This window comes from Colletotrichum karsti, assembly GCF_011947395.1.
Source record: "Colletotrichum karsti strain CkLH20 chromosome Unknown Scaffold21, whole genome shotgun sequence".
Lineage (NCBI taxonomy): Eukaryota > Fungi > Ascomycota > Sordariomycetes > Glomerellales > Glomerellaceae > Colletotrichum > Colletotrichum karsti.
The window spans coordinates 281,038-415,542 of NW_024065921.1; the positions used below are offsets into that span (position 1 = coordinate 281,038).

Below are 134,505 nucleotides of genomic sequence, written 5' to 3' on the forward strand. Positions count from 1 at the left end.
CGCGTGTGGCACAGCTACATGTTGCAGGCCGGAGACAGCATACCCACGATCGCATCAACCGGGCTCATTCACAGTCGGTTGCTGCTTGATACCACTTATCCGTGCTTACATTTTAACTCTGACCAGACCACAACCAAAGATCAAAATAATTATGGTAAGCTAGCCAGACAACTGGGATCGTTCGTGTTCAATGTTTCCTCGGACTCGTGTGTCGCGAACCAGACATCGCCTTCCAATGGAACCGACGCCAATTATTTGAACATGCACGTGGCTTGCTTGCCCGATTGCCCCCCTGGTTCGACGGGCGCATATGCCTCCATATGGAAGGGGGGTTCGCGTAGGCGGCCAGATCCGCGTCTGCACGGCCTGGGTTGATATGAAGTCATAGCTCACGTGTTAATGGGACATCTTGGCCATCGTTTACATCGTGTGAACTCACAGATACACATGACCTGCGAATTCTATACTCAAAGCGACACCAGATGGGCAGGAGCGGATAGGTGGATGAGCCATCGGCGGCTGGCCCAAATGTCCAGCGCCTGGTCTGTCGGTGGAACCGTCACATTCGAATGCAATGTGTTCAAGAGATACCGTTGTTTTCATTGCCAACCATTCAGTCTCTAGAATTAACTCCATACGGGTCCAAATGCCTCCTTCCAGCGCCGAAAATCACCTACAAATTGCAATGCAAACCTCGTGGCCCATTCCCAGGCGTTGCAAGTCTATAGATTTACATCATAATGAACGGGGCGTCTCATCGTGTGCTCTTGTGCCCTCAGCCGTCTCTACAACCTTGGTGTGCGGCGCTTAGGCCTTGACGGCGTGGCCGTTGCCGTTTCCGTTGACTCCCTCGACAGTCTTCCTCTTCTTGTTCTCGGGCGTTGGCGGGGAGTCACCGATGGGCTCTTGGTCGGCAGACACATCGAGACCCTGGACGATAGGGAACGGCGTGAGAACCTGGGTGATGTCACCCCACCACTCCTCACCGAACTGACGGTACCAGTTGACCGTGATCTTGAGTCCGTCGGCAAAGCTGGTCTTCTGGTCCCATCCAAGCTGGCGCAGCTTGGTGCCGTCGACGGCGTAGCGGTGGTCGTTGAAGGGACGATCATGGGTGTACTTGACCCAGTTCTTAAACTCGTCCTTGGTGTCGTGGGAAATGCCCATCTGCGTGAGGAGATGACCGCAGAGGTCAATGTTGGAGATCTCATCGTACGAGCCCACGTTGTAGATTTGGCCCATCTGACCCTTGTGCAAGATGGTGTCGAAAGCATCCGCGGCGTCCCCGGCAAACAGATACCTGCGGGTTGGGCTACCATCACCATGGAGGACGACAGGCTGGCCACGGTTCAGCAGACACGTGAACTTGGGAATGATTTCTAAAAACGTTAGTTCGGATTCGAGCATCAAGTTTGAGCGACTCACTCTCGGGGAATTGGTGAGGTCCGTAGACGTTGTTGCTGCGGACAATGATGACGGGGAGCTTGAAACTCTTCTGGTAGGACTGTACTAGCATCTCGGCAGCGGCCTTGCTGGCAGCGTAGGGGTTGGTGGGAGCAAGAATGCTGGTCTCGAGAAGGTCATCGTCGTCGTCGTTCACCTCACCGTAGACCTCGTCAGTCGAGATGTGGATGAAGCGCTTGATGTTGACGCTCTTGGCACTTTCCAGCAGGACGTGAGTGCCGTAGACGTTGGTGTGAGTGAATCCGTATGAGTTACCGAAGCTCAAGTCGACGTGAGACTGAGCGGCGAAGTGGAAGACGGTGTCAATGTTGTACCTCTTCAGGCAGTTGAGTACTTCAGTGGGGTTGGTAATGTCGCCGTGGACGAATGTGAAGTTGGACTTCTCGTTCAGAACGCGCGTGTTGTTGAGTGACGAGCAGTAGTCAAGCTTGTCAAAAGACACGATGTTGTAATGTCCAGGGTAAGTGAGAGTAAGATGGCGGACCAGCCAGCATGCACTGAGGGATTTGTTAGTGTCGCGATGAGGCTCGGTGCCAAGACATCAGCTTACATGAAGCCGGCACCACCGGTGATCATGATGTTCTTGACATCAGGGAGTGGCTCGAACTTGGTGGTTCCCTTGAGAAGGGGAGCCTCCTTCCACACGCCAACATCCTGGAAGAACTTGCCGTGGCCGTTGCTGTAGGCTGTTGCGAGGGTTAGCTTGGGTGATGTTGGAGGCGAGAAGTTGACGATCTACGGCTTACTCGCTTGCGACCGGTTCTGTCCGTTGAGTTGAGTCATTTTGACCGTTAATGAGATCTCTGGTGATGAAGCTCAGAGAGTGTGGGAGATTGAGGGTTCTTGGGTGTCGGGAGGTCGAAGAAGGTTTGGGGTTCGTGGGAGATAGCGAGTCAGTTCGGGCGATATGAAGTACAAATACGCAAAAGGAGCTGCCCTTTCAAGGGAGACGATGAGCGGCCCTAAACTCACTTCTTAGCTAGATGCCCACACGCAAGACACGCTCCAGTCGGGGAATTAATCTTACTTCAGATATGGGATATCCCTATCACGTCTAGAGCGAGGCCATTGGCGATCTGTGCCCGGCCTGTCTCACACCACCCGAGTCGCGCTGAGGCAAGGGAGGTTCGGCGTCGGCCACGGTGGTCAGAAGTCCACGGTGGTTCGTGAGATTGGTTCGCTGACCTCAGCCAGCTGGATTCGATCGCAATCTCAGCGAATGAAAGAAGGGCTGGATGATACGGAAAGGAATCTGCAGGTGCTCGGCCGAGACGTCAGTCGTGGATGTATGCGTCGAGAATATGCAGGTGCGGAGATCGGTGGTGGCACGGAGAATTCGAGGGCGACGGGCAGGAATCAGCAGAATGGACACCTGCCACCTTTTTTAAAGTCGGTGGCTCTGCGTCCTGACAGGTCCAAAGTTCAGATAGAAATCGGAAAGGCGCAGGAGCATGAGGTGGTACGCAAGTACGGCGTCGAGAGGTATCCCAATGGTTAGATGGTGTGTAAGAGGTACGGCATCGAGTCCAGTCAGTCGGTGGACAGATCAACCAGGACCCCAGATGATTGGCGTAAGCTCGACTGGGGAACAGCAGGCCAGGTGCAGCTCGGGTGGTCAAGGATAGAGAGCAGCAAGTACCGGCCCGATCTGGGGGAAGTACTTGGCAACAAGCGTGATGTCAGGTCCTGGTGTAGCTTGGTGCTTCAGATAGCAGGCGGAGGTGCTTGATTACGGCGGTACGGGCAGGGCAGGTACACGTTTTCTGGAGGGCAGGACGGATGAGGTGACTTCCTCGCGATTACGACAGCAGCTACATTTGAGATGGGACTCGGATCAAGTGGCAGGAGCAAGCCACTGCGTGAACGAGGTCAATTGGCAGGCGGGACGGGAGCTTGCAGCGCTGGTGCAGGTGCAGGTGCAGGTGGTGGCCCCAAAGACTCGGGGCACTGAGAATGGGAACAGATCTAGCCCCAGGCGGGAAGCGTGAGGTGGGCAATCCAATCACTCGCTGCTCGCACCCGTGCTGCGGTGGTGGATGGTGGGGGTGGACTCTGAGTGGGAGGGTCTTGGCTGGGAAGCAACACTTTGAAACATGACGCTCGCTATCTCGAGGTACCAATTTGGAGGTTTCTGGTTGCTTTTTTTCCCTCTCGTCCTTCGCTGCGAACCGGGGCCGATCAAGGGCAGCCTGGAATGACCGTCAGGGACAGCACTGCAATGTCACCCCTACTTGGCACTAAAATAACCAGAAAATAAATAATAATAAACAAGACCCAAGCAGATCGTGTCTACCGGTACCGTAAAGTACCGAATAAGGTATCCTGCCCATAGAAGTATGTTCGTGTCGCCGTGTCATGCTCGTGGCTTGGAGCTACATTCGACATCGATTGCGCACTAGCGTGAGATGCTGCGCGTTATTACCGCGCACGTCAAAATCAAGATAAATCATGTCCAGCTAGGGACCACTGACAACGAACGAAAGTAATACCTACTTCTAATTACCTGGATCTTACCTCAATCACGCCGATGAGTCCTTCGGTCGACGGCAGTCGCGATCCGCAAACATTTACTTGAGCCAATTGACTTCTCTACTGCACTGCCGAGGTACGTACCTCACCCAAATAATCCTCCAGCCACGAGTAACGAGCAACGCGACGACCGACGAGCCAGACCCCATGTTGCCCTTGCTCCATTTTCAAAGTGCTGTCGGTACTCGGACGACTCGGACCCTGACCCTTTAAACCCCTTCAACTGAGGTACTTATAGCGAGGCAAACCCTTATAGGGCCTAGTAGTAAAAAGTAGGTAAACTATAAGATAAATAAACTTAATATTATACTTAATACTTATATAAAAAGATTTACTTTAATTTAATATAAAGAAAAATTACTAAAATCTAATAGATATATATATTTTTTATTATAAATAGCTTTAACTATTATAATCTTAAAGCCTTTCTATATATAAAGTAATATATAAGAGAAAAGTAGTTTCTATCTCCTCTCTTTTTTATTTTAAATTATTTTCTTTAAATAATACTTCCTAAATAACTTAAATAACTATAGAAATATTATTTAAATATCTTAAAACTAATCCTATTATATAGTAAACTTTAAAGTAAGGTTTAATATTAAAGCTATATTTAATACTATATTAAAAAATAATTATACCCTTTAGCTATTTATTAAATTTAGTAATAAATATTATATTTATAATATCTCTAACTTTATATATTATTTATAGCTATTTAATAATAAAGATATTATAATTTATAAAATAATAAGAGCTATTAAATAGATTTAAACTTTATAGCTAAATTAATAATATATTTAATTATATTATTTAGCTTTATATAGTATATATTACTACTTTTAATATAATATAAACTACTTTAATAATAAGGCTTTTATTATAAGGCTTTAAGCTTTAAGCTAATATAAAGATACCTATAGAAACTTATTAGTAATAGCTATAAATTAGCTTTAGCTATATATAATATAAAAAGAAAATAATTTAAGGAGATTAATAGGGATAATTAATATTAGATAGATTTTAAATAGGTACTAAATAAAATAGTAGTTAAAAAGGGGTTAAAAAGTAGTTAATAAGTAAATATAATATTAGTTTTAATAGTAATATTAGTTAATAATAGACTATATTAAATAACCTAGCTGTTTCCTTATGGGGGGAGCTACTCTAAACCCCTTTAACTATGCTATCTGGAGCCGCTCTATCTTGAGATGCCGTCTTTTTTTGCGCCTGACAGATGTAACCTCAATCTAACCGAGACTCCCAATGGAATGGGACCCCTTCTTTCCGCGCAAGCTAATCGAAGCTAGGGAGGACGACTACGACACGTACGTGCCGGACCACACTTTGGACATTGGACAACTATCACGGCGGTGCGGCTGGCCACGAGGAGTTCGACTTTGGCTGTTCGGTGTCAGTACAGCAAGTCCTGCGCTCCTATTCCCAAATCAGGTCTCAGCTGGCCTCAGCTGTGGAATGACGCAGCTAGTCAAGCGCCTCTGGACCGGCCACTAGATCCTATGAGGTCTACCGGGCAACTTTGTTCGTTTATCAGCTCCTCCGAAAGGGACAGCATGGCGCCCAGTCTCTTCATCGCCATTCTAGCCTCGAACGACTTCCGAGCACTCGTCTGCAGGGGGACGGAGAATGGCAACACTAATATCAGGGGCAAAGGAATGTTAGAGAACACGCAATTCGCTAATGTTCAGATAGATCCATTTCTATCTTTTCGACTTCACAAGCTCCGCCAAGCCACCTGCAGCTGACTGCATCAGACTGCCTCCCGGCATTCGCCGACTTGAGCCCAAGCAAGAGAAGGCCAGCTTATGTCTACCGGGAGTTTCCAAGACATATTCATGAGCGGCCCGTGTCGAACGCCACAGACGCTCACGAACGGCTTGACGGCGTCAACTTTCGATACGGCAAAAAAAAACCGCCGACGTTCACGGAATGACTGACGACTGTGTCGCCGGTCTTTCTTTCTCCATTGGCTGACGACAAGCGGAGGGTGCTGGGGCGAGCTCCCACTCGTCCGGCGGCTTCAACGTGGAGCCGTGATGTGCAGAACAATCGCCAGCTCCGGAGCACGCGCGGGCGCCGTCGAGACCGGGGAGGGCGGCTGCGCGTCTCTTGTGGCTTGAAATGGCCCGGTGGGGGTATTCCGCGCAAGAATGTGGTGCTCATCTAGCACGCCGTTCCCTCCATACTTTGGATTGGTCTGCTCACCACACAGCCTCGTGGTGTCTGGGGAATGCTGAAACGTTCAAAGTTGAATTCGCGGAGGGAGAGGGAAACACTGACCTATCCCGGCCAAGCACGGAGCGAACAGCAGTCAGATTCCACGCAACCGCTGACAAGTTCATCGCGAGGGATATGCACCTGATGATCCGACGATTGATTGCCAGCAGCAGGAGGAGGGGACAACCAAGCCCTGACAATCAAGTGAAGAGGAGCTAATTTTGGCCACTAAGGAAGCCGTCGAGTCCATCCCCGTCCTCCCGGCGGTGCAAGCTTGCATGCTTTCGTCCTTCAGATGAGATTAACGCAGGGGCATTGACGATCATGGATCAGGACTGTCGATTTCTGGAGGACTTGTGATGCCAAGTCTTCAAAGTACAACGCTTCACTTAGGTACAGAGTATGCTCGTACGCAGTACACACAAGATCTCTCTCTCTACTCAGCGCGTTTCAACTTGTAATGTCCTAGACAATCGAGGTTCTTGTCAACGGTTGGGTGTGGCAGACTTGAACCAAACGGTGGAGCTGGACGGATATGCGGACGGGTGAAGCGTGCCGTGGTATTCTGGCAGAGATGTTGCACCGCTGGAATGAGGTGCGACGGCGGCCAAGACATTGCTCGGCTGAGAGACATGTCGCAGCGACTTTTGACAGGGACGACTGCTGAAAGACGAACACTTGGCAGTACGAGCGTCGCTTGGCCTTCTGGAGATTCACTGTCTCAGGGAGCAAACTTTCCAATCTAGACGTTAATTGTTCTGTCAAACTCTATCCGGGGAGTTGATGGAATCGGTCGCAGTCGCACACCGCACTCGCCCTACTGGGAGTGTCCAGCCCGAGGGGACCGACTCTACCGAGTGAACCCAGGAAGACGGCACCGTCACACAAGGCACCATCCCAGGCTGGCGAGTCCGGTTGCTCCGTCGAAACCGACTCTGTGTCAAGGCCGATAATCACGGTCCACAGGGTGACGTGTGACCATATGGGATCAGATCACAGAAGGTTCGCCGGGATGGCAGCGAGAGCGAAAGAGAGAGTAATAAGACAAAGTTGAGGCGGTTGCCGGAGACAATTGGGCGCTTGTCGGACAACCCGCCCGATGTTCTGCTGTATGCGGATTGCCAGCGACGTCTTGATGAGTTCACCCATCCCCGTCTCTAGAGGCGAGCGGCAGTTTTGCAAGGCTGCGTTCGTCGATCCTGCCGGCGATGTGGTGGTCTCGTATACTGCCCTGCGGCCAAGAGACGAGACGAGACCTGAACAGACCAGACGGGACGGCGACATCTGAGCGCATGTCTTTGCGTGTTGGTTATCTGCACGTCCTTACGAGCGTAACTTTCCACCACCAAGGCTGCCATCCTGTGTGTTGCAGATTTTGATGGGAAAAGAGAAACTTGCAGATGGCTCTGCTGAGTCTGATTGGGCTGGAGACGGGCTCAAGGCCGCGAATTGCCAATGGCTTGGCGCTAGCATAGCGAGCTGCTGCTAGGGATCTCAGGATATGGGCGTAAAACGAAGCCGCGGTGGATAAACAAGTTGGCCTGGGTGCTCCAGCTGGGATGTTGAGTTGGGAAAAGGAAAATAACTTGGGACGCCACTCTTGGCCTGGATACCAAGAGTCCCGGGCACGTCGCTTTCGCAGTATTACATAGTACACACTACCTTGGATTGTGGCGTGAGGTCTGAGAGTCCGTGATACTAGCCATTGTACGCCGTCGTTGTTCTTGTCTTTCCCTTGGAGGCAAAGGAAGACTTCGAGTCTCATCAAATCTCACCTCCGCTTCCTGCCCCCAATCGTAACCCAAAATCCCAAATTTAGGGTAGCGAAGAGCCAAGCCGCCTTGTTCCGCTCTCCTAGGGCCACGTAGAAACCGAAAGCAGGGCCGCCAGGGTGAGCAGGACCAGCAGAACAGGCAAGGCCTAGTCGGAATGCTAGTTCCATGACCTCTGGTTGCCCGCTCTCACGATACTTCGCTACCTTAGACGGGCTCGTTGGGCGCCGCAGCTTGCGTGCCAGGCGTGCTAATCCCCCTCCTGGTCCCAGAATTAGTACCCGCTATCCCCCTGCCTCTGCTAGGGAATTGCGTCTCCCTCCCACCTTCCACGTCCCATACCCCTGCCCCTGCCGCTTTCAGCCCGGGGTAGGTGCGACCACCGCCGCCGAGACCTGGCGAGTGAACGCCTCGGACCTTACCATACAAATCATTATATCTGCACCCGTCACTCCTCCCCGTCAATTCCGCACCACGTTCTCCGGAATTTGACAAGACGAGTCGTCTCCCTTTGATGCATTCCCCGAGACTCCCTTGGTGCTACTGACCTGCTGCCTGCGCTCCTTCTCATGGTGGACTGAAAAAGGACCGCCAACCCTCTCCCGTCAGCGACGATCAGCACCGCTCACCCATCAACGTCCAATCTCTCGGTTTCACAGTTCCCACCACTCAAACTGACAGCATCACGTCAAAATGGCCGACAGCCAACGAACAGAACGCGCCGGCTCCTTCGCCTCGTCCTCCACCGAGACCGCGACTCTTCACGAGCTGACTAAATTGGATCCGATGGAGGACAGCGTTCAGAACCTGAAGCAGAACGACGACGAGGAGAAGCTTGCAGAGGAAGACGAGAAGCTGCTGCCCAAGTCGAACGAGAAGGAAGAGCCTCCCAAGGCCAGCTTCAAATCTGCCGTTGTGTGGATGGTTGTCAACACCCTGGCAACGATAGGAATTGTAAGTCGGCGATTTTGGCTGGCGATCAAACCCCGTCGGCTAACACGGCGCAGGTCTTCACAAACAAGGCCATCTTCTCCGATCCGCAATGGAAGCTTTGCCAGCTCACCTTTGCGAGTTTCCACTTCCTCGTAACCTTCCTGACGCTACACGTCCTCTCGCGGCCCACGTTCGCCTACTTCACCCCTCGCCGCGCTTCGATCAGGGACCTCCTCCCGCTCTCCGTAGCCATGTGCCTGAACGTCATCCTCCCGAACCTCTCCCTGGCGTTCTCCTCCGTTACGTTCTACCAGATTGCCCGTATTCTCCTGACACCAACGGTTGCCCTGATGAACTTTGTCTTGTACAAGGCGACGCTGCCCCGTAATGCGATCATGGCTCTCATCCCGGCCTGCCTCGGTGTTGGCATGGTCTCCTACTACGATTCGCTGCCGGCCGCGGACAGCAACGTCAAGACCACCTCCGGCCTGGGCGTTTTCTTTGCCTTCACTGGCATCTTCGCCTCTTCTCTCTACACCGTCTGGATCGCCAGCTACCACCGCAAGCTCCAGATGTCCAGCATGCAGCTTTTGTACAACCAGGCTCCTATTGCCTCGTTCATGCTGCTCTACGTTATTCCATTCGTTGACACCTTCCCCGACTGGATGACCGTACCCAGCAACCGTTGGCTCATGATTGGCATGGTGAGTTTAAGAATTTCCAAAAGGCGTTGTACTGGTGCTAATTGTAATAGTCTGGTGCCTTTGCCTCCCTCATCAACATTTCCCAGTTCTTCATTATCGCCCAGACTGGTCCTGTTTCAAGTACCGTCGTTGGTCACCTCAAGACCTGCACTATTGTCGCTCTCGGCTGGATGGTCTCGGGCCGTGCTATTGGTGACAAGTCCGTTCTTGGTGTTTTTGTTGCCATTGGCGGCATCGTCGGGTGAGTTCCTCAAGCTCTCTGCGCACTGGTACTCTGCTAACAACCCCCCTCAGATACTCCGTAGTTATGCTTCAGCACCAGAAGCAGCAGCGCAAGTAGGCTGCTTACCCGCAAACTCATGTAACTTTATATCGTTTTTCTCATGGTGCATTTAAAGCGCAGTGGTCATCTGGCGTTGTGTAGAATGGGCGCGTCGGGATTAGATAGGGTCTACGGATGATACCTCTTATGTGAAACTGAAGCACTTATGGCTAGGCGTAAAGGAAATATGGCACTCAGATTTTAACAACAAAAAGACAACTTTTCCCGGTCCGAGACTTGATACTCAACCCTGCACCATTCGTCTGATACAATTCTATTTCATGCAGAAAACGCCGTACGGGGTGGTCCCTGACCGAATCCATGTATAATGTAAACTGACTCTTGCCAAAATGCGATCCAGACGAACGCCGGTTACAAGTTGAAGCGCTTCCGGTCCTTCTCCATCCTGGCCTTCCATTCCCACGGCTGCGCGTCGTCGCCATCGCTGCCGGCCCGGCCGATACCCTTGTCCACCCTCCGCAGCTTGGACGTGAACCGCGGCCCGACCTCCTGCAGACCGACGCGGATGCCCTCGACGCCCTTCATGTCGCTGCCCTCGGCGTTGGTGATGTTCTTCTCCGTCTCGCGCTTCTCGCGGAAGACGTAGCGGTGGCGCCGCCAGAAGAGGTAGTCGCGCTGGTTGTGCACCGTCAGCACCTGGCGGCCCTCGAACTCGGGCCGCGGCGGGAACAGGCGCTGGAAGAGCGCCGCCGTCAGCAGACCCAGGGGGGTCTTGAAGTTGTTGAGCAGCAGCTCCGGGTAGTGGTTCGTCGGGTTGCCGTGGCCGGGCAGCTTCTTGCCCTCCATGAAGTTTGTGATGGAGAAGGTGAAGGTGGGGCCGGTCGGCAGGTGGACGATGGACATGCCCGTCAGCTTCTTCTGGTCCTCCTTGAGCAGGACGACGGCGGTGTAGTCGCGGTTGGCGGCGAACTTGCTGATCTCGCGGAGGGAGTACTTGTGGCCGTAGCGGTGGGAGGAGCGGGGCACGTAGGTGGCGTTGGGGAAGACGCTGCGGAAGATCTGGGCCTCGTGGTGGAGGGTCGAGTTGAGGGAGGTGGTGATGAGGATCTTGGGCTCCGGGGGTGGGGTGTCGGTGAAGAGGGCCGGGAACTTGAGGGCGAGGGAGGACGGGGTGAGGTCGAGGTTCGTGCTGGTCGTCGAGGGCGCCATCGAGTCGTCTCTGCGCGCGCGCTTCTTCTCCTCGCGTTTCCTCTCCCGCTCGGCCTTCTTCGCCGCCGCGGCTTCCTCGTCCTCGTCTTCGTCCTCGTCGTCCGAAGCAAGCATACTGTCGGCGTCGTCGTCTTCGTCGTCACCCTCTCCTTCCTCGGCGTCAATCTCCTTGTCCAGCAGCGCGTTTTGCGCCGCCTCCTCCTCTTCTATCCTCCGCCTCTTGAGCCTCTCCACGTCCACCTGCAGACCGAGGCTGTCGTCGTCGACGTCGTCCCACACGCGCTTCTGGTCGAGCGTTAAGGGCTTGTTCTTGGCGAGACGCTCTGCCCTGAGCTCGGGGTTCTTGTCCTCCTCCTTCTTGCGGCGGAAGCGCTTTTCGCGCTGCAGCTTGTCCTTCTCCTTCTTGTTGAGCACATGGAGCTCCTGGCGCTTGAGCTTGTTGGCGGTTTTTGTCGAGAGCGAGGTCCCGAAGGCCTTGCCCGGCCTGTTGAAGCCCATGCTAGGCTTTTACGTCGTCTGACTTTTGGTTCTCGAGTGTTCAATTGGGTCGACAATATCAGAAAGCTAGTCGACGAGGCGGGAGCAGCGGTCGCGTTGTGTAGAGTACGGCCAAAAGAGAGAAAAAGTTGAAATCATACCCTCGTCTTGCGCTCGGTGAAAATCAGCTTTGAGAAATTTTGGCGGGGCACCGACCAATCCCTGCAGCTGATGCATCTGAACGGGGCCGTGCTCGCAGGGGTCTGGGTGTCATCGGCGAATTGAATTTTCCGCCATCGATATTTTTTTTCTGTCCCTTCCGTCCCTCAGGTCTGCGGCTGCGGGGTCCTCCGTCCGGGACCTGAAGTGGGCTGGGCCGATCGGGCGACAGGGCACTTGACTGGCCAATGAAGTTTTCCGGGGGGGTTGCAAAAAAAGAGAACGACAGTTAAGAGTCACGGTTCAGACCTCGAACCGCAAACCGCACCAGCTTGCAGCACACAGCCTGCGGCTCTCTCTCCAATTCCCAATTGACTGCTTAAGCCCTGCCTGCGGGAGGAAAACACACATAGCACACTCTCTCTCAGGCGCAAAGCCCCTCCCCCTCCCTCCCCCCTGGATGACTCACGTTTTACACCCCACCAAACGACCGTTGATGAAGCCCTTACGCTTTATCGCACGCCAATCACCTTCTATTCGTTCCACAGCTAGCTTCTGTGCAGTTCGGCCGGCCGCTTTTTCACAATCCCACTTTCAGACCTACCCCTCCCCCTCCAACCGCTCTCCCATTTCCTCCCACCACAACCGCACCTTCACCACCTCCAGTCACCTCTACAGGGCCCAACTCATACGCAAGAAGCAGCCCGTCGCCGCCGCCGCCGACGACCACAAATCCGAGATGACGTCTACCGCGACGACCCTCAAGGGTCAGCCCCTCGACCGGCCGACCCTCGACGCCATGCTGCGCCGCCGCATGTTCTTCACCCCCGCCTTTGAGATCTACGGTGGTGTCGCCGGTCTCTACGACTACGGCCCGCCCGGTTGCGCCCTCCAGGCCAACATCATTGACCTCTGGCGCAAGCACTTCATCCTCGAGGAGGACATGCTCGAGGTCGACTGCACCGTCCTGACCCCCCACGAGATCCTCAAGACCTCTGGCCACGTCGACAAGTTCGCCGACTGGATGTGCAAGGACCCCAAGAACGGCGACATCCTGCGCGCCGACCACTTCGTCGAGGACGTGCTCGAGGCCCGCCTCAAGGGTGACAAGGAGGCCCGCGGCGAGAAGGTCGAGGAGGAGGACGACCCCAAGAAGAAGAAGAAGAGGAAGCAGGCCACCGTCGCCGTCAAGCTCGACGACGCCCTCGTCCAGGAGTACTCCGAGGTCCTGGCCAAGATCGACAACTACAACGGCGAGGAGCTCGGCGAGCTCATCAAGAAGTACGACCTCAGGAACCCGGCCACCGGCCTCCAGCCCTCCCCTCCCGTCGCCTTCAACCTCATGTTCCAGACAAAGATCGGCCCCTCCAGCAACACCCCCGGCTACCTCCGCCCCGAGACCGCCCAGGGCCAGTTCCTCAACTTCGCCAAGCTCCTCGCCTTCAACATGGAGCAGATGCCCTTCGCCTCCGCCTCCATCGGCCGCTCCTACCGAAACGAAATCTCCCCGAGAGCCGGCCTCCTCCGCGTCCGCGAGTTCCTCATGGCCGAGATCGAGCACTTCGTCGACCCCGAGGGCGGCAAGAAGCACTCCCGCTTCGTCGAGGTCGAGGACATCGAGCTCACCCTGCTCGACCGCCACACCCAGCTCTCCGGCAAGACGGACCTCCGCAAGATGACCGTCAAGCAGGCCGTCGCCGACAAGGTCATCGACAACGAGACCCTCGGCTACTTCATCGCCCGCATCCACCTCTTCCTCCAGAAGATCGGCGTCGACATGACAAAGGTCCGCTTCCGCCAGCACATGGAGAACGAGATGGCCCACTACGCCGCCGACTGCTGGGACGCCGAGCTGCTCACCTCCTCCGGCTGGATCGAGTGCGTCGGCTGCGCGGACCGCAGCGCCTACGACCTGTCCGTCCACGCCAAGAAGACCGGCGCGCCCCTCCTCGTCCGCCAGCGCCTCGACGAGCCCCGCATCATCGAGGAGTGGGAGGTCGACATCGACAAGAAGAAGTTCGGCCCGCAGTTCAAGAAGGACGGCAAGGCGGTCGAGACCGCCCTTGTCGAGACGACCCAGGAGCAGCGCGAGACGTTCTCCAAGCAGCTCGCCGACAACGGCGAGCTGGAGCTCGAGGTCGCCGGCGTCGCCGGCGGCAAGGTCAAGGTCAGCAAGGACCTCGTCAAGATCGAGTTCAGGAAACGCCAGGAGAACACGAGGGAGTACACCCCCAACGTCATCGAGCCGTCCTTCGGTATCGGCCGCATCCTCTACTCTCTGATCGAGCACTGCTACTGGAACCGTGCCAGCGAGGCTGGTGGTGACGAGTCCCGCGGTGTAAGTCACGCCCCTTTTTTATGATTCAACGAAAGACATCACGTATCAGGAACCATGCAGCTAACATCCACCTCCAGGTCCTCTCCTTCCCCCCCACGATCGCCCCCACCAAGGTCCTGATCGTGCCCCTGTCCGGCAACGCCCAGTTCAAGCCCTTCATCAAGAAGATCTCCCAGAAGCTCCGCAAGATCGGCATCTCGGCCCGCGTGGACGACTCGTCGGCGACCATCGGCAAGCGCTACAGCCGCAACGACGAGCTCGGCACCCCGCTCGGCATCACCATCGACTTCCAGACCGTCCAGGACAGCACCATCACCCTCCGCGACCGCGACTCCACCAAGCAGGTCCGCGCCGACGAGGACACCGTCATCGCCGCCATCCAGAGCCTCGTCGACGGCTCCAAGGAGTGGAAGGACGTCGAGGCCACGCTCCCCGCGTTCGAGGGCCAGGAGGTCGAGATCGCTCAGCGGTAAACTCAACCAAAAAGAAGTAGAAAGAAAGGAAGAAGCAAATGGCCATCATATATCATACCACATACCCCCACTACCGACCATCACACCATGCACCGGATTAGAGACCTGAGAGAGAGATGACCAAACAAAAAAGGCGTTTGTAGAAGAAGCGAATAAAGCTGGCTTCGTATGATCATGATTAGTTCACTGCTGCTGCTGCAAGTCCGTGTGATATTTGCATGATGTAAAGCGTCTATGAGAGGCTGAAGCTGTCAAGGCGCTTCAACGCAGATTATTTTGATGAGTCGATCCTCGATTATCTACGTGTAAGTGTATAGCGAGAACCATTCTGCTGAATGACAGCATGAGTTGACTTTCCTCAAGCTTGTCAGTGTGGACATTTCCGGATACGAGAGTGTTTTTGGTGTTGTGAAAATCACAGCGTCGCAATATGAACTCTGCCAATTTTCTTTCTTTCTTTTTTTTCCTTAACGCGTGTTCCCCCGTCAAGGCGTAGCTTTGCATGACGAATCTACCCGAGCTGTCGGTCTTGGCCTCAACGAACTCGTCCGTTCGACGAGCCCCCAACGTCCTGCGAGATCATGCACGGCATATGTAGGTAGGTAGTACGGATGAAGAAACGTGTGAAGGGCAGCGAGAGCTTGTGCGGTGGCTGAGCGTGATTTTGACCGATGACGGCCCGCGCGGAGGGCTGGCTTGAGCCTCATTGTACCTACATAGGCATCGCCGGTGCTGCTACTAGAGTGACATTGACATGCAGTAGTCACATCGCGGGGTAAGTAACGATGATGCACATGCATTCCGTTCTCGTTGCGCGGGGTTGCAGCACCATGGCAACATGGTCAGGCCCCAGGAGGATCGCTTGCTTCCAGCTGTCAGAGTCTCAGATCGTGATATCATGGACCGGTCTCCGTCGGCCGCGAGACAGGCGTGGCAGCGGCGGCGAGGCCGAATTATACCCCTTCTCACGATATCGTCGACGATTCCAGAAATAAGCACCAGAATGCAACGGTGGCGGCAAAATCGGTTGGTGGTTTCCCGGGCTTTTCGTCGCATCTCTTCGTCTGCTCCTTGGCGCATCCACGGAAAAACGACCAAGCACCAGATAGGGCGGCTATCCCGTCCCGGAGGCGAGTTCAGGGGGTCAGCTGGAGGCATGAATCTGCGACAGATCCGCGCATTGGAAACAAAACTGCGCAGTCTGTTCACGCGCCGTTTCGGTTGATCTTTGCTGAAGGTGAGAGATTACGTTAGGCGCTTATGGTCGATTGCAATGATTGATGCCTTGTTGCTGTGTGCCCAATAAGAAGGTGCAAGGGCAACACAATAATAAGAGGGGATAGCAACGACGATCATTCCTGAGCGTGTTCCGATTTCCTTCGTCCGGCCCATGTTCACCAGATTTACTTTCCGGGGCAGTCGGCCGAGGGAAAACTCCAACCCGCGGTCCAAGGAATTTCTGGCGTGGAGTGTTGCGCTGACATCCATCCCCTTGATGCAACGCTATTGCGGCACATCTCAGGGACAGCGTTATTCTTGGGCACGCGTGTCGGTGAGTTGACTGATCTGCCCATGCGCGGCAGGCAGACAGGCAGGCAGGCAATGCTGATATTGCGAAATGCATCTGTTGCGTATTGAGCGGGTAGTGTGTGATTCGCATCTGTGTATGCGTAGACCACAGGCGTCTTCCCGCGCTGTGCTTTGCTTCACATCTGCCGTCCTAGGGCGGAAATGGGGTGGAAAAATGTGAAACATGCCCGCGATCTAGGTGTGAGATGGATGAGTCGCTGATGACCGCAAGGAACGTACTTCACACCCGTCAGCAGCAGCTCTCCGGCCGCGCGCAAGTCAGTGGTTTGCAGACTTGACCTTCAGCCGGTTGTGGGGGTTCGAACCTTGGACAATCCAGAGCAGGGTTCTTGGCTGTTGTGATTCGGGCGATGCCGATGGGAAGAGGGCCTTTGATCTCGAACTGAGAGACAGAACGTCGCCGTCTCTATTCCTCGGAGGTGTTGCTTCTTTGTTAGCGATCCTGTCTTGGTCCAATTAGAAGCAGCCGACGACATGGGTGGACAGAGAGGACGGAGGTCGAGAACAGCAGTCATCAAAGTAAGAATCGAGATTTCGATTCATCGTCCACTCTTCGAGTCCATGGTTCGCAGCCTAGAACACCAAGACAGAGGGCACATGTCGTTGGTGCAGGGATCAAGACGGACTTGAACCCCGGAGGTTCCAGTCGTTTGGCCAAGACTGCGAGGATTGGTGGGAAGACAGACGCCAAACGGTTGGCGTGAGTTGAGTTTCGATTCGCAGGCTGGCAGTTCGGAAGTTAGACCGGTAGACCCAGCGCATTGGCAGCAGCCAGGACACAGAGTTGAGTGTGTTCTGTTCTCTGCAGGCTTCTTTGGGTTGTTGGTGTGTTGAGCATAGACTAGGCTCATATGTCTAAAATGCCACCCTCACGCTTGTCAAGTTTCGCGATGACGATTGATGCCTGGCTGTTGTTGGTCGCAACCGGCGGTATGCCTTTGCATGTACTTGTACAGTTCTGATACAACAGAAGAAGGCGCCAGTCAGGGTGGCAGTCCAATGCCAGGACTTGCCTTCGTTCGGACAGAATGACGCTTGCTGGCTTGCTTAGGCTCTCGAAAGTGCTAAACTAGCCCGTAATCGGCGATACGATCTCCAGACCGTGGCTCTGGATCTGGTGTGCGTCTCCATTCGCACGTGCCCGAGATGCCGCTTGCTGCCATGAATCTTGACACGGGCATCAGGGGTAGGACAGGACAGCTGAGGTCGTGGTTGACGTGAAATGGCCTTATTCGAGTCTCAAAGAGTCAGGGGCCTGTCGAGTGCTGTATTTACCCGCAGTGGGGATTGGGATTGGGGGGTCGGGATTGCATCGGTTGCCTCTTGTCGTCTGTGTTGATCCGTGGCATTGGTATCTGAGGTGGCAGGTGAAAAGTCGATACCGGAGGTTTGAGTTTGACGCGTTGCTGTCCTGACGTCGCGTTCATATCTGACAACCGAGCCAGTCGTTGCGCAACGTAGAAAGTAGGCGCCAAGGTGGTGGAAGCGGCGCCGAAGAGCCGAGAGGTGATGAGAGGTCGAGCTGAGGTCCGGCGATGCAGACGAGACGAGGAGGATTATCTCTTTTTGGGAAGTCGGAGATCCATGTCGATTTACGTCTGGAACAAGGAGCCGAACCACGGACGCAGAGTGGGAGGAGACAAACAAGCAAACAAACGTGTGTCGGACTCCCGCTTTGCAGTGCGGCGGCAAACGAGAAGGGACGAAGTTGCATCAAAAACAGCCCTCAGAATTGTGGATGCTGTGAAGGAGGAGAAACACAGGGCTGGGTGAGGAGGATATGAAGCAGGGCAGCCATAAGTGTAGTCTGGAGTCTGGTCCGTGGCTTGCTTTGACACGAAGCCATTCCCAAGGAAGGAGGTTCCCGAAGGAGGTTCCAATGCCACCTCAGGCGGCTGTAGCAAGCAGAGCAAAGGTTCAGAACTTGGGATTTCTGAGGCAGGCATGTACCCTTGTCACCACGCAGAAGTTGTGGAGTGGGACGGGGCGGGCGCTTGTTTAGGGGAGAAGCATGTACCCTGCACAGTGCCTGGCTGTCTTTATCGGAAACGGGACAGAGGCAATGGCGGCTGGTCCGGGGCAAGTTGAAGGACATTTCTTTGGGCGTCTTGGGGGCAGAATCCCCGCTATGACGTCTCACGATGCAGCAAAAACCATCCGTGTCGAGACGAGGATGGCTACTGTGCTGGATACCTCTCCAGGGATCACGGGGAAGAGCCAAGGCCAAGGGGTAATGGGGGGCCCATCTTCCCCTCGTCCATCTCACTACCGCCGCGAAGTCAACAGCATGCGCTATGAGTGGTGGAAGACTTGCCAAGCTGATCAAGTTGGTGCATCTTAAAGATGGGGAAGATGGAAAAGACGGAGCCCAAGGTTGCTGAGGTGTCATTGTTAAATGCCACGAAAAGGCCGTTGTATCGTACAAAGTACATTGGAAGGTAGTGGAAACCAACAACAGTCACTCATTCCTGCCCAACTAGTAAGTGACATGAGAGTGTTGAAAGTTGGAATGTCAGGAAGGAAGTCCCAGCCTGCGTGCCTGCGTTCTGTTGCCCACCAGGACTGAGGAAAGAGGTCCACCACTTCAAAATGCAAAATGCAAAATGCCATCTTCTCATTCGTCAACAAGGCGGGAACACCGAGCTGCGTCGTTCCTTCCTTGCCTTCGGGCCTGGCCTGGCCTGAGGAAGGAGGTGGTGCTCTACTGCGTAAGGTACCTACTTCAATAGTAACTAAGGTAAAGCAAGTCGGGATGTGCCTTCCATCTTTAGGCTGAGAAATCTGCTGTTGGGCTAGGTACCTTATTGTTCTGGAGTCTGATAGACCCTTAATTCTCCTAGTTTCTCCGCTTGCCAATACCTTACCTAGGTACCTTGGGTAGTCGGAATCCCCGCTTCTCGATTCATCTTCAAGGTTGTGTGTTTGCTTGAAAACAAGTCATCGTCGATGCACTTTAGCCATGTCTTATCATGCACGAATCCCATTTCTCAAAGATGATGGATATTGCCGCGACACAAGTGAGAATACGTAGAAAGGCCAAGACCAAAGGCGACCCAAAAAAAGGTGACGGCCCCTTGACGCCCTCCAAATAGCCTCGACGCATCACTTCTTGGCTCAACTGCATCAGCCAGCCATGCCAGTGCCGGGACCGGTACCGGTAGCGTATCCGCATCTACGTTTTATCCATCATCTTGAGCATCAGAATCATGATGAACCACCTTCGCAGACCTCAACAGAATGACAGTCGACCATTCCGTGTGGGCTGTGTCCATACTCTCTCACTAGACTTGCACAGCACATGTTCCCCCTCCCTCTTTTCGGCTGATCGACCACCTAAAAGGTCTACCTTACTGCGTAAGGCGTGTCGCCCCTTTCCTCCAGTCTCCAGGTGCCAGGCCAGGCCACAGACCAGACACCAGACCACGACCAGACGTGGACAAGACATGGAAGACAAGACAGACTCATGCCCTGTCCACTGTCCACCCCTCCAATTCCTACGACCACCTGTTTCCAAGACGGAAATTCCACCCCCGTCTGATTTTCGTCCTTGAATCTCGCTGCTTGCTTGCTCCAGCTTCCTCCCTCTCTCCCGTCTCTATTTTTCTTCACCTTGCTCCTTTTGCCAGTCGTCTGCTGGCATACTGCTACACCGTGGTCCGGCAATCACGCTTAGCAACCCCCTATTTGTTGTCTCTCATCAAAGTCGGGACACAGAGAAAGAGGAGACCCTTCTGGAAGAACTGGCAACGTCGTCCCCTCATTTACCTACATGCCCTTGTCCCATCCTTGATCCTCAAGATTCCGGAAAGGACAGGAAAAAGAAAAAGGACGGCCAACAACTGGACGTCGAACCAAACCGTAACCGCAGCCCGCAGCCCACAGCCCACAGCCCACAACAGGCCAGCATATTAGCGGAGCCCCAGGAGGCACGAGTACTGAGTACCAGCAAGTCTACGAAACATCGCGTGTTCCATACCTTAAGCCATTGCCCCGGGGGCTCGCATCCGAGGACAGCCACAGAAACAACCCGCCTCTATTAAACTGTAATCGTCTGCCATTTCCCTGCGAGAAAAAAGCTGGAAGAGAGAGATGGCGACACAGAATAGGTAAGCAAATCTCGTCCCTTTTGTTCCTCGCTTGGTTTGGCCTGTCTGCTCGTCCGTCCGTCTCTCGCTCTCCATCTGTCCCATCTGTCCAGTCCAAACTTGCACTTCCTTTGCATTTGCGCTGCAGCAGCACCAGACATCTTACCGCGCCTGCAGCCTGCCTGCCTTTGCCTTGCCTGCATCTGCTTCTGCTTCTGCTTCTGCTTCCATCTGCTGCGTAGGTGTAGGTAGGTACTACCTTACTTCCTGCTCGTTGCTGCATCCCTTCCACTAGGTGCATCCCATCCCCATCTCTTCCACACCCGTTCCCCCTCCCTCCCCTCCCCTCCCGTCGCCTCCCTTCCCCTCCTCTGCGGCACGGCAATCGGTCAGGTTTCTTTAGGCTTGCAGACACCGCATAGCGCCAGTCTAGTAGCCAGAGAGAAGCCAGCAGCTGCAGCAAGTACTGTACTGCGCCGCACAGCACATCTCCAACACGCAGCGAAGCGACTCGACTCGACGACTCCAGTGTCCTTCAGCGAGGCTAGAAGTGGGGTTAATTTCGACTCGATCTGTCATGGCGCACTTCACCGATTGTCAACCGCCGACAGCCTCCTGATTGCGCTGTTCCCATTCCACACTTTCGTCTTTGCATATCACAAGCCCCCTTTTCGCCATCACTTTATCGCCCGTCGCCGGCTCTTTCACCTTCTTGTGTCACTTTTCGATTGTCCACCACCGAGCCAACCCCCCCTTTTCGATTACCTTGCTTCGTCGCATGCAGACTGCGCCCGTCGACGCCGTCGTCCACGCTGCTGCGCAATCATGGCTAACGAACGCAGTGTGTACTCGTCCGGCCAGTTCATGAACCCAGGCCCGGCGCCACGACCTCCGACCGATCGACCTCGTCTAAACCTCGTCCCCAACAACAACCTGCCAGGCAACCTACCAGGTAATCTGCAAGGCAACATGGCGAACATGGCCATCTCGCCCATCCGGAGCACGGCGACTTCGACCTACACCGGCTCCACCATCTCCCTCCCGATCGCCCGTCAGCAGTCGAACCAGATGGATGGCATGGGAGGCGTCGCCGTCAAGAAGGAAGGATGGGCCTCGGTAAAGGAGTCAAAGAACTTCATCAACCCGTGGAAGCAAAAATACCTCATCTTGCGCAAAGAGTCGCTCGATTTCCACAAGACTGAGGGTGGCAAGGTCACCTACACTCTCTACCTGAAGGATGTCGTCAACGTCGGCCGTGTCGAGGCCGCCGGCACCATCTTCGAGATCAAGAGAAACCCCAGCGGCTCATCCAACAGTCCCGGCGAAGACGACGGCCAGACCAAGACGCTGCAGATTCGAGTCAAGAGCGACGACGACCTGTACGAATGGATTGATTTGATCTACGGCGCCTGCCCTGGAATGGGCGGTGTCAGCAACCCCACCAACTTCTCTCACGCCGTGCACGTCGGTTTCGATCCCCAAACAGGCGAGTTCGTCGGCCTGCCCCCTGAATGGTCGAAGCTTCTCAACTCCTCCGCCATCACCAAGGAGGACTACGAGCGAAACCCCCAGGCCGTCTTTGAGGTACTCGACTTCTACTCCGACTTGACCAAGCGCGCCGAGAACCCCCAACAATACTCCAGCCTTACCCCCACGCCACCCGCCAGCAGCCAACAGAACAAGCAACTCGGGTATGCTGGTGGTGGTGCTGGTGTCGCGCCGCCTCGGCCCATGCCGCCGTCCCAGGCCCAGCGTCAACCCAGCTACAACACCCAGCCCTCGTCGCAGAGCCAGCAGCGGCGGCCGTCGCCTACGGAGCAGCAGCAGCAGCGCCAGCAGATGCAGGGCATGGCCTCCAACTACCAGCCGGATCCCCGCGAAGAGGCACGGCTCAAGCAGCTTGAGGCGCAGCGTGCGAGGGAACGGGAGATCGAGGAACAGAACCGGCGGGACTTGGAGGTCTTCAATGCCTCCATTCCCAAGACGAAGACGCCCATGGCTCAACAAGAAATTGGCGGCTACGGCGGATCATCAATCCCCCCGACGGACAGATACAACCCCTCGAGAGCAGCTCCCCCGGCACCGAAACCGTCACAACAGCAGCAGGTCAATGGCCTTCGTGCCCAGCGACCGGCGCCCTCACCGCCTACCACCGGCCAACCTGCTCGCCCGCCGATGCAGTCGCAACAGAGCTCGAGCTCGATGCGGGACCCCAACCAGCAGCAGCGAATGCCTCGACCAGACCAGCCCAGTCAACAGCAACAGAGGTATCCCAACGGCAGCCCCCAGCAGCAGCAGAGACAGCCTCCTCAGGCTCAGGCTCAACCGCCATCTCGCCTGCCCGCTCCTGTCAAGCCTCTGAACGTCTCCAAGGCGCAACCCGCACCCCAAAGCGATGCCGTCAAGGCCGCAGAGGCGGCTCTCACCGCCAAGCCTACCCCGCAGGAGCGCCAGAAGGACGTCCGCATGTCCACCATGTCCGAGGGCGAAGTTATGGCCAAGCTCAAGGAGGCCGTTTCCAAGGACGATCCGAACCTCTCCTACTCCAAGCAAAAGAAGATTGGACAGGGTGCTTCCGGTTCCGTCTACGTCGCCAAGGTCAAGGAGGGCGCCGTCTCTCCCATCGCCCGCGAGGTCCTGCGCGCGCAGGGCGCCAAGGCCCAGGTCGCTATCAAGCAGATGGATCTTGCTCACCAGCCCAGAAAGGAGCTGATTGTGAACGAGATCATGGTCATGAAGGACAGCAAACATCGCAACATCGTCAACTTCCTCGACGCCTTCCTGCGCAACAACAACGGCGAACTCTGGGTCGTCATGGAGTTTATGGAGGGTGGTGCTCTGACGGATGTCATCGACAACAACCCTAGCATTACGGAGGAGCAGATTTCCACAATTTGCTTGGAGGTAAGAAATTGCGTCGCAGTCAAGCAGATTCATCGTGCTAACTTGGACAGACGTGCCGTGGTTTGCAACATCTTCACTCCCAGAACATCATCCACCGTGATATCAAGTCTGACAACGTTCTTCTGGATACTCGCGGCAACGTCAAGATTAGTAAGTCGATTTCCGACAGCATCGCGAATACGTGCTAACCATGGACAGCCGATTTCGGTTTCTCCGCCAAGCTCACCGAGACCAAGTCGAAGCGCGCTACGATGGTCGGAACGCCTTACTGGATGGCACCTGAGGTCGTTAAGCAGAAGGAGTACGGTCCCAAGGTCGATATCTGGTCGCTGGGTATCATGGCTATTGAGATGATTGAGTCCGAGCCACCTTACCTCAACGAGGAGCCCCTGAAGGCTCTCTACCTAATCGCCACCAACGGAACACCGCGCCTCAAGAAGCCCGAGAAGCTGAGCAAGGAGCTCAAGGCCTTCCTGTCGGTCTGCTTGTGCGTAGATGTCAAGAGCAGAGCATCTGCGGACGAGCTTCTGGCGCACGACTTCCTCAAGCATGGCTGCCCTCTCGGTAGCTTGTCTGAGCTCCTCGCCTTCAAGAAGCACGCCAAATAAGGTGGTGCGCACAGGCATTTCTAGTCATAGGCGGCGTTTGCGGAACCGGTGATTTCGTGCAACACATGCACCGGCTGAAAAAAAAGAAGACCCGACCTGCGACCCTGCACGAAGCTCTCCCTCACCCATTCACGACGACGTACTCATGAATCTCTCCATTTGAATCGACGCGGATATCCTTGACACCCTTCTGACTCACGCGGGACGACAAAATGTTTCGTTCATCCCATTATCATGGCGGCATGGGAATTTTTTTGCTAATGGTCTCGGTCACATTGCATAGTTGTTTAGTCACTGAAGGGGGAGAGAGCGGTAATTTAGAGGGAACGAATGGCCCGTGACATCTTTGGTTCCATTGAGCGTGGAGAGTAAGGTATCTGAGAGACGGGAGGCAAGCGTGCTGTTCGTGCCTCACAGAAGCAATATCACAAGTAGAGGGGCTACGCAGCGCTGATAGATAGTCTCAATGGAATGGATCAACGGACCAACCCGACTGGATTGATACAGGAATCCAGATGAATAATGAGTGAGCCCGAAAGTTGCGGGATACGAGAACGAAATACGAAGTTGCTGTGTAGTGGCGAAGGTAAGTTTTGGTCTCAACCCTGACTGTAGACTCTAATCCATCGATTGACAGATCTGTTTGGCTGATGCGAAGGAAGCTCTGAGCTCAACATTAGGTGAAGAACCGCCGCCGCGGTAGGAACTCGGCCCGCTCGGCCCCTGTCTTCCCCTCCCATGAAACCCCGCCAGCTACCTTGTCGTATTCGGATTCCTTCGCAGGTGACATCCGAGAAAAACGAGCCATCCGCCCAACCACGTCCCACGAACCGTTTCCTCCTCTGCCAACTCAACGGACCACTCCCCGCGCGCCTGTCGCGCCGACTGATTCTTACCAACCGCCCGGTCGCCCAGGTCCGATTGATACTACTGCAGGTCCGATCCGCTAATCCCGTGGGAAGGGGTCTTCTTTGACAGGGCCTTCGGGCTAGAGGTTTTAAAACCTGCCTTTCTTTTTTTAGGGAAGGGTCCCCGAAATGGACAGCCCGATGGATGGGTCCGGAGGATCGTCGTCGGCGCCGGAGTCGACGCCGACGGCCACCGCGACGACACCCGGGGCTGCCTCCGCCTCGACGACGGTGGTGGGCGGCGGCGCATCAACTGCGAGTACGGGTGGCGGCAGCGTTAATGCTTCGACGACTGTGGTTTCCAGGCGGTCGCATCCCAAGTCCAGGACGGGGTGCAGGACGTGTAAAAATCGAAAAATCAAGGTGAGTTTCGAGTATCGGGTGTGCTGGGTGAGATCGGGCGGATGAGACACTCATCTCATTCAACTTATGACATCTCATGAGGGCGCTCACCCACACGTCTACACGTTGTCTCTCTCTTATGAACCGTCGCACAAACTCGGACTAACACGTACCCCCTTAGTGCGACGAACACAAACCCTCATGCCGGAACTGCATCAAGCACGCCGTCCCGTGCGACTTTCTGCAATCTCAACGCCACGGCTCGTCCTCGTCAGTCCCCAGGTCACCGGGTGGCACGCAGACGCCGGGCCCGAGCAACGGCACGCACGGAGGCATCCCGAGCTTCGGCGGGGGCGGCGGCCTGGACGACCTCTCGCTGAACCTGGTGGACCTGGAGCTCATGCACAACTTCACGACCTTCGCGTACACGACATTGTCGACGGACGCCGTCGTGAGGCAGATGTGGAAGGTGCCCGTTGTCCGCCTCGCGCTGGAGTGCGACTACGTCATGCGTGCCCTGCTCTCCGTCTCGGCGCTGCACCTCGCGCACCACAGGCCGGAGCGCAGGGACTTCTTCATCAGTAGGGCCCTGACGTATCACCAGATGGCTAGCCGAACGGCCATGGGCCTGATGGGTGCTCTGGATGGCGAAAATTGCGAGAAGCTTTACCTCTTTTCCGTCCTTACAATCTTCTTTGGTACGCCCCGTTTCCCCTTAGACCCCCCTAATTCTTCATCCTCGCAATAACCGTAAACTAACACAAACATAAGCACTCGCGTGCCCTCGCAAATCCTCAGACTCCCTAATCATGGGCGAGTCCTCCTTCCCGGACTGGATGTTCCTCCTCCGCGGCACGCGCGGTCTCCTCAAGATCCTCGACCCGCGCTCCTACACGGGTCCCTTACTGCCCATGTTCACCCACGGCCGCGAGCGCTACATGCACACGCGCGACGACTCCAAGGTCCAATCGGACCTCCTCGCCGACCTCCAGCGCCTCGTCAACAAGACCTGTGCGGACCCGGAGCTGCTGCCGACGTACAACCGCGCCATCGACGAGCTACGGCGCACGCTGAGCATCTTCCTCTGGGACGGCGGGCGCGGCATGGACATCACGGACGCGTTTGTCTGGAAGTACCTCATGGCGGAGGAATTTCTTCCGCTCCTCAAGAGCCCCGGGGCCACGCAGGAGGCGGTGGCCATATTCTCGCACTTTTGTATCCTGCTCAAGAGACTGGAGAATGAGTGGTGGCTGCAAGGGTGGGCCACGCATCTCATCTCGAGGGCGTGGGCGCTGCTGGATCAGGATCATCGGTTGTGGATCCAGTGGCCTATCGAGGAGCTTGGGTGGGTGCCGCCGTAATTTGGAGCGGGTTGTACGATAATGGAAGGGAAACGGGCGTACGTGTATGATATGTGCGTGTAAGGGGAGGAATGATGGGATTGTGCATACTGGTTTCACGGCACCAAGGCATTGTTCAACAGTAGGCTATTCTGAGCTGTTTGAGAAGTTGCGTATTTAATGTCGGGGGTCATTCTCAAGGATATCAGACTTCGATTTCACATATTCATCTGCAGTCCTTCGTCATCGGGACATCAACTTCATTACATCCTCCGCCGCATTCTTAACGGCAGCGGACCAGGCCAAAGATTAAAAGCCTCCTCGTGCGTCATCTCAAACCCCTCATCCACGAAACTGAACTCGTACCTCCGCACCAGGCTCGCGAGAAGCATCGTCTGCTCGATGTACGTGATGTTCCTCCCGATACACCCGCGCGCCCCGGCGCTGAAGGGCATAAAGGACGCCTGCGCGTCCTTGCCGCCCTCCGCCAGCCACCTCTCGGGCCGGTACGTCTCCGGATCCGGGAAGAGCTCCGGGTTCCTGTGGGCCGTGTAGATGGGCACGGCGACGACGGTGCCGCCCTCGATCCGGTGGCCGTCGATGGTGAGGCCCTCGGGGGGCGTCACGCGGTGGAGGCCGGCGCAGACGGGGGGCAGGAGGCGGAGGGACTCGTCGAGGCAGGCGCGGAGGTAGGGGAGGTTCTTGACGCTGGCGTGCGTGGCGACGAGGTCGTCTTGGAGGGCTGCGTTGGCGTCTATCTCGTGCCTGAGTTTGGACAGGGTGGTTGGGTTCTTGAGGAGGAAGTACATGACGTGGGTTAGTGCGATGGCCGTGGTGTCTGATCCGGCGTCCACTGAGGGGGTCAGTTTATGTACGTAGTGAGTTGAAGAGGGGGCTTACGCAGCGTTGCCATGTCGCCTTCGATCTCGGCGGTGTCTAGGTTTCGTGCTCGGCCTGATTTGTCCTGGAGGAGGCACGTAGCTAGATCGTCCACCTCGTCTCCTCGATCATACATGTGGACGCGCTGTCGAACGAGGTGCGAGAGCAAGTCATTGAAGTCCTCTCCGACTTTCCACCCTGAACGGAAGAATCCCGGTACGCTCTGCAAGACGAGCTTCAACACGCCGAACCAAGACGACCACACAATCATCGACGTAGCTCTCCTCGGCGCGTGAAGACCCTCGACGAAAGGCACCCTCTTCTCCCCGCCGTCAGGCATCGGGACTCCAACAAGATCATCACCCCTCTCGAGACATCCCAACCTCTGGCTCAAGGCGATATCGACGATAGCCTCGACCGTGAACAAATTCGCCCACCTCCGAAAATCCACAACACCGCCGCCACCGCCGTCACCATCTTCACAGACCCCGTCGAACCGGCCCAGCAGCCTCCGGACCTTATCCGCGACCTTGTCCTCCCAGTCCTCGAGGTTCCGCGTCGCGAAGGCGTGCGAGAGGATCCGGCGCTTGGCGGCGTGGGTCGGTTTGTCGATGACCTCGATGAGGCCCGGGTGCGGGGTCTGGATGTTGTCGTAGGAGCCGCCCTTGGTGCACGGGGTCGAGTGGCCGTAGATGGCGCGGATGGCGGCGGGGGAGGAGAAGGAGAGCGTGTTCGGGCCGAGGCGGAGGACGGGGGAGTGGGTGTGGGAGGCGTGGATTGCTTTAGAGCGGAAGCCGGCGTAGCGGAGGAGGATTAGGGGGATGTTTGTGAGGCCGGAGAGGGGGGAGAGGGGTGGGAAGCGGCGGAGGTTTTTGGTGTCGAGGAGGTATGTAAGGAGGGGTTCAAGGAGAACCAGCAGGAGAGCTGAGATGATAACGTTGATCATCATGATGAATACTGTCTAGAGTGAAGACTAATGGTTCTTGACCTGGATCAAGGGCAGGCAATTTGTTTAATTGTTTTTATACTTGTTTGAGCGTACATATTTGAAGTGCTTGCTTCTCGGTTCATCTTCACTGGTCTCATGATGATAGGCATTACTTTTAATACTTCAAGTAGAAGGTAGGCCCGTCATGACAGAGATTTGTAACATTTGGTGGTGGCTTCAACCACGATCGCACCCCGTGTAAGTCGGATCGGACAGATGTTCTGGATTAGGAAATCCGCTGATGGCGTGGCGCCGTCATGCATCCCGCCCCGATTGGAAAATCAGTCCGCCTACCCCAAACGGCAACTCTTCCCGCTACCCACAAAAGTAATAGACCCCGACATATCCCACAACTCCTCTGCCTTTCCTCGTCATTCCCACGTCCATCTGTGTCTCACCCCGTCCAGACCAGAGATGGTAGTCTTCAAACAATACACCCCGGTCGGAAACGCACGACCTCCGGCCTCGAGGTTGTGGATGTTCCCTCGAGCTTGGTACGTTGGTCTAAAAGCGTATAAGTTCATCTTCTGACGTATGCTGCAGCCATAGATGTCGTTCACTTCATAAGAAATGTAGTTCAACCCTCGCGACCAGCTCGTGATTCATGATGTCATGTCTAATCACCGCCGAGTACTTCTCTCAAGCATCGGCGACTGACTACTCCCAGGCGACTTTCGTAAAAGAAACCAGACCTGTTCGAATTGCAAAGCAGGTGGTGCACAGTGTCGAGGCGGGGGTAGCAGTGAGCTTCAGATCCGATTCAGCGAACTGAGCCACTCTCCAGCCGAAGCTGCAGATTCGAGTGTATCGAGTATAAGCTCTTCCAAATCCCGGAAGGAGCCAGATGGGGTAACTCCATCTGCAATACCAAACAAAGCTCACCAACTCGACATACCTTCAGAGCCATCGTTGCTTGCCCACCAGCCACTTCATGTCGCTGGATCATCCGAACAGGGGATAGAACCGAGCTCATCCCCACTGCCTCACAACGAGGCCAAGCTTGTGAAGCACTTTTTCACCGTCCTGATTCCTTGGGTAGGTCTACCACGTTCCATAATGTGGAAGAATGATGATGCCTGACAGGCTCATAGTTTGACTATTGCTGGGCGTCTGCGCCTTTTAAATCCTACATCAAAGATGCACTGCGCCGAGATCAAGGGATTTTGTATGCAGTTATGGCGGTTTCAGCCAGATACCTAGAAGCCGTCGGCTCCGACGACTTTGACTCGAACGAGTACGAGCGAAGATGTCTCGGTATTCTGATTCCCATGCTGAATGATAAGAACACGACGGAACCACACGATGATGGTCTCCTTGTGTCGGCGTTGCTACTGAGACTCCTCGACGAGATGACCGGTGAGTCTGATCTCACAACCCACTGGAAACGATCTTCTGACTTTCAACTATAGACCCTGCAGAAAGCCACCTGATAATCAGGCACACTGTGTCAGCGCCGCTCCTATTGCGAATGAGGCAACGTAGCACAAGACATACCGAGCTCAGCAACGCAGCAATGACGATAGTCCTCAGACAGGAGATCCTCGTTGCCAATATGGTCAAAAGACCCGTTGAGCTTCTGGGTCGTGACTGTGATATAGATGACGGACTGGGTTCTGCAACCGATGTCATGTGGGCGCATAGGATGACGGCGCACGCAGCTCGAGTCACCAACTACGCATACGGCAGCGAGCCTCGAACCCTGGATGCGTGGGATCTCCTCTGGCGGTATCTAGAGGATTGGGACAGCGCAAAGCCAATTGCTTTCGAGCCGCTGAACGAAACCAGCACGGAAAGTCACGTAGGATCTTTTCCGGCTCTCTATTACTTGTCAGACTGCGCAGTCAGCGGTCGACAGTACTTGGAGATCTGCAAGATCATTCTCCTGGCTCATGATCCGCGGACGCCCAGCCTAGGCTTGGGGAGGTTGAGCTATCTGAGGGCCCAGGAAGAGAAGATTCGGAACGCGGTTCGTACTATCTGCGGTATTTGGTTGTCCAACCAGGAGTACGTTCCAGCCCGAGTTCTGGCGGGACTCGCGATTGGTATGACTGGGGAGCTGTTCACTGAGGTTAATGAGACTTCGCGGTTGTTGGAGATCCTGTTGGAGGCTGAGAGGCATGTTGGATGGCCGTGTCTCAAGGTCAGCCCTGGCTTACGGAGGTTTTGGGGTCTGGAAGACGCTACGACGGGTTGATTCCTCATGAGGACAGCATTCTATGCTTGCTTGTGACTTGAAACTGCGCTGCGAGACTGAAGCTTTTCTATTCAAACTCATAAGCAAACAGCGGGATGTCAACTCTAATGTCCGCCTCATTTCAATTTACTTTTTCACTTTAAAGATACCACTTCCAATGAGAGAGATAGAAACGACATCAACAGCGGTATTAGCATTTCTCATAAGACTTCAAATGGATCTACTATGTTCCTTTATGGTGAACGAACACCAACGACAGTCAACCATTCGCGGAAGGTCGGCAATGATATCGGGCTCATTCGTAGCTCGCAGAATTGGCGCCTCTGCACTTCCGATTGGTGTCACTGCAGAGGACCCTACGACCCGCACCCTGTAAGATGCACTGCCATCCAATGTTGACTTAATCCAAGATGGCGCTTACCGCACCTCCAACATCTCCACAGCAAATGAAAGTACGACACGCTGACCCTCCAGATGCAGGAAGAAGCAGGCTGGCAGCTGCGCTACCCACGAAGCCTGTGGGTTGCCTTCTCTCAAATGGAAGAATTCGATTCTGCCTGGATCTGCCATCTTCTTTCCGCCAGCCTTCTCCTCCTCATCTCCAGTCCCCGCACCGAAGCACACGCCATACGGAGCAGCTTTCTCAACATCCAAGAATCGAGCTTGATTCCCTCGTGTGAAGGGCCAAACCTCCAGAGATTGAAAACTGATCTCGCAACATTCGATTAAGCAGGAAAAATGTCCGGCTTAGAACCCTTGGCAGCTCTGGGTCTGGCATGCAACATCCTGCAGATCGTGGAGGTCGGTCGGCAGACCATTCAACTCGCCAAAGTCGTCTACGACAATCGCTCGCTTGACCCGACCCTCGAGGACCGTACGTCTTCCTTACAGAAGATTTCGACTGATATCAAGAATGTCAACGTACCGCAAAGATGGCCAGAACTGCAGAGAGTGGTGGACGTGTGCTTTGCTGCTGCGAGAGAACTACAAGAGAAGGTCGACTTCCTGCTTCGCAACGCGAAGCCAGGGAGTCGGCTTTCAGCAATGAAGATTGCGGCCAAGGCCAATAGGCACAAAGGCCGATTGGACAGTCTACGAAAGAAGCTCGATGACGCTGAGAAGACGATGCAGACTGGCCTGCTAGCCAGCCTCTGGTAAGTTCGGATTCATGCTTGAATATCTATTCTTCCCAGGAGAGAAAAATTCTGACAAATCGTGCGCATCAGGCAGCATGTCAACGCATCCCAGCTAGATCTCAACACACTCAACAACGATGTGAGGCGTTTTGTGGACAAGTACCGCAAAAACCTCGAGTCCACAGAAAACGCGATACGTGAAGAGGGCCAGAGCACAAGAGAACACATTTTAGCTGCCTCCACCGTGATCCAAAGCCGGATGCAATTCCATACCGGCATCCAAGCAAGTGAAGCTGAGCATGAACGTCTGCTGCGCAGCTTCAAATACAAGGAGGTCAATGAACGGCGAAATGCTGTAAAAACGGCTTTTGGCGAGACGTTCCAGTGGATTTTCTCTGAAGAACTTCCTCCAAGTTATCATAGTCGTCGGTACAGTGAACCCCAGAAGTCTGAGTGGCATAGCTTTGGCAACTGGCTCCAGTCGACGGACAGCATGTACTGGATCTCTGGCAAGCCTGGATCGGGAAAGTCAACACTGATCAAGTACATTCTAACTGAACCGCAAACGATGAAGCAACTTAAGACGTGGAGGCCTAATTCGGTGCTGATCTCGCACTTCTTTTGGAAACCTGGGTCTCCTGCGCAGAGGAACCTCAAAGGCTTTCTTTGCTCGCTAATGTTTCAACTACTATCTGAACATCCTAAACCAGGCTTGATGGATAATATTCTCTTGTCCCTGCCAGGGACTCGTCTCAAAGACACGAACTCGGACTGGTCAATTGAAGAGCTGGAGGTGGTCTGCTCTGAGTTCGTGAACGCCTTTGGACAACCTATATGCCTGCTTCTCGATGGTCTTGACGAATACGTAGACTCCGAGAATGACATTGACGGGATTTTCGACCTTCTCGACCGCCTAAAAAATCTCGGGGCGGGCGACATGAAAATCTGCATTTCAAGTCGACCGGAACCTCTTCTGAAAAATCGACTGGAGATATATCCCCAACTCCGGCTACAAGACCTGACTTGGAAGGATTTGCATTCCTATGCCGAATCCCATGTCAAGTTCTCACCTTCACCTTCGCTGGTTAACTCACTGGTGGAGAAGGCAGGAGGCGTGTTTTTGTGGCTCTGTCTAGCCATCAAAAACATCAATAAAGGCTATATGCTTGGCGACAGAGACCCCAAGCTTATCCAGAGCCGAATTGACAGCCTATCCGAGAGTCTTAGCACCTTGTACCAAGACATGTGGAAGAGAGCAACCGACGAGAACCCACAGGAATATCGCCAGATTGCTGCACTGTATTTCAAGCTTGTACTTGGCCGCGAAAGTGAAGTACCTTGGATTCGCGATGGAAACCCGGACACATTCGACATTATGCTCGCTTCAACATTGTTTGCAGACCAGATTTTGCAAGTGGGCGTGAATGACCAAATGCTCGCCTCCGTCCCTGTCGATTCCTTACTCCAACAGTATCAAGAGACTGAGAGAAAAATAGCAGTCTATTGTGCTGGTCTTCTTGAGTTGGGTGGGAGTCAATCTATGGCTACCTCTGGTCCCAGTTGGTCCATAAGATGTCGGCATGGTCAAGAATATTCGCAGCTGTTGGAACACGTTTCACAGCTTAAGTCTTGGAATTTTATTCATCGAACGGCGTATGACTTCCTTCTTGATACAGCAGAGGGACAAAGAATCTTAGGGTATGAGTCTACATCTACATTCTCTATCTCTATTCAAATCATCAAGTCGAGACTGGCCAAGTGCCGACTGTTTGTGATGGTTCGCGACACCTCCTATGGTCTACTGGGCCATCTCAAGTCACCAACGGACGTCAAGGATGTTGAAGAACTTCTGTGGAATTTGCAAGAAAGCATGAAAGAGTCTGACGAGTGGATCCAAGAAGAATTTGATCAGCTACTCTTCTCCTGCGAGCGACTTTGTGATGCAGGAGTATTGCGATTGGATTCTTTCAACAAGAGTATCTGTGATGACGGGCGTTTCTACAGAATTCTTGCACGCAGCTGGGATGCAGACAAGCATTATCCAATAGATCGGGTCTCAGCTTCTAAATTTCTTTCAAAAGCCTGCGGGTGGGACGACAATGAAGAGTTTGTGCAAACTCTCCTGAGGCAAGGTGCTGACCCCAACTGCAAGGTTCTGTCGCCTTTTATTCCTGGGTTTGTCATGTCGTTGGAGTCACCTTTTACAGCCTGTCTGCAGAGAATGGTAGTCGCTAAAGAATGGGGTTGGACCATGATCACGAGGTTGAAGGCCACGCTGGAGCTCATCTCCCATGGAGCCAATCTTGGGGAACGCCTCGGGATAGTCTTCGATCTCGAGGATGTCGAGGATGTCGAGAATGTCGAGGACGTCGAGGATGGCCATATGCCATGGCTCAGATTGTCGCCATTGTCGTGTCTCGATCCAGGCCTTTTTCAAAAATGGCGGCGACCTGAGGGTTACTCCCGCTGTTTCGGTGTTGCGGTGTTACCTGCGTACACTGCTCTCGAAATTATAAAACAGACGAGCCGCGACAGAGTACGCCGAATGGATGTCGACGATGAAGATCAATTATCCAATCTGCTGCGCCAATTTGAAGACGAAGTTGGTATCCACGACGAGGATGAAGACGCCCACAGTATCCTCCTCTGCAAGCCGCCTTTCGCGTTCAATTATCAGAGGAAACCGTCTAATTTCCAGGCGTGGAGCGGAGAATATTTTGAATTCCCAGCGCATGAGTCCCCGAAGCGTCTCATCGGCGAGTTATTGGTCGGTCATCGCGATATTGAAGGGCCTGAAGCGATTTCTCTTTACGAGTCATGCTCGAAGGAAGCTATTAAAGGAGAAGGACATATATTGCAACGGCTTCGGAAGCTAGGACTGATCATGTAGTCTGGGAAGACGTCCGGTTCGGAAATGCTGGAAGCTAAGCTCGTAAAATAATTGTATTTTGTTGTTGTCATGAGGCACGAAGCACTACCCTACATCTGGGTAACAGACTGTGGATCGACCACTCCCACCAGCCTTGATGACGTTCAAACACATGAACCTTCTTTCCGGAGTTGAATAACAAAAGAAATCATTCAACTCATACCGAGGTTTGCGGAGTGAACGTCAAGGGTACATCGGGAGGGCTCTGAGCAATGATGTCCTGTACAATCGGTCCCACAGTGGCGTCGATGGCAACATCGGGAGGTACCCAACCGAGCTCAACAGGGAGCCGCTCGTTTCCTGCAAGCCAAATGTGAGCCAAGGTCATCGCAAGGAGCATTCGTGTTTCAAGGACTCACTGAAGAAGTATTCCAGGAACGACCTGTTCGCGATCGGGTTGTCAGGGCGGCCGAAGATGACCAGCAACATGGCGTTCTCGCCCACAATGACTGGGATCTGAGCCTGGGTGATGTTGAAAGTCGGGTTGATTCGACTCATGTCAAGGGCGTGACGGGCTCGAGCATTTGCTATCATAGAGATATTGATGGCTTGTTCGTCTCCAAAGTAGCTGACGAAGTTGTCGAATGTCCCCTTGTCAAATGAGTTCGTAGGGTCGAAGACGGCGTCGCGGCGAGAGAGGCTGCCGTCGTGCTCGATGATGTTGTGTGTATGCATCATTTGGAAGTCGAAGAACTATTATTGAAACAACATTAGTACCCGAATGAAAGAGCAAAGACGATTCTTTGGTATCAGGGGGACGGGCGACTCACCGTGGCGTTCGGGATGGGGTTGACCTGGAGAGCGTTTTCGAAGATGTTGATAGCTCGTACCTCGGCAATATTCAGTCCATCTCCGAGGCCCTTGATGAGAATCTCGCGCGTCATGTTTCGGCCGTCGCGGGGAACGAAGCCGTGGTTCGCCATGGTGTTCATCACCGGGCAGGGAGAGCGCACTTTGTTGGGACAATGTCAGTAGGTCCACGGTCTACAATGTCAACGAGGAGACATACGATCATTCGGACCGGGAGGCTTCCACATGAAGTGCTGCGGCTTGAGCCGGTTGGTATCATTTCCTGCCTTTGATGTAGGTGGTCGGAATGAATGTCCAACACCGGTGTTCGCGAAGTGAGGGAAGCCATAGGCAATGGGGGCTAATCCCATGACGAGGAGCGAAGAGATTTGCATTCTGAAGTTGAGTTGTGTGAAATTCCAAAAGAGCGGATACCAAAGAGAGTCTTTCAAAGGGCGTAGTAGATGAAGCGACTTGTTGAGATGGATTTACACAGCATCTGGCAACCTTGTGGAACAGAAACGTCTCTTTTATAGCATCGAGGAACTGCCTCCTTATCCACCACCGTGTCGTCCATGACCTCTATCATCCAGGCAAATGTCGCTGAAGAATGGTTTAAGGCTGCGCATGTTGGAATTGCCCTCTTGGCTTAATTCCAGTATGTGGTTTTGTGGATGAAGCCATCATAAGCCACTGATCCGTGCGACTGCGAAAACGAGAACGAGGCTCAACGACAGCGATAACCACCCTTATATCGACATCATCAAGAACCCGCTGATCAATGCATTCGTAAAGGAGCAGCCGCTATTGGCTCTTCGCAGTCTCGATACCTCACAAGAAGGCTCGTTATCGTACAGCGGCTTCTCGGGACTCTTTCTCGGAGAATTTGGCACGTTTCTCCCGTCTCCTTGCTGGCCGAAGTCAATTCATCGCAGATCCACTTTCACCCATCCGCTTCCGCAGCATGAGTAGAGATTGTGTGCAGACACAAATGTGTGTCACATCTAGATGCGGCAAACGTGACCGTGACTCAACTCGACGGCGGGGCGTTCATCCCATCGGAAAGAAGAAATGTCACTGCGGGGAGCCGCGATCTTCGAGAGTTCGGGTACGACGGAGTGCAGATGTTTGTGCCTGAGCAGGGGTGTTCTCCCACCGCCTGTTTCAAACCTCGAATGTAAGCAGGCCTTATTGTCATCTCATTCCCCTCTCACGCCGAGTCCGCTTTAATTTTTTCCACTGCTTCGTATGAAGGTGCAGAGGGACAAATGGATTTGCCAGCTCACCGCGAACACGTGGCACACCGCCCCTACCAAAAAAAGGCAATGGCACTGCCAACAAGATTTCCCTCAGCCGAGCCGCATCCTTCGAGAAGCTGCGGCCGCCCCTCCACTCCGTGGAAGGAATTGTCGAAAATCGATGCACTTTAAAAAGGAGCCAGATCCTGGAAGCATGGTTGCCCAGGACAATGTTGCTGACGTCCTGCGGATAATAATCGAAATCAAGTTCAAGTTCGGGCGATCAGTTCGGGCGGTCACGTGCGGATAAGAAGCTCCGTCCTATCGATAAACTCCACAACTGCCCGCTGTGGGTCCAGCACGACGGCGCCAAGGGCGACCCGGTTACCCCGCGCAACCACGCTGCAGGTCCGGTCTGGTCAGCGAACAAGCTGATGAGCTCACAGACAGGGCAAACCCACTCTCGTTTCTTGGAGAAATCTAGTCTCTCGTTACTACCTTAGTGACAGGTCTTCGGGTTCATCCTGAAGATTTTCTTTGTCCCAAACCTCTCGATTTTGAGAGAGAGAGAGAGAGAACAAGCAGGGCGCAAGTTCCTCTACTTCGTGACACACATCAACACACCGAATTTCCCCCACTTACAGTCCGGCCGGCTCACTGACCGACTTTCGGGAAACCCTCCCCAAGACAAACGCATTCCTCGGGGGGTTTTCTTTTGAAAGTTGAGTCGGCCACCATCGAGACATCGAAAACCAACTTCCGCATTCCTCACCAACCACCGCAACCGACTGAAGGACTCCTTCACCCGTCGTCGCCATCATGGCGCCGGCAGAAGGGTTCTCGGCGCCGGGCGTCGCTACCTACGACTCCAACACCATGACGGTCGGCGACGGAACCTGGGATTTCGAGAAGAACACTTTTCTGTTGCCCAACCTTCAAGGTCTCAATTTTGAGACGATGCAATACAATGGTGAGTATTCATGAGTGGCGACCTCGTCGAATAATTCGACTAACACTGACTTTCTCAGGCATGGGGAATCGCTTCTCGACGGTCGCTCAATACCACACTCTCATTCTCGCTCATGGCGTCATGGGCGCCATAGTCTTCCTTTTCATCGTTCCGATATCCATCCTGATGGCTCGATTCTATACCGCGAAACCCGGCTACGCCATACCCTATCATGCGCAACTACAGATCCTCGGAGCGCTGATGCTCGTCGCCGTCTTTACCCTGGGCTGGTTCGCCGTCGGCCCTGAACGAAGTTGGACCAACCCACATCACGCGATCGGCTTGGCTATCTTCATCATGTTCCTCCTCCAGATCATCGGCGGCCGGCTTGTTAGGAACATCAAGGGACGCTCGCTCAGGAAGATGTTTCATCGATGGAGCGGACGGCTCATCGCTCTTCTCGGTATCATCCAGGTTCCTCTCGGATTGACACTCTACGGCTCGCCCAAGTACACCTTTATCCTCTACTCTCTCTGGATGACCTTTTTGCTCTTGCTCTACTTCATCCTCAGTTACCGAGCTGAGGGCGATGACCGTGGCCGGGAGACTTACATCAGTGGAGGTCGCTCTGAAGGACCGAGCGGCGTCTCATACGACTCCGAGTACTACAGCGATGTCCGCACGGAGAAGTCCAAGGGTCACAAGTGGGTGGCGCCTCTGGCAGCCGGCGCCACCATTGCCGCGTTGTTCAGTCGCAAGAAGAACAAGGAGAGGGAGAAGGAACTCAGCCGGGATAGATCACGATCAAGGAGCCGCAGCCGCGGACCAGAGGTCATCGGCTCCAGACGGGAATCAGTGAGCTATCTTCCTTCGCGCAGAGGTTCCGCTAGCTACTTTGAGGACGAGAAGTACACCGAAGTTGATTCACGCCGCGATGATAAGAAGAAAGGGGGCGGCTTCATGCAGTCCCTCTTTGGTGTTGGTGCTGGCCTCGGCGCTGGTAAGTTGCTATCCAACATGATGAAGAAGAAGGAGAAGAATCGACCCCACGACGAGGAATACTCCGCTGTCTCGACCGAAACCCCAAGACGTCGCCCCAGCAGAAACTACCCGGCCGCGAGCGAGTTCACCGACTACACCGACTGGACCGAAGATACCCCTCCGCCCCGGCGCGGGCCCCGCGATGGGTCCATCCTCCCTCCACCCGGAAACCCGGTAATGGCCGCCCAGGCTCTGAGCGCCGCCGAATCACGCACCAACCGACCTCAAAACGCCAGAACTCGATCCCAGTACAGTTTCGAAGACTCCGAGTACTCGTCCTACGTCAGCCCCTCCAGACGACCGGAAGCCGCACCCGCCGGCCCCGCAGGTGGGGCCGGGAAGGGTATTCTCGCCGGACTGGGCCTGGGATGGTTCGCGAAAAAGCTGGCCGACCGCAAGAACAAACGCGCTGAGGAGCAGAGGATCAGGGAGGAAGAAGACATGAGATCGGGCGTCACGGATTCCAGATACACAGGCGACGGCTTCTCATCCCCGTCTCGCGACAGACGCTCTCGCCGCGCCAGCGGCCGCCCGCCTAGACCTCCCATGTCCGCCCTGAGCACAGAGATTACCGAGCTGACCGAGTCCTCCGAACTCGAGTCGCGACCTCCCGGAACAGGCTACGGAAGAGGACCACCCATGCCGCCCTTCTCCGCCGGCCCACCTCCGAGAACACCCCCGGGAGCCGGCTACCCCGACTCCGTCAGCATGCCATCGATGCCCCCAGACCCGCACGGCATCCTCAACCGCGGTTCCGAGTCAGACGTGTACGGCTCACCCAGCAGCCGTCCCCGCCGCCGCGACTCTTCCAGCCGCAGGAGGGCCGGCGAAGAAGCCGCAGCCGCAGCCGTCGCATCAGCCAGCGTCCTCGCGGCCAAGGAAGAGTCCCGTCGCCGCACGGAATCAGAGCGCATGGGCGCCTCCCCCTCGGCCCCCGTGAGCGTCAAAGTCAGAGTCCACGACGATAAGGACAGGAACGTCACCCTGCGGAGACTAACCGAGGAGGAAGCCGCCGCCTCGAGGCGCGACCACAGGAGAAGACGCGGGTCGATGAGCAGTCTATCCGGGACGGACGCGGGCGGCAGCGGACGCCGATACCGCCGCGACTCGAGCCAGAGACGGGCGGAAGCGGCAGCCGAGCGCATGGCCGAGGCGGGCGACACCCTCTCGCCGCCGAACCCGGCCTTCGCCGCCGGCCGCAAACCCAAGGACTCGGCGTACTACTCGGGCCCCGCCGGAAACCAGCCGGCCGCGAGCGCCACCGTCTCTAGCATCGGCAGCGAGCACACCCACGGCACCTGGTCCCAGCTGAGCCCGTCCCCCGCGGCCCCCGCCGGACCGAACCCCACGGGATCGGCGGCCGCGGACAACCGGCGCAGGAGGAGGCAGGAGCGCAGACGGAGCAGCGCGAGCCAGCGCCCGACGGGCATAGACATGTACGACTAGAGCGCCTTATGACCGGGACGCAATAGACGCCTCGACTGCTACGTCTCCTCCTCTTCCTGGGTCATGAAATTGTGTTTCTGGAACCAGACGACAAGAAACATAAAGAAGAGATTGCATTGGGTCGGCCCAAATAGGACCCGAAAGGAGTTAACGGTGGGATTTCTGTTTTTGCCTTCACTTTATTTTCTTGATGAGAGTTGTAGCATGTCGCAACGATTCCCACACGCTCTCACGAGTTTTCATGGAACGAAAGCAAGCCTGTATGTGTTGATTTTGTGTGTATGTAGAAATGACACGAGACATCTCTTCTACTAAGGACTGATGAATTGTACGAAATGAAGGCACAAGTTATGCTATGGGTAATTGATTTGAATTGGAAAAGCTCCGACGAGTTATGTCCCGAAGAAAAACAATGTGATTGATGACTTTGAATTCGTGATGCTATGTCGTATTGGCTGCGCGCCTGGTCATTCTAAGCAGGCAGTCCTGCTTTTTCTCGGTATAATGGTCTACATGTCACATTCTAAGTATCGTTGGAGGGCCCGGCTTGGTCATACTTGAACCTTCGTCATAAAAATCAAACCCAAAGAAAAAAAGTGGCAGAGCCCTTCCGCCATCCATATTGCCCATGTGTCCCGTCCGGCCCATAAACTCCTTGCATGTTTCCAGTTGACCCGATCCAATTTCAGGGGTATCCCTTTTGTCCCCTTGCTTCCCAACGCCAAATGAGTGAAATGAGCACGGTAGCTAGTACTCGGCACCTCCAAAACTCTTATTTCTCGTGAGGGTGGCCCGCTTGATGCTCACGCGTGGGAGCTGCTCGTAGCTCTTGGTACGCGAGTATGAAGTTCCCGGGCGGCTGCCCGCGCCGGTGTTGTCACCCTCTTCTGCCGAGATCATGGCGTCCGCTGGCATCGTGGAGCTCTCCTTGATGGCGGCCACAAAGAATGACGATACTAGCACGGCGATTCCACCGAGGGCCAGGACGATGGCCATCGAGTGGTCCCCTGGCGTGCCGCGGGGCTTTTGCCAGATGCGGAAGATGATACTCGAGCCAACGGTCGCGATGATCTGAGGCGCGGCGATGGCCATGTTGTGAATGCCGAGAATGACTCCGGCTTGGTCTGTCTCCTCGCCGTCGCCGAGGTCGGATTTGTTGGAGTCGGCGATCGAGTTGAGAGAGGGCGAAGCCGGTCCATCGGCGCCCCTGTTAGGGCTTGCGTGTCGCTGCCTGGCAGCGCGAATCGTTGCGTCTCGACGACTGATCTCGGCGCTGATGATGGCCCACGGAGCCCAAAGGGTCATGGCCCAAGTAATGCCAACCAATCCGATCAGCGCGGTGGCTGCCTCGACAGTTCGAACAACGACGGTGCAGAACATCGCTCCCGCGAAGAGCCACAGCGAGGCAAACCAGGCTCGCTTAAGCGTGAAGCCTGGAATTTGAAGCTTATCCAAGAAAGAGGGCTTCAAGTCGTCGAATTCGCTTGAGGAGGCATCTGACTCGTCGAATACGACGGGGTGACTATCATAGGTAGGGGCAATAAAGAATGGGAGAAAAACATTGGTAGCCAAACTGACGATCGAGTTGATGAGCAGAGCAAAAGTTCCGACTCTGGTCGCTCGCTCGTAGAGTCTGTCAAGCTCCTCGGGGCTCATGTGAGGATTTTGCTCCAAGTAGGGCTCGACGTAAATCTCACCAATGTAAGAAGAGGTGTAGAAAAGGAGGGGGAAGAAGCCGATCCACGCGCAAAATTGTACCTGACAGACTCTCTTGATCTGAGGCGGCAGACGCTTGATGGAAGTGAAGATCTTGCCGAAGAACGACATGACACCGGCCTTGCTCTGCGATGGCGGGCCTTCAAGACGAGGGTCTCGCTCGCGAATCAATGTCGTGCTGACGACGATGGTCGTGCTCAAAGCGATGCTGGCTATGGCGCACAAGACCTTGAATTGGGTGTCGCCCAGAAACCAGACGTATTTGGGCAAATCAACGTAGCCGGCGATGTATCCTACAATGTTGCCAAAACCGGTGATGCGACTTGCCATGGCATTGGCAGCCTCCTGTTGGTGCGCTGGGGCGCAATCGACGATGAAGGCTCGAATGGCGGCCTGGACGGTGTTGATGGCGAAATCGAGCACGTAGATCCCGACCACAGCCACTACGATAATTGAGTTCTTGACTCCTTGAGACTCTGGGTCAGCGCCGAAGAGGCCCAAAAAGCCGCCCACAATTTCCCTCGTCCAGGCCAAGAACATCAAGGATATGATGGTCGCGATGGCTCCGCCGAGCATGAACGGTTTCCGCTTGCCCCACGGGAGCCGGCAGTTGTCGCTAAGCATGCCGACGTAGGGCTGGACCAGAGTCCCGGTAAGCGGACCTGCGATCCACACCAAGGCCATCAGCGACTTGCTGAGTCCCAGTGAGAGCAAGTATGGCGATCCATTGGACAGTTCGACGGACCAGGCGATTTGCAAACCGCCGATGCTGATCGTCAGCAGGATCAAATACCAGACGCTCTTGGTCTGTTGTAAGTCATCCTGCTCCTCCATGACCGTGTTACCACCGTTGGAGCCATCGTCTTCGCTTGTTGGGGACAAGAGCGGTGAGCGTTCGGTGGCGATTCGGTTGTCCCGGGAGGCGTTTCGATCAGTGCTACCAGAGAGAGTTCGATTCTGGGCGCCGTTTGTCTTGGACGGCGAATTGCTCTGGTCGATGTTGGGCAAAGGTCGGCCCCGCCTTGGGGATTGAGCTTTCGAAGTCATATTGGAATGAGGCCAAGCAGTTGAATCGATCCAGGTTGGCGATGTCGGATTAAGCCCACTAGCGGGCGGTGAGGAAATGTCGTTTCAAGTCGGATGCTCGTCTCGAGTTCAGGGCACAGGTCGGTGGGTTTGTTGACAGCCCTAGTCAGCGAAGAAGCGACGAAAGAGTATTTAAACAGAGGCTACGATGACTCGCAGCAATGCAAAAACGGGCGGAGGTGGCCAAGTCAGGCAGAAAGACGCGGTGCTGTCACGCGGTCAAGTAGGAGGATGCCACGAGACCCCGAGCGCGGGCTGGCTGGTACGGAGTGATTCGATTTCTGACGATGACAGTTCGCGCAGCAAGACTTTGCGTCATTCGCTGGATGCAAACTGCGCCCTGGCTGAATGACCAACTAAAAAATGCAGGTCGGTTCCTGATTCGAGCCCGGGTAATGCAGTTGAGCCGGTCGAGGACGAATGAAAGGCGGTACCGCAGATCGAGATGGTGTGTTAGGGTTGCGCCAGAATGTATGCCACAGGGGGAACCGGATGGGTAAAGCTGGAGACTTGACAGCAGCGGATGACGGGAGAGCGGCAGCCAGAACCGTCGTCGGGTTCGTCTGGCACTGGCGGAATCCGATGTACGTAGTAAGGGGTGGGAGGGCGGAGTGCAGCTGAATGGTGCGAAGCCGAGGGAGTTCCGTGATGCAGCTGTTGGGACGGTCTGAAGGGTGTGTGATCCGCCGAGAGCGTGGCAGGCGCGCGACCCTAGAGCAGGTTAGGTCGGTCGGATATACACGTGTGGACGGTGCGAGTGTCGGTTGATTACGACGAGACACGAGACCCTGAGTTTGGGGAGAAGAGGAGGGGGAAAACGTTGGTATTTATTTGCTGGGTGATTGAGTGGTGGAAATGATGGAAGCTTCCACGGCCGAGAACGCGGGAGTTCCAGGAGTGGCTTGTTAGGGGAACAAAAAGCTGGTCACGATGGCATCGCACAGCGACTCAGCCAGTGAAGAGCACCCTGTTTGCGAACTCCCGTCTCCAGGGTACCCCCGCAATAAGGTACGTCATGGCCGTAGCTCCTTCTGCCGCCCCATTAGCTGCTTCTATTTTCCACAGCTAATATGGCACATGGTATTACAGCATCTGAACAACACAATGTGCGCCGTCTTGGAAAAGAGTTGAATAACAGAAGCGTTCCCTGGTTCCATATTTACGTACTTTTATCATCTCATACCCACGTAAGCCTCGTGTGCGCTGCATCAGGAAATCTTCAAGCAGGTACGGTAGGACACAATCTCACGTTTATCATCAGTCAGAGTCGCTTTGTGTGGGAGAACAGGAGCGCCCCCGGCTGACGGTGCCATCCACCCGGCTACTGATCCTCACGAGCATCTGGTCAAGTGTTACCCCAGCTGCCCAACAGTACACCCAACCGAGCCGTGAGTGTCAGATCTTGCCGGCAGTGCGCCATCCTCGACACCCTCAAACGGCGGTGTCCTTCACCTCTTCTCTCTGCTTCCGCCGGGGAAAAACTGGGGACGACTTCAGCTGCACCGGGCCCAGAGTTGCCCGCAGTCTAGACCAGATGGGGCATGGGGAAGGCACGTGCCATGTCAGGATGAAGTCATGCTTCCACTCGGCTAGACTCGGTTCGTGGTATGTAATAATACATAAATGAGAATACCCGATAATGTCTAATCCAACTTTACCTCTGAATCCGATGCCTTATCGTCCAGACGAACGGGAGAACGACCCCCGTCGTTGCATCAGTGTCCCACATCCCGTCTAACCATATTTGGGAGCTTCAAGTGCTGGGTTCACAGTACCGGGTACTTCGAGATCTGCGCTTGGCGGTCGACTTTCCCCCAACAGGCACTGACAGTTGCCCGTCCCCGATTGTAACTCTACCACCCCGCCGAGGCTTCGCAAGCAAAACCACCAGTTAAACGTCCGTCAGCCAATCACCGGATGGTGTCAGAGCCACCGCAGTGCATTGTCGCAGCCTACGAGAAGTGGCTGGCTCCCGTCCTGCTGCACCTGCATGGTCCTGTGGACACCTCTGCGAATGCTATCTCGAATTTGAAAACTGGCGACATCGACAGCTCCCTTCCCTCCCGTCGCCAGTTCACGAAACACCAGCGATCGACTCTCCAGGAGACCTTGCGGCGCCCGACGAGCTGGCCTGTTCATGATCGTCATCCGCGCCCCTCGGAGCTCACGTGCGAGCCGCCGGTCTGCCTGCTTTCCACTCGATTCAGGATCTTACTCTGTTACCAACCCTTGAACGTCGCAAAAGCCGCAGAAACTGCGCTCCTCTATCATGTTTTCAGCATCAGATGTCGCGGGCGCGGCCCTGCATCTAGTTCGTATGCGATTTCAATCCCTCAATAGGATTGAATAGAATGCGAAAGCTAACAAATCTGTGCTAGGACGTGCCACCGAAGAAGGCGATCCCGAAAGTACGCTGCCCATACCATTTCTTCCCCCGCGCTCTCGCCGACTGCGACTGACCGTATAACCCAGGTTCAGATGGCTCGCAGAAGGAAATTTTCGCCGCATGGGCGCTGTTCATTTCCATCATGTTGCTCATCATTGCTTTCCTGACGAGCTACTTCCTCCAAGAACGGAAGATTGAAGCTGTCCACGAGACTGTCATTTCCATCTTTGCGGGTACGTCGCTTTCACTCTGTGGTTCGAAATCGTAATATCTGACACCGGTAATTAGGAATGACTGTTGGTCTTCTCCTTCTCGTGACCTCCGGCGACTCGATCCGAAACCTCATCAGCTTCGATTACCAAATCTTTTTCAACCTGCTACTACCACCGATTATCCTCGCGTCAGGATACGAACTACATCAAGCCAACTTCTTTCGGAACATGGGCACGATTCTGACCTTCGCTTTCGCCGGAACTTTTCTGTCAGCCGTCGTTATTGGCCTGATCCTATGGCTCTACGCCTTGACCGGCGTCGAGTCCATAAGCATGTCCTTCGTCGATGCCATCTCTGTGGGAGCAACTCTGTCCGCTACCGATCCCGTCACCATCTTGGCCATCTTCAACTCATACAAGGTCGACCCGAAGCTCTACACCATCATCTTTGGCGAGTCGATTCTGAACGACGCCATTGCCATTGTTATCTTCGAAACAGCGCAGAAGTACAAGAAAGGCGATGCTTCTAAGTTGGGTGTCCTGAGCTTCTTCGAGGGTATCGGCATTTTCTTGATCGTCTTCTTCGGCAGCTTGCTGATTGGCGTACTCGTTGGTGTTCTGACCGCACTGCTTCTGAAGCTCACTTATATCCGCCGATACCCAAAGACGGAGAGTTGCTTGGTGGTTTTGATTGCATATGCGACGTACTTCTTTTCGCACGGCATACACATGTCAGGTAAGAACACCCGTCTGACAGAAGATTTCATGAGCTAATGTATCTCAGGTATTGTGTCTTTGCTATTCTGCGGCATCACACTGAAGCACTATGCCTACTTCAACATGTCAAGGCGAACTCAGCTCACGACGAAGTTCATCTTCCAAATCCTCGCCCAGCTGTCAGAGAATTTCATCTTCATCTACCTCGGTCTCGCCCTCTTCACGGATAACGCTCTGCAGTTCCGTCCCCTGCTCATCATTATTACCGTTGCAGCAGTCTGCGCCGCCCGCTGGGTGGCGGTGTTCCCTCTTTCTCGCGCCATCAACTGGGTCATTCGTTACAGGGCGCAACGGAGAGGCGGAGATGTCAGCGACGAGCTCCCGTACAATTACCAGGCCATGCTTTTCTGGGCTGGTCTGCGTGGAGCTGTCGGCGTGGCCCTTGCAGCTCTGCTCACCGGCGAGAACTCCTACGCTCTCAAGGCCACCGTTTTAGTCGTCGTAGTGCTCACTGTCATCATCTTCGGCGGCACGACTGCGCGCATGCTGGAGATCCTAGGAATTCGCACTGGCGTGGTCGACGAAATTGACAGCGATGACGAGTTTGACATTGAGTCGTTTGGAGGTAACTACTACAAGCGCTCCGGAAGCGGCATCGGCTTCATCCCCGGACGGCGAAACGGCAACATGTCTCTGGACAACATCGCCTCGCGCAACGGAGCCCGTCCGCCGGTGGGATCGGAGCGCGGTAGCTACGTCTCCGGCCACCGCTCGCCGAATCCGATCCTGCGGGGTACGAGCCTCAGCCGTAAGAACTCCGAGGCCGAGAGGGGCGACCTGCTGGGCCGCAGCGGCAACACGACGGACTCGGATCTGGGCAGCGACATCGACACGTCAGACCTCCCGCCCCCCGCCCGCCGGGACCCGCGGCGGACAAGCCCCTTGCTCACGCCCGGCGCGTCGAACTCTTCGACCACGCCCGCGATCCTCCAAGCCGAACCATCGCCAGCGGCCGTGGCACCGCACGTCTCCGCGACGTCTGCCATCAGACAACTGTTCAGCGCAGAGGACCCGGCGGGTCTGTTCAGGCAATTGGACGAAGACTTCATCAAGCCGACATTACTCCTCGACGGCGGTCACAGCAACAACAACAACCACCGTGGGAACGGTTCAGGCCCTGCCTAAGGGCTTGCAGCTCCGCATGTGTAGCGGTCTCGTATTCATGTTTACAAATGTCACGGGGGTGTTGTATTTGTGTCGTCTCCCTCTTCAGGAGACCGGTTCTGTGTGCGCATCCCTAGCGGTACCGGGATGTTGGGCATCAATCGGCGTTCAAGGCGTAGTTATAGAGCAAGGTCTGACTGTCTACCTTACCTACTTAGTGAGAAACCCGGGTTTTCCGGCGTAGTTTCCATGAAGAAATCTCGTTTCCTCGTGCTTCGTACGTGATGTTTCGCCGCAGTGACAAATCACTATTGATCCCGATTCTAAGAAGTTGTGTTCGGTGTACCACAAATGACAGCTATGAATCACATCGAAGCATTTCACAAATAGCATGGACCGGGTTGTGGGGTGGCTTTCTTTTCTTCATTTCGTCTTTCCTCGTCAAGCAGCCCCCCCCCTCATCTAAGTAGCTCGTCTGCCCTCCCGTCATCTCGTCTTCGCATTAAATAAAGGCTATATATACAACCTTTCAGTGGGGTGCTGCTTTTGGCCTCCGCTGCTGGCAAGAATCTGACATTGCTGCTTCTTTTCTTCATCTATGTACATTTCGTCTGCTCGCGCCGCCGGCTCCCTCGTGGCCGTCTTCTTGGCACCTGTCATATAAGAGGTACTAGACGACCGGGAGGCGAACGGCGCGACGACATTGCGGAGGTGCCCCCTCTTGTCTCTCGACCACGTCGGGCATCCATCCGCGCCTCCCCGCGGCTCTGAACCTCCTCCTCTCATCGCCGTGTCTGGGCACTGGTTGCCTCTGGAAGATATGGTTCATGTTGTGGTGTTTAATAAGGTTATCGTATAGAAGAGAGCCCTTTATCTCCACCAATATTGCTTAGGCTGCCGGTGTAGCAGATGGTGTGGCGCTTCCGCTGGCCTGACGCTGCTGCTGCTGCTGCTGCTGCGCTTGTTGTTCTGCAGGCTGTGGAGTGGGCTGCTGGGCTGGCTGGGCTGGCTGGGCTGGCTGGGCTGGTTGAGCTGGTTGAGCTGGCGGAGCTGGCGGAGCTTGCTGAGGCTGCGGTACCTGCTTTGTTTGCTGGGCTTGCTGGGCTTGCGGCGTCTGAGGAGGCTGTGGCGTCTGCGTTTGCTGGGCCGGGGTATGCTGGCCTTGCGGGGGCTGCTGATTTTGCTGGGCCTGCTGGTTATGCTGAGTCGCCTGTTGGTTTTGCTGAGCCTGCTGAGCCTGTTGAGCCTGTTGAGCCTGCTGAGCCTGTTGGGCTCGCTGAGCTTGCTGAGCCTGTTGCAGTTGCTGGGCTTGTTGTTGACGTAGTGCATGCGCCTGTTGTTGCTGTGGCGTTTGCTGCTGCGGCTGCTGTTGTTGTGGCTGGGGCTGAGATTGGTGCTGAGGCTGTGCTGACTGAGGTCGTGGGGTAGATTGAGGTCGTGGTGTTGGCGTAGGTTGAGATTGAGGAGTAGACTGAGGTCGTGGAGTATGCTGAGGTTGCGGAGTAGAGTGCGACTGGGATGCAGCCCGTGAGTGCGCCTGATGTTGCTGCTGAACGTGATGTTGCTGAGAATGTTGCTGTTGGCCGTGCTGCTGGTGATGCTGGGCGTGCTGTTGCTGTTGTTGAGGGTGATGCTGCGCTTGCTGTTGTTGCCCATGGTGTTGCTGTTGATGCTGTCCATTCGGTTGACCCCCTTGCGCAGCAGCCTGAGCAGCTTGCTGTTGCTGCTGCTGCTGCCTAAGCAGAGCAGCATACTGGTGCGGGCTTGTCGTTGCTGCTATACCATTAGGCATGCCTGGAGACGACGCACCACCGCCACCAGCCGCCGCGTTCATGGCATTCTGCGACATCCTTTGACGCTGATCTATCATGAGCCTGGTCAGATGATCAGTGGCAGCTTGACGAGCCTCGTTCGCCGACATGTTCGGGTTCTTAGCCTGGAACTGTGCTTGAAGGGCATTGAGCTGCGCCTGGATGCCGGGTGGGACCTGTGGACGTGGAGAGCCCGATGTACCGTTCGGCATATGTAGACCACCAGCAGGCGGTGTTGACATTCCGCCGCCATTAGCAGCATTGTACTGAGCCATCATAGCCTGTGCGTTGGCTAAGAAATTCTGCTGGTTGACGCCGTTAACGCCGTTTGCACCGTTCACAGCGACCGCAGGACGCATATTAGGCGGCGAGTGGGATTGCGAGGCTGGTGTGCCTTGATGCATCTGTTGCTGGCTTTGCTGGCCCTGTTGAGGCTGTTGCTGACCTTGTTGTTGTTGCTGCTGTTGATGAGGTTGCTGGTGGACCTGTTGAGCTTGCTGCATGTGCGCAACTGCTTGGCGCTGTTGGTCTGAAATTCGACGCGCTTCTGCCAGAAGATTGCGGTCCGGTTGACCGGTCGGCATGGGCATCCTATGCTGCTGAGCCATCGCAGCCTGCAATTGCGCCTGCGATACACCATTTATTGGCATCGGGGGCACAAGACTGTTTAAATGGGCGGAAACACCTCCCATGTTGGCTGTTGGAGCTTGCATCGGCATGCGGCCACGGCCTTGGCCTGGAACAGCAAGTTGGTTCGGCATGTTAGGACGAGCCATGTTACCGTTCGCCTGGGCCTGGGCCTGGGCCTGGACCTGGGCCGCCGCCGCGACCGCCGCTGCTGCAGCAGCTCCGTTCGGTTGCATCTGCCCAGCACCAGGAGTTGACGCCATTTGTGCAGCTTGACCTTGGACACGTGCTTGTTGCATAGCCATCTGCGGAGAGTCTGTGTTAGTAGGGGCGATAGTCTCAGTATTCTTTACGGGACGTACCCTTCGCTGAGTTTCTTGCCGCTGGTGGAACTGAGCCACCTTCTCAGCGAGTTGCTGGTCACGCTCCCACCTCATCAAGCTGTAATCCCTCGGCGTCTTGGTCGGTCCTCTGGGTTGAGCTGACTCGTTGGCCTTGCGCATTGCTGCCATCTGAGAAGCATGTTGCTGCTTCTGGGCGGCAGTCTCCCGTTTCTTGGCAAGCTTCCTCATCGCATCAATCAACGTCAGGTGCTTCTGGTTGCGTCGTCGTTCAACCCGGAGCGGTGTCGATGGTCTGCGCCTAGCAACCGGTGTCGCGGGTGTTGTTGCGCCAGCAGCTTGTTGTTGCTGTTGTTGCTGCTGCTGCTGCTGCTGAGCTTGTTGCTGTTGAGCAAGCTGGTTCTGTTGCGCAATGACACGATTCGCAGCTTCGATCCTATTCTGGTACGCCCTGAAGTACTGCGTCTTCTGCATGTCCGTTGGCAGACCCTCAAGACCGATCCATCGCTCAAAGCATTCCCACGGCGTCCTCCTCTCCGCCCCTGAAGCAAACACAGACCGCGTGGTGAGTAAGCTGGAGATGAGCGACCAATTATAAGAATATTCGCGGACGAGACTGCGCAGCTCATCGTCTTCGGCCAAGGTCCATTGCGACGGACTGCGGCATTCGTAAAAGCTCTGCATAGGCATTTGATGCTCAGCGGGAGGGCGGAACTGATGGCCAGCATGAAGACGATCCCTAATCGGCTTCATCTCAGGATTGAAGAGAGCCACATCGGTGTTCTGGGGCGGTATCTTCATTCTCTTCGCAGGCTGGAATCCACCATACACAACCTTCTCATCGTCGTCATCCTCTTCCTCTTCGTACTGGAATCGACTTCTCTTCCGGGGAGGACCATCTGTTGATAGTCTCATCTCGCCTTCAACATACTTACTGAGAGGAAGAGCTGGCCTTCTCCAGTGCGCATCAGGGTCGACCTCCGGACCGGAAAAGTCCGAAGAGGGAACTTTCAGTGGCATGCCATACATCGGCAGCTCCTGGAGTAGCTGGTCTGCGGTGGGCGAACTACGCAACGCGAAAACGACATCGTCGTCCTCAAGAGCGAAGATTGCCGACGGCGCAACCGTCTCAAGAACCTCCTCGCGAAGCTCATCAACATGCTCGGGAGAGTCCATTTCGCCTGATGGAATCAGCTCAGGCGTCTGATTGTCGAAAGCGTTCATCGAGTCGTCAGCCATGGACGTATCGACCTCCGCCTCAACCACCTGCGGCTTCGGAGGTATGTAAGCAGGGACCTGGAGCTCTTTGCGTTCTTCCGGGCTAGCCGCAACCCATTCAGCGCAGTCTTGGGCGAGATTGCGTGCAACCGCCATCTTCCACTTCCTCTCCTCGCGGAAATCGGTCCTCATCCATTTCATCTCCTTGAGCAGGACATCCCAGTGGGACTCGGGTCGTACTGGCTCCGGGCATCTCTTGGGTTGTCGCAATGACCACTTGTCGGCCTGTTGAAGGTGGTAGACACGCCGCAAAACCTTACATGCCTGGTTGTCTTGAATGGCCACATAAGCATCCGGAGTTGAAACCGTCTTGTGAGACTGGTTGAGTACGACCTCGATTGGCTTCATCCACTTCGATGTTTGCGTAAAGCCCTGTACGAAGAGTGGCGTGAAGTAGTCGTCGGTGGGCAGGAAACTCTGCTTCTGCTGAGTGGGCACGACGGACTTTTCAGCTGACCGCTTGGTTGTTTTGCCAAAAACCACCGCCGATGGAATTTTCTTCGCCTTGTCCTTCTTCTTGTTGGTGAGCGTCCTGGACCTTGCAGCCGGAGACTGGGGAGTTGATGTTACTGGTGTGAGCTGGTTCGAAGTCATCCTGACACTCTCAGTCTCAACGGCATCCGGCTGTGACTCTCCTAGAATCTCAGATACCGACTTCTGTCTCATTGCGCCTGAGGACGTTCGAGTGACAGCTCTTTCAGGATCTTTCGGAGTCTCTGACGGCGCCTGCGGTTGGGGCTGAAGAGTTTTCGGTTCTACCAAGGTGGATTCAGGGACCTCTTGTGCTTGTGGCGAGGAAACCTTATCCTCTGCTTGGCTAGAGTTTGGCTGGTCCACATCCATCCGGTCCATACTCGAAGTCTCTTCTTGACTATCCGGAATCTCCTTGACCCCAGGCGCTGAACTTGGTTCGACCACTGCTGGAACGGGTGTTTCTGGGGCCACGCTGGGAGTCAGGGACTTGGGCTCCACAGGTTCAGCTTCCTTTACCTCCGACTCTTGCACAACAGGGTGATCAGGGGCATCATTGACTTTGGATGTAGACGGTGGTGACGGCACCTTGGTAGGGGGTTCAAATACTGGTGCGGAAGGTGTAGAATCCATCGCCATGGATTCCTGGAGGAGCTGCGCTTCCGGCCCATCAGGAACTCTATCGGCGTCCGATGAAGCTGCCGGCTCAGCTCCTGAGGACTCCTCATCCGCCTTTTCTGCAGTTTCCACCTCATCCATCGCCTCTGTACGCTCAACATAATGGGGTCCCTCATTGTCAGGGCTGGTGTCTGTAGAGACGTCGTGAACAGCGGGGGTAGCGGCGGTCTGCGTTGTCGAGCCTGGGGATGAAAGGGCATCCACGGCACGTGCAGTCTCTGGCGGTAGCTTGGCGGGTAAGGTGATAGCATCTTCAGCTTTCTTGGTCTCCGTAGGAGGTGCTGCCGGAGGCTGATGAGCTGTTGGGATAGTAGTTACCCGAGGCTCGTCGACGGGCTTCGATTCGGCCTGCTTTGAGATAGCGCTCGGCTCAGGACGTGAAGGTGACGGGGCGTTCTTCTCGAGGCTGTCGCCATCGACCGGGTCGCTAGCATCTTGTCGCGACGCATGCGAAGGGTCTTTTATCGGGACAGTTGATGGGATTGTTGGAGGAGCTGGAACAGAAGCGGCGGGCGGCTTCGCAACATCGGATCGAGTCGGCGTCGGGGCAACAATCGGAGGCGTCGAGGGCGTCGGAGGCTTCGCAGGAAGTGTGGGCGGGACTACCAGGCCCGCAGGTGTCTGGGGAGGCGGTGCGACGCCATTCGCATCGTGAGATGCACCTAAGCTCTGCTGTTGCAACGGAACAGGTGGAGATCTCGCTTGCGGTTCGACGACGGCGTCTTGTTTCGCTGATGGAGGGGGGTCGAGGTCGGGTGCGAAGAGACCAGAGGTATCGAGGGAGTTCTTTAAGACATCGTAGTTAAGTTGAGGTCGGGCAGGAATACTCTGTTCATTGAGACTCCGTCCTCTGTAAGTCGTGTTAGCGACAACTTGGGGACAATAACAGCGAAACGCGATCGAAATAATTTGAAAAAGCGCGGGATGACAGCTGGAACGTACTGTAAAAAGTCGCTACCATGCAAGAATGGTATTTCGCTTTTTGAGGTTGGCGGCGCGTCAGGGTTCGAGAAGTCGTTTGTTGGAAGTGCATTGGCTTCGGTCGCGACACCAAACAACTGGCGAAGCTTCCGCTTCCTCGAGGTTACAATTGAACTAAAAAATGTCAACACCACGAATTTGACATCGCTGTAATCGGCAGAAAAATCTCCATCGATCAGAATTATTACTGACCTAAATTCATCGCGTTTGGATCGCAATAGCCTGGAGCGGTCGGCAGGCCCGACCTCAGTCATATCATGAGCTGCCGCGACATCCGTTTTAGGCAAAAACGGAATGTCGACGATGATTTTCGGAGTCCGTAGAGATGAAATCAACGATCGAGAGGGATGAAAGGGTTGTTGTTGGGTGGTGGCAATTGATCGCGATTGAAATTGGTCGTGTAGGCGTGGAGGCGTGGAGGCTCGACCAGAATTTTGTCGGTATACGGGCGCTGAACGAGTAGGTGATTCTGGAAGTCACAGGCTTGGGCGACAGCCGGGTGCCAGATTGGGGGGGTGGATTTGATGGGCCACTTCATGGAAGGGAAAAAAAAAATGTTATCGCTTTCTTGGGGTAAAGACGAAAACACTGTGCGTGCCAGCTTCGCTCTTAACAAGCCCGGTAGCTGTTTCCGGGAAAGCAGGATGGACGACCGGGACGAAAAGGAGAAGCGGCACAGTGCCAGGATCTAATCTCTTATGCGATAAGCCTCTCCAATGGGGTCTCCTGGACCGGGACCCTCCTCCACCTCACCTCCCCAACTCAGGTTTGGTTTTTGGGGCGCGGGCACGCTTCTTCCACGCAGCAATGTGTCCGTTGCGTTGAGTCCCAGCGACATACCTAGCGTTCAGTGCTCTTTTTTTTTTTTTTTCGCCGGCGCTCAGTTCCTCGCGCCCGTCCACCTCATTCTTTTTTGACTCTCTCGAGGCACATTAGGTAGGTAGAGGTACCTGGCCTATCTTAGTAGACAGGCGCCTCCAAACGACCCCCCGAGGTATCGCGCCTGTCATCATCTCGTTGGCTTGATTCAGGGTACGCGCTTTTTGCAAGCGTGCTGCATTCGTCTAGACCAACCCAATTCCTGCGAGGTCTGGCATCCAATCTCATCAGCATCCCTGCTCCATTCACATTCCAAAGGTGCAAGCGGTCCTCCTCTGCTTCATTTTCACTCCGAGTCTCACTTGATCTCCTTGGTGTTGTTGAATCAGAGGAGGACCCCAAAAACTGTTGGTGGGTTGTTTCTTCCCGCTCATGCGCCCATCAGGCTGCTGTTACCTTTGAGCATGAGAGCAGGCATCAGAATTCGACGACCATGCGAGTCTGCGCCGGCCCTCCATCACGACCCAGTGACAAGCGCTGTTTCTGCCTGTGAGAAAGCGTCCGGATGGTCGCTTGACTATTATGCGATGACAAACGGACAGGGAGCGACCGTGGCAAACAACCGCATAATTGAAAAACGCTAACGACGCCAAGGGCCCTGCGGCGTTGTTTGCCGTCCTCACTCGAGGAGTGATGGCCTTGAAATGCGCCTCTGACGAGACGAACAGCAACAGAGCTGAGATTGGCTGATTCGTCAGGCTGCGCTGAGAAAGACGGCAATGCAACTGAGGCTGGCATCGCGGGGCCTGGGATTGAACCATGAGTCGAAGAACAGGGAATTCAGAAGAAGCTCGTCCCGAAACTCGCGGGCCAAAAGCCAAACCCCAACCCTCGACTGCTCCCGTCCTCGCTCATCGGTAGCGGCAATGGCAATGCCTCGAGTCATTTGCATCATCCCATATCCTCCCAGCTGCCGCCTGAGAAGTTGTCAGTTCCAGAAAAGTTTTTCATTGGCGATGTTGGAAAACGTACATGATCAGAGCGTCCACCACACGGGCATTCTTGCAGTTCATGACTTATATCACTCGCTGGTGGCCACTATTCGAGATTTTCCTCTCGGGTTTTGCGCCGGGGCCCCATGGGTGAGGAAGCTGGTGAGGGTGTGAGAGCTGCAGGCAGCGCCCAGGGTCGAGTGCTTGACGTTCATTGGCCGGAGCTCCTGCTCCTAGCACATTGAAAAACCTCCGCGAGTACTGCGAAGTATGTCGAAGCTGTCAGCTCTTCCAAAGACTAGCTGCGTCCAGAAGGCCCGTGGGTTGAGCTGGATAGTCATCTTGCGATTCTCCGTCATCTTGCGTTGGAGACTTTTTGGGTGACGTCCAAGACGACGTAGACCATGGGGATATGGGAGGTAAGTAGTCGAATCGATGTTTTGGTGTTCATTCAAAAGGGTAGTTGCCAAGACGTCGCATTCTTCCATGAGAGGAAGTCTAAAAGTTGGAGCAGAGCATGACAACGGCTTCAGCCTGACAAGTTCGCCGCCCAGCAAAAGCAAAGTCCATGAGGAAATATTTTCAGCTCTGTGCTAGGAGTTGAGTGTGTGGGCGTACGGATACCAGGCCAGAAAGTCCGGAGAAAAGAAATCGCATCGACGACATGATGGATTTCCAGTTTGTCGAGGACCTTGATGCTGTCGTCCAATGGGAGACGATAGTTGCTTGCACAATGCTCAAATTCCGAAAGTTATGTAAGGCACTCGCTGATTGGCTGAGTGACTATGAAGACCGATTTGTGTGACATCACGATTTCCGCCTCTCAATTTGTGTGGGTTTGTGCAGGGGCCGAGCTGTGAACTGCCAATGAGCAGTTGAGATAATAACCAGATCAACATAGTATTCCATGTTGAAGTGCCATCGAGTTGTCGGGTTTCCTTCTCGCATTGCCCAACCCGAGTTGGCTCTCCGCTCGGGGCAATCCTTCTGCGGCACACCCTCGGTGCAACAAGCTTCCGCCGGAGTCCGCTAAACACTGCGCTGGTCCGTTGTATTGAGGTTGGATAAGTAGGTCATACTGCAGCTACCGAAGTTCTATCAACACTTCCATTCTTCGTGCACCAAATCATTGCGTCTCCCCTCACCTGACCAATTCATCGTGAAATCGCAAACCTGTCAAAATGTCCTTCGGTCTTGATCTCGCCCAAAAGGGCCTGTCTCTGTACACCGTATGCAACCCCTCACCTTGACCTCACTCGCGTCACCGAGCTCATCACAGGCAGATTCCCTTCGCCCTGCTGTCCATCATGGGCGCCCACGGCTACGCCTCCGCGCTTGCGGGGAAAAGCTACGACCCTGCGACCCCTCGACAACTTCAGTCCGTCCTCGCCTCTGACGAAAAGATGGACAAGATTGTATGGATCAGTCCGAAAGGTCTTGATTGGTCGCATAACTAACTCCTCCTCCAGGTAAAGGCTCGGATTCAGCGTGCGCAGGCGGCTGCTCAGAACGGCTTCGAGAGTCTTGGTCTCTATGCTGCCGGCGTGGTCGCCGCCAACGTGGCCGGCGTAGACCCGCGTTCCGTCAATCTCATCTCCTTCGGCTATATTGGCTGCCGCGTCTTGTACAACATCATTTACATTCGTCTGCAGGACAACCGTGCCTGGGCCCCAATTCGCAGTCTGGTTTGGACGACCAGTATTGGTCTTATCTTTACCTCGTATATCATGGCGGCACGACAATGGGCCGCTTAATCGCGTATCCTTCCTGCCAGTATATAGCATTCAAATTTCGTATCAATCTAGCTCATCAAATGATATGAAAGTGACAGCCAACCTATCGGCTCCGGCGATGTGTTTTGCTTCTCGGTTTCTGATTTGATTGCACCGGTGTTCTATTCGGGGAGCTCAAAACACCCAATGGGATCATAAGGCTCCCACCACCTCTCAGTCGACGGCATCTCTCTCGGGACGCACTCGACAACCTCGTACCTCGTCAGCAGCACCTAGCCTTCCGCAAACGTGGCGACACGCTTGTTTGCTTATGCTTGACAGACTCTAGAAGCTCGATGTCTTACACCCCAAGATCGGGTAAGCAGCCAGGCATCCTGCACCTGAAAATAGTAGAACAAACCCGAAATCCTGCTTCGTCAGCTCTAGAATCTAGCAAATCAAGACTTGGATCGCTTCCAAGGATATGGTCCGATGGATGCGAAGATGCAGTTGACTTGTCTCACACTCTTCCGCCTTGTGGAACAGAGAGAACTTCAGACCTACCTAGAAAGGTCGTATAAATCGGCGCTCCTTCCCAGATCCAATGCCTTCCGTTCTTTCCATGGGGCAGTCTGACACATATCATCAGAGGCTGGCTGAGGGCATCAGATAGGATACCGGGGACTTCCAGCTACCCCTCCTGGTATCACGCTCTTGCCTTTCCAGAGGGTATTTATGCATGACTCTCTTTGTCCCTCCTTCCTCCTCATCTGCAACCTCCTTCTTTCCTCTTTCAAAAGAGCCTTTAATTAAGCGAGTTGTGAGACTTTTGCCCTTGCCAAACTTCTACTCACTTCAAGATAACTCTCTACAGTCTTTTGTCTTCAACACTCTTCAACTGTCACTGCTGATCACGTCCTCACCCCACCCCTCTTACAATATAAAGAGTCGTTCTTCCCATCTTCATTCCAAAACATAACCTGTCTCAACACATCGTTCAAAGCCCTTCGTTCCTTCCCAACCTTACAATGTCTTCTTTCAACAAGTTCCTCTTCACCTCAGTCCTTGTGGCCACCTCAATCACGGCTGCCGTTCTTCCCACCAACGACATACAAGTCAGCTCCAACCTCGAGGCTCCTACCACTATCACCACCAGGTCTTCCCCAGTTCCCTCCATCGACTGCGACCACAGCTGGTGCCAGGACGGAAAGTCCATGTGCGCCTACTGGGCTGGAGTCACCGGCTACGACCCCTCTCTTGGACCAATTCCTGGCGAGACCGTCACCCAGCTTGGATCCTGCGCCACGCCTACCACCACCACTGAGAGCCTTGAGCCTCGCAAGGTTCAGGACGACAACGAGATCCTCATCACTCCCGCTCCTACTACTTCTGTCAACTGCCTCTACAACTACTGCGAAAGCAGCACCTCCTACTGCATGTACTGGGCTGGCATCACGGGCTACGATATCTCTCTCGGCCCCATCCCTGGCATGCAGCGCACCACGCTTGGTTCTTGCCAGGCTCCTGCTTCAGTTGGCACTGATGGAGTTGCTCACTTTTCCGCCACTCCTACTACTATGTCAACCGTCGCCAAGGAGACCAAGAGCTTGGAGAGCTTCTAAGCTTTTGATTCTCTTGCATTTCACAAATACATTCCGGTAAGCCCCTGCTCAGCATGCTCCAGCTCTTTCCTTCTCCAGGACATTTGCAGTCTCTCATGCTGCTGTCAGTTGAATCACTAAGCTAACAAGTTGTAGTTACCCATCATGAATCATCCAGGCCAAGAGCTCAGTTAGGAGAGCCTAGATATGAACCACGCCAACAGCGGAAAGGGAGTAAGGGGTTTTTAAGTCTACGGATGGCTGAACAGATGGTGGGACCTGTTACAGAAGAACATATCACTTCCACAAGGACACTCAGATAGACAATTCAGAGTCAAAACTTCATTCTTCCAAATACTCATATGTGCAGTGAAAGTAAGCTATGTACAGTAAGGCAGCCCATGTACATGTTGCCGCGGCCGACTCGGGCTTGAGTAGAATCAATTGGGGTAGTAAGGATCACGAGGACGAGGACGACGATAACAATTGCATCGACGACAGGGGAAGATCCATCACTCAACACTCCTTTATGCGGCTGGAGTTCACCGAGTTAGCTCTCCATACCAATGCATAATACTCAACAGGACTTACCGGGTCCAGTGACGGAGGTCGTGATTGCGCCATCCTCAACGTAAACACCGGAGAAGTAAAAGTCCTCATTGGTGTCGGGGTACCCATCGCGAGGCAACTCAAGAACGCCCAAGTGCCAATCCTGACCGTTGGAAGACGTCGAGGCCGAAACGGGAGCAACGACCTGCTGCAAAGGCGCGCTGCCCTCGGAGTGCCAGAATCCAACACTGCCGCTGGAGAAGTTCTACTCACGTCATAACCCGTCAGCTCTCACTACCTCTTCATCAAACAACAATCAACGGGAAAAGACTCACAATCTCGTACGCAATGTTATGCCACACGCCCGCCTTCCACTCCGTCTTCCACAGGCTCTTCTGCTGCACCATGAACTGCAGGTTGGGGTTGCTGGCCGCGCTCTCGCCGCTGATCCAGCCGCTCTTGAGCTCGACGAAGTGGCTCTCGAAGAAGGCGATCTGGTGCTCGCGGAAGATGGACGGCGCGTTGGCCTCGCGCCGCGAGATGGAGAAGTGGTACCACACCTTGCCGGACGCGATGGCCGCCTTGGTCTGCGGGATGAGCTCGGTGCGCCGCATGTTCTGCCCGTTCCAGTAGGCCGTCGAGTCGAGCGTGATGCGGACGCCCTGCTTCGAGGCGGCGTCGGCCGGGTTTTTGAAGTCGGGCGAGAGGTTGACGTATTTCGTCACGTCGCCCGAGCCGTGGATGTAGTACTGGTACGGCCCGACCTGGTTCGACCAGGACCACTTGTTCAGGTCGGAGGAGGTGGTGAGGTCGTTGAAGCGGCCGTCCCAGAGGACTTTGGCGGTGGCGAGGGGGAGGAGGGAGAGGAGTGTTGTGGCCTTCATCTTGGCGGTTGTTCTATGATCGGAACGGACTACGGGTTGGGATAACGAGAGAATGATGGGCAGGACGGTTCTTCAGAGAGAGGCAGCAGGCTCCGGGCTTATATATACTACATCACCAGAGGAGGACTCAATATGGGGAAGCCGGGATCACGACATTGAATAAAGTGTATTGCGAACCGCTAGCACACATCGTCAGACGCGGAGAGAGGGTCACGAGCAATATAAACATCGTCCGGACGGACCGAACAGCCAGCAGCCCCCAGGTTTGTCCGGGGTACGGAAGCTTTTCGACGCAGCAAATGGTGCTTGTTCGGACAGCACGTTCCGATGCACTTTATATCGGGGCCTGCGGTGATTTGGGGAATTTTAAGAGAGGGGGGAAATTTAGGCTGTATGAAGTTTAAAGCGTGCCACGCCCGCTCCCGCGAACCCAGGAAGCAAGAACCGTTCCGTCCGGCAAGGACATGCCAGGTTCCAGGGAAACTCAATTCCGATTAAGGGGTATCGTCTGGCGATACTGCGATATAAAAGGGTCTCGACTTTGATATTGCTTTGTGCTTGGCTTGCGAGATTCTCGTCGTCTGCGTGGTCGAGAGTTGGGGCCCATCTCGCAGAATGGAGGCAACTCCAAGAGAGGGCGCCGCGTGCCAAGGAAGCTTATGCCCCTTCCCCATTTCAGGAACCGGCAGAGTCTGCCTCCCCTTCGTTCGGAGGTTGTGGTATGCGCTGCGTGGCTGTCGGGAACACGTCGTGAGGGTTGCATTCGGAAGAAGCCACCGCGGCTGACGCAGTTGGCAGGATCTGCGGGGAAATCAAAGCCGATCAATTTTGAGTGACCATCAGTGCTCTGTTGTTGTGTTATACTTCTGACGTTTGTATCTCTCATTTGGCCGGGCTTCAGCGTTGATACATGACAAAATGATAGATCTTCACTTCGGGCGCGACGTGTTTCTCTTCTGTAGTATTATTCTTACTACGGTCTGCAGCGCCCACGCGCCTGCCTAAGTTGAGTTTACATTTGCGGGCATCTCCCTCCTATGAAGTCGCTCCTCTCGATCCAAGAAAAACCATATTGAAACTCCATCATCCGTGCCCTGCCAAACCAGCAGGACCTGAACTCCCAGACCATAAGCTCCGTAAAGAAATGCCGTTCTAGAATCCTTCTTTTGCCTCTGGGGAGAGAGGCCGCTAAGGCTTGATGCCTATGTAATAGCGTCTTTTCTACAAACAAACGACAACAACGGGAAAAGAAGATAACTTGTACAATGTCGATACTGCGCTGAGTGCCATGACTGGCCGAGACGTTGAAACGTTGAGGGGGCTCGTATGTAGCTTGGAACAGTCGACTTGTCGTGCGATGAACATCGGAGTACCCTTTCAGACTTAGCAGCCGAGACAACCGAGCTGCAATACTTCATTTACGCGGTCGAAGCACACGCCCTGCAGTCAACTAAGGCTGCACAAGAGTGAGAGGCGCCGTGTCTTTGCCCTCCCTCGCGTCCACTTTCTGACGATGCTGTTTGTTGCGCAAATGGACTTCGAAATTGCCGGCGGTCATCTCCGGACCAGGCGTGTACAGTTTGCCCGGACAGTCGAGACAGCGGATTCTGGGAAGGAACATCCATCTTACACCCTCAGGTGGTTGTGAGCCAGCTGGTACTGGGACGGGCAACTCTGTGTCTGGGTTGACGGCCGAGTACTTCATCATGCCCTCGAAATTATCGAAAGTATATGTCTTCTTGAGCTCCTGGAGGCAGTCCTTGAGCCATTCGGGCGGGGGAGGCTAGATGAGGTTAGCCAAGATTTCAGCATCGCTCCGCTGCTTGCGATACTTACAGGTGGTGGGGGCGGCTGGCCAGTAACTGGTGGCGGTGCAGGTTGGCGGCCGATTTGGCCCTGAGGAAGGGGGGTTCCAAGCTTCGGGGGAAGCGTATGGCTGTTGGAAGCTGGCGTGGAAGGCGGAGGCATCGAGGTAGCAGCAGCTGCGGCACTGGGAATACGAGTGTGCGCAGGTGTCGACGGGGTTTGTGAGCCGCTTGGTGTGAACCTGGCTCTAGGGTTCTGTAAAAGTCTCCGCAATTTGTCTTTGCTGACCTTGAGCGTGACAATCAGTTGAGAAGGCTCCTCAGTCTCGTCGCGAGTCTCGCGGCCGCTGAAGCGGCTGATGTTCCTGCGCGTCTCATGATGGTGGACAATGCTGGCTTCAGGAGTTTCCGAGCGACCCAGGTTCGTGATGCGTTGCTGAGCAGCACTGGCCGCCCCACGCAAGCCTCTTGTCCTCGCCGTACCACCAAGCTGTGACACACCTGGCGAGTCTGGTCCAGAGTCGTCGCTCGAGTCGGAATCGCTGATTTCGCCGTCGCGAGCACCTGGCCTTTTGCGGGTGGTGGGCGCGCCAGCCACGCGCTTGTAGAGCGTGGTCTCTTCCATGTTTGGTGCAGCTCCAGGGAGAACCGACGACACCAGAAGCGTCCTGATCGTGCGCTGCCTTTCTCTGAGATCCGGCAACTGAGGACCGCCACGGCGGTTGATGGAGCGCTTTTGTCTCCTTTGCTCGCGGGAGAAAATGACTTCGTTGCGATCCAGGTCGGCGTCGCTGAGCTCGTACAGATACGGAGCATAATCCTTCGCTTGTTGCTGGGGCCTGAATACGGACGTGAGAGGTGATGGTAGGAAGGCGGAAACGAGATCGGGGTCTTCGACCGGACGGCCGTCGAAGGGATGTCCAACGCTGTACAAGCTGCGCGTGAACAGTTGACACTGCTCTCGAATGCTGTGTGCAATGGCCGTGGTGAACTCGCCGGACAACGACAAGTCGCGCGCCATGGTGGCTGCGAAGTCCTCCGGGGAGTTCAGGGGGTTGTTGATGTCCCACTCAAACTGATCGACCAGAGTGTGCTGGCCAACCGTGATGTTGAGCTTGATCAATATCCTCATTTCGTCGTTCTTGTAGGCCGAGTAGGGTAGCTCCGGGTCGAGCGCGTCTTCTTCGGAGAAGACGAGGGGATAGAAGTCATTGAGCTGGTCGCGCATTTGATGGATGACCTGATCCAACACGGGCTTGTTGGCCGTATCCAACGGGATGCCCAGATCCTCAACCAAGTGTTGCGCGAATAGCTCTGCTGGAATAAGCCTGTCGTGTAAATTCCACGTAAAGGTGTCGCGTAACTTTATCTTTTCCCAATCCACGTCTATCCGTACCGGCACGAGCTCTTCATGCTGCTCGGCCTGCTTCTTCAAGTCCTTCTTTTTCCAACGCAACGGATGCGACTGGCGCTTCCCAGGTCTCGGCTTCTGACTAGGATATATGACCTGAGCTGGGAAGGGTGCTCTCATGCGGGGATCGATATCGGTGTAGCCGTTTCCGTAGCCGCGGTAGCCTTCGCCGTAAAGTTTACTCGGCGGGAAAAACATGCGCTGGGTCTTGACGATGTTGTAATCGTCAATCTTGTCCCTCATATGCTCCATCTCCTTTTCGAACTTGGAATGGGAGTCTTTCATCGCGATCGCGTGCTGCCAATCGCGCGTGACATAGCGCTCGACCTGCAGCTTGTTGAACGAGTCCTTATCCCGCACGGGAAGCGCCTTGGCGGAAGCGGACTGGGGCGTGCCATCGTGGTTGTTGTTGGCGGACGTGGATGCCGACGACGAGGCTGTCGCGCCGGGCGCGGTAGGTGTGGACGTGGATGGCTGGGCGGCCATGGTGAAGGGGAAGTGCAGGGTCCCGAATCGCCGGGGCGATGCGACAGGCGCAATATCGTGAGGAAGACGCGCAGTAAGGCCCGGATTCGAATTTGCGCGCGTGTCGTGGCGGATGCCAATTGGCGATGGCCTCCAAAGATCGATCGAGGTGAAGAGGTGGATTCTGCTACGTCTACCGTAGCCTCCTACTTCTCCGTGTTGGTGTTGGATGGGAAGGCTGCTGCAGTGTTGCTAACGCACCTCGGGTCCAGCCACCGTGTCTGAGCAAGTAATTTTGCTTGTGAGAGTCAGCAAAGCGACTTTTCTCCGTTAGTGCAGATGGACCAGTGCCAGACTCGCAGGGGCCCGGCCGAAAGTTGCAGTTGCCTCTTGCTGTAAAATTTCCTGGCAAAGCCTGCGGAAGTACCTTGACGTGTAAATTTAGGTGGAAAGTACTTGGCGCTTCCTCTTCACGTCCTCGGTCGTTACCGCACCAAGTCACGATCAGATCGCGTCCTGGCTTTCCATTGACAACCTCTTTCGGCTAAGAGTCCTCGCGGACAGCTGCACCGCCTCAACCTGTCTTTTCTCACGCCACACTTGAGGTGACCTCGATCGTGGCACATGAAGGCATTCCGGGATAGGTCATGTCCCGGGAGTGCAGCTATGCCTATGCCCGCGTCGCGCCTTGTCTCCATATGCGCGCTTCCATATGCTTCTCGCATCACCGACCGAACAGTCCCATATCGACACGTCCAGGACGAAGTCACTACGTAGTCGGCGCGCAACGAATCAAAACCCTCGACCCGACTCTCACGATCAAGATCCCATGTGGCTTTGTAACGGTACGGCCCGAGCTTCTGCCGGTTTTGAGCTTGGTGGGATGACGGGCTGCCCTGAGCATCAACCTGCCCGGTGATCTCACGTACCACACCTCGCCTCATGTAAGGGGTTGACTATTTAGGCTTCACCCGGCAAAAAAGATAAAAACACCTCAGGACAAGACATGGAACACAGCTCCCGCCTGGACCGGCACGCGAACTCGACCCTACCTACGTAACGGATTTTAAGCGATCCTGGCGTAAATTCTCCACCACAGGTACATGGCCGAGTGAGAGGAGAGTGTGAGACTGAGCTGCACCAGTGACTGCACCTGTTTGACCTGCCCGAGCACCCACAAACAGCAGCCAGCCCCTCCTTCCCCGCCCTGCAAAATCGACGTATTCGTCGTCAAAAATACCAGCCCCAAACCGCACCAACTTTGCACTGCGTCTCTTCCCGCACATCCAGCAGTTCCAGTCTCTTTCTCGAGATCCTGGACCAGTGCACCACAATCGCTTCAGATAACTCGTTGGTTTTTTAGGCAATTCGTTGACCAAAAATACCGCCAAAATGTCGGACGACAAGGAGATCGGTTAGTTGCCCCAATTCGCTGCTGCTACAGCTGCGCGTTCTGCTCCATTGGCTGTTGTTGCTCTGCTGCTGCTGCTCCTGCTCCTCCTGCTGCCTTTGCGTCACACACCAAAACCAGCCCACGTTGCTACCCCGCTACCCCCGAGCCAAACCATAGCAGAGGCTGCCATGGCTCACGAGACTCGCCGGATTCGAGCTGCGCATCCACTGGCCACTTGATCGTAGAGCTAACACTCGACCAGACTACACTCTCAACAACCCCGACACCCTCACCAAGTACAAGACCGCTGCTCAGATCTCTGAGAAGGTCCTGGCTGCCGTCGCCGAGCTTTGCGTCCCTGGCGAGAAGATCGTTACCATCTGCGAGAAGGGTGACAAGCTCATTGAGGAGGAGCTCGCCAAGGTCTACCGTGGAAAGAAGGTCAACAAGGGTTTGTCTTTCTTGAGCTTTTGTACGCGTCTTCGACCTTGCTAACTCCAATTGCGCCCTTCAGGCTTCTCTCACCCTACCACGGTCTCCCCGGCCTCCTTCGTCACTCCCTACACTCCCCTCACCTCTGACGAGGCCGAGGCCAATGTCGAGATCCAGGCTGGCGAGCCCATCAAGATCCAGCTCGGTGCTCAGATCGACGGCTTCGGCTCCATCGTCTGCGACACCATCATCGCCGGCGGAGAGGTCACTGGCCGCTCTGCGGATCTGCTCCTCGCCAACTACTATGCCAATGAGCTCCTCCTCCGCTTGATGCTCCCTCCCGGTCTGCTGGCTTCCGGCACCGACGAGGAGAAGGCCAAGGCCGCCGCCGCCAAGGCACCCAGCCAGTCCAAGATCACCAGCCTTCTCGAGAAGGTCGTCAAGAGCTACGACTGCAACCTGGTCGAGAGCACCACGTCATGGCTGTTCGAGCGCAACGAGATCGAGGGCAAGAAGAAGATCGTCCTTGCTCCCTCTGAGGGCTCCAAGGGTGACGGCGTTCCCGAGGTCGGCGAGGTTTGGGGTGTTGAGATGGGCGTCAGCTTGGGCGCCGGCAAGGTCAAGACTTTCGAGCAGAGAACCACCCTCCACCGCCGCACTCTCAACACCTACGGCCTCAAGCGCCCGACTTCCCGCAAGATCCTCTCCGAGGTCCAGAAGAAGTTCGGCACCTTCCCCTTCAGCTTGCGCCAGCTTGAGGATGAGCGCGACGCCAAGTCCGGTGTCGTCGAGTGCGTTCGTGGCAACGTTTTCCGTGCCTACGAGGTTGTTGGCGACAAGGACAACTCCCCTGTTGCTCGCTACCTGAGCACCATTGGTGAGGCACCCTCTTATGCGCACTTACCTTCTATCAATCTGCTAACTTGTACGCAGCCATCACCAAGAACGGCATCACCAAGCTCGGTGCGCCTCCCGCTCTCGACCTTAGCAAGGTCAAGTCGGACAAGAAGATTGAGGATGAGGAGATCCTCAAGATTCTCGAGCAGCCCCTTTCCAGAAATACCGGAAACAAGAGCAAGAACAAGAAGAAGAAGAAGAAGCCCGCCAAGAAGGCTGCTGCCGGCGAGGAGGAGGAGGAGAGCGACGAGGAGTAAGCAGAGAGTGAAGAGAGCAAATGACTATCAATACGGAGCAAGGGGGCGGCCCGGTTTTGCGCCCACAAAATTTTCGTTCGTGAAAGCCAATATGTGTGATTTTACTCCTGGGGCAAACGGGAGGGCCGTGTGGCCAGGAGGAGACCGGAAAGAGAAACGGTCGCCCTGCCTGTTCAACGCAGGCTGGCTGACTGGCCCCGAAACTGTTTGTCGGAATGCGTCGAGCGAGGTGACGGCTTGATGGAAGCCTCAGCCTGCATCATTTGCAGCGCGGGTAGCCCCCGAGGCAAGCAGCCATGGATGTGTCTGTCGTCTGGTTGGCAGAGGATAGTTCGGAAGCCTGATGCAACGCCCCAACAAAGACAAGTCATCTGCACGCATACGCGCATCTCACGTACCATTCCATTGAGACCGCTCTCCTGACCGACCCGGATCTCGAGTGATCGCCTAGCGGCATACAGGAGCACACGGGGATTGATGTTTCTCATCGTTGTCGCATTGTGATGTTTGAGGACTGAGATACGTACGGGTAGGACATGGGCGTTTTGCCAATGAGACCCAGCACGCCAGGAGAGCTTGTCGGCCGGGGGAAGAGAAAGTTAAGCCACGAGTGAGTGGAACAAATTGCCCAATTCCAGAGGTCTCCTGCCACTCACCCTGGTCGTCGTCGATGCCGCAGAGACCCGCCCAGACAGATGGCGAAAATCGAACCCAGCCCCTTGGAGAGCAAAAGCTGGAGCCGGAATCTTCAACCTCCCCCCTGCCTCAGGTAGGTGTCCCGGACATTGATGAAGAGAAGGAGTAAAGGGCAAGAACCCCTTAGATAAAGGCTGTTTTTCTCTCAGATCGTCAGTTTATGTGTCCCTCCACGGACAAAGATAAGTGACGTACAAACTGAATTACCTTCCTACTCAGTTTGGTGGTGTATGGAAGTGGCGGAGAAGGCAATCCAGTGGCAGTGGACTGACGCCAGCATGCAGTTAAGTGTGTAAGTCACAGGGTCCATCAGGAAGCTTAGGTGTGCTGTGGCACTGAGCTACTGGCTCCAAAGAGCGCTGGGACTTGACCGATCCCCTTGCTGTCTGGAACCCGCGCAGGCCCCCCGTGCTGGTGGTAAGGTAGCTTCGTACTGTGCCGTAGCTCCTTGGCCCCCCCCCAGTCCGCTGGCTCCGAAAATCCTCGAGGCGACGAGGCCAATCCCGCAGCTTGACACCCTTTTTCTCTCCCATCCCTCCTTCCCACCAAGATTCTCGCGTCGCAAGTGGAGGGAACGCGCCCAAAAAGCATTACCGAATGCCTTCCAAGACCAGAGAAGTAACCAGAGTCCAATTTGCATCACGAAAAACACGAACTAACGCGATCACAGGCGTCCGAGTCGGAGCGTTTGCCAGTCTGGTCGAAGGCGAGGAAATCAGGGGCCGTCGGAAGCCCTCCTGCTATGATGCCGACGAGTACGAGAGCCACGAGATCGCGAATCTCCAGCCCGCACCAGGCCAACGGAGGGACGGAGCCGGTGAAGAAGCAGAATGGAGCAAGCGAACCTCCCAAGACGTTTTTGCAGAGATGGTTGGAGCCGGCCGTGCAGAGCAAGCCGAGCTTTGAGGAAGCTGGATTGATGCGATATGGCGTAACGGAGAATATGGCGCCTCTGGGATCGCTTCCCAAGCCAGCGACGACCAAGAAGCAGGGCCAGGAGGGTGCGCAGCCCGTCAGGAAGATCATCATCAAGTCAAGCTCAGCAAACTCTGCTGCCGCGGCCGCAAGTGCGTCGGCACCCACGCGCTCAGAGACACCCCCTCCTCCCCTTCCCTCACCACCCATCGCAGCACCCAAAATGGGCCGAAAATCGCTGCCCGCCAGAGGTTTGGACGACGACGATGAGGACGAGGACTACACGCCAAAGGCAGCTGCCGGGAAGAATGCGGGAAGTCGTGCATCGCTGCCGCGCAAGAGCCTGTCGCGCCCCTCAGCAGGACGGCGCCTCTCAGCATCACTCCAGCAAGCTTCGGCGCCTTCTAGTGAAGCCGTACAGCCTCGAGAAGCTACTCCTACTCCTACTCCTACTCCTGACCTGATGACCGGAGACAAGGAGCTGGTCGATGAGATGGTCAACGTTGCTGTCGAAGAGGCGCTCCGACATTACCGCTATCCCACTGCGTGGGCACTGAGGACCCTCTACGACGAAAATTCTTCGAATCCAGTCTACATATCCATGTTTTCGGAAGTTGCCAACCAAACAGCCGACGCCGACACGCTGGACGAATTTTCCCGTCTCATGGAGGAAAAGAAGAAGGAGGGCAAGAAAGACAATCAAGCCTGCTATTTTTTCGTGCCTCCTTCCACCAACTCGCGCTTCACCCCTCACAAGCCCAAGGCAGCGCCCTACGGCAAGCTCCTCTCCTTCGACCTTCCCAACAGTGAGAGCCCTTCGCCAACGAAACCCAAAGGAAGAGGAAAGAAAGAGCCAGAAGCACCCCTCGACATGGATGAGTCAATGATGGACATGGAAACCACGACAATGGCGATTGAGACGCCGTCGCGCAAGCGTGCCCGTCGGGACTCTGCAAGCAGCGACTCTTCTCTGTCGGAACTGTCCGCATCGCCTTCTCTCCCACCCGACTCGCCCTCTCCCAGCTCTCCGCCCGTTCCCGCGGGATTTCGAGCGGCCAGCCACAATCGCCGTCACAGTGCCACGACGGCTGCTACGGCTGCTGGGGCCGACACCGAGACCACCACGACCAGCGCAGCACCGCCAACCGACCCCCAGCCAATCAAGAGACGCGGCAGATCCCTTGCTGCTAAGTCGAGCGTGTCTGACGCATCCAACCCAAACTCACCCACCCTCCCCCCAAACGCATCTCAAGCTGCAGGGGCTGGCAACATGCCTGGTCGACTTTCTTCGCCCATTTTCCCCAACCTATCGTCCACAGCCACGGTCACCACAACAACAAAGGCGACTGGTAAGAAGAACGCCAACAAGGACAAGGCTCCTCGCGTCTTACCCAGCGACGATGCCACGACCACTCGTAGGAGAAATGCACGCGACAACACTATCAGCCAAACGCCCCAGCCAGAGAGCCATATTCGCGGATCAGACATGAGAGGCAGGGCCGGATCTGTCGTTGCGTCTTCGCCGGCACTGAATCTACGCAAATCGACCCGCACACCGGCTCCGAATCTGAGCCTCAATCTGGGCAGCGCGAGGGCTACAAGATCCGCAAAGAGGACCCACGACGAGATAGACAACAGTTCTCCGACCGCGCCCTCTTTCATCGAGGACATTACGCCGACGACCAGCTCGAGGGCTGCAACGCCTACCAACCTTCGTCCGACGAAGAAGCAGCGAACCGGACTGCGCATCAAGACTTCGTAAGTTGCCTTGTCATGTTGTGTGTGATGAGATGAAAATCGAAGCCCAAGGCGGCGATCTGGGCAGTGTCGCACGGCAGGCGATTGATCTCATCACTCTGGACATCACCCTCATTTGCCATTTCATCACAAGACACTTCAACTCCACGCCAGAATCTTGCGGCTAACATACATCCCAATAGGCCTATGAAGAAGAAAGGAGGCACTGCAGCTGGTGTTCCCCGTGCCAGTGGCGAAGGCGGCCCGTCCGTCGCAAATGGGGGACCTCCCAACCAGGTAAGCCTACGTCACGCTTTTGCTATCATCGTAGCACAAGGCTGCCACTGCGATCCCAACCCTTTTCTGCCTTGTGCGCGCTCGACATTGCGTTGTGATGGCATGGTGGCAGCACACGAGGGGTCGGCGGGCATGGATCTCAGGCGGCCAAGGCGCACATCCCGACGCAGAGTTTAGCGGCCCCCGTCCTATCACTTTCCTGGCCCAACCTGCATTCCCACTCCTGCTCATTTCCCGTAAATTGCCTCAACGAACACATGCTGACCAGCCGACAGGACGAGAACGACGACTATTGCTCGGCGTGCGGCGGTGTTGGAGAGCTTGTTTGCTGCGAGAACTGCTCCAGGTCGTTCCATTTCGAATGTGTCGATCTAGGGCTGGGAGACACTCTTCCCGAGGAGTGGTTTTGCAACGTCTGTTTCAGCAACAGATACCCCACCAGGGTGCCCGAATACAGGGGTCCCTTCGGCGGATTGCTCAACAGTCTGGAGAAGACGAATCCTCAAGCCTTCAAGTTGCCCAAGACTGTACAGCTTTATTTCGAAGGGGTCAAGATTGGCCTCGAAGGCGAGTATGAGGATGTTGTGGTTCCGACTAAGCCTAAGTAAGTTACAAGTCCCGTCGCTTATCCGCCAGCCATCAAGTGCTGAAAGCACTTCGATCGCGGTAACCAGGAATTGCATCAGCTGACAGTCGCCGCAGGAAGAAGGGATATGAAGAAGCTCCCGACTTCTTCAAGGTTCGGGATGTCGATGGCTCCGCCGTGCTTTGCCATGATTGTCAGCGCCCAGCTGCTGATAATCGAGCCATCATCCCATGCAGTCTCTGCAGCCTTCACTGGCATCTGGATTGTCTTGATCCTCCCTTGGCTATTCCGCCTGTGGTGCGAACATGGCGTTGTCCGCTTCACGCGGACGATCTATTGGCCACGCTGCCGGAACAGCTTGCACCAGCTCACCGCTTCCGGAAAATCAAAGGAGCCCCCGCTATCATCCCTTCTTTCAGCCGTGGTATGAAGAACAACGGCTTCATCGAAATCGAGGATGAGGAATCCGGCGATGAAACGGGATGGAGCGATGTGAAAACCTTCGGCCGAGTCTACAAGTTGCCCGCAAAGGGTGTCGTCCTCGACTTCATCTCTCAGTAAGTAACAGCTATCTTTCCTTGGTATGCGGGGTATCTAACAATTCCACAGGCTTCGAAAGGATGGCGCAGGCTACGTCTCAGGCTATCCGCCATTGGCCAAGGGTCAGCCACATCCCGTCAGTCCTCCGCTAGACGCTCGCACCCTCGCAGAGCAGCAGGCAGCTTTCAACATGGCTGCACTGGCCTCCACACAGCCTACTAGCAAGCTCGAGGATCTCACCCAAGCCCTCTTGGTAAGAACACAACGCACAAGTCGAGGAAGCAGAGCTGACAGCCGATTTAGATGGGCGCCGAGCCTGACTTGCTCTCCATGATGGCGCGTGGCAGTGCAGAGAACTTTGCGAGTGGCGAGGTCAACGCCAGCGACAAGCAAAGTCTTCGCGCCATGCTTGCACACATGGAGGCCATGACCGGCCGTATCAAGAGCTTGTTAGGAAATGAGCTCCAGGGCCCATGTGGTGCTGAGAGCTTACACGCGCCGACTGACCAAGGGCCTGCCGACGACAACAATACCGATGGCAACAACACTGACGGCACCGAGAGTGTCGAAGGCGATATTCCTTCGATCAAAAACGAGTCTGTCGAGCCCATGGCAGACCTGCCCACCCCAGCCACCACCACCCAAGACAACCTAGAGCCAGTCAGCGGACTCGGCGAGAAGTCATCACAAGAAGTTCCGGACGGCGACGATGTGACTATCATGGATATTGACTAGGGCAATCTGAGATTTCACTATCCGTCCAGAACACACCACTACGCCGCCGAAACCAGTACAACACCTACAAAAGCCTAATAACGAACCACACGGCTTCTCATTACCACTACTAGAGAAACAAAAGCGTTGCCAATCAAGTGCTTGACGACAACGACGATACACATTATAATGGTATCTCTTATTTTCTCTCTCATTTTCCATTTCCGTCCTCAATTGATTCCCAAGAAACCGCTTTTCGCGAGTCTGGAGTTTGGGGGAATCAAGCATCAGCGATTGAATGAACGAAAGACCGTCATCACAAACCAATCACACGTCATAGAAAGATCACAGTCCAGCGCGAGAGGAATGGGTTCACACACCATTCTTTCAGGAGAGGGGAGGGGAGGCATTTTGTGTCCTTTTTTTTTGGGCCGCACGAATTGTGCGCGCCTTATTTTTCTGTTCAGCGGGGAATGAACACACACGAGCAGCACTGATTGAATCGTGCCTGTATCAGCGGAAAGAGTGGTCGGTTTGGTTCCTCTCCTAACTCTTTATCATGCCTCTCATCTTGTATTATACATACGGAAACACCATGGCAGCCTTGCCTCGCCACACGTAATTTTTTCTCCTTTGGAGTCCTGGATCAGGTCATGGTTTAGGGTCACGGAAGAGGGGAAAAAGGGAAACCCGGGAGGCAGAGGCACAGAGAGGCACAAAGAGAGAAAAGAGGGAGTGAGAGGAAAGGAAGAGGCAAAGGCCCTCGTTTAGGCTAGTTAGCCCAGTCTTGCTAGCGATGGTGAAAGCAAGGCATCAAAAGAGAATGAATGCTACACCGCATTAGTTATAAACATACTGTCTCGTGCCGGACCTTGTGATTGACTGTGTGGCCCACGTGGTAACTCGAGTGACACCCTTGGCTGCTGTGATAATCCTTGGATCCTTGGATCTTTGAGGTGGAGCATCTCACACACAAGCACACATGGTCGCTAGAAGGGCAGCAAGATCTGCCTCAAGTGACATTCTCATCCACAGCGAGGGGGAAGGAGGCAACCTGATCTATAAACTTCCAGAGAGAAGGTGTGGGAAATAATCAATAGCTTTTACTACAATGCAAACACTACCTCATGCTATCTATCTATACAACCTGCCGAGACCACACACATTCAGGTATGGGACCCCGAAAACAGAACCCAGTTTCGTCACAGCCGTCGTTCGGTCGTAATGAGAGAGGCTCGGAGCCGACAGGACCCAAGGTTTCTACATGAAAGGGGGGGGGGGGGATGGGTTGGTTGGTTGGGTTGTGAAAAAACGACATGCTGTTATAAAAACTTGATTCGTGAAAAAAGGGGAAAGGGAAAAGAAAAAGAACAGAAAAAAAAGCAATGCCCGCCTATCGTTGAAAGACTCCGATGATGACTGTTGACCTTGCAGTACTCGAAAAGCGACGACGCAATTTTTTTGGGATGACTTCCTCGCAAGCAGGGGGGAGGGCTTCCGCAGTCAAGGAATCCACCCCGCCCGCCGCCCGCTCGTTCTATATACCACGCCACAAGCCCAAGTGAGGGTAGCAATAGTAGTGTTGTAAGAAAAAAAAAAGAAGAAACTCCCCAACGGGAAGACCGGAGAGCCATTTGGAAGCTACTGGAGCCGCCAGTTGAATCGAAGAAGAAAAAATAAAAACCCTCTCTCGTTGCTGCGACCACTATCCGGGGGCAGCCTCGGCTGTGCCCTGTCTATCATCGAGACATGGCCCCCTCCTCGTTGGGAGTGGCTTGCGCATTTTCCTGACACATCGGGGCGGCGTGTACTCCTGCAAACATTCTTACATGACGATCCAGATCCACCAAACTCCTGTGCCGATTCCATACCAAGTCATCCCATACCAAGCAAAAAGAGCGGCATGAGCCAGTCAGACCGTCTCTGACCAGCATTTCGTCTGTACAACTGGCGTTCGGATCATCTCTTCGCATCAAGAGTTAGTGATGTCTCTGGACACCGATGGGGTTAGGCAGGGGTTGACCTACGCGGCCACGTCTTCCGTTGACCTGCTCCTGTTGCATGTATCCCATGTTCTGCATGCCTCCCATGTTTCCTCCGTATCCGAATCCTCCCATGCCCATGTTCATTCCGAATCCGGGAGGTGCGTACGGTGCCTGACCGGGCGGCATCTGAGGGATTTGAGCCGGCGGCTGGATGGGACTGCCGTTGGCCAGGTTTTGGCTGCGGTACTGGTCGATTGACGGGCTTGGGCTGTTGTAGCCACCAAAGCCGGCCTGCATCGGCGGGAAGAAGTTGTTGATGGGGGGCGTACCACGGTTCATCATGTTCTGCTGGTATTGCAGCTGTTGAAGGTTGGCAGGGGTCGGCATTGGGGAGTTGGACGGGTTGTACATGGGGTTCTGCACGCCGTACGGGGGGAATGGCGGCATGGCCCCCTCAGCAGGCTCGTTACGCTGGCCCGAAAAGCCCAACTCGTAGTTGGAGGCGTTCACGGGCGCGTTCAACGGGTTGTAGAACTGCTGCTGCTTGTTCATGTGGGCCGCTTGCTGCTGGTGGTGGTTGTTCATGTTGGCCTGGCGGGAAGCCGGCCGCTGACGCTGCTCGTTGTTGTTGGAGTTGCCGTGACCGTGGTCGCGAGCACCGCCACCGCTGTTGCGAGTCGACAGACCAACCTCGTCCATCAAGCGCTTGTAGCCTTGACCGGGCTGGGCCTTGATGCGGACCAGAACGTTCTTGACGTTCTCGACCACCTGGCTACGGATGCTCTCGTCGAAGAACGGCGTGGTGAGGACCTTGAAAATCAAAGTGGCACCACAAGCATGGTCGCTCAGAATCGCCTCAAGAACCTGGTCATTGGGCGTGAAGAAGAGAGCCTTGAGAATGGTATCCCGCGCCTCGGGTTCAGCCTTCTGGTTGATGACCTTCAGAACCGTGAGATACGCGACCTTGTGGGTGCACAGGTGTACCAGGCAAGGAACAAGCTGCGGTGACAGAACCGTCCGTCGCTGAGGGAACGTGCAGGTGTCCAGGAACCAGGTCAAAAGCAGAGCTCCGTTGGCGTTGGTGGCAAGCTGTACGCTGTGAAGGGCAATGGCGCCAGCGAGCATGCGCTGCTGCTCCTTGGTGGCGTGGTGACTTTCCAAGCAAGCACGCATGGCACGAGCACCGTACCGACCTTGTGCGATCTCCCACATCCGGCTGAGCATGGTCTCGAAGATGAAGTCATTGAAAGGAGCACCAAACTTCAGGCAGCCTTGAAGGACGTAGTTGCCGTACTGATCCAGGAACAGCGGGATAGTGTAAGGTCGCAGGTGCTCCACGATCAGGGTCATCTGATGAGGAGTCTTGCAGACGTCGATGATCTTCTGGGCAGCCCATGTTCCATTCTTGTGTACACCAATCTCCGCCATATGAGGAGCGATCTCGGCAAGCATGGCATCCCGAAGGTCGTCAGAGCAGTGCTCGAAGAGCTTTTGCACGACAGTGTTACCGAGATAATCAGAAGAAAGTTCGGCGATTTCGGGGAGCATGTCGAGAGCGGTCGTCTCGATCTCGGCCTGGGACAAGCTCTGGTTGTCAATACGCTTGCGGATATCTCTCAGCCGCGGGGCGTCATGAACACGAGTGTGAGCCGGCTCCCTAATGGGGGGAATCTCGTCAATAAAGTTGTTGAACTGAATGGCAGACTGGAGGCTGCGGGAGATCTTGGCCGAGTCCTCGTCCGAGGCCTGGAACTGCTTCACAATTCGCAGGATGTCGTTCGTCATCTCGTTCAGGGGAGGCACAGTGGGGGCAGCGTTGGCGGGTTGCGCAGCTGCGGGAGCATTGTCGGCGGCAGCGCCGGAAGCAGCGCCAGACGCGGCGTCCTGGTTCTTCGCGAAGGGGTCGGGGCTAGGAGACGGGAAAACGCCGTCATGGCCCGGCGTGTTGGAGGCAGAGGGAGGCTTGGCAAAGTTGATGCGGATGGGGCCAGCGCCAGGGAAGATTTCCTTGCCGTTCATGCTGGCCTTCGCAGTGATGGCACTCTCCATGCGCTCGAAATTCACAAAACCGCAGTTCTTGTGCGTGAGAACACGAGCGGACAGAATGGGGCCGTAAGACTTGAACATCTCGGTCAGAGTTGATGTCGTGGTAGAGGTGGGAATGCTGCCAAGCCAAAGGGCGCTCGTAGGTCCCTCCAACCCCTGATCCTCCGCATTGAGCAGGTTGGCGTTACGGCTGCTTGACCGCCCGAGGTTCATGGCGGCAACAGCTTGGGGAAGATCATCAAACTCCTTCTCATCTGGCAGGCGAATCTCGGCGGGAGGGATTGCATTACCCATGCCCGCATTTCCTGACATGTAGGTGCGCATCAGGCGAGAGCCAGGCGTGTCGAGGACACCGGCTGTACGAGCACGAGGGCGAGTCGCCTGAGTTGCGAAAGCTTGCACGGCCAGATTATGGTTATGAATCGCCGCGTTCGTAGCCGCCAGCTGGTCCTGGAGATGAGCCACGTATTGACTTTCGAGAGTCATGTTCTCCTCAAAGTCATCCTCCTCTTCGTCGGCGTACTTGTCCTTGTTGTTCACAGAGTACGAGCGAAAGCGATTAGCCTTAGTAAAGTCGTTGAAGCTCGGAATGTACGGGGTCGCCAACTGCGCGCGAGGTGGCTGAGGCGTTTCGGCAAGTCCAAGGTAGTCAAGTGTCCTCATATGGACATCGCTGTCCCCGCCGCCTTCTCTAGAGATCTGGGACTGCGTGGGCGAGCTCGGGCCGTTGGTCGAACCAATGCTTGCAATACTCGCCAGCGTCATGCCGCGATCACGACCAGTTCCGGTGGGGTTCCAGCTGCTGAAGATGGAGGGACCAAAAGGCGAGCTGGTGCCCGGAATCTGTGCGAAGGGACTGCGTTGGGGCATTGATCCGGCACGGAGTCGCGAGAGCAACGCCGAGTTGTTGGATGCCGTCTCCGTCGGCTCGAGGCCAGGCGACGGAGACTTGAAGGGGCTGTGGGACGGCGTTGGACGAGACGATTTGGGAGCCATCGCCGGCACGTTGAGCAGACCGCCACCGACGCCGCCAGGCGAGAATCGTGACGGGACAGTTCCAGCACGGGCGCGTCTCGTCTGGGGCAGGGAGTCGGGTGTGGGGAGTTGAGCAAAGTCGGGGAAGCCATCGGTTGGCGATTCGGGAATGTTCTCGCGCAGGGGCGTAGAGTTGCCGCTCGTCGGCGGGCCGCCCCAGGGATTCAGCGGCAATCCAGGCACGCCTTCCTGGGCTTGAATTTCCCGGGCTCTGGAGGGTGAGAGTCAGCATCGGAACCAAAGAACAGAGAATCGGTAACGGATTGGGACTGGAGGTACCTCTTGGAGAACAGCCTGCTGGAGCCGGGCATCTCGTGCGATGGAGAGCCAGCCCCTGATCGCGAAGCGCTAGCCATCTTGCTGGAGTGATTCAAGCTTCCTGGCAAGCCGAAGGGAGATCTGACCGATGAACCAGCGGCAGAATCGATGGGAGATGTGTTGTTGTTTGCGGAGGGGGAGTTGGACCGGTTTTGTGTGGCAGATTGGGGCGGGTAACCAATGGCCAAGTGATCGGATCTAGTTGACATTATCAATTATCTAGGCCGGACCTCATGAGAGAGGTTTGTGACACTCGAGTGTTCCCGATGGGTTGCTGAGGCTGTCGAATTGGATGCTGTTCTTTCGGGTAACAATGACGACGCGCGGATGAAATCGAATCCAGCGAGTCGAGTTGTGGGACAAGCCGGAGACAGAAACGTCTCGTGTGGGCAGTTGTTGCTTGTCGAAAGAGAAGGTTGAGCAGCGTTGCCACTTCAAATTCCCAGCGTCTTCTTTCTTGCCAGAACGAGATATTTCGCGCGAGAGTGTCCGAGGCGAGCTGCCAGCCTGTCGAGATCGAGACGAGGAGGCAGAGGGGTGGGTGATGGGGTCGCCGGGGCAGTCGAGGGCAAAATGGGGCGGCTCGTCTGGGGGGGTTTGCGTAAGGAATGTTGGTCGAACGGTCGAAGGGATTGAAAAAAGTCTTGTGTGCGTATTTCCAGGTATTACAAGGTACGCCACGCCAGACAGACAATCGGTAAGGTGGCTGCTGGGTGTTGTCGAAAATAAAAAGGAGGGTTCGACGTTGGTCGGGACTTGAGTTGTGAGGTCAAGGAATGTCGGGGGGGCTTGTGGGCTATGGACGATTTGGGCGCTGGGGCAATGGAAAGATTTCTCCTGCCGTCACTCGGTAGCCGTTGTGGTCGCGTAGCGGTGGGCGGTCTCTCTTTTTGAATGTGGGTGCTGCGATACGAATGGAAGCAAGCAGTGCGGTGCGTTTGCGGAGCGGTCGCGTAGCGTAGCGTTGCGTTGCGGTGCGGTGAGTTGAGAGTTGCGGTATCGTCTGGTCGGTTCTCGGGATCAGATTCCACAGGAGGGATTTCCAACTCGCAGTACCTTAGTACGGTACCGTGTCCACAGCACGATGTCGTGTCGATAACAGCAGCGCAAAAGCCGACTTAATTGTCCTTTCCTCCCAGGGGTTCTTTTGAGCGAGACGAAAAGAAAGAGGAAAGAAACAAACGTAAACGATCTCAATATACAGGCTTCATTAGTATAGGGTTGATGAGGCCTGGAGAAAGGGATAGGGGTTGGGGGATGGAAATGGTGGGAGTGGGAGAGGGGAAAAGATGAGAGAGAGGAGAGAGAGGTTGAGACGTGAGGTTTGTGGTTTGGGTCAATTGGAACGGTGTACCTAATGAATAGTAAGGAAAGGTAGAGGCCAGGAGGAGTTAGGTCTCTGGCTGGTCACCTCCCGTCGTCCTCAGTCAGGGAAAGACAAGGTACAGCGAGTACCAAGTAAGGTAAGGCAGAGGCAGTTGGTAACGCAGATAGTAGTTAGGGGGCAAGGGGGGGCTTGATGTGAGGTCAGGTCAGGTCGGGTCAGGTACATGAGGTTAAGGCACATTTACCTCGGACGACGCAGATGCAGCTAGCCAAGTTGCAGTGCGGTGCAGCGAAGCAAGCAAGAGAAGCAGTCGTAGAAGCAGGCCCGGCGCAAATGCAGTTCTGTCACCTCACCTCAGGCATTGATTCAAGACGAGGCACTCTGTATCGTGCCGTACCTTGCCTCAAGTGCCCGCCTGTGGTAAAGCCAGGTGTGAAGTAGAGGCAAGGCGAAGCAACAGCTAGGCAATGTACCTGACGGGATCTAAGCCGGTCGTTGGCCTTCGCCTTCGTCTCCTCCTGCTGTTGTCGGGATGTCAGGATGTCAGGATCAGGTTTCTTGGTGGAGAGGGTACATCACTTTACGGGGAAGGCCACCGTGACATCCATGTACCTCTTCCCAGTTCTTTCCACCGTCCTCCCCTCACTCGCTAGGAATTCACGGTAGGGCATGTCAGGGACTGGCTGACACGACAGCGCCCACAACGGGGCCAAGCGGAGGATTGAGCTCAGTGTGAAACGGCAGACGATCGACCTTTGCACAATTTAGGGGGCAAAGACCTGCAGCCATTAGCACCTAGGTAAGGTACCTAGTTCAGCCAGATGCCATGCTCTACGGATATCATGCTATCCCACTGCCCTCGCTTGTCATTCTGGGAAAGAGCTATTATCTACTGTACTGCATTAGCTTCCCCTGGAACGGCATTGGTATGTTGCGCCTCATATTGTTGGTCGTCTAAGGTAGGTAGTCACTGCAATTGCCCTTCAGTCCCCCCCTTCTTTCCTCACAGTGAACTTCCATTGACTGCCAGATGGAAGTGGGGCCGGGAGTGGCAGGACAGGGACACGGAGGTCGCGGCAAGTACCTCACCTACTCCCGTCTGTACCTCGCACTGGAACGTACCTTCCATCACCTTCAGCATTCCTCAGGTACCCGCCTTTTCCTCTCCACATTTCCCAACTTCCATTGTGCCTTCCACGTCGCTTCCAAATCCAAATCCAAATCTCGACATGGAAGGGCAGGATGCCATCGTGAACACACTACCAGCGTCTTCTCCATCACCAGACATCTCCGACGTGTCGACCTACTTTGACGCCGCTAACACGGTCGAGTGCCGTCTCCTCCATCAGTAGGTACTCTACCTGATGTGCAACGCCCTCACCACAAACAGAAAAAGGTCTAGACTCGGGACGGGGCCTCGTCAATCAATACACTAACACGACGGGATGCACACCAACGGCTTCTTAGCGGCCAATAACCTATACTTCAATTCCTGTACCTCGCCTACTACCTATGTACCTTACCTACCTAGGTGCGGGCACATACGACACCACGGCCCTTACCCCAGATCAACCTCGTCTTCCTTCACATTACAGACATTTTCGCAAATAAAAGTAGCGTCTACCGATACTGCCTACATTCCTCAACTTCGAGTGATGGCCAGCCCTACGAAAACAATCCCTGGTCTCTTGCTATATCATCTGTTCTTGGACGATCAACCTACGGATACCTCAGTTACTTACTCCAGACCAGACCCAAGCCATGTCGCGATACCATCCTTGGGCATGGTCTTGATACCGACCCTCCCTAACACGCGCATCCCTCCCTCCGTCGACACCACCATTCAGCCAACTCCCTCGAATTCACCCCCTTTTCCAATGCCATGGAACCACCGTCACAACAGGCTCCAAACTGTCCTTCAGGTGTCATCCCTCCGCCATGGCCGGGATCCCGCCCTGTCCGTTCTACACAGCACCCAATGCCCGACTCACCATCGTCAGCGCTTCACCTTCCGCCCAGGTTGAGTAGCCGTACGCTTTGTCTTCCTTCAACAATAGGGGTCCAGCCTGCTCAGGGACCCGAGATGGGGGCCACAACTGACTTGACGTTCCCTCGACTCCATCTTGGACGACGAACCATCCACGCCAGCGGCCAGCGGCCACTGACACAGTCTCGTCTACGAGTGCCTACCACACCACACCGTTCATTCGGAGGCATCTCTCCAGAGATCGCCTGTCTGCCCTCTTCGCAAACAAAACGCAGCGCGGGCGGCCCTCGTCAGCAGTCAAGTTAGAACAGTGTTTCGCTACAACTGCCAGCCCGGACATCAGGGCCTCATTTAGCCGCGACATCTCAGTACAACCTGCCCGGCCGCCATCGTCCGTCCGTCTTTTTCGGGAACGACGGCTGACCTTCGAGAAGCCCTCTGACTGGGGTACTGGGGCACTGGGGCATGCCAGAGCCCCCGGAACACAACTTATTACATGCTCGCGCCTTAGCTGGAACCTAGGCCGATATCTGGTCTGCGTCTGACTTCTGGATGTCGGCAACGACCAGCTTCGTCTGCGGCTGATACGGCCATGGCAATACCAGTCAACTTCGGCCACCAAGACGACGGAAAGATATAAAAGCACCATCCATACGCACCGCAGTGGCTTCGAAGCGGCATGGCTAATCCTGCCGCCCCGCCCTCAGACGGCATGTCTCTGTGCAACGTCTGCCAGAAAGCTGACGCTGTAGTGGGTTAATTGACAGAAGCCACAAGTGTGTACTATGAATTGACTAGTCCTTGGGCTTGCCGGGCACCCTGTTCAAGAGGCTCTGTGCTCTTCCAGACTTCTTCAAGGAGTTGAGGTTCAGCATCGTGAACCTCATCCAGTTTTCGGGTCACAACGCTGAGTCAACCCCTGCCTCATCGGGGTTTGCTGACACGAAGCATAGGGCCGGCTGTTTTCTTGTTTTCTTTTTTGCGTTTTTATCCACAACGCGAAGTCGGCATCTTCATGCACGGACTGAACGACTCGACGAAGAACAACGATTCGCCGCCGTTTACTGACTCAAACCCGGTCACCTCGCACATCTATCACAGACTTTGGCCAAATCATCAGCCAGACGAAAGAGACTTTTGCTCGCAGAAAAACAAAAAGGAGAGGGGGGGCCACCGAAAAGAAGCCAGCGAAGCTTGCGACGTGTGTCCCAATTGGGCCACTGACATCAACAGCCAAGGTCTAGGCTAACTTGTAAGCCAGGCCGCCAGGTGCGACACCTTCGAAGGCGTGATGGAGATGCTGGTACTTTATGCTCCAGCTCGACACCCCCTTGTCCCCCTCCAATCACAACCTCGGATGACTCTTGTCAGAGGATCTGCTAAAAATTCTGAAACATGGCTTTAGCCTGCCCTACCCATGCTACGTTCGCTGCTGTGATGCCGTATGCGCACGCCGGCGCCCACGCCACGATCTGTCAACGGCTCCCCCAAGTCTTGAGAATGGCTCTCTGTCACCTTCAGGCTTCTCGCATCCCTCCTCGGGAGTTCGACATCTGGTCTTGGACCGGTCGTCGGTCGGCGCAGACGCGGGAATCAGATTGCGAAGTTCGGTCCAGTTCTCCGGCATCCTGTGTCTTATTTTTGGATCGTCATCGCTCTCGGCCCACTGCCCGGTAGCCGCCCGCAGTCTCCCCGATTTGAACAAGGGACCAGTTGATCTGCCCCCGTCTTAGGAAGGACGCTACGGGGACTTTGATGCTGGGGATAACCTGCGTTCCCGAAAAGCCTAGCAGCAGACATTGCTGAAGTACGGATACCTTTAAGCTTCTACCGTACCGACGTCTGCCGAACATTATTGTCGACGATAGAACAAGCTACGGTCCGTCCTCTTCCACCTCCTCCATCTCAAAAGACTCTCTTGCGCGGAGGGCTGATCCGTCGAGCTGGTTGGCAACCAAGCTTTCATCCATCCCGTCGTCTTCGTGGCACTCAAACGCCTCGAGCTGTCAAAAGACAGCTGCCATCGCAGCTCTTGACTCGAGACTGTCGCTTACCATCACACCAACTGCAGCTCGTTCGAGCATGCCGATGAGAAATTTCTATCCCCTTCTTCTGCGCCATGCCGTTTCATCAACCCCTATTCTGCGCCGCTCCCCCACCGACGTGTGTGTGTATGTGTGTGTCGATGCTTTCCGCCTGTGACTGAGAGCAAGGGGCCCTTCCCTCTTCGTTCATGTATGTAGCTGTACGGTCTGCTGTTCTCTTGTCATCGGACATCGGACATCGTCCCCTCTCTCTCTCGTCCCAGATTCAGGACGAAATGCCCTACATACATTGTACATGTGCAACACGACACGGGCCTTTCCAGCCTCAACTTACCTCCGCGGCCTCCGCCGAAACTTGCGCCAGTGCCCTCTTCCGCCACGTCCGTCTTCCCAGTGACGCGTTCCGCCGCGCAGCACTCAATGCATTACCGCCCGCGGCATGATCGGTCGGCCGTCACCGCGATAACTCGCCCGCATCAACCGCGGCGGCCCTTTTTCCCCTTCCCCACGACGACGGGATCAACGGTCAATCGTCAAGCTGAGCCTATCCTGGCCTCTAGGGCAACTTGGGAAAGACAGCCGTCGCTTCGGCAATTGACTGGACAATTTATTACCTCATGCGCCGTGGTCCCATACTTCAAAATGGGGGCCGCCACACACCAACCCTGGTCTAAGGTCTTCATTCGCCCGTCGCCCCCAGTTTGCTGGATGAGGCTCAGGACAGCCAACCTCCTTGTCGTGGGTCACCCCTCCCCGACCAGGGCGATCACCGGGGGGAGGTCGCAACGGTAAAAATAGCAACGCAGCCTTTATCGTGTATTCCCATCGCCAGAATTCGCAGATCTCACGAATACGCAGTTGGAGTCGGAAACCATGGCTAACACGTCGTACCGCAGCTGCGTGGCGTTCGACGGGCAGAGTGCGATTCGGTCCCTCGAGAAACAAGAAACCAAACAAACGGTGGTTCTCATGCAACCCTCGGCACGATTTACTGATCAGCAGGACAACAGTCCGTTTGGGGTTGGACTGGTGAATGAGACACCGCCCGAGATAGGATGATAGGTGACAGCTCGAAGACTTGGGGACTGGTTTGAAAATACCGACAAAACCAATCTTTGAAACGGTAGCAGGTGTCGAGAACAGCGCCTATCTATTCATGGCCTACTACCGTCTCTCGTCGACATCTCCAGCCGTGTTGGTGATGGCGTCATTCTGGATGTGGGCTAGCTGTGATCCGTCCACCTATTCAGTGCATCTGCGGCCATGCAAGGCGGCCGTCTTGCAGTGCTACCGCGAGGTATTCTTGGGAGCATGATGAACCCGGAGAAGGGCTTGGCGCGCATGCTATCGTCGGGCCATCTCACTAACCCATGCAGACACTTGCTCCTGAGACTGGAAAGATTTCAAACACATCGGGACATTTACCTAGGTAGGTGACAAGCACGTCTAAATATGTGGCAACCACGCTTACCACGCCTTACGCTGGCTGTTTACGACCCAGATGTGTAGGAGTAACAGTACCCGGAATAGTCTTATAATAAACGCTTGTAACCGAGAAGGACGAGATAGAGATGTTGCTTAACGCCGAGGCTCTCTTCTCTTTAGTGTAGCATCTCGCACCATCGAGACGATTCAGTCTGTCTCAATGAGCGTAGATAGCCAAGTGTATTGATCGATCGATATGCTCGCTGCTGACTTGTGTTGGAAATGGAACAGTCCTCACAACAAGCCCAGTATCATGCTTGCTATCAGCGATAAAGAACTTGAAGGGCTGTGTGTGTACTATTCGACATCAGGATTTACTTCGAACTAAGAAGACCACACTTTCTCACTGATCTACCCGACTTCGTTACCTGAGGATTGTGTGGTTGGAAATTAGTACACCAGACCTGTCAGCTAGTATCAATATCTGGGACTGACGAACTAGCAAAGTGAAGGCTGATTATCACGAGGTTATCCACAAATATCGTTGAAGTTCGAATTTGATATAGCACAGATTACTGCTCATTTCCTCCTATCTTCGTCAGTCACTGGTTAAAGTCACATTGATGGAAAGGATGATTTATTTTGAAGTTTTTTTCATTCTCACGAACCTCTATGAGTTCTATGATCATATACCATAAACGCAAATCCTAATAAACTACCAATTCCCTTAGAAAACCCTTTTCATCCCATAACGCCTGTGCTTTCTAAAATCATCTACAGTGCTTTCATGCTTTCATCATACTTTCATTCGTGAATCTTCATCCCCGTTTACAGGTCCAATCTTCCTCCTCTTCGTCTCCCTTCAATCGTAAATATCCTCGTCCATCTCGTCGGCGACGATCTCGTCGACGGCGTCGTCCTCGTCCATGTCGTCGTCGTCCGTGTTGAGCTCGCTGTCCTGGTGGTTGGGCAGGACGGTGATGCGGCCGTTGATGAGCTCGACGCGGGCGTTCTCGCCGTCGCGGACGTTGCCGCGGAGGATGAGGATGGCGAGCTTGTTGAGGACCTCCTTCTCGATGAGGCGGGAGAGGGGGCGGGCGCCGTAGGCGGGCGAGTAGCCGGCGTTGCCGAGGTAGTCCTTGGCCTCCTCCGAGACGTCGATGTAGACCTTGCGGCCGTTGTTCTCGAGGCGCTTCTGGATCTCCATGAGGCGGATGTCGACGATCTTGCGGATCTCGCGGCGCGTGAGGCGGTTGAAGATGACGGTGGAGTTGATGCGGTTGAGGAACTCGGGCAGGAACCAGCTGCGCAGGGCATTCATGACGAGCTCGCGCGTAGTGGCGTCGACCTTGCCCTCGCGGTTGGTGGACTTTGTGAGGTACTCGGCGCCCAAGTTGGACGTCATGACGACGATGCAGTTCTTGGCGTCGACCACGCGTCCTTGGCCGTCGGTGATGCGGCCGTCGTCCATGAGCTGCAGGAGGACGGTGAGGACCTCCTTGGCGGCCTTCTCGACCTCGTCGAAGAGCAGGATGGAGAAGGGCTTGCGGCGGAGTGCCTCGGTGAGCTGACCTCCGGCGTCGTGGCCGACGTATCCGGGGGGAGCACCGATCATTCTGCTGAGGGCGTGGCGCTCCTGGTACTCGGACATGTCGAAGCGGATCATGGCCTTGGAGTCGTCGAAGAGGAACTCGGCGAGGGCCTTGGTCAGGAGAGTCTTACCGGTACCGGAGGGACCGCAGAACAGGAAGCTGGGTGGCTGGTTGGGGTTGCTGAGACCAGACCGCTGCAGACGGATGGCGTTGGAGACGGCCTGGACGGCTTCCTTCTGACCGACCACAATCTTGCCGAGCTGCTTCTCCATGTGGATGAGCTTCTCCTTCTCGGTGGTCTTGAGACGGGTGACGGGGATACCGGTCCAGCGGGACACGATATCGTTGATGTGGTCGGAGGTGACGACATCAGTGACCATGGCGCCGTGGTCTTGACCGGAGGCGTTGAGAGCGGCGTCGGCAGCCGCCTTCTTGGCCTCGAGCTCCTTGATGACGGCGCGCTGCTCGGGGATGGCACCGTACTGGAGGTCGGCAGCCTTGGCATGGTCACCATCGTTGATGGCCTGCTCAAGGCGCTTCTCGAGGTCGTCGAGCTTGAGCTTGGCAAGGTGAATCTCCTCACCTCTCTTGATCTCGGAGAGGTACTTCTGGCGGATAGGCTCCAGCTCCTCCTCGACGTTCTTGGCGTCCTTTCTCGCCTGGACCAGACGAGCCTGAGACGCCTCATCCTTCTCCTTCTCCAGGGCAGCAATCTCGATCATGATCTGGCGCAGCTTGCGCTCAAGAGAGTCAATGATCTCGGGCTGGGACTCCCTGGCGACGCGGACAGCTGCAGCGGCCTCATCGACCAAGTCGATGGCGGAGTCGGGAAGTCTGCGGGAAGTGAGGTAGCGGCCGGCAAGGTTGGCGGCGGCGACCAGTGCGTTGTCGAGAATCGTGACGCGGTGATGTCTGTCGTATCTCTCCTTGAGACCACGGAGGATGGAAATGGTCTCGCCGATACTGGGCTCCTTCACCAGCACCTGCTGGAAACGTCGCTCGAAAGCGGCGTCCTTCTCGACGTACTTGCGGTACTCGGCGAGGGTCGTCGCACCGATGCAGTGCAGCTGACCACGGGCGAGCATGGGCTTCAGCAGGTTGGCAGCGTCCATGCCGCCCTCGCCGGAGGAGCCGGCACCCATGAGCAGGTGGATCTCGTCGACGAAGAGGACGATCATCTCCTTGGAGTCCTCGATCTCCTTCAGGACACCCTTCATCCTCTCCTCGAACTCTCCGCGGTACTTGCTTCCGGCCACCAAGGCGCCGACGTCGAGCGACAGCAGCTTGCAGGCCTTCAGGTTGTCGGGTACGTCGCGGTTGACGATGCGCTGGGCCAGGCCCTCGACGACGGTCGTCTTGCCCACACCGGGCTCACCGATGAGGACGGGGTTGTTCTTTGTGCGACGCGAGAGGATGCGTACGACTCTGCGGATCTCCTCCTCTCGGCCGATAACCGGGTCGATCTTCTTGTCGCGGGCCATGGCCGTCATGTCGATGGTGAACTTGGCCAGGTTCTCGTGCTCCTCCTCCGTATCGGCGTTCTTGCTGTCCACCCGCTTCGTGCCCCGGATCTGTGCGACGGCATCGTGCACCAGCTTCGGCTTGGGGACGTTGGCTTCCTTCAAGCACGTCTGGATCGTGTGGTCCTCGGCGAGGGCCTGGATGAGGTGGTCGATGGCGATGAAGGTGTCCTTCTGCGTCTTCTGCAGCTCCTGCGCCTTCCTGAGGACGGCGTGGAACGTCGGCGCGACGGAGACCTGGTCCGGGGGCGGGTCTTGGCTCGGCAGGCGGACGAGCGTCTTCTTGAGGGCTCTGTCGAAGAGTTGTGGGTCGCCGTGGGCGCGCTCGATTACTTGTCGGAACATCGAGGACGTCTGCGGCGGCGCGTTCTGTTGGTCCTTTGACTGGTCTGCGGGAGGGTCGAGCAGCGAGACTGCCAAGTGGACGGGGAGTAGTTGTGAGTGAGCATACTGCTCTGCGAGGGCCATGGCGTCCTGCACGGCCTTCTCGCCTCTGTCGGTGAATTCCATTCTTGAATTCATGTTGGCGGTTGTTGTGTGGTAACGATTGTGTGTGGTTGTTGAATCGTGATTAGGTGTGGTTGTTGTGTCGTGATATCGTGAGGTATTAGAAGCTCCGAAAAGTGAGGCTTCAAGTTGAAGAGTCTATCATCAACTGGGGTATCTTTGTGTGTTCAAGATTAAGCTTGGTGAAGAAAGGAAGAGACTTGGTGTCGGTCGGTTCGAGTCTCCTAATTTATGGTTGAAGAGCTGAGGTTCTTCGAAGTTCTTCGACTCTGTAAACTGGGAAGTGGGCCGTCGAATGGACCGATCGAGCATCGTCTGGTAAGGCCGGGAGCTGTAGGGCAGCGACCAGAACCTGGTGGAAGTTCCGCGACGTCACTAGAATCAGTGCACCACCAGCCCAAATCGCGGGGTCGTATTGGGCGCGGGCCCGCTAAGGGTCCACTCCGGATCTAATCTTCCTATCGATAAGATACTATCTTATCTCATATCGATAAGGGAGGTGGTCTGGGAACAGCCTGAGTCATGTGACTTCACCCAAGGACAGCCACGCTTTCAGCCACAGCGCCCGCGAGGCGGGCTGTCCATCCCGCCAGAGCTTCGGGAAATTTTGCGAGGTCAAGCTCCGTTCGGAAAAAAGTTACAGGGGACGACGACAACGACCACCCGACGGCGGCGACGACGACGACGACGAAGACGACGACGATCGACGACAGCCCACCGCCGGTGCCGAAAGCGACACGGCGCCCGAAGCAATCATGTTCTCCGTCGCGAACTTCGGAATCACACAGCTGTCCGTGGGAGGCGCCTCACGGACGAGCGTACGATATGCCTCTCGCGCGCAGCCGCGAAGGCTGGAGAAGGCCAGGTTCCCCGAAGGCCATGGCACTCAGATCTGGGTCTGGAGTCACATGATGACGAAACAAGTCGTCTATTCGAATACCGAGGTGTTGAACGTACGCAAACCCCTCCCTATCACGTCGAAGATACTGTCTTTAATTGCCTTGTCAATCGGCATGGGGACAAGAAAAACCGAGTCAATGGCTCCAATTTCTGATATGGATGGATGCTAACGAGGAAATCGACAGCCAAGACGCGCACTCCGCCAAATCCCCTTCAACGGCAAGAAATGCAAGCAGACCAAGCTGCGGAAGGACTACTGGGAGCCGCTGGCCCTGATCGAGCTCCCCAAGCACGCGGGCGCGGCGGGCCAGTCGGTGATGCAGAAGCTGCGCGAGTTCCGGGCGATGCACGAGCTGTGCTGGGGCGACGAGATCACCTTCCGGCCGCGGGCGACGGACATGAACCCGGACGACGACAAGAAGCAGGTGCGCTCGCGCTGGGAGCGCGGCCGGGCCCTCAACGACCAGCGCGCCAACTCCATCGCCGACATGGCGGCCGTGCTGGCCGGTAAGGGCCGCGGCAACCGCCTGCTGGTCGCCCAGCGGGAGCTCGACGGCGTCCTGGAGGAGGGCAAGGAGCTCGTGGGGTGGAAGTGGTTTGGGCGCGACAACATGGACCAGAAGTACCGGTTGCTGCGGAACCCGCCGCCCAAGATACCCACGTCGCGCAAGATCGTCAAGGTTCAGGCCGAGGACGGTACCGATCAGTACTTCAAGAAGAGCGCGCTCAAGGCTTACGAGGAAGCGGTCGCCGAGGCCAAGGACGGGGAGGCTCCTCCCGAGCCGCCGAAGCCGATCAAGCTGGGCCAAGACAACCGCGCGCACAAGCTCGTCGAGATTAACCCGCCCAGGGACCAGCTCTTGCCCGTGACGGTGTACTGGGCCGTCGACATCGACCGCAACTACGCGGAGTCGTGGTCGGACAACGTCACCCACGGACTGTTGGACAATGCTCTCAGGCTTTCGGTGCAGTACGAGCAGGGACCTGTGGTGGATGAAACGGCATACAACGCGGACAACATCAAATACGACATCAAGAAGCCGGATGAGAAGGAGGCGCAGAAATTAGAGGCCTAAGGTACGAGATTTTCATCACAACACGATTGAGGATTTGAAGAAGAATTGTACATGTCAAAAAAAGAAAAAGGACGTTGTGTTTTAGTAGTTGCCTTCCGCAGCCCGTTGAAGTGGCTGGGCGGCTTTGCCATGTAGACTATTGTACCAATACGGTTGCATGAACCATGAGAAAACCGAAAACCCCTGAGAGATAAACAAAAACCCATATCCCTTGACGAAAACCGTTAAAACCCTGAACAATTCATGATGGTGGTGCTCTTTGTCGTCAATGTCGTGAGTGTGTGGAGATGCGCAATATTAGACCCGGATAGCGAACTTCTTGAGATATTCGTAATCCTTGACGTTGTCGTCGACGCACTTGCGGATCTCCTGGAGACCCTTCTCGCCGAACTTCTGCTTCCACTCGGCTTCTTCTGACTCGCGGGTGATGACCTTTTTCTCGCGGGGTATTAGCATGCTGCGAAGTGTATAACGACGTCGCCGTCCAGCGTGCCCCGGGTGGGCAAACCACGAACGGCAGAGAGAGATCCTCCGGGAGCAGGGGCTGTGAAAAGCGGCTTCGGAGGGAAGACGGCAACTTACATGCGCCTTGTTGCGCGGCTTCAGCGAGGTGCTGCCGAGAGCGTCCTCGTGGAAGCCGGTCCACTTGGCAAACTTCTCCTGGGCGATCTTGGTGTCCTCCTCGCCCCAGTTGAGCATGTTGTCGGTGAAGTCGAGGCCGACGTGCTCGCAGTAGGCGCGGATGATGCCCTCGGGGTTGTCGAGGAGGTCATCGGCGTCGACGACCATGAGGTTGTTGGAGTCGACGATGCCCTCCTTGACGAGGAAGTCGAAAAGGCGGCGCAGCTCGACGTAGCCGGCCTCACACTGCATGAAGTTGTAGAAACCCGTCACCTCGTCCAGGGGCGGGACGGTGCAGCGGTAGTAAGAGGGGATGGAGCGGCGCGGGTGGCGGATGAGGAAAGTCCACTGGAACTTGCGCAGCGTCTCAATCGGCAGCACGGTCGGGTTGTTGGCCTCCGGCACGGAGCCGGCCGACGGAGCGATGGCGGTCTTGCCGGCATTGGGAGCCAGGAGGTACTGGGCCATGTCCTTCAAGAAAATGCGCTTGTTGCCCTGGATTCAAGGGTCAGCATGGTGTCATTATCGCATATCGTGCATTCCTGAGACCAAAAAGACCAAAAGGTGAATGTGAAGGTCAGATGTGGTTGGTCGGCAGCGACTCCCCCGAGAAAGCCGCTGAAGCGGATGCGGGACACAGTTGGTGGCTGCACCGCAAAGCTTCACGGTCGCTCGACAGGCCCGCCACAGCGAAGCAGGCTTCAGCTTAATTCAATTGGGAATTTCGAGAAGCTCTGTTTCCGGGTGCCTAGAACGCCCGCCAACGAAAACTGGACCGATTTTCGACGGGGGATGGCAAGTAACGGATTGATGGGGAGGAACTGCGGGTTTGCGGGTTGCAGAAGCTCTGCAACCCCCAAAGAAACATAGCGCAGGGGGTGTTTGTTAGGGAGTTGCGCTGGAAGCTGACCGGCGCGGGCGATCTCGATCGAACGAACTGAAGGAACAATGACGGTGGAAGCACAAACCTCTTTGCCAGCATCCTCGATCTGCCTCAGCACGTCGGCGTACGTCGTGTCGGAGAATCCAGACTTTTCTCTGCCCTCGGCGTCGTTCTCAAAACGCTCAGCCATGCGTTCGGGACCGTAATAGAACGCATCGCCAAACGGCTCATGAACACATGCCAGCTTGTCCCGGCGGGCCATGAACACCTGTAATTCGGAGTCAGCTAAGCTTTTCGGTTGGGCGATCGAGATTTTGGACGAGAGAGAGCCCGTCAACACCACCAATCCGTCCGCGGCTACTCCCACGATTCAGGACCCTGAACCTTGTTTTCGCCGGGCCGTCGGACGATTGCGTGCTCACCCGTCCTGTCTCAGGGAGGGGAAATCATTGCGAGTGGGCGCCGTAAGCAGCACTATTCAGTGCCTCAATGGCAGGACTAAGGGAAAGACATACCCTCTCGAAGGCTGTAGAGCAGGCCCGGGGGTGGGTCGCACAGAAGATAGGCTTTGAAGGCGTGATAGCCATCTTGAAGCACCTCACCACGAAGATGGGGAATTCGGTATGGGAAACAGCAAATTGCCGCACAGAGACTGGGCGGGAGCGCGGGTGGGCGGAACAGGGGATCCGCGAGTTGCAGAGCTTCGGGATAAGCTGAACTTGGCTTTACGTTGGCGTTGTGAGAAGCTCTTGTCGCTAAGGCCTAGCAACAAACGGGTATGATGGGAGGAATCGTCAATGTCGACAGAACAAGGTATCGATGGCGAAATCGAGAGAAAGGAAGGGAGGAAGAGGTGCGGGCTTGGGCTATAAATTGTCCAAGAGCTCCTTCGCACCCCTTCATGGTTCAGCTCAGCTTCTTGCCCGAAGCTCTGCAACTCCCGCCGACAGTCACTCGTCTCCCACGCTTTCCTCACGCCTCGACGGCTTCACGCCCTCCTTTGCCATGCCGACTGCCTTAGCCGACAGCCGTCCGTCCCAAAGTCTGGTGCTTGGGAAGGGAAAAAGTAGCTACGTACATGTGTCGACGGTACGGTATTTCTGTGGCTACTGGCGTCGTTGTTGCGTCTGGCCACGGATCATGGAACGCGCCCACCCCTCTTTCAGACCGAAGATTTCCACTCACCCACCTCGACTCGGCCTGGCTGCAAGTCACTCGAGAAACCGAGGACAGGTAGAGGACGAGGTAGAGTCGAGGTGAGACGAAGGTAACCAAGGCACCGGATCCAGCGTGGACTCGGGCGAAACGAGACATGTCCACGGTCGGCGAGGTACCTGATCCGGAGACGGGACGGTACGGCGCAGAATACCTCGAGGCTCCTTTGCCAAAAACCTTGTCTCACTGCGGCACTAAACGTCATAGCACAAGGAACTGAGCCGACTCAGTCCAATTGAACCTCTGCGCCTCTGCTCCCGGCAGCACTAGGGCCAGTGCCGAGGACGAGGACGCCAGAAAAAATAGGACAAGTACAGAGTTTTTCCCAACTGATTTGTACTGACAGAAGAGAGAAAAAGCGGGCTTTTGCTTCCTGGTCCCAGGCTGCGGCTGCTGGGTTGCTGGTCTGCTGCAGGACATTTCGAATAAAATAGGGTAAATGCGGGAAACGCGTGGGTACGGCCCTGCCGAGATGGTACCGGGAAATCTGATGAATCTGATGTGTTTTCTGGCCCCTCTGCCCTGTCAACCTGCTAACGACGACGCAAGGCCCAAAAAGAACTGGGCAGTCAATGGACAGGTTCCGCGGCGGAACGTGTCAAGCTTGTGTCCAAGGGTGGAGATGTGCTCCAGCATATTACTACAACAGAACTCCATCAGCAGCAATCTTCCCGGCCTGGAAACCACGCCGTTGCCTTGCAGGCTCGAGTCGTCGCGGCACATGCTCGGCATTCCGCGTCCATCCATGGCTCGAGCAGGCGTGTTTCTCTTCAGAGGACCAGAGGAAGAGGAAGCATGTCGGAGTCGTACGCGCGAGTCCCACAAGGGTCCTTTTCTCGTCTCCATGTACTTTGGTAATATGGACGTCATGTACGTGGAGTTATCGATCCACCATCGAGAGAGATCCAATGCCAACGGAGCAACCCATCCGTCTTGGTAAACCGACGGGAGGAAGAGGAAAAACGGAATCGAAAGAAAAGGAGGGGTGGTGATGAAAGAAAGGGAGGGGTTGAGTGAGTAAAAACGGGAGAAAAAAAAGTGGTGAGTGTGATTTGTTTTGGAAGGAGCCGGTCAACACTTGCAGAGCTTCTGCAAGAGCTTCTGCAAGAGCTTCTGACAACCCCCTCAACCCCTCCCTCAACGCCGCGCTAGCAGGTTGCAGAGCTTCTGCAGAGCTTCTGCAACGTTTTCAAGAGCTTCCGCAATTGCCTTGCAAAGCTTCGAAAGGAAACTTCCACTCTGCTGACTTGGAAACCCGAGGTTGCCCTAACCTAGTCTTCCCACCTTGACCTTGGCACTCACTCTTCACAAAGTCTCCGTAAGCCGTAAGGTTGCTTAGGCATGATTCCTTGGTTGTTCACGGATTCGGGGACGGCTCTTATTCGCCCCCAGTCCCGTGGGATGCGCGTTGTGAGACATGGAGGCACGCGACCGGCGTTCGTTCATCTCGCGATACCATCACATGTAGCCGTAACAGTAGTAGCCCTTGAACCGCCGCTCCCTCCCTCCCTACCTGTGGACATCTGTAGACCGCAAAGTGATGCTTCCTTCATCCAATCCCTGACTCAGAGGCCCTTCTCGCAGTGTCGTGATCATCTCACGACGCCGCCACTCGGCGCAGTAGAGAAGAGAGAAAACTCTTCAGCATCCATCCGTCACGCAACCAGGCCTTGCCGCCAGGGACATGGACAAGGGCAAAAAAAGGCCTCAAGACTGTTCCAGGCCCGAGAAGAGGGAAGAAGGTCAGAGACTTCCACGGCGGCACTCGCACTTTCGGTGTTTCCATTACACAACGGCTAAAGGGGGGAAACAACATCCCACGCTCTCCTTGTCCAGTGTCCCGGTCTCCTTGTCCGGCGTCCCAGTCCAAGACGCACCTCTTATCTCGAATCGACATAGCTGCCATGTCGTCAGCCAGTCCAGGCCTGTTCCGTCCAATCGACTCCCTTGAGCCACCCGCACCGGCGCCCTTCTCGGCCGCATATTTCACAAGTAGTCCCTAGAAGCACATCCTTCAAGGGGCCAGCTGCGGCATCACCGGACACCGTTCGTGGCCACCTGCCCCGACATCCACCCGCGTCCCCCGATGCCGGGTCTCGTCGTGGGGGTTGAAGACATTTCAAGTGAGAGGCAACATGGAAAGAGAGAGAGAGAGAGAGACAGAGAGAGAAAACTTTGGTTGCGTGACGGGTTTCGCCGAACCACTGCCTGCCGCCGCCGGCCCCTTCATGACCGCTGGTCCTCCCAGCTCCCTAGCCACCGCAGCTTCTCCGCCACCCTAGCCACCCCTTCCAGCGCCCCCTTCACCCTCCCGTCCGGGTCCTGGAACCTGTGCCCCTCAAACTCGACGAAGAAGACGTACGTGAACGGGCCCGTGAGGCTCGGCCTGCTGTTGATGCTCGTGAGGTTGAGCTTGAACCGGCGGAAGCACTCGAGCACGTCGGCCAGCGCGCCGGGGGCCTCGTGCGGGACGGTGAAGGACACCATCGACTTGGTCCTGCCCCTCTTGCGCTCGCAGTGGTCCGGCATCCTGCCACCCAGGCCCTTGCGGACGATGAAGAAGCGCGTCGTGTTGTCCTCGCGGTCCTCGATGCTGCGCGCCAGCACGTCGATGCCGTGCATGCGGGCGGCGATCTCACTCGAGATGGCGGCCGAGGTGCCCGTCTCGTCCATGGAGACGAGCTCCGCGGCGCGGCTCGTCGAGCTGACGTCGATGGCCTCGATGCCCTTGAGGTAGGTCTGCAGGAAGGCCACGCACTGGCCCCAGGCCTGCGGGTGCGAGTACAGCCGCTGGACGTGCTTGAGGCTGCAGAGCGGCTTGGTCCGGGGCTTGAGCGGGTTGGGGTCCGAGGCGGTGGGCGTGCAGGCGCCGGAGCCGTCGCCGGGGCCGGCGGCGTCGTCGAGGGCGCGGGACGGGCGCCGGCCGACGAGGAAGTGGTGCACGTCCAGGTAGATCTCGCCGCAGACGGAGAGGTCCGGATACAGGCTGTTGCGGTCGGCGAAGTTGTCGAGGGTGAAGAGGACGGAGCCGTTGGTCGAGTTCTCGACGGGGACGACGCCGAAGGCCACCTCGCCGGCTTGCACGACCTCGAAAATGTCTGCGGCTCCGGGGTCAGGAGTCGGGACTTGGCGGACGGGGGGATATGATGGTGTGGACGTGAAAGCAAGGGCATGATGGACGGCAAAGCCGGGGGTAACAGGAGACACTCACCCGTGATGGTGACGACCGGCCTCAGCTCCCACTGATCCTCGGGGAAGGCCTGCAACGAAGCCTGCGCGGTGTGTTAGATGACAACTCTCAGGCATGCCGTGCGATGTGTGATTCGGGTTTCGTGATACCTGGTGGGTGTACGAGGCCTGGGGCCCCAGGAAGGCGACCAGCGGCTTTGCGCCACCTGCAGCCTCTACCGGAACCTGAGACTTGTCACTCATGGCTCTTTACTGCTCTTCGGTGAGAGTAGATGAATGTGTGTTGTTGTTTTTTGTTGCTTCGGTGCGAGGGCAGTGAGTTTGTTGATGAGTTGGGGTGAGAGGCTCTCATCACACACACACACAGTCGTCGTGGAACTCGAAGGCGCCTTTATTTCCGCTCCGGGTGGCCGCGTCGGGGTAGCACCACCTGCGGAAGATCGACTGTACACACGTTCCTCGTGATGTGTTGAATACGAAGCAGCTTCATTTAATGAGCCGGACTGTACCACGGGCGAGCATCTGGCGGCGGCGGCCGGGGGGTTTTGGTGAGTGAGAGGCGCGAGCTGTCCCTAGATCGGAGGTTGAGGTGACTGACTGACTGGGCGCGCCTTTTTGGAGGGGTTTTTCGCGGGGCACGGGGAAAGCTCCACTTGCTGCTGTTCAATGGTGCAGGAGCCCCAGCCGGAGAGCAGCAACACAAACTTGCGCGCGAGTAAGACAACGATAATTTCCAATGGCTTCAAAACTTTTCGGCCGAGAAGTTTTGGGAACATGATGAAGATGATCATCAGTTAGTTCATTTGGCGTCGGGCGGCTGCAGAGGAAGGGAGTCGTGGAACGAAACACAGTCACACCTAGATGGACGATTGACAAGCACTGATCTAAGACATTCAAGCACCCAATGCCGGTGCATCTTCTACAATGACAACGCCTCGCTGTCGCTGTATGTTGATATCGCACAAAATCACAAAAAGTCCAAAGTCAGGTAGAGACATCAGCGATTCCGATCCATGGCCTCTTGAACCTTGCTTGCGGCTTCCTCCAACCAATCGTCCCAGCAGAGGCCCAAGAGGACGCTGTCCCGCCAGATGTCGTCAGGATCGCTGCCCGGCGGCAAGGGACGTCCATTGCCAATCTTACCTTGAAGACGTCCCCGAGGAAACAGTCTATGCCATCGCCTGATGCCCTCTTCGCGGAAGCCCATTCGCTCGGCCAGGCGCACCGAGCCTCTATTCCCGACATGCGCGTGCGCTTGCCAAAGTACCTTGCGGATGCCGAAACCACCGTCTTCGGGGCTCTTGAAGGCCTCCTGGAGCATCAGTCCCACGGCGTTCGTCGTCACATGTGTTCTCTGGTACTTGGGGAAGATGACAATGTACCCAATCTCGGTGCACAGATGAGCTGCTGTGGTATTGGCGAACGAAATTCTGCCCGCCATCTCCCCCTCATCGTCCTCCGTCGATGGCGGCCGCGTCTTGTCGATGATGGCGTAAGTCATCATGCCCGGGCTGGTCCGAGACTCGCCCTCCACAAAGCTGGACACAAAGTCATCCACACTCTTGTACGGTCCCGATACGGTGTGGGCGTATATCTCGGGGTGTTCACGGGTGGATTCAATGTATTTTGCGGCGTGCCGGTCGGTCTACACGGAGATATGGTCAGTAAAAACCATCAGCTGGCAGTCTGACATACGTACCCGAAACGGCGTGAGTTTCACTCTCGCGTTGGTGAGTACTCGCACCGGGAAGCAAAAGTTGTGCGCGGCGTCCATGGCGGAAGGCTCGGGTTGTCGGGCTGTTCAAGTCCAAGTCGGATTATGCGTGGCTGAAGCGGAATCTAAACATCGCATTGTGGCCGAAGCATGTGGTCGAAACATTCGGGGCTTCGGTTTTGAGAAGAGCGGTCGACTCACAGCCATTCGGTGACTCATGCTTACGCCGCGCCGTCATCGCAGGTGGAGGGTGTCGCCGTCCGTACGCCGCCTTCCGGCGGCCGAGACTGGTCCCGTCAAGCCCGGGAGGAAGCCGACAGCCGGCCGTGCGGAGACCGGTGACCCGCCCGACATGCCGAAACCCTATTTACCTATTAGCTGCCGGACTGACAGGTATGGGCCGGTGGCATGTGTCGGTGGCGGCGGAGGCATCTTGAGGTCCGAACTAGCTATCCTGGCGCATCTTTGCGCTGCCATCCTAGCAAAAGTTCGTCCTTCAATTTCAGTACACCTTTTTTTCTGTTGCGCTTGGTCGTGAAGCATCGTGAAATGCCCAGTTCACTAGTCAGACGTAGGAAGGTCTTGGCTCAATGTCGTGTCCGCTACCCCAGACGCAGGGGGAGTCGGCCTGGATCGTCTCTCATGGCAAGAAGCAACACCCCAGGTCGCACCGTCCATCGTATTCGCGGTGCGGTGAGATGGACGGCATGAATTCACGCAAGCCATGGCTTGCCTCCGCTCCAGCCTCGCTTTCGGCATCTGACTTCTCCTCTGCAAGCTTCTGGAGCTAAGCGTGAAGGAGTGTCGCGAGAATCACGCGCGTCGTGGCCCCCTCGTCATGATTTCCCTCCTCCAGTCCACGTGGAAGCGCCTGATCACACGGGCATTCGTCGAAGCACATAGGCGGAAGTGGTAGCAAGAACCAGGGTTCCGTCCGTGATGAGCTGCGAGGAGGGTGGTGAGGTGCCGGCGCGCCGGGAGAGGCTTCCCACAAGCCGATCTCCGTCGGTCTGCAGTGGCTTGGGACGATGGCTTTGTGGTTGTTTGGCTGGATATGCAAGGAAGATTTCCCAAGGTTTCATGTTTCAGGCCGGCTGGCGCCCGCTCTGGCCTGGCCACGTTGACCTCCATTAGCTGACCAGATGGCCGGATTCGGTGACCATCACTGCAACTTTGCAAGCTTTGCAGGAGGGGAAGCTCTTTTTCGATGGTTAAGCGCGGTCTAGTGTGAAACGTCAAAGGCGCACCAAGGACAGATTTGCGAATATCGTCGGTCGAGGAGTCATTCACATTGACAGATGTGCGGTTCTGAATAGCTCCTCTCCTGAGTGGCGAATTGACGATGATCGTGCCATAGATCATTTCCTTTGCATGACTGCAGATCTCCACCATGGGTAGCGAGCAGAAGAAGGAATCGACGGTGATATGCAAAGCCAGTAGATTGCCCTGCACGATGCTGTACGACCGCGGCACAAACGGCTGCAAGTCTTTGAAAATAGCATCGTCAGGTAACCATATTACCAGCAGCAATGTCGTTTCGTGCGCAAAAAGAAAGTTTCGTCATTAGTGGATTGCGTACACGAGGTCAGCTGGAATGTGTCTTTCCGCCAGATGGCATTCTCCCCAAGTTCGAGGTGTCACAGGTTACATGGCGGCTCGTACAGGAAAAAGTCAACAGCCAGCTCCGAACGACGGCCGGCGGTGATTGCCATGGCGCTGCAAAAGATTCTCAGGAGGCTCTGGAAGGAGCGGCGAGCCAGGATGATCCACGATGACAGGACGTCCAAAGTGACGGTGAAGACGCTCCCCGCTGCGACAGCGCCAACGGGCTCAGACCTGACATCGTCGTGTTAATCAACCTGAAAGACGCCAATGCCGACGCTGAAAAGTTAGCAGAATTGGCGCGCAACCAACGTGCTGATGTCTGTCTGCTGGCCTCTGGCTCCGGAGACTCATCTGGTGAGCGCATACAAGTACCTAGCAGGACGTTGGCGCCGGGAAATCAGGGATGCAGGGTAGTGGAGTGGGTGTTGAGACGTGCGACACGACTGGTTTCAAGAGATCCAGCCCTGAATGACTGCAGATTCCACCGAGCCAATCACCAACTGACGCCGCCCTATCGTGCCGGTTTTCACAGCGAAGACTTTGCTCCGTCGGCGTTGTGTGGTTTGACGGCGAAATATTGTGAGTTGTCCGCGGCCGATTGTGGATTGAGTGTGCATCGCTTCTCAGTTGAGCCGTCACGATTATCAGTGGCGATGTTGCCCTGGTAAAGCAAGCTTGGAACTGCCTTCAGGGTTGTCGGTCTGATGTTGGATCACGGGGCTCAGGTGGTCCCATTCAGCGGACGCGACGGACTTGTTAGTTGAGGTTTGCTGCTTGCCCCCTTTGGCCGTTTCCTCCTCGTTAATCGTCCACGGATGGTGGAACCGGCGGAGGTATGATCGTTGCGGGGACCCTCTCGTGTGAACCGAGCGAGACGGGCAAACATTGCGATGTCGGTTGTTGTTGTTTTCCCTGCTAACATCAGTCACAGCGGCCTGCTGTGATGGAGACTTCCAAGCAGCCGGGTGGCTGTTGCGGGGGGAGGTGATGAGAGCCCATGGACGGTGGCCCATGCCATGCCGACATTCGTGATGATCGTCCGGGCTGTTGCGGCAGCAGGCAAGGAATAGAGTCTCATCGCCATGGCATGGTCTGGTCAGGCATGGGATGGTGGATAAGGTGACGATAGGACGACGTGTGCCTCACGATGGCGGCGTATTTACCCCGTGTTCTTTGCGCTCCGTGGTATGGCCGGAGCCGTCGTCGTAGAACAAAGGTTGATGCTATCTTTGTCATAGCCCAATCGTGGCAGAGTGGGAGGCGTCGAAGGGTGGCTGTCGCAGGGGCCCTCGAGTGCCTTTATGACAACAGCCTCCCGCAGGTGAAGGTAAGGGGCGCGAAGACGGGTTTGCTGACGGTCTTAGAATAGGTAGTCGGGCTGAGGATGTGGCGGCGTTTATCGAATTCTTGGTTGAAGCGCAGTGGACGGACACCAGCGATGTTTCGAGAGATAATTCGAGAAGAGAGTGAGTGACTGATGTGCTCGGATGTTGACACGACGCCGTTGACACGGCATTCCTTGGTGCGGGACGTCTGACCATATGTTGCTGTTTATGGGATCAGGGTCTTCTGTGAGCACCTCAGCTGTAACCGACGGGAGAGCTTTGATGTGGTGGTGATGGGAATAATTAGAGGACTGTCCATCGCATGGTGTTGTCTTAGCCTTCTGTCGGGATGGTTGACGCGAGATATTCAGATGGTCGGCGATTGGCGGAAAAGGGACGGGGTGCTTGAACGCATTGAGATGGGCAAATTAGATGTTGGAGAAAGAAATGGCAAGGCTGAGTAATCCCGTCAGGTACTGCTGCTGCTGCTGATGCGCTGCAGAGCCAAAGTCTGAAGTGGGGACGTGCACCCGACCCTGCTTGAGCCAGTTTCAGCAAGCCGCCGCCGCCGCTTTATCCTTGCAACAACCCTCCAGTTGGGTGGTGCCGCCAAGGAGAACAACAAGGGGTCTCCATCTTCATCACCCTCAGGAAACGCGGGAGAGCTGTCAGCAGCAAAATGGAGAGGCACCAATGTCAGAAAGGTACGACGCTGACCAGTCACCAAGAATCCCGAAGAAAACCTACCTGAGTTGAGGTATCATTTTGCTGTCATGTCACCGCCGGACGGTCCACACGATGCCAGGGCAGGGCAGGGCAGGTATCACAGCGCCGCGAACCCGAGGAAACCGGCCACAGAATCATCGACTACTGAAGTGGTTGATGAACAATACAGACACAATACGGGAGGGGGAAAAGGAGGGATAATAGACGATTCACTCCCTCGCTACTTTGCCTTACGTTGCGCGAAACAACACTGCCTTCGAACCACAAGCCAGAAGCTTTATTCCTTGATTCCATCTTGGTCTCGAAAAGGGCGAACAGACGCTGCAGGGCCATCCCGAGGACAGTGCTGCCGCGTTGTGAGAATGCTTCACTAAGGACAAAACAAGGACGACCTAGGATTAGAGTGAGGTAACTGGCTGTTTTGGCTGTTTCTGTGGCACACATTGATCTTTGCATTGGGCGGCTTTCCTTTCACGGGCTGCTGCGACAGCACACAAAGGAACTGATGGAAGCTTGTTGCTCGCTTCTAGTCCCTTATTGAATCGAGATACCTTATGCCCACCTGAAAACACTAAGAATCCTCATGTACCTCTCCCCCTCTCACAATAGAAGAGCTGGCTATGGGATGGGTACCCTCCTTGGTTCGCCTTGCGCTGTACCTTACCTGAGGCTGCTTGCTCCCCCAACACTGGACCCCAAGACACGCCCCCTCCCTGCCGCATCCGCTGCCGCTTCCCTTTACCCCCAAAATCCATCATTAACCCTTCCCTCCCTCCCGTCTTCCTCTTGATCCGGCCGGAGTACCCGTATTTTCACACACGACTTTCGTTCACCCAAATTCCCTCTGCTGCTAGGAGACAGCAGATCCAGACCTTCGTGGTCCGGCAGTGAGAGGCCAACATTCCGTCCAGAGAGATTCTTCCATCCCGCCCATCAACTCCATTTCACATTCCTCCTCGCCGCTGACCATCAGCTCATTCCGGCCCGACGCCTTATTCCCTGTCTCGGGCACCTACTTCACCGAATCCCTCTGTCGGCACGACGCGCTCCAGGAGAGGCAGCTGAGACAACCCCCGCGCGAAACCACCACGATAGCCATTCGACTCCGGTCAATGACCACTTGAGATAATCCATCCGAGCAAAGATGGCAATGCTGGCCCCCAAAACCGCCGCTTTCCCGGCGCCCCTGAGCACCGGCAACTCCATGGTGCCGAATGTCTCGAGTGGTGCCATGCCGCCCTCGAGGCGGGCGCCTACGATCCCGAATCAACCCACCTCATATGCCAGCCCGACCGAGTCCGAATTTTCCGAGAGCGACGGCCCCGACGCCGTCAAGAACTGGGACGAAGAGAAGGTCTGCGAATACCTTCGAAGCGTCAAGTGTGGCGAGTACGAGAAGCTGTTCCGCAAGAACCACATCAACGGCGAGAACCTGCTCGAACTCGACAAGGATGTCCTTAAAGAGATGGGTATTGAGAAGGTCGGCGACCGCGTCCGCCTCTTCCTCGGTATTAAGAAGCTGAGGACAAAGGCGTACGCGAACCAGAAGAAGCGGAATAGAGTAAGTTGTCAACCTGCCTCGACGCCTTGGATGCGTATTCTGACACTCGACAGGATTCGTTTGGCGGCCTCGAGCAGTACACGCCGTCCTCAGGCGGCTCCCCGCGGCCGTCTGCGTCGAGTGCTCGCACGATGCCGACCCCTTCTCTCAACAAACGCTATTCGAGACAGTACGACACTCTCCCGATCGAGAACACTTCGTCTTCCCGGCCTACTTCGCCGTTGCCCAATTCAGACGCCATTCGTCCTTTGCGTCCGCGATATGGCCAAAGTCCCGGCTATGTGAGTAACGTCGGGGCGTCCGTCCCTCAGACCGGCCGATTGGTAACTTCCCATACGAGGAACAACTCCAGTATGGATGGTTCACTGATGGCTGGCTTACCGCAGAATCAGGATGTCATCCGTGTCATTTCAACAGGAGGCGTCACCAAGGTTGTCAAGATTGCCGACTGCAACACTTGCGAGGAAGTCATGAGAGTCACCCTTCGAAAATTCGCCCTACGAGAGGACCACGAGAGAAATTACTGCTTTTGGGTCTTGGCTGGCGTTGAGCCCGACCCCAACCAGTGCAGACGCCTCGGCGACACGGAACTCTGGCGCATCATCAAAGACCAGAAGCGCCCCGAACGCAACCGCTTGATTCTGCGCCGCGTGCCTGCCGGTGAGCCCGGTATGCCCGAGCTCGAGAGAGCCGCAGGCATCGCAATCGAGGAGGCCCAGCAGAACCACAGTCGCGCCCTCGAGAGCGTCGACAAGAGAAGCCAGATGAAGGTACAGAAGCTATTGGGCGAGAGGTGGAACGACGAGCTGCAGAGCCCTCTCTCTCCCGTCTCTTTCCGTGACCGTGAGCGTAACGTCTACAACACCGCCAAAGAACTCGAACGTCCAGCATCCAATGACGGCCCTAGGTCCGCCGGACCTAGGAGGAACAAGGGTATTCTTCGGTCTTTCGGTGGCTTGCGACCTCCTAGCGAGCTGATTGCTTCTGACCTCACGTCCTACTTCCCTGATCACCCGAGAGAGGAGATTGACCGCACCGCCCGTCTGTCAATGAGGAGGTCAACCCGCTTGAGCAAGGTCAACAGTCGACTCAGCGTGGCCAGCAACCTGAGCTTCGCATCCAGCATCCAAGATGCACCCCCTATCCCCACAATTGCCGACAGCTGGCTCAATGCTTCCAACAACATGATCAAGCCTCGTTCCGGCCTTCGCACCACGCACGCCTTCCGCGACTCGGTCGCGTCTTCAATGCTCGACACACTCCAGGAGGAGTCGCCCGTCGAGCCGAACCGCAAGTCTTACGTCTCGTTTGCCGACAGCTCTGACGGCGCTAGTGCCGCCGCCTTGAGCGTCACGGATCCCGAAGGAAACGTCACTAGACGCAGCTACTTTGACGCTGATGGTTCAACGGGATCTGGCTCTCTCAAGGATCTCACACAGGCGCTCAATGAGGACGGGGAGGATGCCGACGAGGAGCTGGAGAGCTTCCTCGCAGGAGAGTCCTGGTCTGATGATAAATGGATGAAGGGAGCCATGATCGGCCAGGGTTCCTTCGGCTGTGTCTACCTTGCGCTACATGCCGTCACCGGTGAACTCCTGGCTGTGAAGCAGGTTGAGGCTCCTGCTCCAGGTGCCAACAGCCAGAACGACGCACGAAAGAAGAGTATGATCGAGGCCCTTAAGCGGGAAATCAGTCTGCTCCGCGACCTTCGACACCCGAATATTGTTCAGTATCTTGGTTGCAGCTCGTCGTCCGAGTACCTCAACATTTTCCTCGAGTACGTTCCCGGTGGCTCAGTGCAGACGATGCTCAACTCATATGGCGCACTGCCCGAACCCTTGGTTCGCAGCTTCGTCCGCCAGATTCTCACTGGTCTGTCGTATCTGCACAACCGGGACATCATCCACAGAGATATCAAGGGTGCCAACATTCTCGTCGACAACAAGGGTACCATCAAGATTTCCGATTTCGGTATCTCCAAGAAGCTCGAGGCGTCCAACATCCTCAGCGGCGCGAACAACAACAAGCACCGCCCGTCACTCCAGGGCTCCGTCTTCTGGATGGCTCCTGAGGTCGTCAAGCAGACATCATACACCCGCAAGGCCGATATCTGGTCCCTCGGCTGCCTCGTCGTCGAGATGATGACCGGCACACACCCCTACCCCGACTGCAGTCAGCTGCAAGCCATCTTCAAGATTGGCGGCGGCAAGGCTGCGCCTACGATTCCAGAGCATGCGTCCGAAGACGCCCAGACGTTCCTTTCGCAAACCTTCGAGATCGACCACAACCTGCGTCCAAGTGCCGATGACCTCATGCTCAGTCCTTTCCTCACCCCTATCACATAAGATGTGGTGGCGCAAACGATACCCCTTCGCTTCTCTGGGCTGTTGTCTCGTGTTTCTATCCAGGACACGCGGCGCAGGCCTTTTTGTACCTATTTCCTTACGAACTGAAAATCCACTCGACGGGGCCTATATACCATGAGACAGTCAGCTGTCATTGTACGTGCGAGTGGCCGCTGGAAGGACCCGACGATAAAGCATGGACATGGTTGGACTTTTCTTTTTCTTATATCACACGCATGGGCTGGCGAAAGAAGAGGTACAACTCCCGCATTTATGGTTGCACCAAGGGCATGAAGTAAGAGTGTATAATAATCTCGACGATGAATGAACCAAGACAGAGAATAATGAACCCCATGTTGGCAACATCCCATTGAAGACCTTCACCAGACACGTGGTTGGCCCTTCGACATTCTGTATTTTGAAGATGCGACGCCGCTCAGACTCAATGAACTGACATCTCTCCTGACCTCGCGTAGGGCCCGACTCACCGGCAGCGTAGAAAGCTGGGGTCGTCGCTTGCCGGCCAGCCGCCTCCCCTGGCAAAAACGTCTCTTTTAGTAAGCGGATCGCATGTTTTTACTCATTTCGTAAGCCCTGTCGCTCTCTACCAGCCAGGCTTTTCAGCTTTCGGGGCAATTGAATCAATATTCGGCCCCCGGGCAGACTGTTCAGCCTTCCACGGACCTCTCGCGGGACTTGGAAATCAAATCCCGTGGTGTATCCCGTGTCAGTATTGAATGAAAGTCCGAGGTAACCGGCTTTGCTTTGTGGTATCGAGCAGCAGAAATGGAAGCGAAGTGGAAACATCCAATCCGGGCACGTCAGCCGTTTTGCACCGAACCAAACCGGTTGATGATCCTCGGTGCGCCAACTATTCCTCCTTCCCTGGGTCACAAATCTTGATTCTCTCATTATTTCAACATCCAGATTCGCTAAGAGGCAGAGTCGTTTGGAAGGTCGCTGTCGGTTTCCTCGTTGATCTCACTGGATCTTGGCGCCGTCGCTTTGTTAAAATACAGATCTGCGTCCGAGGGTGGGGGTGCCGGTGTGGCATGTCTCCCCGCGTCGGGAACTTTGGAAGGGATTTCTTCAACTTCCTTGATTGAGATGCTGGAATCCTCGAGGCTTGGCCGCTTCTCTCCCCCTGGTAAGAACGAAAGATCTCTCGACGCCCGTACTGTTCCCGCCGGACGCCGGAAGCCCAACCCGCGATGGAAATATTCCGTACGAGGGCGCTGTTTTGGGGGCGGAAGCCAGAGCGTATCACCGCGTAGAAAGAGAGCGGCAGTCTGCGCACCCGGTGAGGAGGATAGTGAAACTGACCGCTGTCAACCTGCGTTATAAGATCGTCAGGTGACATTCTCGGGGGATGCGACGATGGAAGCCTGTCGATGAACCAACCGCTACCGAGCCGTCGTTGCAAAACGTCAATCACGACCCCGCGGGTTCTGTAACTCGAGACTCCTGAAGGAAGAGAAGCGTTATTTATTCTCGTGAAACCGTTTGGACTCTGGAGCATCTCTCCTCCCCCAAAGGGGGGACCGCGCTAGAATATTCGACAATCACAACCAAAATGACGATCAACGATCTCCCTCTCGCCCGCCCCCCTTTGAAAGCCTCATGCCTGCCAGCCCGGGTATCCAGAGAATTGAGTTTCTTAGATTCCGGTGAAGGATTTCTTTAAATTTTTTTGCTGTTGATCAGCGTACGAACACCTCGTAAGCCCACGGACGAACCCGTCAAACCCGTAGCCTGCTGCCGCTGCCCATCCGTCCGTTCCTGGCCCTCGGGGGGGGGAGGACGGCGGGGATTGATCCGGTGAAACGTGATCGTCCTGTCAAGATACCTGTCAAAGGATAGCTTCACGTCAGAGGAAATTTGACAACCGCGCTAGGCTGGCAGGTGCTGGCTCGCCGGTTGGCCCAGGGCCAACCGGCAAACCGTTGCTTGCAAGGGGACCCGGGGTGGTGCGTGCCGGGACCGGGACCGGGGGGCACAACGTCTTAAGCGTGCTAACTGCTAACGAACCTGGGTTGGATCGCGTGAAACGATTGCGCGTTTACGCTAGACTGGGAGTTGGGAAGGAGAAGAACGGAAAAGAAAAAGCACGACGTTGAGAGTTGAGTGTTTCTCCAGTTGTCAAAGTTGTCAATCTTGCTTGAGCTGAAAGTCTAATTTGCGATTGGGATTGTTCGTTTCGTTTGATTGATAAGCTTATACAATCTTTCTCGCCGTCAAAGTTTCAAGGTGATGATTTGATTGATCTATAGAGACCGAGGTATATACCTCTCAAACTCCCACTCACCTGAGCAGTAGCACGTCCGTTCTCATATTGGCTCCGCCCAATACAGACCGAGGTATATCATCGAAAAAAATCCCACTCACCTGAACAGTAACACGTCCGCTCGGTGGTGGGTTGAACGCGCTCCGTCAGGACGTTCGAGACCCCTTTCCCTATCGTCTTTTCTGTATCGGACGGGTGCGATAGATAGCGATGGCGGTGGTGGATCGCGTGCGTCCGAGAGCCAATGCTACATAACGTCGCGCACGTAATATGCCGCGCAGTAGGGTGACAGTCCGGTCCAGAAACATCCGCAGCCAAGGGAAAAGTGGAAGGTACAGCAGTAGAAGAATTGAAAACACACAGACTCTTCAGTCTTCACCTTTCCACACTGAATTGATTACAAACTACCATATCCAGCGCGCGCAATTCCGTACCGTTCATGCGAGGCCTGCGGTCCGGGTCACGTTTCCGTCTTTGGTTTAAGCAGCGTGGAGGACGCGTTCTCCGGGTCGGCCGGGGGCCGAGAGAAGGAGATGTGGGGTCAAGCCACGCCCGGTCCTCCGATTGCCGATTGCGGTGTAGCTTCATTTCGTGTTTTTCTGGTTCGGATTGCCGCGCCGCGAGCACATCTTTTCAGAGCTTGCATATTCCGAGCTCGATGCGGCTTGGTGCAGCCAGAAGTCGATTATGAAAACAATCCTTCCCGCGCCGCGGCGTGTCGGAAACTTGTCTGTTTTGTGCTTAGGCGGGAAAATCGTCAACCAACACTTGGCGAGACTCGGTTCGGGGGATAAGTGCCGGCTTGTTCTTTTTTTGACGACATGTTTTTTCCGACTACATGTCATCCGAATTCGAAACTGTTGCAACGCAAGAATAATACTAATGTTTTGGCACACAGATCAACGGTTTGTGTCAACGCACGAACGCTCGTAATGCTGCCCTCTTGACCCGGGTGGAATGTTCCCACCCGTCAAACCAGATCAATCCCCCCTTTTTTTCTCCCTTCTCTCTCAGGTCTGCTTCGCCTGCGGTCTTCGAGGCCTGGCCTCCCCACCTTGACTTGACCGGGGACCCTTCGCTGAAGACAATGCCATGAGGACTGCGGGGCGTCGCCGCCGTCTAACGGTCGCTTCTGGGCCAGGGTCAGAGCCGGACGGTTCGTAATCGTCGGGGGGTCTGTGTGTGATCAATGATCATTGAAAGGGAAAGGAAACACGTGGGTGGTAGGGTAGCCGGCGGGCGAAATATTGACATGGCGATTTCCGGCAGTCTCTCTTTTTGGTACGTGGGATGAGTCGTGGAGGACCGGAGGTGGGCTGTTTGTTGACTCTTATCATGTGTTGGTAGATTAACCATGGCCCAAAACAGTCTTTCCTTTTTTTCTCCGCCTTGACCTTCGTGCTTTCTTTGCCTTTTTTGCCTTCTCAACTCTTGGATTGCCTCTGAAGAGGAGCCCGGGGGAGAAAAGAGGAAACGGTAACTGCCGCGTCGCGAATCCGGTATCCTCTCTGCAGGGGAGGGGAGCTTTTTCTGATTTTCTGAAGCTTCGCGTGCAGATCTGTGTCTTGAAGAATACCGATGCGGCGATCTTGACGGGGTACGGACAACTTCCGGTGGCTCTTTCTTCAATCACATGTGGACTTGGATGGGATGAGAGCCAACAGATCTTAGTGAGGCTATTCTCGAACGATTTGGGAATGATTCACGAATGATTTCACAAGCCAGTAAGTGATAGTTGAAGTTTTGCGTGAGAAATAGTTTTTATTGTCTATCATTCCTCATAAAAAGGGTATCCATCTCCATGACTTATACGAGAGCGCACATGATAAGTCACATCTCCCAACCACATCCAGTTCTTTCAGAGAAGAGCTTAGGCAAGCTTGGCCTGACCGTTGGTGACGGCAAGCTCGACACCCTCGATGACGAGGTCGGGGCGGGAGAGGAAGGGAGAGTGGGAGGTGTTGGCGTAGAAAGTGGTGTAGCCGGCAGGGAACTGGGCGGCCATGGTCTCCTGGGTAGCAATGGGAATGGCCTGGTCCTGCTGGGTGTGGAAGTACATGACCTCGATGCCCTGGTTCCAGGGCTCGTAGGTGGCGTCGTCAGAGAAGACGCGCTTCGACTCCCAGCTGAGCTCGGCGATGGCCTTGGCCTTGAGAACGGGGTCGACGTCGGCGTAGAAGATGGTCTCGGGCGTGTCGGCGTAGACCTTGTCACCCTGTTGTACGTGTTAGTGGAAAGGGCTCAAAATAATGACAGTTGTGGCCGTAATTAGACTTACATCGGCTCTCATCCAGGGAAGGAACTCTCCGCTCAGCATGTCGACGAGGCTGGTGTTGCTGGGGGCGGCGAAGGCAGCGAGGTAAACCATCATGATGACACCACCGGTCTTGCTGGCGGCGGCGCGCTGCTGCCAGCCGAGGTCCTTGACGGCGTTGCTGCCGACCATGCCGCCGTAGGAGTGGACGACGAGGACGATCTGCTTGCCGGCGTCGGCGAGGGTCTCGAGGGTGGAGCGGAGGACGGCGGCGTCCTCGTCCAGGCTCACGGTGGCGGGCTCGGCGCCGACGGAGGGCAGGGTGATGGCCTCGGAGGGGTAGCCCTTGAGGGTCAGGCCGGCGCGGACGAGGTCGAAGGACTGCGGACCGTGCCAGGCACCCGGGGTGAAGACGATGGTGGGCAGTTCCGCACGGGGCAGGACGGCCGCGGAAACCGCAAGGGCCGAGGTGAGGAGGCTCACGATCTTGGGGAACATTTTCGTTTTTGGGACTCTGTCTTTCTGAGATAGAGTGGTTTTGTCAAGGGTGTGAGTTACACAGACAACTGTCGATCGATGCTTGAAAGAGGTGCGTGTATATTAAGTCGACGCACTGAAGAGGAGACTGGAGGAGCCGTATAAAGGAGTGACTTGGTAACGAAGGTGGGATGCCGAAGGCCTTGTAAGGAACGATTAAGTTGGGATTTTGGATCGATCTAGGGGCAATGCCCAGGAGACTTGACAGACGAGGCGGTAGGGGGGGAAACAATTAAGGGTGCCGAGCGTGAGGAAACCAAGAAGAAAATGCCACGAGGTGCGACGAACTGGACGGTTTTATCCTCGTCGAAAATTGCTCCCATGAACCAAGTCCGAGGAGACGTTCCCTCAATCTCCCCAATCTCGTGGCCCGTCATCATCCATGTGCCCACGCCGTCCCATGATATTCCCCTTTTCCGAATGGAGAGCAGAGGACGGAGGATGATGCCTCGATTGAGATGATGGACACCGTTGGATGGGGCGTGATGAGGTGGTATCGACGATGGGTCGCTGTCTGAACTCCCGTGATGTTAGCTGCGATCAGACGTCCAGGGTCGCGACGGTGCCACTCTGGGTATGGACAAGGGCTCGACATCGCCGTTAAATTGATGTACCGTTGGATACCCCCAAGTGCGACGTGCCCCTTGAGAGAGGACCCCATCGACAATTGCCTCGTTGCTACCGGCATCTTGTTGCCCCTCAAGTGCCGAGTCAGTTGCAGTCTTACCACCTTTTTTTTCCGCGAGCAGGGTTATCGACAAAATCGTGTATAAGGACTCTAGAGACGCTGCTGCGCTTCCCACATCGGGACCCATTCTGTCCCTTTCGAGCTGATTTTCTGCCTGCTTGTCATTTCTTTCATATATCTTTCGTAATCCGCGCTCAGATATTGGTTTTTTGGCCGGCCTTTCCGGTCTCCATCTTTTCCTTCCCTTCTCTTTCAGCCGCAATGGCCGACACCACGATAACGGATCCCTTGGCGGACAGAGGGCCAGAACTGAGCGGTACGACAACGGCGCTGCTCGTTCTCGCAACGGTGTTCGTTGGGCTTCGGTTCTGGGCGAGATGGACGGTTGGCTTCAACTATGGCCTCGATGACTGGTTCATGGTGGTTGGATTGGTGCGTGTTCCGGGTGTCTGTAGAGTTGCCAATGAGACTAACGTGTCGACACCAGATCGTCACCTTCATGGCCGGTGCCCTCAACTATGCTAGTAAGCGCATTAGCCGCAGCATCCCAAGTCGGACGTAAACTCACCTCGATGATAGTGATTGGCCAAGGTCTCGGACGCCATGCCTCAACGATTACTTTGGAACAGCAGGTGCAGTTCCTCAAGCTGCTTCTGGCTTTCGAATGCATCTACGTCACGGCGGTCATGTTCATCAAGCTGTCGCTGTTGCTGATGTACCGCCGCATCTTCCCGTCCCGCGGATTCAAGATCTCGGCCATGGTCCTCGGTGCCCTCACCATCGGATGGTGGATCTCGATCGTCCTGGTCTGCGTGTTCCAGTGCACACCTGTTGCCAAGGCGTATATGCCATGGATCGACGGCACCTGTATCGACTTGAAGGCCTCCTTCATCGGAAACGCCATCCCCAACATCTTGACGGACGTCGCCATCCTCTGTCTGCCCATTAAAGAGGTGTGGAGGCTGCAGGTCACCATGGTGCAGCGTCTGTCGCTGTGCTTCATGTTCTTGCTTGGTGGATTGTGAGTACTGTGATCCTCGGTGTTCAGCAAACCACTAACAAAGGCAGCGTTCTGTTTGCCAGTATCTACCGCTTCACGACGATTATGCAATTCGAGCTCACAGACACGACCTGTAAGTCCCTCATCCTCGGTGTGACATCCCATGCTGACCTCGATAGGGACTCTCGCTACTGCCTGCACGTGGTGTGTCGTCGAGTGCGCCTGTGGTGTTATCAGTGCTTGCTTGCCAACACTTCGCCCGCTCATGGTCAAGGTGTCTTCGCAATTCGGCAGCATCGCAACCAAGTACAACCTTTCCGGAGGCCAGAGCGGCGGGCGTGCGACCAAGATGGGCAGCCGTGGCCCCACGGAGCTCATGACTATTGGAGGAACCGGCGGCAAGTCGGCCGACAGAGGGTTCAAGCGTCTCGGAACTGAGGACGGCAAATACGGTGTCACGACGAGCGTAACTGGGCGATCTGAAGGCGGTAAGGGCCCTGCCGACTCCGGCTCAGACGACGATCTCTCACTCAAGGGTGGCATCCGTATCAAGGTTGATCAAGAGGTCCGCTGGGGCGAGGAGCAGCCCAAGTACAACGAGTCGAAGTACCAGTCTTCCTCGAGAAGCGCTTCGTCCTCGGGTCTTGGCTCTCGAGTGTAGATCATGAATTGCTAATGAAGAGCGTGTATTAATAATAGCCGAGCGTAATAAAACTAATAAAGATTCGTCATCGTCAGAATCAGCGACCACCCGCGAGGAGTGACTGACCTTGATACACGCCTTGGTCTGGATTCATGATCCGCCTACGCGTCGACTTCCCTCGTACCGTATTCGAACATCCCATTCGACTCGACCGCTCCCTCATCCACAAGCTTGTGTGCCGATTCCACACCTGCCACTGGCAACCGATACTCGAACTTTTTACCGCTGGCCGGGCCGCTGCCGTTGATTTGGTACGGGAAGGGGAGGTACTCGGGGAGTAAACCCAGCTGGCGCAATGCGGTCGCCTGGTCCCAAGCAATGTGTTCGTGGTGGAGATGGTCTCCACGGACGTTCACAACACTTGTAAAGGGAATTGAAAGATGCTTGCCCGTGGGAGGGACACCAGGAAGTCTATCGAATTTGTAAGACAGAACGGTGTGTCACGGTAGCAAGGGCACTTACAGCCAGTCAATGACCTTATCATGGGTACACTTGAATACGAACTCGTCGATTACTCGATCAATGCCTACTGTACGGCTCACCAGTTCGAGCTCAGTGTCTTCCGGGTTATTGAAAACGAAGTGGTTTGTGTAAAAATTGGTGAGCCGCGCTCGACCAATACCGCCAGTGAGTGTAGGAATATGGTTGACCTTTTGATCCTCAGCACCGCTCCCCGTCGCTGCCCTTGGATAAACTCACATAAGGCTGCTCGACCATTGTGGCCATAGTCTTTTCGACGTTTCGCTCCCCGAATTCAAAGAGCGTGTGCTCTTCCCAAACGGCTTCGAGGTCGAAGTAAGGCCCTCCCAAGATGGGTTTCAAGAAGGTCAGTGTGCGGGTGTGGGCGAGCCCGGCGGCGTTGGCGTTAAAGTGACGATGGCTCGGTATCACAAAAAAGTCATTCGCAGCGTAGGAAAACGTCTTGGACGGAGGCGCTGCCTTGCTGCTGATGTTATCGGGCCCTGAAACATGCGACAAAGTCGGAATGGTGAGAGTTTGCGAGAAGTTGAAAAAGACAGCGGCCTTGATCTCAGCATTATTTTGAATCGCTTCCACAACTTGGGTGGACGAAGCCGTGAGACAAGCTTTCCAATATAGTCAGATGGTGGACTGTACGTGTGGCAGTGAGGGGCTCACCGATGACGCCAAATCTGTCCTTATCGTCACAGCTTTCAAGAGCCTTGAGGCTCTCGATTGCGGACTCAATCTTGTTCGTAACTTCACTGTCTCCAGTTGCAACGACGATCTGCGCCACAGCGTATCCTTCTTCAGCCCATTTCTGCGCTGGAGGGGGATCTAGAATCTTGTCATGCTTGGACAGGTCAATTCCTTGCTCAACCAAGATGAGGAGGCCCGGGCCGTGGCCACGTCGCGAAAGTGGCGGCTGAATTGTGATGGCTGACATGGTGTTTAGGGGCAATGAAGAGCGACAGTCTGGGAGTCCCTTGCTGAATGAAATTGGATGATGAGGTTGACGGGTTGATAAGCTTCTTCTCTTCAGTCCAGGAGGATGAAGATGGTAAGAGCGGCCTCCACTCGGTGCAACCCCCGCTCGAGATAGCGACTCTTGCCAACACCATTTCCAGATAAGGAAGTTCCGGCTCAGCAGACGCTCTCTTCTGCAACAACTCCGGTCACTGCATCTTCCATCATAAGATTTCGCCTTTCGCCGTCCATTTTCGCTGACGACTGTTGAAACGACGAAGTTGTTCTGTTCTTGGCTGCAAAGTCAGGCTTTCCCAGGTGGAAAAAGTTCAGCATGCAAGGCTCGGCGGTCGTCAAATCTAGCGGATTTGACGTGCGAGCATGTCTCTCGCTCAAATAGTCCTTGCATTAGTTAAGAAGCCAATTGACCAAAGAAAGCACTTTGCAGAATCAATGGAAATCTCGGTCGATGAATAGCGTTGGAAATCTACGCCATTGACATATCGTACCAATCGCCAGGTGCAGAATGCAAGGGACCAATGCAAGGGCTGCAGAGGCGGCCGGCATTCGAACGAGCCCCCCGATGTGTTGAGCGCAACAACTGGGAAGAAGAAACGCCTCCGATAAGGCGAAATCTCGTGTCGTACGAGGGAGCGAGATGTGATGCAGGATGCTAAAAAAGCTTTTGAGCCACCATTCAGACCGTTGGCTTCATATTGATGGACGTGACGTATCCCAGGTGCCAGCCGCCCGGTCGGATGAGTGGGGGAACACGGCAGCTACAGATCTGAGTTCCACTAAGGGACGTGGACTGTGGGCTTCTTACGAGTCCACCGCATCGTAGATCCCCCGAGCCTCCAAAGCCACGTACAACTCTCCGCGAGAAATAACGGTCTTGTACGACAGCGGTATGCTGTGTTCCCGTTCGGTGATGCTTTACTATCACCGACAACCTGAACGAGTAGTAGCTTGCTTGGCAGTGATCTCCGGCCGCCGCTAGCTCTGAGCCACGGCTATTGTCTCTCATCAGAACATACCAGTCCAGTTCAGAAACTCTAACTTCATTTTCCATCCCTCTTCTCAACCATGCTTGCTACTGTACTATGTAATCCACCCCTCCCTCACAAATTCCTGCCAGGCGTGGCGCAAATGTCAGATGGAGCTCCCTGCCCTCAAATTTGGGACAGGGTCCCTTGTTCTGATGCGACTTTCCTCCGACATGAGAACAACTCTCTTCCACCTCGACTTCAGCTAGCATGAGCTTCTCTTTCTATTACCACTGCTGAACGTCACAGTGCAACGTCTCATGGCTGGCCATTCTTCTTCCGAACCATTTCTTTGCGCTACCCTCGGTTCATCGGTTGCCGTCTATCTGATCTCCTAGGCGGGCGAGGATCAGGCCCAAGCTATTGCTCCAAATACCCGGACGTGCTGTCAAACCCATCGGAGCTATGGCTTCGATCTTTCCAGTAAACAGGCAGACCGCTGTCGCGCTGGTCATGTTTCTTGTCTTCTTGTGGACGCTGTCGACGTTCACTCAGACATCGCCAAAGTCACTTACACACATCGCAAGTTGCCAGAGAGATACTTGCCAAGTCAAGCAGCTCTAACTATTCCATATCCAGACACATGAACAGCCAGAAAACTTGAAGGCTAAGCCTGCAGACCTACCGGACTTACCCTCGACCGACAAACCGAAGCCCGCCCCGGATGTCTCCCGGCCAGACAAATCGCCACAATTCACCCTGCCACCATGGTATGACGAGAACGACGACGATAAAGCTGCATCGAAGGATCCAAGACCATCGAAGCCGTCTATCAAGGGTTCGAAAGAGACGGGCGCCGTTGGCGACTCAAGCAAGGCTTCTTCATCCTCGAAGTCATCTAAGCCTGCATCGGCTTCCCCTGGCGACAGGCCTCTCATCCTGTACGCCTTTGCCGAGTCCGCCCCTGCCCGTGAAAACCTCCAATTCTTCGTCAAACAAGGTCTTCATGATGCTGCCGATTTCGTGTTTATCCTCAATGGTGAAACGAACGCCTCAAGCATTATTCCCGAGAAAAAGAACATCCAGGTCGTCAACCGCCCCAACACCTGCTTCGATCTTGGCGCATACGGCGAGGTCCTACGAAAAGATAACTTATATAAGAAGTACAAGCGATTCATTACGTTGAATGCGAGTATTCGTGGTCCCTTCCTCCCACACTGGGGGTCCAAGTCGTGCTGGAGCGATCTATATCTGGACCGGATCACCGACAAAGTCAAGGTAAGACTTCAGTATATGCTATGTCGGTTGTGGGTGGTGCTGACTTGAACTAGTTGGTTGGTATGACAGCCAACTGCTGGCCCCGATTCCACGTTCAGTCCATGATCTGGGCCACAGACAGCGTCGGCATTGACCTACTCCTGAACCCTCCAAAGAGCTCTTCTGTTAGCGACGACTTCGGTACCGAAAACGACCCAGTCGGCATGGCCGGTTGCTACGATGGTTGGAATCACGCCGTGCACGCAGAGATCGGTGCTACGAGCACCTTTCTAAAGCAGGGTTACCAGGTGGATCTGATGATGTCGGCTTTCCATAAGTCGAAGAACTATATCGAAGAGTGCGACAGCTCGACGAACGGAGATGTGCTTTGGAACGGAAAATACTTCGGCACCAATGTTCATCCATACGAGACCATCTTCATCAAGGCAAACCGAGATATCGACCCGACGCTGATTGGGCACTTGACGACATGGCAACAAGCATCGGGGTTCGATAGTTACAGCGCCTGCAGCAAGAGCTCTTAGTGTTAACGGACGAGTGGATTTGTATCAAATTTAATAAGCGCTTGGAGTTGTACGGCTGGGATATACGCTAGCTTTTCTTGTAAGTTAAGACTTGATCTGGGGCAATACCATGAGAATACTGGAAATACAGACAATTATTGCGATCACAAGAAGCTACTAATCCCTAGAACGTGAAATGTTACGACTTGACTCACGAACCCTTATCTGAAGAGTAGATGACAAGCCTCATCGTACTTGTATGGTCTTGAGTTTATCAAGTGTGATTTTCTCTGTGAATCTCATCATCTGATAACCACCATCGCATCTATGCTCCAAGCAACGTGAGCAAATCGCAAATTACCGAGGTGTCTGCTCCCATGCTGCGGGGAGCGCTTTGAGTCCTCGGTTCAGTTGTGTTGATACTCGAGCACGGTTGTCGTCGAAGAAAGTGTGAAGGGTTCTTCTCGATTTCGAACCCCGAGTCCGTACATGCTACGAAAGCTCTAATACGCTCACATGTTTGTGACCATCTCGAGAGAGATTGTTTGATTCTTAGGACAGCCTTTTCTGTTTATATGACCCCGTATTTTGATAGAGATGCTTTGATGTTTATAGCAAGAAACTTGGAGCCTATTGGGTTGGGTGTTTTTTCTGCGCGACGTTTCGGCCAGCAAAAGCTATTAATAGAACCAAGTATCCTGAAAAAGGCTTTCCCGTTGATAGATGCTATGTGTTCCTCCCAAGTCCAAGACCCGTACGTTCATGCTTCCCTTGTCGTTGCTGTCATGGTTATTGAGTTGCTTATCCAAACCTCAATGCCTCGTGCCGAAACCTATCCTACATCCACAACCCCGTCACCTTCCTCAAATTCCACAACAGCCGGATAGCTAGAATCTGCCGAACGAGAGAAAATTCGCTTGTTGGGTGTGTTTGAGTTCTCGAGAAGTCTCGTGCGTAGTCGTTTACCGCAACCCTTCAGCTTGAACTGCATCCGGGAGGCCCTACATGAACAGCTTGACTTACTCAAGCTATCACATACGATCATACCCATTGGAAAACTCGGGATCCCGTCCGCTCTCCCATAGATAAGCCAATGAGGGCCGGATTAGTAGTTGGGTCGGTGACGACCAGCGAATACCTGGTGTTGTATGTTTTTGTCTCCTCTATTTTTTGGGACCTCCTCATTTTACCACACACTCAGATATGTACGTATTCTGCGTACGTACAAGGCTTTCCTTTTGCAACTCATTGCAACACTTGACATATAAAAACTGCCTATAGATTACAATGATTGGGAAGAAAATATGAGTAGCTTGGTTGGAAGCTATCACCGTTGACGTCTAGCTGGTACGTCAGCTTTAAGCGGCCGGAGATCTTGGCTCGCCTCCAGTCCCTTATTGCCTAACAACTGGAAGTGCATGCAAATAGTTTGCATACAAAACCGAAACTAGCTACAGTGACTTCTGTTGTCCCAACTTGAATCAATGAGCATAACACGCTCTATAAGCTGTTCTCCTAGTCTTCCCAGGCTCAAGCCGTTCGGGAAACGGCATCATGGCGGACCCCGGACCTCAAGCCCGATTTGTAATGACACCTTTTCTACCCAAGCAAGATCAACAGTAAATCAATAACGAACCTCAAAAGGGCCAAAAGTCTTCCTGATCTCCGTTGCTGAGCTGAGCTTGGATTCAACAGGAGCTGGGGGATTGCATATAGAAATGCAACGCTGCGACCCCTCTTCAGGACTAAATTAGGAGAGCGGGGTCGGGAATGAGGATCAATCCTTCTCTTGGCGTACCCAGAGAAGGCAAGGGACTACCGCCAACGTTAAGACCGGATAGTAAAGTGTTCGTCCATGAGAACCAATCGAGTATATCTTGCGTTCTACAATATTCACAACTTACAAGCAATTCAGCTAGTACCAGGAAACTTCAGGGTGGAGAAAACTAAGCCGAAGAGCATAGGTTCATTCTATGAGGAAACATACCTGTACATACCCACTAACATGCGAAGTCCCGTGATGATCCACAACGCTGCCGCAGATACCCCTCATAGGACTCGTATGACGGCCACGTCGAGAGCCAGTGTTGACCTAGAACAACAGCTTAAAAACATCGAGTGACGTAAATAGATGTGATATTTGCGGCTTGGCTGGGACTTGGCGAAAATCGAATGTAACGCCTCATGCACACCGAGACGGACTTCGGAGATAGCACATCTCAACTGTGCGACCTCATCAGACAAAGGTCATGCAGGTCCCCCAGCTGCGAACTATGGAGTTGAAGATAGACATGTAGTCTCATTATAAGAAACGGGAGAAATTCGTCTTCATTGTCAACTACCCTCTCCCAAACCGCCTCACCGCCTCTTTGAGAACCACCGAGAAGCACTTCACCCAGAGCCATCACGAAAGTCCCTAACAATGTCGCCCCCTGAGCTCCCAATCATCTCGGACTCTGTTGAGGCCCTCAAACAGATGCCGATCGAGAATCGTCTATTCATCAATGGCGAGTTCGTCCCTTCTCGCAGCGGGAAGAAATTCGATGTCTACAACCCCGCCACTGAGGAGAAGACTGCGTCCGTTTTCGAGGCAGACGTTGAAGATGTCAACGACGCAGTAGCGGCTGCCAAAGCAGCTTTTCTACCATGGTCTGAGCTCGCAGCCAGCGAACGAGGAGGATACCTGTTCAAGCTGGCCGACGCCATGGAGAAGCACTTTGCAGAGATGTCGTATCTCGACGCTGTCAGCATGGGCAAGCCCGTTGATTCCGACAGTCAGTCAAAATCCCATGAGCGTGAAAGATAATCTCACTGATACATAAGACCAGTGGCAACCGCAATTTCTATGACGCAGCTACGATATTACGCTGGGAAAGCTACCGACATCCAGGGAGACAGTTCTCTCAACACCCCGGGCATGTTGAACATCGTTTTGCGGCAGCCCTACGGCGTATGCGGTGCAATCACTCCATGGAACGCACCCATTGCCATGGTAGTTCAGAAGATCGGTCCAGCGCTCATTGCCGGTAACACGCTGGTGCTCAAATCATCCGAGAAGGCCCCTCTCAGTCCCTTGGTCGTGGCCAAATGCTGTCAGGAGATCGGCCTGCCGAAGGGCGTCTTGAACATCCTCAACGGTTACGGACGTCCCTGCGGTGAGGCCATTGCACGCCACATGGAAATCCGCAAGGTTTCTTTCACCGGCTCTACAGCCACCGGTCGTGCCATTAAGAAGGCCGCCGCTGAGTCGAACTTGAAGAAGGTCACCCTGGAGCTCGGCGGCAAGAGCCCGTTGATCATCTTCGACGATGCCGACCTCGAGAAGGCGGCCCCCGCCGCTGCATTTTCGATCCTGATCAACTCTGGTCAGGCATGTGTCGCGAGCTCCAGAGTCTTTGTCCATTCCAAGATTGTCGACAAGTTCATCGATGCTCTCAAGGTCGAGATGGATCGGATCGGTGCAGCTGGAGATCCATTGGGGCGAAGTACCCAGCGCGGCCCTCAGGCGGACAAGTTGCAGTTTGAGAGAGTCATGGGCTTCTTGGACGAGGCAAAGAGTTCAGGCCTGGAGATTGTAACGGGAGGAGGGAGAAAGGGGGACAAAGGGTACTTCGTCCAGCCCACCATCATCAAGAACGCGCCGAAGGATTCGAGGGTCATGAAGGAGGAAATCTTCGGTCCCGTGTTGTGCGTGAACGCCTTCGACGATGAGCAGGCGGTTCTGGATATCGCCAACGATACTAGCTACGGCCTGTACGCTTCTGTCTTTACCCGGGACATCTCGCGGGCTCTCAGGATTGCAAAGAGGTTCGAGGCTGGAAATGTCGGTATCAACTGCACGAGCCCTACCATGGCAATCGACATGCCGTTTGGCGGATGGAAGGAGAGCGGCGAAGGCAAGGAGGGTTCGAAGTATGCTACGGACCACTGGACGGAACTGAAGTCGGTTTACGTCGCACTCTAGTGGTAAAGTCAGACATGAATCTCGAATTTCTTTTGAGCTATTTTGCAAGTCGCTCATGTCATTACATTGGAACTGCTGTCACTTAAGCCGGGCCTCAGCTCTATGACTAGGGTCGTCGATGTCATGGGGTTTCCAATGCCCAATCTCACCTGCCCTAAGCTCCATTTTGTCCAGAAACTCGTCGTCGACGCAGGTAACACATTGGCTTACAAACTCAAACCCAAAAGTCTCCATCTAGAGGATCTTCTTCATATCGCCCCTCGACCTGACCACTCCGGCTTTCTTGTCGATGAAGTTCTTCTCATCCGGTTCAATGACCTGAAGATAGTACTCGTCCTTGAAGGCGGCAGCGAACACGTCGAAGCTGGGCAACTCGAACACAGCACAGCCGTCGAATTCCTCAAGTTTGTTGGCATCGCTAGACTCAGGGCCTATTGGCGCAGTTCCTTTGTTCATTGCCTCTGCCGAGTGTACCTGCATTGATGAGTCTTGGCGATTGAAACGGTCTTGGGGGCAATTCACCTGGGTGTAAGAGATGAACCCGTGTTTCTGAGCCCATGGCTTTACGAGCGGGCCGTGAACCTTCTCCCAATGGTGATAGAACTCTTCTTGCGTCAAGCCGGGCTTGCGCTTGAGAAAGGCGACGCTGCACACTGTCTGCGGTAGGCTTGAGACTGGATTGTAGGCTGCCATGTTGCACGTTTCACGGGACAATTCGGATGCAGTTCATTCCATATGTATGAAATGATCATCTTCGTGTTCGACGACACATCATCCCGTTATAAATGCTCGAAAAGTAGTTGATTTCGGCTAAGATGTCCCAAGGTGGAGGTACGGAGGCATGATGTGGGCAGTGGTGGCTGCTCTGCCGGAAAACAACAACCGTTAGCACTTACAGATCAACTTGTCGATTGATCGTGAGCCAACCAGGTTGGAATCATCTCGACATCGAGCGACGTCTGACGCTCTACGGACCTCGAAGGTTTCGCACCGATTACTGACAATGCTACCAAATAAGGGAAGAATTAGGATTAAAATAATCAACCATTTAGTGGAATTCATTCCAAGATTAAAGTTTCTGGGGATTGGATTGCAACCTTTACAATTCCAGCCGCAAAGGGGCCGACTTATCTCGATGGATACAGCGTTACGTTCAATCTAAATTCACGGACAATTCGGGGGTTTCATACCTAGCCCCCCCACCTTGCTCACCCGAGATGAGCAGAAAAAGAAAAGTCGAGGTTATCCCTCGCAATTGCTTGTTATCTTCACCATTCCCCATTCACCTCACTCCAAGGCGAGCCGGGGCAAAAATATGCCGTGGCCAGAAATCGATGAGGTCGAGCTGCCCAACGGGCGGCTCATCACCGTGTGCGCACCACATCAGCAAGTTGTCTGCGGCCGGTGCTGCCTCGACTTCAGCTACGACTTGGAATCTGACTACGACGAAGACGACGAAGACGGCGAGGACGATGAGATGTTCGGCTACGACTTCGACTCTGTTGTTCCCAGGGACGTGACCTTCGGAGACGTCGCGAACAGCAGGTATGGCCGCCGCCACGAAAACGAAGACAACGCTGTTCACGCGTTGACTGCTGCTAATGTCTTCGGCTTTTCCGCCGGCCTGTTCGCCCACGACGTTGACCCCGAGTCCGCGTATGAAAAAGAAGCCCGCGACATAGGCTACAGACACTCGCAGACGGTGTCCATGATGCCGCAATCCGCCAGGAAGAGGCCCATCGGCAACGTGTTTCCCACGCAGTTCGGGGACAGGAGCAAGTTTCCTGTCCCTCCGTTTGAGCTCTTCCCCCACAGCATCGGTTTGAGAGCCACGCCGCCCGTCGAACGCTACATCAATCGCTACGATGTTACGGAGCTGCTCATCTACACCGACGGTGCGTGCTTCGACAACGGCGGCGTCAACGCCCGCGCCGGCTGCAGCTTCGTCTTCAAGCCCGCCAAGTCGAGGGAGGAAACCGGCAGGATCGCCTTCCGTCTCGAGGACCGTGGGCCGGACGGCAACGTGTACAAGCACACCAGCAACCGCGCGGAGCTTCGCGCCGCCATCGCTGCATTGCGGTTCCGCCACTGGCCCGGCGAGGGCTTCAGGAGCATTGTTATCGCGACGGACTCAACCTACGTGGCCAACGGCGCCACGGTTTGGGTGCGTGCTTGGATGCGCAAGGGATGGCGGCTGAAGAGTGGCGAGCCTGTGAAGAGTCGCGACCTGTGGGAGGCGCTGCTGCTTGGGATTGAGAGGCTGCACGAGCATGGAATGGCGGTCCGATTCTGGAAGATCCCGCGCAAGTGGAATCAAGACGCCGACCGGGCCGCCAAGGGTGCTGCCGCTGTCCTTGAGGCAACGCCCAACTACACCGACATCTTTGGTCTTCTGACCCGTTAGGAGGCCATCGTGGTCTCCTGACAAAGACACGATTGGCCCTGGACGAATCGACGGCATCTTGAGACGCTTTATCGTTCATGGTAATCAGGCCATAAATGGGGCTTGGCAACCCTGTGTTTTCAAGCACTACATCACCACTACCTTTCAGGATGTTTCCCCGATGTACGAGGATATCTCTAAGATTTAACGGTTAGCTCTTGACGGATCTGCTCAGCATGTATGTTGCCGCTCTTAGCAACCAGGCCATGACTGAGGCTCGGCAACCTTGTGTTATCAAACACCTTTTACACATCCTCAAGATCACAACGCGATTGGCACACTTCAAGTTCGGAGAAGGATTATTGTATTGGCTGGTTCCTAATCCGAGCGCAGAGTTTCCTATGATTGCCCATAGTCCTTTCCCATCCTTAGGCAGCGTGCCTCATGCACTCTTCACGAGCGCGCGTGGACGCAACCCCAACGGTACTCCACCTCGGGCGTCGTAGAAACTGACGACACGCTTAGTAGAGGCGCTTGGGGGGAGACATGGTAGCCTTGATGGTAAGGCTACCGACGTTCTGCCAGCCCTTCTTCAGCAGGGAGACGAGGTAGTTGATGGCCAACATGATGTTGGAGATCAGCTGCTCCTGGGTCATGCCGACGTTGCCGACGGCGACACCCATGCAGAGAACCTTCTTCAGCTGGAACTTGATGGTGGACTTGACCTCGTTGATCCTGCCAGTAAGGTCGTCGGCGTGGGAGACGGGGGTGGGGAACTTGCCGGCTGCGAGACTGTTAGCGACCGTTTCTGTTGCGCGGAGGAGATTCGTGGTTTGACATACCCTTGGACAGACCAGGACCCAAGAGACGAGGGATCTGCTTGATCAGAGTCTCGGAAGCGACGAAGGCGTCGTACTTGCGAGCGAGCTTCTTGATCAGCTTCTTGTTCTTGTTGAGCTTCTTGAGATCGTCGGCGGACATGGCGTCAACGCCACCGTGCTTGGCACGGTCGATATCGTGCTGGTCACCAAGAATGCAGATGCTCATGTTGGGACGGGGGATGGTCGGCAGGCGGACAGTGCCGGAGAAACGCTTGTCACGCTGGGGGTCATAGTTCTTGAGGCCGATCTGGAGCTCGACAGACTCCTGTGAGGGGGGTTAGCAGGCCGATTGAAGGTCGAAGGAGTGGCGGCGCAAATTCGATTTTCTCAATTGAGAATTTCCTATCGCGCCGTCATTGGGGAACCACTGACAAGGAAGTTGCGCTTCTTGGTCTCGAGAGAGTACTCAAGGAGCTCTCCGACCTGAGTGCGGACGTTGGCGACCGTAATTTTCGACATCTTGGCGATATCTCCCAGGAATCTGGTGCTTACGGTAGATGTTGGTGGTGATGGGGGGGATGGATCGGAAAAGAGGATGAAAAGTTGAAAAGTTTTGGCGGGGCGACTTGCTTTTAATTAGGGCAGAGGGGATCCGTCACTTGTGGGTGTGGCCCGTGCGCGTGTCGTTCCAGAAGGCGCAGGCGATTGGCTGCTCGCCACTCCAAAAAGGTACTGCGGTACCTTACTTGTCGAGTGAGTCTTACGCCGCCTGGCCGCCCGAGTCAAACGCCTGTGCCTGTGCCCCTCGGTGAAAATTCATTGCATGTCACTCCGCGGTACGGCATTCGATCATTTGGACGACTCATCTTGCATTGGCATTTTATGTAAGATTTGGCAGTAAAACGAGCGTCTGGACCGGGTACATACTTTCACTATCACTAAGACCCTGAGGATCGACACCCCTGTCTTTCGTTCGGCCAGTGCTTCGCTTCTGTGCCCCTCATTCAACTCATCTCAGTCGCCGTGCCCCTCCATGATGAGATCGCGATGAAGCAGGATACCGCCCCCAAGTACGAGAGCTTCGTCAACCCAAGTGACTTGGTCAAATGGGTCGAAGAGCAGCCCTCTGAGTCATGGATGTCGTAAGAAATACTCAATCCTTTTTTACCTTTTCTAAATTTCCGGGGGTTTGTAAATGGTTGACGTTTTTGCCCCTCTAGTCTCGCTCAAGATGTGTTTGACCATCTGCTGTCCCTGGCCGCACAGCCAAAAGGTGTATCCGGAAACTCGTGCGTAAAGCTATGCGGATTTGTCGAACAATGCTCAAAGTCTTCCAAGCCCGCCTTGCAAGCATGGGCTTTCTCCAAGGAACCCAGTCTGAGCCTGTTCAACTTCTTCATCAAGTGGAACGAGACGGAGCAGCACCGTTCGATGAAGCTTGTGCTGGAACTTCTGCCGTCATTGATGCGGCGTAATCCTGACCCGGCTGTTGCGGAATTGGTCAAGACGACCGTTCTCGACACCCTAATCTCCATTATCGGGCCGCAGTCCACCAAGCCCTTGTTGAAGTCGTCACTCAAGGCTATGGAGTTTTTCGCATCAAAGATCTTTACAGTTGAAGATATTGCGGCGAGCTACAGGAGGACGCAGCCATCCTGCGCTTTTGAGTCTGAGATGGCTCTTTGGCAAGACTTCTTCCGTCAAATGCTTGACTGGATGACCATGCACTACGTTTGCCCGACTGCGGGCAAGTTCATCGTGACCATCTTTCGTGCTCTCCGTCAGAGATCTCTAAAGAACCACCAAGAAGGGGGTGCTGATGAGTTCAGCGTGGTGGCTTGGCTTCGGTGGGTGCAGTCTGCCATCGATGCGACACCGTCTCTTTTGGAGGGCGTCAAGACGTACATTTTTCTACCCCTGTTCAGGGATGACCGCAAGGACTCGGTCCAAATCCTGCAGCAGATCAATAGCTCTTGGTCTGCGTCCAACTCTGGTGTCGAGTTAGACACCCTCGCGCAGCTGAACCTTGCTGTATTAGAAGTCGGCAAGAAGGTCGGCATGGTGGAAGAGCCTGGTATGTCTATTGCCCCTTACCTTAGAAGAAACGCTTGCTGACCCGTCATCTAGGCGCCATCGTCCAAGAGGAGTCTTCTTCCGTAGTGCTGGAGGAGGCTGTGCTCGAAAGACTGCTCGCACATCCTTCCCACGAGCTTCGTTCTCTCGCTCTCTCACTCATCGCCGCCTCTGCTTCTACAACGAAACCTTACTCCCCTGTGGCGCTCCGTCTCCTGCAGGTTCACCTCCAGACGTACTTCTCCGAATCCGATGCGAAGTTCCGCATGGAGCTTCTGAGCAGGCTGAAAGACATGTTCAAGCGCACTCGTGGCGCCATCTTCATTCTGCACAAGAGCTTGGCTCGCGTCAAGGCCATAAATGCCCTTCCACCCCCTCCTGATGGAAAGCCCAAGCCTGCTCCCAAGCCAGCGAAGCAGGCAAATCACCGCACAAACATCCTCTTCTGGCCGGAAGAGAAGCTGGTCGAGAGCTTGAAGCAGCACGAAGAGTTCTTGGCATGGTATCTCCGCTTCTTACGCTCCGAACTGATCCCTACAGCTTCTTTCCAGCGTCACTACACCTCGCTGAGAGCGGTCATGTTCATCCTCAAGCTCGAATTCGACTCTTCTAAGACTTGGGAGACCGATGAGGACGAGAACATCTTCTTCAACCACTTTGACGGTAGATGGACCCGCACTCTGCTCGATCTCATCATGGATCCTTTTGACGATGTGCGCGAGGCTAGCACTTCTGTCCTCAAGAGCTTGTTCTCAGACGAGCGATTCAAGTACCTTACTGGAACCCAGGGAGTTGCACCGACTTTGGAGGAATTCCTGTCAAGATCTGAAGACATCGCACGACGAACTGCTCGTGCCGACCATGCTGATGGTGTGGCTCGTACCAACGAGCTTCTCTTCAGATTCTACGAGGGCAGAAATGCGCAGATTGCTCATATCTCCAAGCTCGTTGACCTCCTGGAGACCAAGCTCTCCTTTGCCGAGGCTGACTTGGGAAATGCCGTCTTGGAGGCACCCGTGCATGGCTACTTCGCCTCGCTCCGCTACATCTGGCAAGCCATCACCGAGATGAAGTTTTCCGACTCTGAGATCCAAGCCTTGGTCAACCTCCAAAGCCGCATCGTCAAATGCTGCCAACGCATCTGGGACGCCGTCAGGGATATTCTCTGCGACGACTCCCCCGAAGGCCATCTCCCCCAGGAACTCGAGGACCTCGAAGGCCTCGACACGAAGGACTTGCTGAGCTACAGTTTCCGCGCCATCCACGAATCCAGCAGCTTGATGCGCGTCATGGTTCTGCCCCTGAAGTCCAAGCCTCAGCCAGAGACCCTGCGCCCTTCCAGCGAGCTCTTCACGACCGTCGGAACCCAGACTTTCGACCAGCTCTCGAGTCTGAGACATCGTGGCGCTTTCAACACCGTCTCTCTGTCATTTGCTACCTGCTGTCAGCTGGTCAAGCATCTCGACGACCCCAAAGCAGGCCACGAGGGCGACCAGACTCTGCTTGACATCTGGTACAAGGGAACCAAAGAGTGCATCTTCGCTCAGGCGTCCACCACCCGCAGGTCCGCAGGTATCCCGGCCATGATCACAGGTATCGTCTCCGCCAACGCAGCCCAGCCATCCTTCGACCACGTAATCGAAGAACTCGTTGCCATCGCCCGCAAAGAAGCCCGAGTCTCCGAGACAGACGACACCAAACTCCCCCAGGTCCACGCCCTGAACTGCCTCAAGGACATGTTCAAATCCTCCTTCATCACCCAGCTCGGCAAGTCCGCGCCGCACATCCCGCAATGCCTCGAGCTCGCCGCGGGCAGCCTCAAGTCCGAGGTCTGGGCGATCCGCAACTGCGGCCTTCTCTTCCTCCGCAGTCTCCTCGACAACCTCTTCGGCACAAACGAGAGCAAGGCCACCCTCGAGGCAGGCTGGGACGGCAGGTCGACTCGCCTCCAGTACCACAAGTATCCCATTCTCCCCAACGTCCTGCTGAACCTCCTCCGCTCCGGCCGCGAGGTCATGAAGCCCAGCACGAGCACCATCGCGGCCGAGTCCGTCTTCCCGGCCCTCGACATCATCCGCCGCGCCGGCCCGCCCGAAGCCTCCCGCGATGAGCTCTACGGCCTCGTCGTGGGCTACCTCGGAAGTCCCGTCTGGCACGTTCGCGAGATGGCCGCCCGCGCGCTGTGCTCCTTCCTGCTCCGCGACGACGACTGGGTCACCGCGGCAGAGAAGATCATCCAAGACTCTCTGGCATCTGGATCCTCCAACCTGAACAATCGCCTCCATGGCAGCCTTTTGACAATCAAGGCCGTCTTCGAGCGCCTCTCGGACGTTTCTCCCCAGAAGTTCTCCCTGGCCATCCCGCGTCTATCCCAAATCCTCCAGGACCTCGAAGCCAACGCGCCCTCCTCCTTCGCAGACGCCCCCGACGTCAGGGCAGCCTACCTCGAAGTCCAGAACCTCATCTCCCTCTTCACCCTCTCCGCCCCTTCTTCCATCCCCTCATCCATTTCCAACCCCCCTCAAAGCGCCCTCCTGCGCACCCAACTCGCGATAAACGCAGTCCACACCAACCCGACCGCCAGCTCCCTCCGCGACACTCTCCTCTCAACGAGCACGACAAGCGTCGAGGCGACAATCACCATCCTCGAAACCCTCTCCTCAGTCCGCCACCCCCGTCTCTCCCCCGAAGACGCAGCCTCCTACGCCGCCCTCTACACCGACCTGTCCCTCTCGACATCCCACCCCGACGCCCGCGCCGCTGCCCTATCCAACCTCTCCGAGACCCTCGACCTCGTCCTCTCCGCAAACCTCACCTCCCTCCTCCCGGCCTCCGAGACCCTCGTCACGCTCTGGCAAGACGCCAACGCCAAAAGCCTCAACCCAAACCTCTCCAACGCCGTGATCCGCGTCAGCGGTCCCCTGATGGCGACCCTCGTCCGCCGCGACGACGCCCAACCCTGCGCCCTCCGCGGCTGGGGCGCCATGATGTCCTCGGCAGGCGCCGACTCGTCCCCCTTCGACACCCGCATCGCAGCAGTCGCGTCCCTGGCCTCCTTCTTCTCCGCCGTCTCCAGCGACGACTCCGACTCCGAAGCAGCCCGTCTCCCAGCCATGGTGGCCCTCTACGACGCCCTCAACGACGACGATGACGAAGTCCGCGACCTGGCCTCCGTCTCGGCCAAGCACATCCTCTCACAGCCCCTGGCGCCCCTCGACGCCGCGGACCGCCTGCTCAGCCACATCTCGACGCACTACGCCGCCGCCTCCTCCTTCCGCGCCCTCCTGGCCGGCCGCATGACGGGCCAGACGGAGCAGACCGCGTGGACCAGCGCCGAAGCCCAGCTCACCGAGGCCCTGCGCTTCGACGACTCCCTCTTCGCCATCGAGGAGCAGAACCTCTTCGTCGATGAGGTGCGCGAGGCGCGTCGGTGGGCCGCCGTTTTCGACTCCGTGGCGGTCTCGGGCGGCGGCGACGATCGGCTGGCTCGGTGGACCGTCGACGGCCTGGATGCGCTGTTCAAGCTCGCGAAGGAGGTGCATACCGACGACGGACCTCTGGGGTGGACTTCCGCGCCGGATGTGTACGCTGTGTGCGCCCGTATCGTCATCTGTGCCACGGCGCTGGCGAAGGCGGGCGTGAACGTCGAGGTATTCGGGGAGAAACTGGGAGAGCTGAGGTCTATTGGTAAGAAGGGCCGTCTCCATGGCCTGTTACTTGAGATGGCCAGATCATAGACACGTAGATACTACACGAAAGATGGATATTGATTTTGATAGAGATAGAAAAGTTATCAGCTGCTTCGTGTACAATGGCCTGTAAACTGAAAATGAGATGTTGAAAGGAAGGCTATGACACCTCAACGCCGTTTGATGCTTGTAGTATGAACAAAATCATGTCATCCTCCCTCCCCCTTTTCGGCGAGCAAGCTGGGTTTCCAGTCCCGCATGGCAACGAGCTCCTGCCTGCCTACACGAAAGGCATTCCGACCGTCTCCTCCTAAGTAGAGACGCTCTGGGCCATCTTCTCGCCCGAGGTACTCCACACTGCTGAGTCCTCCCTCTTCAAACCTCCCAAGCGACCCATCTTGGCCACCAGCATCGTGTTTTGACTCTGCAGGTCCCCGATCTGCTCCTTGAGTATATCAATCTGCTTCAGCGCGACGTCGCGCTCGGACTTGACCCGTTCGAGCTCCATGGCAATATTGCCCCTCTCCTCCTTCTCCGCCTGCTTGCGTCGCCTCTCCGTGGCCTTGCGCTCCTCCTGTTCGCGTCTCTCCTCCAGCCTCTTCAGCTCGCGACGGTACTTTTCTTCCTGCTTGGCGATCTCCTTGTCGTGCTTCTCGCGCAGCTTGTTTACCTGCGCGGCGTCCTTCTGCGAGTCCTCCGCACGCTTGCTAGACATGCGCTCCTGCATCTTGTTGATCTTGTCCTGCATCTTCTTACGACGCTCCTGGAGCTTCCTGAGCTCCCGCTCGTGATGCGACGACGTGGTCTTGTGCAGGGAACCCCCGCCCGAACCGGAGGAGTGCAGGGACGCGGCGTCGGGCTGCGAAACGTCGGGAGGAGTCAAGGCCTCACCCTCATCCGTCTTTTCGACGGCGGAGGCGAAGCTGCGAATGGATGAGGTGTCACTCTCGTTCGTCTCGTCTTCCTCCTCTTCAGCTATCGAGCCGTTAGTGCTCGGCGCTGTGAACATGCCGGGCAAGTTATTCGGAAGGCGGCTTGCTACTGCAGACCCTGCCAGTCCGAACGCCCCAGAGATAATACCGTAGAGGCCATTGCTACTAGGCGGGACCGCATCATCCTGCGCCGAGGGATCGGGCACCAAATTTGACGTCGGCTCTTTGGCAACTTCCATTGGAGATACGGCCTTTTCATGCTCAGCTTGCTTGGCACTCTCCTTCGTCTCCTCCTGCTCGGTGTCGGAAGTTGTGAAGTCGTCTGCGGACTTGGCCGTCATCCACTTGATGAACTTGCCTGCATCGCCAATGATACCGCCGGGAGTACCGCGGTCGATCAGAAACCTGGGCACATTTCCACCGGGGTCGCTGCGAGTGACCATGAGCCACTCAATCGTCGTCGATGATTCATCATCAGCAGTATCCCCGCTTAGTCCAGCATCGTCTCTTGCGGGGGCGCTGTCGACAGAAGCTCCGCGCTGTCGCCCACCGTCATCGGCTGCCTTCTTTGCTGCCCGTAGAACCGCTTCCCTCCCCATTGACTCGGCAACTGCCTGTCTTTCTTGTGTGCTATCGTGGCTTAAATCGATGGACGACTTTGCGCGGGTGATTGACGGCTTGTCCGACGGAACTTCGCGAATGATCTCAACCGATTCGTACTGGCCTCGAATATAGCCCTGCCTCTCGGCACACTCGGGATGGACGCATGGCTTCGACACTATCATGAAGGTTCTCAGCGGTCGCCTTCCGCCCTCCGGCGCGGGGCTTTTGGCGGAAGAGTCGGAAGTCAGGAGCAGGGTAACAAAGTCTCTCGGAGCCGTCGGGCCTGGAAACTGCGCCGATAGTTGAAACACTGCACAACCGCCATCGTCAGCCGAGAACGTCATCACCGCGGTTCACATTGCAAGCTCACCTTCCATCTTTCCCGCGCCGTCAATAACCTGGTGTTCCACTCTCTTTTCCGCACCGATGCCCCGAATGGCGCCGGCTCCAGGCCCGCTTTGCACCTTCATGGACTCGGCAAACTCCCTTTCCAGACCAAGCTTCCACTTTTCAAAGGTAAGGCCATCGTGAACGCTACGCCGCGCAAACCAGCTGCCCTTGCCATCCTTGGCGGCGAGTTTGTAGACGTTGATTGCAAGTGGGTTGTCCCGGGGGTTGACCTTGACTTCTTTCCATTCCTTGGACAGGTCGCGCGACAAGGCAAGGGAAGCAGCGGTCTGGCGCTGCTGGGAGAGTGTGCGGTTGATGTCGGTGACGTGCTGAGGCGGATCGGTGTGAGATCGGGCGCGGCCCGTCGTTTGTGTCGCGGCCTGCTGGATGGCGGCGGGAACGGGGATCGAGTCGATGATCGTTTGGGCTTCGGAGAATACGTTATGAATGAAGTCTTTTGGGTCGTTCTCTGCGACGGTATCCCATTTGACGGGCGCGAGAGCCTTGAAAGGCTCGTGATGCGGTGCCATGATGATTCTGTGGGGTTGGCGGTGACACGTTGTAGGAGTAAAGAAACGAAACGGTAATCAAGCGCTGTTTGCTCAAGATGTCATAGCCCAAGCCAGGCGACCAAGCAGTCCGTGGATGATTTCGCCGACGGGGATTTCGGACAAGCTCGATGGTAGGATTATCCAATGCTGAAAATACGGTGATGCAGATTGGTATCGGAGTCCGCACGGTGCCGAGGCGTAACTAGCGGAGAGTGTTCGTGAAGCAGCAGGGTAGATGCTGTTTCGGAGGCTGTGATGCTTAATTGCTTGAATTTGGTTGATTATGTGTAAGATGGAGACGGGAAGTGCTGACATGCGGACCGTGTGGCTTAAAAAAGAAGCGAGTACGGGTGCGAACGAGGGGAACGGAGTGGCTTGGGAATCCGTCAGGTCGTTCAGGTCGGTCCCCTGCACGACTATCCGCAAGGTCTCGTGGCTCTGGGTAATATTCCAAGGGCCGTTAAAGGGATGATACACAGCAAGGTGGACGGATTGGATATTCGGAGGGGCTTTGACGTCTGCAGACCCCGAGCGAAGCGGACCTAATGCTCCATGCCCTTGTGCTTCTGAAGTGCCTACCGAATAATCCCACCGTTTCCTGCAGCGATGAAATGTTGCACTTTCTTACTTGTACCCCGATCACCTACCTCATGCCTCAAACAGTTGTTGGTCGTCCTTTCTCCCGGGCTGGCAGCTGGCTCTTCTCTCTCGTGTGTGTGCCTGCCTACTGGGCTGGGCTGGGCTGCCTTCACCGATTGAATCCAATCGAGCTGGTCGCTGACGTCACCCCTGTCCCATGTACGGCCATCGCCAGAAGGCAAAGAGGGGTTGCCCCTGCACCCCCCGACGTCACAATTGGTGGTCGCAGGTCCCGCACGAAGAGGGCCCAGGCCTCAGGGGACGGGATCGTGGGAGAAAAGTGGAGAAATGGCGCTAGAGATCGTCTAGAAATCCGCCCAATCCGCGTATTGCGTCCGCGGGTTCGGCATCGCTAATTGGGCGCCGTTTCCAACGATGAAGTCAAGCGCGGCTCACTGCTCCTCCACAACTGATTTTCTGGTCTTGCTCTGCGGGCAGACGACCTCCTTCTGGCTGCGTCTGCAGGCACTTCACGATCTGACTACAAGGCTTACGTCGCCCAAGAAAAGGCTTGGTATTCGATCAACAGGCCTCTCAAAGCCACGGAATTGGGAGCCACTCAGCAGCCTTCTGGCAGTTGCACACAAAAACTTGAATGTGGCTGATTACTTCAGACTGACGGGTACGGGTCATCCAATGTGGCACGTGAGGTTATCCCCATTTCTTACCGAGCCTTGTTCAACGGGGCCCTGACTGCAAAATGTCACTGAACCTGTTTTTCTGGGTCTTGTGCATGATATCGCATCATGATGATCTAGATCGCGCAGCCTTGACAATGGTCAACAGCACTCGGCAGAGATATCCGAGACAAGGCTTATTCTAGTCTCTGCCCGGCCTTTCGACGAGTGCTAGTCACAGCTTTTCGCACGTCTTGGCGCAACTCAATCGAGTACCGTTCATCGCATCTGGCTTTGATCGAATGAACCAAAAGACGTACTTCAGTAATAAGCTATTGTATATGCTTCCGGAAAATTAATCTGCCTCTTGACAATGCAGCAACGAAGGGCTGTCCAAACGAGACTCAAACAAGGGACTGCAAGCTAAGAAACACATCGTGTGCTTCACCTGCGAATCCGATCCATCTATAGACTTGCCAGAGAATTCCGCTCGCTCATCAACGACGCATGGTCCAGCTTACAACTGCCACAATACGTATCGTACCACTCCCGCAACGTCTCCCTCTTGCCCTCGTCAATGTTGGATGTCATGACCTTCTGGTCACCATTCCGCTTCGACTTTGTAGACCCGTCTGATTCGAGCACCGTCTTGAGCTTATCGCAACGGACGTTCTCGTCGGCAAGCCAGTTCTCCCACTCCGACTGTACCATCTCCCGCTCAATACTGTTGACAATACGCATCGCGACCAACAAATCGTGCCGGTATGATCCAAGACGTTGACGTGTCCGACGCAACCGACGAGCCGTCGCCCGGCTTGTGGCCGTTGACAACGTTGACCCGGCGTCTTCGAACGGGGCATCAAGGTCCGTGGCATTTGCAACCAGTTGGAAAGTGGTGAAGCTGTCTTTTGTTAGCGTATGATGCTGTACTCAGCCCGAGCCAATCGAGACTTACCAGGCGCTGTCAGCAGGCCACGAGTTGTTATGACCAACTGCTCCAGTTGCTTCGCCCAAGTCGGCCATGTATATGGCTTTGCTCATCACCACGTTTGGCCCAACACCAATGCGATTCATAAACTTGGAGGCCCGTCTCTCTGTCCACCATGTCGAGCTCTCCTTCGAA

General features: G+C 55.4%; 35 protein-coding genes across 35 annotated transcripts in view; 17 read left to right on the top strand and 18 right to left on the bottom strand.

Annotated features, from left to right (window-relative positions):
* Positions 1-807: 807 nt before the first annotated feature.
* Positions 808-2,247, bottom strand: CkaCkLH20_06923 (dtdp-glucose -dehydratase; the record flags this gene model as incomplete). The annotated part of the gene is made up of 4 exons (XM_038889640.1): positions 808-1,379; positions 1,426-1,961; positions 2,015-2,150; positions 2,211-2,247. The coding sequence occupies 4 exons, from the start codon at positions 2,245-2,247 to the stop codon at positions 808-810; spliced, it is 1,281 nt and encodes a 426-aa protein (XP_038745003.1).
* Positions 2,248-8,696: 6,449 nt separating this feature from the next.
* On the top strand, positions 8,697-9,980 carry CkaCkLH20_06924 (uncharacterized protein; the record flags this gene model as incomplete). The annotated part of the gene is made up of 4 exons (XM_038889641.1): positions 8,697-8,957; positions 9,011-9,640; positions 9,691-9,881; positions 9,935-9,980. 4 exons carry the CDS (start codon positions 8,697-8,699, stop codon positions 9,978-9,980), a joined length of 1,128 nt encoding a protein of 375 aa, XP_038745004.1.
* A 354-nt stretch (positions 9,981-10,334) lies between these two features.
* On the bottom strand, positions 10,335-11,630 carry CkaCkLH20_06925 (RNA processing factor 1; the record flags this gene model as incomplete). Its single annotated transcript, XM_038889642.1, has 1 exon — positions 10,335-11,630. The coding sequence occupies one exon, from the start codon at positions 11,628-11,630 to the stop codon at positions 10,335-10,337; it is 1,296 nt and encodes a 431-aa protein (XP_038745005.1).
* A 634-nt stretch (positions 11,631-12,264) lies between these two features.
* CkaCkLH20_06926 (uncharacterized protein) lies at positions 12,265-23,766 on the top strand (the record flags this gene model as incomplete). Its single annotated transcript, XM_038889643.1, has 5 exons — positions 12,265-14,106; positions 14,184-14,575; positions 21,097-23,158; positions 23,209-23,308; positions 23,357-23,766. The coding sequence occupies 5 exons, from the start codon at positions 12,265-12,267 to the stop codon at positions 23,764-23,766; spliced, it is 4,806 nt and encodes a 1,601-aa protein (XP_038745006.1).
* Positions 23,767-24,815: 1,049 nt separating this feature from the next.
* On the top strand, positions 24,816-26,377 carry CkaCkLH20_06927 (C6 zinc finger protein; the record flags this gene model as incomplete). The annotated part of the gene is made up of 3 exons (XM_038889644.1): positions 24,816-25,037; positions 25,198-25,714; positions 25,788-26,377. 3 exons carry the CDS (start codon positions 24,816-24,818, stop codon positions 26,375-26,377), a joined length of 1,329 nt encoding a protein of 442 aa, XP_038745007.1.
* Positions 26,378-26,619: 242 nt separating this feature from the next.
* On the bottom strand, positions 26,620-28,184 carry CkaCkLH20_06928 (cytochrome P450; the record flags this gene model as incomplete). The annotated part of the gene is made up of 2 exons (XM_038889645.1): positions 26,620-27,209; positions 27,257-28,184. The coding sequence occupies 2 exons, from the start codon at positions 28,182-28,184 to the stop codon at positions 26,620-26,622; spliced, it is 1,518 nt and encodes a 505-aa protein (XP_038745008.1).
* Positions 28,185-29,398: 1,214 nt separating this feature from the next.
* On the top strand, positions 29,399-30,417 carry CkaCkLH20_06929 (uncharacterized protein; the record flags this gene model as incomplete). The annotated part of the gene is made up of 2 exons (XM_038889646.1): positions 29,399-29,579; positions 29,633-30,417. 2 exons carry the CDS (start codon positions 29,399-29,401, stop codon positions 30,415-30,417), a joined length of 966 nt encoding a protein of 321 aa, XP_038745009.1.
* A 738-nt stretch (positions 30,418-31,155) lies between these two features.
* Positions 31,156-31,575, top strand: CkaCkLH20_06930 (uncharacterized protein; the record flags this gene model as incomplete). The annotated part of the gene is made up of 1 exon (XM_038889647.1): positions 31,156-31,575. The coding sequence occupies one exon, from the start codon at positions 31,156-31,158 to the stop codon at positions 31,573-31,575; it is 420 nt and encodes a 139-aa protein (XP_038745010.1).
* A 2,172-nt stretch (positions 31,576-33,747) lies between these two features.
* CkaCkLH20_06931 (uncharacterized protein) lies at positions 33,748-35,666 on the bottom strand (the record flags this gene model as incomplete). The annotated part of the gene is made up of 5 exons (XM_038889648.1): positions 33,748-33,981; positions 34,646-34,782; positions 34,842-35,175; positions 35,253-35,434; positions 35,492-35,666. 5 exons carry the CDS (start codon positions 35,664-35,666, stop codon positions 33,748-33,750), a joined length of 1,062 nt encoding a protein of 353 aa, XP_038745011.1.
* Positions 35,667-37,328: 1,662 nt separating this feature from the next.
* On the top strand, positions 37,329-39,945 carry CkaCkLH20_06932 (uncharacterized protein; the record flags this gene model as incomplete). The annotated part of the gene is made up of 2 exons (XM_038889649.1): positions 37,329-37,479; positions 37,538-39,945. The coding sequence occupies 2 exons, from the start codon at positions 37,329-37,331 to the stop codon at positions 39,943-39,945; spliced, it is 2,559 nt and encodes an 852-aa protein (XP_038745012.1).
* Positions 39,946-40,692: 747 nt separating this feature from the next.
* On the bottom strand, positions 40,693-42,708 carry CkaCkLH20_06933 (general alpha-glucoside permease; the record flags this gene model as incomplete). The annotated part of the gene is made up of 1 exon (XM_038889650.1): positions 40,693-42,708. The coding sequence occupies one exon, from the start codon at positions 42,706-42,708 to the stop codon at positions 40,693-40,695; it is 2,016 nt and encodes a 671-aa protein (XP_038745013.1).
* Positions 42,709-44,664: 1,956 nt separating this feature from the next.
* On the top strand, positions 44,665-47,247 carry CkaCkLH20_06934 (sodium/hydrogen exchanger 3; the record flags this gene model as incomplete). The annotated part of the gene is made up of 6 exons (XM_038889651.1): positions 44,665-44,928; positions 44,993-45,062; positions 45,126-45,155; positions 45,220-45,366; positions 45,422-46,081; positions 46,130-47,247. 6 exons carry the CDS (start codon positions 44,665-44,667, stop codon positions 47,245-47,247), a joined length of 2,289 nt encoding a protein of 762 aa, XP_038745014.1.
* An 849-nt stretch (positions 47,248-48,096) lies between these two features.
* On the bottom strand, positions 48,097-53,490 carry CkaCkLH20_06935 (uncharacterized protein; the record flags this gene model as incomplete). Its single annotated transcript, XM_038889652.1, has 4 exons — positions 48,097-48,962; positions 49,009-49,969; positions 50,027-53,282; positions 53,375-53,490. 4 exons carry the CDS (start codon positions 53,488-53,490, stop codon positions 48,097-48,099), a joined length of 5,199 nt encoding a protein of 1,732 aa, XP_038745015.1.
* Positions 53,491-56,405: 2,915 nt separating this feature from the next.
* Positions 56,406-56,978, top strand: CkaCkLH20_06936 (uncharacterized protein; the record flags this gene model as incomplete). The annotated part of the gene is made up of 3 exons (XM_038889653.1): positions 56,406-56,453; positions 56,508-56,639; positions 56,694-56,978. The coding sequence occupies 3 exons, from the start codon at positions 56,406-56,408 to the stop codon at positions 56,976-56,978; spliced, it is 465 nt and encodes a 154-aa protein (XP_038745016.1).
* A 986-nt stretch (positions 56,979-57,964) lies between these two features.
* On the top strand, positions 57,965-58,558 carry CkaCkLH20_06937 (uncharacterized protein; the record flags this gene model as incomplete). Its single annotated transcript, XM_038889654.1, has 1 exon — positions 57,965-58,558. One exon carries the CDS (start codon positions 57,965-57,967, stop codon positions 58,556-58,558), a length of 594 nt encoding a protein of 197 aa, XP_038745017.1.
* A 556-nt stretch (positions 58,559-59,114) lies between these two features.
* On the bottom strand, positions 59,115-59,970 carry CkaCkLH20_06938 (uncharacterized protein; the record flags this gene model as incomplete). The annotated part of the gene is made up of 2 exons (XM_038889655.1): positions 59,115-59,351; positions 59,422-59,970. The coding sequence occupies 2 exons, from the start codon at positions 59,968-59,970 to the stop codon at positions 59,115-59,117; spliced, it is 786 nt and encodes a 261-aa protein (XP_038745018.1).
* A 1,450-nt stretch (positions 59,971-61,420) lies between these two features.
* Positions 61,421-63,672, bottom strand: CkaCkLH20_06939 (uncharacterized protein; the record flags this gene model as incomplete). Its single annotated transcript, XM_038889656.1, has 2 exons — positions 61,421-61,753; positions 61,807-63,672. The coding sequence occupies 2 exons, from the start codon at positions 63,670-63,672 to the stop codon at positions 61,421-61,423; spliced, it is 2,199 nt and encodes a 732-aa protein (XP_038745019.1).
* Positions 63,673-65,022: 1,350 nt separating this feature from the next.
* CkaCkLH20_06940 (uncharacterized protein) lies at positions 65,023-72,136 on the top strand (the record flags this gene model as incomplete). Its single annotated transcript, XM_038889657.1, has 10 exons — positions 65,023-65,065; positions 65,307-65,495; positions 65,559-66,353; positions 66,410-66,626; positions 68,113-69,999; positions 70,182-70,275; positions 70,551-70,879; positions 70,978-71,418; positions 71,471-71,654; positions 71,705-72,136. 10 exons carry the CDS (start codon positions 65,023-65,025, stop codon positions 72,134-72,136), a joined length of 4,611 nt encoding a protein of 1,536 aa, XP_038745020.1.
* A 1,958-nt stretch (positions 72,137-74,094) lies between these two features.
* Positions 74,095-77,537, bottom strand: CkaCkLH20_06941 (uncharacterized protein; the record flags this gene model as incomplete). The annotated part of the gene is made up of 2 exons (XM_038889658.1): positions 74,095-77,392; positions 77,461-77,537. 2 exons carry the CDS (start codon positions 77,535-77,537, stop codon positions 74,095-74,097), a joined length of 3,375 nt encoding a protein of 1,124 aa, XP_038745021.1.
* Positions 77,538-85,145: 7,608 nt separating this feature from the next.
* CkaCkLH20_06942 (uncharacterized protein) lies at positions 85,146-87,917 on the bottom strand (the record flags this gene model as incomplete). Its single annotated transcript, XM_038889659.1, has 1 exon — positions 85,146-87,917. One exon carries the CDS (start codon positions 87,915-87,917, stop codon positions 85,146-85,148), a length of 2,772 nt encoding a protein of 923 aa, XP_038745022.1.
* A 500-nt stretch (positions 87,918-88,417) lies between these two features.
* CkaCkLH20_06943 (uncharacterized protein) lies at positions 88,418-89,878 on the top strand (the record flags this gene model as incomplete). Its single annotated transcript, XM_038889660.1, has 2 exons — positions 88,418-88,855; positions 88,988-89,878. The coding sequence occupies 2 exons, from the start codon at positions 88,418-88,420 to the stop codon at positions 89,876-89,878; spliced, it is 1,329 nt and encodes a 442-aa protein (XP_038745023.1).
* A 297-nt stretch (positions 89,879-90,175) lies between these two features.
* On the bottom strand, positions 90,176-96,029 carry CkaCkLH20_06944 (prephenate dehydratase; the record flags this gene model as incomplete). The annotated part of the gene is made up of 6 exons (XM_038889661.1): positions 90,176-90,316; positions 90,461-90,994; positions 91,468-91,650; positions 94,884-95,695; positions 95,809-95,869; positions 95,937-96,029. The coding sequence occupies 6 exons, from the start codon at positions 96,027-96,029 to the stop codon at positions 90,176-90,178; spliced, it is 1,824 nt and encodes a 607-aa protein (XP_038745024.1).
* A 754-nt stretch (positions 96,030-96,783) lies between these two features.
* Positions 96,784-97,560, bottom strand: CkaCkLH20_06945 (GNAT family protein; the record flags this gene model as incomplete). Its single annotated transcript, XM_038889662.1, has 2 exons — positions 96,784-97,431; positions 97,486-97,560. The coding sequence occupies 2 exons, from the start codon at positions 97,558-97,560 to the stop codon at positions 96,784-96,786; spliced, it is 723 nt and encodes a 240-aa protein (XP_038745025.1).
* Positions 97,561-102,306: 4,746 nt separating this feature from the next.
* On the top strand, positions 102,307-105,062 carry CkaCkLH20_06946 (uncharacterized protein; the record flags this gene model as incomplete). Its single annotated transcript, XM_038889663.1, has 3 exons — positions 102,307-102,717; positions 102,771-103,040; positions 103,104-105,062. 3 exons carry the CDS (start codon positions 102,307-102,309, stop codon positions 105,060-105,062), a joined length of 2,640 nt encoding a protein of 879 aa, XP_038745026.1.
* A 4,154-nt stretch (positions 105,063-109,216) lies between these two features.
* Positions 109,217-110,098, bottom strand: CkaCkLH20_06947 (uncharacterized protein; the record flags this gene model as incomplete). Its single annotated transcript, XM_038889664.1, has 2 exons — positions 109,217-109,561; positions 109,625-110,098. The coding sequence occupies 2 exons, from the start codon at positions 110,096-110,098 to the stop codon at positions 109,217-109,219; spliced, it is 819 nt and encodes a 272-aa protein (XP_038745027.1).
* A 988-nt stretch (positions 110,099-111,086) lies between these two features.
* On the top strand, positions 111,087-112,486 carry CkaCkLH20_06948 (uncharacterized protein; the record flags this gene model as incomplete). The annotated part of the gene is made up of 5 exons (XM_038889665.1): positions 111,087-111,257; positions 111,313-111,349; positions 111,405-111,846; positions 111,894-111,958; positions 112,005-112,486. 5 exons carry the CDS (start codon positions 111,087-111,089, stop codon positions 112,484-112,486), a joined length of 1,197 nt encoding a protein of 398 aa, XP_038745028.1.
* A 143-nt stretch (positions 112,487-112,629) lies between these two features.
* Positions 112,630-113,933, bottom strand: CkaCkLH20_06949 (carboxymethylenebutenolidase; the record flags this gene model as incomplete). Its single annotated transcript, XM_038889666.1, has 4 exons — positions 112,630-112,939; positions 112,991-113,178; positions 113,228-113,613; positions 113,666-113,933. The coding sequence occupies 4 exons, from the start codon at positions 113,931-113,933 to the stop codon at positions 112,630-112,632; spliced, it is 1,152 nt and encodes a 383-aa protein (XP_038745029.1).
* Positions 113,934-115,599: 1,666 nt separating this feature from the next.
* On the top strand, positions 115,600-116,741 carry CkaCkLH20_06950 (uncharacterized protein; the record flags this gene model as incomplete). The annotated part of the gene is made up of 2 exons (XM_038889667.1): positions 115,600-116,217; positions 116,271-116,741. 2 exons carry the CDS (start codon positions 115,600-115,602, stop codon positions 116,739-116,741), a joined length of 1,089 nt encoding a protein of 362 aa, XP_038745030.1.
* Positions 116,742-119,142: 2,401 nt separating this feature from the next.
* Positions 119,143-120,684, top strand: CkaCkLH20_06951 (putative aldehyde dehydrogenase; the record flags this gene model as incomplete). Its single annotated transcript, XM_038889668.1, has 2 exons — positions 119,143-119,494; positions 119,549-120,684. The coding sequence occupies 2 exons, from the start codon at positions 119,143-119,145 to the stop codon at positions 120,682-120,684; spliced, it is 1,488 nt and encodes a 495-aa protein (XP_038745031.1).
* A 234-nt stretch (positions 120,685-120,918) lies between these two features.
* On the bottom strand, positions 120,919-121,377 carry CkaCkLH20_06952 (uncharacterized protein; the record flags this gene model as incomplete). Its single annotated transcript, XM_038889669.1, has 2 exons — positions 120,919-121,158; positions 121,207-121,377. The coding sequence occupies 2 exons, from the start codon at positions 121,375-121,377 to the stop codon at positions 120,919-120,921; spliced, it is 411 nt and encodes a 136-aa protein (XP_038745032.1).
* A 562-nt stretch (positions 121,378-121,939) lies between these two features.
* CkaCkLH20_06953 (putative RNase H domain-containing protein) lies at positions 121,940-123,088 on the top strand (the record flags this gene model as incomplete). The annotated part of the gene is made up of 1 exon (XM_038889670.1): positions 121,940-123,088. The coding sequence occupies one exon, from the start codon at positions 121,940-121,942 to the stop codon at positions 123,086-123,088; it is 1,149 nt and encodes a 382-aa protein (XP_038745033.1).
* A 500-nt stretch (positions 123,089-123,588) lies between these two features.
* CkaCkLH20_06954 (60S ribosomal protein L10a) lies at positions 123,589-124,407 on the bottom strand (the record flags this gene model as incomplete). The annotated part of the gene is made up of 3 exons (XM_038889671.1): positions 123,589-123,851; positions 123,910-124,213; positions 124,321-124,407. The coding sequence occupies 3 exons, from the start codon at positions 124,405-124,407 to the stop codon at positions 123,589-123,591; spliced, it is 654 nt and encodes a 217-aa protein (XP_038745034.1).
* A 304-nt stretch (positions 124,408-124,711) lies between these two features.
* On the top strand, positions 124,712-129,698 carry CkaCkLH20_06955 (uncharacterized protein; the record flags this gene model as incomplete). The annotated part of the gene is made up of 4 exons (XM_038889672.1): positions 124,712-124,772; positions 124,832-125,030; positions 125,109-125,962; positions 126,016-129,698. The coding sequence occupies 4 exons, from the start codon at positions 124,712-124,714 to the stop codon at positions 129,696-129,698; spliced, it is 4,797 nt and encodes a 1,598-aa protein (XP_038745035.1).
* A 262-nt stretch (positions 129,699-129,960) lies between these two features.
* On the bottom strand, positions 129,961-132,105 carry CkaCkLH20_06956 (uncharacterized protein; the record flags this gene model as incomplete). Its single annotated transcript, XM_038889673.1, has 2 exons — positions 129,961-131,495; positions 131,556-132,105. The coding sequence occupies 2 exons, from the start codon at positions 132,103-132,105 to the stop codon at positions 129,961-129,963; spliced, it is 2,085 nt and encodes a 694-aa protein (XP_038745036.1).
* A 1,742-nt stretch (positions 132,106-133,847) lies between these two features.
* CkaCkLH20_06957 (PH domain-containing protein) overlaps positions 133,848-134,505 on the bottom strand; it is a gene marked incomplete at both ends in the record, with an annotated part of 4,248 nt that continues 3,590 nt past the window's right edge. The window contains 2 exons of the mRNA XM_038889674.1: positions 133,848-134,283; positions 134,338-134,505. The exon at positions 134,338-134,505 is cut by the window's right edge and continues 3,590 nt beyond it. Coding sequence (XP_038745037.1) covers positions 133,848-134,283; positions 134,338-134,505 — 604 coding nt within the window. The remainder of the gene's footprint in view (positions 134,284-134,337) is intronic.